Below are 143,688 nucleotides of genomic sequence, written 5' to 3' on the forward strand. Positions count from 1 at the left end.
TTAGCCTAGGGGCAGGGAAGATCTTTAAAATTTACATTCGCATTACAGTCCCTGGCAGAAAAGTGGACTCTAAGGATTTCAAAGATGTTCAGGGTAGAATTTACACCAATAAGTTCACTCAGCCGCAATCAACAAATATTATAAAGTGTCTACTATGTGCAAGGCTAGAGGGTGATTTAAAGTTAAATAAAGCACACTGTAGAATCTCGGCTAGCTGAGCTGATAAGACATGAACAAAAAAATGAATTGTGCCAGATACTGAAGATGGCAGAACATTCCCAAATCTCTTCTGTCTCCTTAATGAGATGTAAGCTCTTGATAAGGCTAATTTTCCTTGTTAACCAGGTTAATTCTTTAAGGCCTTTGTTCCAGCATTAATGTAAACTACCTTGATAAGGTATTAACTTATTAAGTTATGACCTTGGGTACTGTTAATACCACATTAAATATTACCAATTGGCTCACAGATACTAATCCACCTGAGTTATACCTTGGACTTGGCCTTTTTTTAGGCCAAGACCCAAGAGAGAACCAGAACCTACCTAGGTGGAGAAAAACTGGTCAGACACAGACACAGTTCAAGTTACCTGAAGGTAAACCCACACAACGCAGTATCAAGAGTTGGCTAAGTAAGCCCAGGGATAGAAGCAGAGAGGCAGAAGTAAATGGCAGGGGATTCCTAGACCAAACAGTGAGCTGAAGGACCATGAGCTTACAGCAGTGGAGGGACAGTGGCAGAGCAGAAACATGGGCCTCAGACCGTGAAGAGCTAGGGGGACAAGTCTCCTATACGACAGCCAGGGGAAAAGTTCCTGAACCAAGTGGAGCAATTCTTGCACTAAGTAGGAGGTAGAGTCAGGATGTGGAAAGGTAAGCCTAGACTTTGCCCTTCTCAGGTGCTGGGATTTAAGTGGACTATACTAGTCCAGGTGAGCAAGGGTTGACACTCTTCCTTATTGTTATTGACAGTGATGGAGTCTCAACCCCAGGGTATTACTATAAAGCAGGAGAATGGGGCAGCTAGGTGGTACAGTGAATAGAGCACTGGCCCTGGAATCAAGAGGATCTGAGTTCAAATTCGGCCTCAGACAACACTTAACTAGCTGTGTGACCTTGGGCAAGTCACTTAACTCCAATTGCCCTCCAAAAAGCAAAAAAAAAAAAAAAAAAAAAAAAGGGCAGGAGAACAAATAGTTCCTTGGAGGAGGAAAAGGTCCATCTCCTAGGGAAGGAGAACTGTCTTGGCTGTTAAAGTATTCAGGTTTAAGTCTTTTTGACCATGTAAACCCAAAGGAATGGTAGGCAAAGGCAGAAAGGGAGGGCACTGCAGGACTAAGAATGGTGTGGTCAGATCCAGGATGAGGAAAGTGTTAGATTTGTTCAAGTAATAGTGAGTAGTCTGGTTTGGCTAGAGGCAATATTCAGCCCCAAAATGTGCGTTGGAGCCAGATTGTAGAAGGCCTTGAATGTAGGAGAAGGACTAGACAAAGGTGAGCCACTTTCAGGTTTTTTTAACAGGAAAGTAACATGATCAGAGCTATGCTTTATTAGAGATTAAACTGACAGGAATCTACAATCTAGACTGGAAAGTGGACTAGTGGTTGGAAGACTAGTTGGGAGTAAGTCTCATTCTGTGTTTCATAAAAATCACAGCCCCCAGAAGAAAATAGGTTAACTTGATACCCTATCACAAGAACAATGCCAGGCTGGTATCTGTGGCTATTGGCTAGGACTGCAAAACATTACAAGAGAACAAGCCTGACCTCTCCTGGACACAGAATTGATTGTTGGGTAAGTTAAGGATTCTTAAAGTCTAGTACAATGTAGAGAAAGACATAGAGAAAATGGTAGTATAAACCTTTTCCAACTGAAAGTATTCTAGCACTCTACTTCTAGCAAATGATTTGGTGTGAAATCAAGAGTCAAAACCATTTATTAAGCTCTTATTATAAATTCCAGTCACTGTGCTAAATTCCAGGGATGAAAAGAAAGTCAAAAGCAGTTTTTGCCTTCAAGGAGTTTACATTCTAATGGAGGAAACAACATACAAATACATGGCTACATATACAATAGCCAGTCAGTAAAAGAGCATTTATTAAGCACCTACTGTGTACCAGGCACTGTGCTAAACAATGGGGATACAAATGCAAAAAAAGAAACCTTCCCTCAAGGAGCTTATATTCTATGCGGTGTAAGAGAATACACAGAAGGATTAAGGGGCAGGGGGTTATTATCTAAGTGCACAATGGAAAAGTCTGAGAAAGTCTCAGAGAAGAGCAGCTGAGAAGATGTCTAAGCTGAGCTCCCTCTTGGCTCATGGCTCTACCCTCTACAATCCATACAGAGAAAATGGAAGGCAATCTCAGAAAAGCGTTGGGAAGCAGGTGGATGAGACTAGGTCTCCTGGAGAAGGTGAAATCTGAGCTTTGTTTGGAAGGAAGGAAGAGAGACTAAGATACAGAGGTGAAGGGGGAGAACATCCCAGGCATGCTGGGGAAATGGTGCAAAATCACAGAGATGGGAGATGAAGTGTGTCTGAGGATTAGCAAATAAGCCAGGAGAAATGAATGGTGGTATGTGGAGAGAAAAAGAGAACTAACTGTCAAACAAAGGACTTGATACTCTATGCTGGAGTTAATTGAATGAGTAAAGCATGACATGGTTAGATCTAAGCTTTACGAAAATCACTTTGGCAGATGATTTGAGGATGGATTAGATGGGGGAGAGATCTGACACAGAAAAAAACAATTAGGAGATGACTGTGAAAGTCCAGGCAAGAGGTGTGGTATAGGCCTGAACGAGTAGGGCAACTGTAAGAGTGGAGGAAGAGACATAAACAAGAGATGTTGTGAAGACAGAAACGGCCAGATTTGGCAATAGATAACTTAGGTGAGTGGATGAGAGAAAGGAGTTAAGATTGACACCAAGGTTGGGAGCCTGGTGACCAGGAGAATAGGGGTACCCTTTCAATGATAAGGAAATTCAGAAGCAAGGAAGGTTTGTGAGGAAAGATAATGAATTCTCTTTGATATGTGTTGAGATGCCTACAAAATATTTAGAGTGAGATATTCAGAAGGCAATTGGTGATGCAAGACTAGAGTTCAGGAAAAAATCAGGGTTAGATATATAGATCTAGGAGTCAGTTGCACAGAGATGATATTTCAAGCTATGGAACTAATGCGATTACCAAGTGAGACAGTTACTAGGAAAAAGAAAAGGGCCCAGGACAGATTCTTGGGGAACACCTATGGCTGGTGTGACATGGATGAAGATCCAACAAAGAGTGATTAGAAAGAGAGGAGGAAAACCAAGACAGAGAAGTGTCAAGAAAACCTAAATGAAAATTATATAATAGAGTGATTTAAAAAAAAAGAAAACCTAAATGAAAGAGTACCCAGGAGGAGATCAGCAGGGTCAGATTCTGAAGAGAGGACAAGAAGGATGAGGATTGGGGAAAAGATATCTGCTTTCACAATTAAGACATCATTGGTAACTTTGGAAGGGAAGTTTTCATTGAATGATGAGATCTGAAGCCAAGGGTTTAGAAGTGAGTTGGGGGGGGGAGGGACGACGTGGAGACATCTAGTATAGATAAATTTTTCAAGGAGCTCAGCCAAGAAGGAGAGGATATATGTTGAGGACAGTCATGTTGGGTTTTTTGTTTTTGTTTTTTTTAAGGATGAGGGAGACACAGACATGTTAGTGAATAGAAGGAAAAGAGCCTGTGGAAAGACTGAAGAATAGAGAGACAACCGGGATGTTATCTGGGGGCAATTTGCTGGCTTTGTCATCAGAGGTACATGTGGAGAGTCTGGCCTTGTTAAGGAGAAGGGCTGTCTATTGATCCAATATGAGCCTGGAGGAGATAGTAGCAGGGGAAAAATGTATGAATGATGTGTGCTTATCTCTTCCAGTTTTGTCCTACTTGCAAGTTTGACAAACATGTCATTGCTTACTACATCCAAATTACTGATAAAAACGTTTAAAAGTACAGGGTCAAGCATAGATCACTTCGGTATTTTATTTCAGATTTCCTTCCAAGATAGCCATCACTGCTATTGAGTCTAGCCGTCCTTCCAACTAGTTCCAAATCTATTCAATTATAACATTGTCTAGTCTACATCTCTCCATCTTTTCAACATGAACAGCATGAGGTACTTTTATCAAACACATTACTAGAATCTACATGCAAAATACAAATCAAAACAACTCTGAGGTTTCACCTTGGTGGGAGGCAGGCAATAAGCAATTATGAAGTACATTATGTATCAGGCACTCTTAAGGGCTAGGGACACAAATACAAGCAAAAAAGAAAAAAAATAGCCCTGCCCTCAAGGAGTTTCCATTCTAATGGAGGAAGACCACACACACAAAAGGGAGCTGGAAAGGGGTGGGGGAGGATGAAGGTACCAGTTACTGACGTCAGGAGAGTCTGAAGCATATCCAAACAGAGGCACAGTTAGCAAGCCTGAGCCCCTCCCAAAATGGAGGAACCAAGATGTACTGACCAATGGGAGAAAGGGACCAGCAGGAGCAGTATCGACCATGTAGGCTAAACCAGTTTTCCTTAGAAGGTACTGAAATAATCCTATAACTTAACTGAATCAGACTAAGTCTCCAGCTGTTGACATAGCTTCCTGAGGACCACAGCCAGTCAGAAGATAAGCAAGAATTGCTCCTGAGAAGACACGATCAACACAGAGGCAGGCAGAAGGTACTCAACTGAATTCATGCTGTCTCCTTGCTGAACATATCCTTTCCATGCTGTGGTTAAATAAACTTCCTTTTCTTCTGTTAGATGGTCTATGTGTGTTTCATTTCAACTCTAAACCAGAATTTGTGCCAGATTGGCCCAAGTGAGGCTCAGTCCACACTTAAGAGACAGAGCATGTATCAGAATGGCCTCCCGGAAGTGGGGGAAGGTCAGCGAAGAGAGGGTGAGACCCACATAATCGCCAGGCTTTTGGCCTTCCTTCTGGCGTTACTAACTACTTACTATTGGCAGCTCCCATTACCCAGCTGGAATTAGAAAATACCCTGCCTATGGGCATTCGGCAACCAAGACAAACGTGGATGGGCTTCTCATCTTTCCAAACCATGATCTCGGGATGCTTCAGCTGCCTTCCCCCTACACTTCTCTGGGAGCTTCACTCTGGGGAGGGGCCCAGACTGCCCGTGCCCCCTCTCAGCCGGACTCTGGCCGTGCCACGGGGCCGGTGCCGCCTTTCCTCCTCCTTCCTTTCATGTCTTGTCTTCCTCCACTAGAATGGAGACTCCTCAGTGGCTTTTTCCTTGTGTTTGTAGCCCCAACACAACGCAAAAGGTGAGCATTTAAATAAATGCTTGTGGACTTGACTAAAGATGGCAAATGCTATAAACTTTTTCTGTGGAATTTATAGAATTTTCAGTTTTGGAAACTGTAATACCCTATCAAGCTGTTCTGTCTTAGGTACAGCTCTGGTCCAGGCATGACTGGGCTATTGAAAACACGTGTGTTGTAGGGGGCGAGGGAAAGAGACATATGCTAATACGTCATACAAGCCATTTAGACTAAGTGCAAAAGAGGCAGAGTTCAAAGCCTAATAACTATCTAATGGATAGCCTTCCCATGTTACATTTGCATTCTAACCCCAAGGAGTAACTAATGTTGGAATTTCAGGTTGGAGGCTAGTGGGCCAGATTTTTGGTCACAGAGGCCTATCCCAACAGTCTTCAAAATCACATCTCATAGCTATGTATTCCATATACAGGCAAGACCAGCCCTGTGCCCCAGGATTAAATACCTATAAATAAAAAATCTGCCAATAAGCCACATGAAGATAACTAAGTGTTAGCTATGTGGGATATTTTAAAATGTGGAGCTTTAATTTAAGGTTTTACTTTGCTATGATTTCTTGGGTGTTTACAGAGCTTGCTCTGCCAGGGTCTTAGAGCAGAACACAATATTATGACTGATGGGAGCAGTTCTGAGTGATTGCATTATTAGGTCACACCCACACTCTGCCTTCCAGAAGGCAGCAGATCACTAGGAGATTTGATGTTTTACTTAAGCTGACCAGATTCTACCCTAGGGGTAGGGCAGGCCTGATGATAGAGTCAGTGAGTGAAATAGTGGGATTAGGGGCAGACAGGACAGGACAGAATCCAATGTGGAACAAGTTCCTCACAGCTGCCTAATTCTAAGCTATCCCCCAAACCACTGCACATCTTTTCTCTACCTACCTCCTTCCACAATGTAATTTACCTTGTCAGAACTTGAGTGGGTCAAGGTCAAGAGAGCGAGAGTGGGACCCTGCCGGAGTGCGAGTCTGAAAGCTTCCTTTCAGAATACTTTCAAAATTGAATTTCAGGACCTGTTTAAGCAAATGTGTGTAATTAAACAACATATGGACATACATGGGTTTACATGTATGGATACATGTGAACACACGTGCACATATGTATCACACACAAATGTACACGTGTGCATATTTGGAGAGGTGCTCTTCATTATTCATGGGTCTGTACATTTGCCTACTTGACATTTATCTGTAACCCCCAAAACGCACATTCGTGGTGCTTTCACTCATCTCTGAACACCCACAAAGCAGCAAAAGACCAAAGCCTCCCATTGTGAATGTTCCCGGTGTAATAATACCGTACCTTAATTAATGCGAACAAGACCCAAGTAATAATTTTAGAATGGACCCTTTATTAAACGTGGCGGGCTGAGATGGCACCACCCCATGTCTCCCGTACAGCAACAGCCGCGATCTGGGGCAGACCCTCAGCTTATAAAGGAGGCTTTACGTAAGAAGGGATTGGTCAGTACACACCTTGAAACTCCCCCAGAAGCTCGCCCACTTCCGTGCAGGTGAGCTGACGGGGGAGGGAGGGAAAGGGCGGAGACGCAGTGGGGGAGGGCGGAGCTGACCTGGCAGAATGCTCCCTTCCTTGGGGGAGGGGGACTTGTGGGGAAAAGCAGGCACAACACGGGCTGGTGGAACAAGGTAACTCGCTCTTCCTTCTTTCACCAGCTCTCACACTGTAAACAAGTGTGCTTTTCTCAGTCTATTTAGTGCCACATCATTTTGGTTTTTGCATGCTTGTGCTTTTTGGTGGAGATTTCACTGTTTAAAATGGCCCTAGTAATGCAAGAGGAGGCCGTCAATTATGAGTCTCCCTTCTGATAATCCAAGCATGATGATGATGACGGTGAGTGAAGTGAAAGCATTCTCATAAAATAGAGACAGTGCCCTAAACTTGAGCTGCGCTTCTGCTGCAGATAGGCCTAAATTTCGCTTTCCTGTTGACCCCCTGATCTACGGGAAACCGTTCCTGCCCCCCATCACCCACTGCCAAATAAGTAATTCAATGCTTTCATCAGTTTTCATTGGTTGGAGATTGTTTCCTTGTTCTTTGTGTCTGGGGTAGATTGCCACACTAGATTGAGGCCGAGCTCTCAACCAATGAGGGTAAGGTCGGGGGGAGGGGCTGTTTGTGTAGGCTATATAACCACGTTTTTGTATTCTGTAACTTGCCTCCTTCCACTGCTCTGACCTAGTGGAGGTGACAGACGCCCCTTTCTCGTGAAAATGAATAAATGCTTTCTGTTCCTACCTTAAGAATCCTCTGAGTTTTTGATTGAATTTTGGGTAGGGGTCTTCTTCACACAAGAGCCTGGACTGGAAGGTGTGGGGGAAGCTGGAAGTGGCATTACAAAGTGGGGAAAAAGGGAGACTGAGGGACATTTTAAAGGGAGAAATGATAGGACTTAGTGACTGATGAGATGAAGCATAGGAGAAATAAGAATGAGTCAAAGATGATGCCCAAGTTTTGAACCTAGATAATTGGGAAATTGATGGTGCTACTGAAAAGAGACAAGTTAGAAGAGGAAATTGGTTCAGGGAGAAAGATAATGAATTTGGTTTTACACATGTAGAATTTGAAGGGATATGGGCAGTTCCCAGTTAAAGTGCCTAGTAGAATTTAAAGAATCAGGACTGGAATTAAGTGGGGGGGGCAGAAGGCTGCAGATATAGATTTGGGGGCCACCATCTGAAAGGTAGTTTAAAAGTGTAAAAATAAATGAGCTTGCAAGATAGAGAAAAGAAGAAAGCAAAACTTAAGGAATTTCTTAGATAGGAGATAGAAAGGAAAAAAAAAAACAGCTGGAAAAACACTTTGACATCTTTCCAATAGCCTGTGTGGTAAGTGGGGAATGTCTTATTATCTCTGTCTTACTAATGAGAAAACTGAAGCAGAGAGAGAGATTAAATAACTTGCCTAAGGTCCCAAGGTTTAATCAGGGGTGGAAGCAGACTCTGTGACTTTTTACTCAAAAGCCCCCAGTTATGTTTCCTTCTATTCATAGGAAGAAGGGAAGGGAAGAGAAGAGAATAAGAATAAGGAGAATAGTGTCTACTCTGTGCCAGGTTCTGTGCTAAGTGCTTTAGGAAGAAGTGCATTTCTGACTGCTTGGGAGAACAAGCTCAGAACTCTGCAGATAAAGAGGGGCTTTCTGGGAAACAGCCCTTGGAGTTACACCTCAGGCTCAAAGGGGAGTCAGAGCTATGTCACAACAAGATTTACCAGTGAGACAAGTTTGAATTCTGGACGTTCAACCAAAAATTTCAGACAGGGTTCCCTCCCTCAATCCCTGGACTTCCCCACACATACAAACCATGTGACAGAATTAGGTATAATCTTGATTCAGTCTCTTAAGTTTCCTCTCCTCTGAGAAAACAGTATGATGATGATGATGATGATAACCACTAGCATTTATAGAGTGTTTTACATTTGCAAAAGTGCTTTCAAAATATCTAATTTTATCCTCAAAAAAGCCCTAGAAGGTAAATCCTATATTATTTAATACCCATTTTACAGATGAGTAAGCTAAGGCAGACAGAGGTCAAGTGATTTGGCCTGGATAACAAAGCTAGTGTCTGAGAACTGAGGTCTTCTTAACTCCAGGACCAGCACTCTGAATGGGAAAAGCATGAGCAAAAACAGAGACAAGAATGGGAGTATGAGACCAAGTACAGAAAAAGTAGTCCCTGAGCCCCGCTCTCAAAGGTGACCCCCATCCTAACTGATAAATCCAGTGGTCTTTTCTTGATTCTTCTCTTCCCAGGACTTCCTCCATACTCTCTACTCTGGCTTTAATGACACCACACTTTTCCTGGTTTTCATCCTCCTTCCCAAACCACTCCTCTAACGCCTTTTCTCCAGCTAAATGGTCAGCATCTCCTAATGCTGTTCTACCTCCATTCTTACCTTACTGACATCCTAACCCTAATCTCTACTCTTCACCATAAACTTAAAGTGAACTTACTGATCTCTAGGACTAAGTATTCCTTTTAAATTATAGTCCAATTTGTATTAAAAATTATCTATGTATGTCTAATATCCTCTTAAGAGATTGTAACCTCTTTATGGGCAGGAACTTTTAAAAATTTATATTGCTGTCTCCCCCAATACCCCAAACCTAACATGGTCTTAATAAATACAATTTCCAAATACTCTGGTGAATGAAATAATCTCCTAAAAATGAAACACGGGTCTTTGTCCTCATAGTTCAAATGTTCCCTTTCTATCTACAAACTCAGTATTTGGCAATGATGAAATTGCTGAAAAACAATGGAAAAGAATGCCTTGGGCTTTCCTGTCTTTCTGAGATGAGTCTTCCCTTCCTCTACCACTTTTTTTTAACTCCACTGTCTATATAACATTTTCAATTGGCCTATATGTTGCTACACACACACACACACACACACACACACACACACACACACTTTCCCCCTTGATGCTAATGTCTGGGTCCCAAAGAGAGAAGTGGCATCATGGGATCACTAGAAAGGTGAGGCTATCAGGGCAAGGAATTGTCCAGAAGCTTTGCACACACCCACACCTTTTGCACCTCCTGCATGGTCTCTCTTCTCCCTGAAACTTCACATGCCAGCTCTCAGCACTAGATTAAGTAGGGGCAGGGATTGTTCACTGATGGTTTCCTGTCATCATTATTGGCATCATCATTGCATCATCAACAACAGAGATTTATGGAACCTATGCTATGTGTAGGGTACTATGTTAGGCAGAGGAGATTAAAAAGAGGTCCAAATTACAGTTATAGCCATGAAGGGACTTACAATCTAGTTGGGGGAAAAGAACATATTATTAAGTTAATAATGATGATAGGACAAGTTATCATATGCTAAGTACCAAGTGGTACAGAAAAGAAGAGGCATTGGTCATCAAGGAGGGTGAGATGGTTAGGGAAGTCTCCATGGAGGAGGTAGGTATAGAGACAGACTTTGAAGGAATGATAGGATTTAGAAATGCAAAATGGGAAGAAGAGGAGAAAGAAATCTCCAGTTAGAAGAACATTGTGAGCAAAAGGGCACAGACACGCACATAATATGTTTCAGAAAGCGATGAGCAGAAGGGTTTACTTGAAACTAAACTAGGAAATAAGGTTGATGAAGTAGTTAGAAATCAGATTGTGGTAGGTTTTGAATGTTAAATGGGAATTCACTGAAGGTTTTTGAATGATAGCATGTTTACTTGTGCAAAAATATTTTTTTAATCACAAGTAAGATAAACTGATTAGAAAAAATTAGAAGCAGGGAGATGAGTTGGGAGGTTACTGCAAATGGAGAAATGATGTGATAAGAGACTAAACAAGGTTAGTGGCAGCAGGAAAGGAAGAGATGAATGAAAGAGACCTTAGAAAGAAAGAACAGGACTTGGTTAACTATGTGTAGGTGGTGAGAGTCAAGGAAGATTCCAAGGTTTCAGGAGCCTGAGTGACTGGACGAATGATGGTACCCTTGGGACAGATGGTATGAGGAAAAAGACAGTGTTAGCTTTTAGACAGCTGAGTTCTAGAGGTCACAGAAGTCAAGAAAAAGCAGCATAGTACAGTGGTAAAAATATACTACACATTAGTTGTCACAAGACCTTGGTTCAAAACCATGTCTGACAAGATCTTCTTGTTGACCCCTTGGGCATGTGATGTCACTTTTCTGGTCTCTTTTCTCATCTGTAAAATGAGAGGATTGAACTAGATGACCTCTACGGTGCCTTCCACTTCTAAATCCACGACTGTGTGATCTAAGTGAAGATGACTGGTTTGAGGACAAGAGAAGTCCAAGCTGGAGGCTTAGATGTGGGGATTACACACAGAGAAGTGGTAGTGAACTGAAGGCATGTCTTGGAGGGTGTGCACATTTAGGAGACAGGAAGAGGAAGTGGGAGTGGAAGAAACCAGCAGGAGAGAAAGAAAAGGAGCAGCCTAAATTTAAGGTAGGAAGAAGACCAGTAGCGTGCAGTGCCTCCCCTCCAAAATGAGGCTGTTTATTTTGTCTATATTTTGCTTATATTCATATGCTTACACATTATCTCCCTCAACAAAATGTAGGCTCCCTGAGGCAAAGACTATTTCATTTTTGTCTCCATATCCCTACCACCTAGTACAGCCTGACACATGATAGACAATTAAATGCTTTTTGGTTAAATAATGGTATCTTGAAAGCTGAGGGAACAGAGACTTTCAAGGAAAGGAAATTGTTAATAGCAATGAATGTTACAGATAAGTAAAAAAGTGAGGACTGAGAAAATACTTTCAGCAAAGTAATGGGAAAAGAAGACAGTGGGTATTAAAAAATAGGAAATGGAAGAATTAAATGAAGAAAATCAAGTTACAGAATCATTTGAGAACAGGATTATCACCTAATAAAGATTCTTTTTTTTTTTTTTTTGCTTTTTGGAAGGCAATTGGGGTTAAGTGACTTGCCCAAGGTCAAAGAGCTAGGCTTTTTTGTGTTAAATGTCTGAGGCTGGATTTGAACTCCGGTCCTCCTAACTCCAGGGCTGGTGCTCTATTCACTGAGCCACCTAGCCACCCCTAATAACTAGATTCTAATTGAACTTCCTCACTTTACAGACGAGGAAGGAGCTAAAGATCTGAACTGACCTTCCCAAAGCAGACTCCAAAAGCAATGGTCTTTTCACTCTGCCACTTTTGAACTTTCAGAAAGAAAGAACATACCTGGAAGGCAGAACAGAACCAAGCAAAGCTTTATGGAATGGTGGGACTGAGCCCATATGTAGGTAGAATGGATAGAGAAGATGATGGAGGGAAAGAGCTTGAAAGAGATGGTGGGCAGAAGGGATAACGGACTAGGAGGGACAGCAAAATGTGAATGGGATCCAGGACACAGGTAGAAAGGTACCCTTTCTCTAGGAGTTAAGGCCTGAGATTGAAAGGATTGATAGTCACAGATATTTTGAGATAGAGAGGTAAACAGGGGAGACTGTATCTGATATCCTGGATTACTTTTAGTAAATTAAGATAGGAGAAGCAGCATAGAGAACTGGCCTCTAAGTAAGGAAGACTTGGACAAGTCTTGTATCTGATACATAGTGGCTTGTGACACTGAGCAAATCACAAACTCTGGGTGTCCCCTGGCAAATTACTAAGACTCATCTTCAGAGAGGGTGCAGATCATTTCATTAGTAGATTCAGTACAGATATGGAACTCACAACACCTATGGATTTGCAGATTAAAAAAAAAAGGCAAGGAGGAGGATTATATTATTGGGTAGGGGGGATAATTAGGAACTTAAAAGAGTAGAAATGGGTTAAAATCGTTGCTGTAGGGAACACAGTAAGAATTCAAGTAACATCTTTAAGTATATAATATGTGAAAAGTGCTAAGGACATGAAGGCAAAATAAAACAAGATTGCCCTCAAGTAGTTTACATTCTAGTGGACGGCAGTAAGAAATAAAAAGAATTGTCAAATAGCAAGGAGGACCTGGCTTAAGTATGATAGCATGAAATTGTTGCAGACCCAGCCAGCATGGCTTCATAATTTTTTTTTTCCCAGCAAATCAGAAATGCCCATAGAGTCTGCAAACAAAAGGGGGTAACCCAATGATTAGAATGGTAAGCCCAGCAAAAAGTCAGAAGAAGGGGTTTTAAAGTATCCTGGAATGGATGATTTGAGTCCAAAATGGATAGAAAAGAAAAACGAAGTCAGAAGGGATTGATGGATTGTGGCAATACAGAAAGAAGTAAGGGATCAGAAGTCGAGATGAAGGTGAAGATCAGATTTAGAAGATATCAAGAATAGTATGTCAGGAAAGTGAGAAACGTGCTGATGACCAAGTCAAAGGTATGGCTTTGCCAGCATAGGGCAGAAGTGGACTGATATCCCCCTCATCAGTACCTTGCATATAGGCAGTACTCAGTAAATATCCTATGTGCTTACCTCCTCTCCCCAACTAAATAATGAGCTCATTATTGGAGAACGGAATTCTTGCCTAACACTTCTTGGCTATTTCCCGCTTCCCTCCGCATAGCCCAGCCCACCAGGCACATAGCAGGTCTTCAATGAATACTTGTTGAGTCACATTAAAGACGGGCTGTACAGTGATGGTGGCTTGGAATTATGAAATCACAGAAAGGCGGAGCTGGAAGGTACATTAAGGGTCCACATGGTCCAACCTCCAAATTTAAAAAATGAGGAAACGGGTTCCATGGACATTAGGTGACTCGCCCAAGGGCACACCCCAAGATTCAGGGGCAAAGCAAGGCTAGAACTCAAGGGTCCGACTGAGTGCCAGGTTGTCCGCTCCCTTCCCTATCACATGGGCCGGGGAGTTCTGGATGGGAAGGCCATGGGGAGAGTGAGGGCCGAATCCAAAAAGAAAGACCTCCGGGGGCAGTGGGAGAGGACTCCACACTTCAGTCCTCTGGCTTTTCTAGCCCTGGGCAGGACTGTCGTATCACCAGAAAGAACGTGGGAGGGAAAAGAAGTGCATCAAACTCGGGTTTCTGAAAATCATGATAACGTACAAGTTTCCATCTCTCTGGTACTTTCCTGGGAGAAGGGCAAATACTCTGGCCGGGAAGAAACTACATCTTCCAGAATCCCTCGGGGCTCCAGGGCTCACAGAATTTAACTGACATCACCAACAGCCAATCCGAAAGTCGAGGAGGCACTTCCTGTTTCTATTGCAATCTTCCCCCCCTCCAAAGTTTTGTTTGTTTTTAAAAAGATATCTGGAGACCTTTTTGGTTACCTCAGAGCTGGAAGAGACAGTTTCTAACCCGTACAGTCCCTCCCATCCCCCCGTAAATCCTTCCTGCGGAGACCCACAGATCCAATGGTGATTGGTAAGCTTCAGTGTCACTCTGAATGGGGGCGTGGCAGGGTGCGTGCTGCAAGGGCCGCCTTCCCAGGATGGTGATTGGGCTCACCTGAGAAGGAGGAGGCAGGGGCTTAGCTTTGGCGTTTTGGGGTGGCTGAAGGAGGAGGAGGGAGGAGAAGGCAGCTGAGCAAACTGAATCTCGGGGTACAAGTGTCGGGCGCTGACTTACGTAGTTGAGGGAACATTAGGAGCCCGCGGGAGGGAGGCGGGGCTCTAGGTTGTGGGGCGGGGCGTGTGCTGGAGGTTGGCACGTGACAGGGAATGGGGGGGGGGAGTTGGAGGGTGGCACGTGCTGCTGGGGAGGAGGGCGCGTGCGTGCAGGAGGACCACGTGGGGGCTGGGTACTTGAGTGGCGGGGCGTAGCAGCTGCTTGGGGAGGGGGCCTGGAGACGTAATGAGTACTTCACGGTCCATCCACATCACAGATAGAATTTAAGCACACTGGAAGGTCTTGGGATGGGGGAAGGCAGCCCTGGGTCAGGTGGGCAATATCTACACTGGTAAATTGCATGCGGTAGACGTCATCTCCCGGTGCTGGGGAGTTTCTTTTCCTTTCCCCCTTCCGTTTTTGTCTGTCTATCAGATTTCTGACTTGGAAGGCATTCCCTGTTGGAGTGATCCTAACCCTTCTGTTGCTTGATCGTAGACAAACTCTGGAAAAACCTCCGGGAAATGTCAGAAAGAGAAGAGGAGCAGGAGCCCCAGGAGGCTGGGATGCAGATCTCCAGCCTGGGCAAGACCCGCTGCCCCATGTGCATGGAGCTCTTCAAAGCGCCCAGGATCTTGCCCTGCTTGCACACGTTTTGCACGACCTGCCTCGAACAGCTGGAACCCTTCTCCGTCCTGGTGCTACAACCGCCAGCTGCAGAAACAGCCTCGTGGGGTGTGGGGGTCTGGGATAAGCAGCCGCAGCAGCTGGAGCCCCAGCTTAGCATCCTCTGCCCCGTCTGTGATGCGGAGGTGGATGTGCCTCCCCGGGGAGTGAAGGCCTTAACCATGGACCACCTGGCCATAAACGAGGTGCTGCTCCAAAATCAGCAGGAGGACAGTGCGGGCGTGGTGTGCGACCTGTGCAGTGACAGGGAAGTGGAGAGTCGCTGTCTCACCTGCAAGGTGAATCTCTGCCAGTTCTGCAGCCAGGCTCATAGGTAAAGGAGGGCCGCCCCTGCAGTCCTGGGGCTAGGTAGAGGGCACAGTCCTGACGGGCAAGTTAACCACAGAGAGGAAAGCTTTGTCTTAATAGAGCTGAAGTAGAATCTTCTCTTTTGTGAATTCTACTGAACTCCCAGTTCACTTCAGTGATCATTAAATGCCAGCTGTGTAGAAGACACTGCCAGACCAATAAAAATATCCCTGTCAGAAATCTACAACGTTGTAAATTGAGGAAACTGAGAGGCACAGAGGGGAAATGGCTTGCCTGAGATCACAGCAGGTGATAAATGATAGGTCTGGGACCAGAATGCAGGACTGCTGTTAACACTACTCAGAATACAACCTAGAGGGCTTTTCAGCGTTTATGTTGACAGAAGGCCACTTGGTCAGAAGTCAGCCGGGCATCGGAAGGCTTAGTTTGACTCTTAGTGTGTCCTCTGCTGCTTTGTGACATAGGCCAATGTGTGCTGGCAGCACTTTAGGATGTCTTAGTATTTGGGGGGCAAACTAACTCCTAGATATTTCTGTGCCCCTAAGGGACCTCCCCCACCCCTCTATCCTAACAGTGTTGTAGTTAAGTCATTTCAGGCATGTCTGACTTTTCATGACCCCATTCGGGATTTTCTTGGCAAAGATACTGGAGTGGTTAGTCATTTCCTTCTCCAGCTCATTTTACAGATGAGGAGAGTGAGGCAACAGGTATAAGTGACTTGCCTAGGGCCATGCAGCTAATAATAAGTCAGGGCCTGGGGTTCTGTCCACCTCAGTGTTATATGGCTACAACTACCCAAGTTGCTTTTTGTGATTTTTTTTTTCCCTAATAGGGTCATCTGAGAAATAATGGTTCTTCTTGTCTTTTAATCTGTAGTTGGAGATGATCCTTAATATTGTCTGTCAAACAGACAGCTGACATGACAGCAGGTCCCTCCTGGGTGACTCTTCCTACAGGCCCCCTTCTAGCCCAGGATCAGGCTTGTTTTGTTACTTTAAATGGATTCCTAGATACTGAACATGCTGATGGTTTTGTTTGTTTAGGATTGGTCACTGATCTAAACCTTTCTGTGATATTAAAAGTAACTTATAGGGAAGCTGAAAGAAGGCAGCTTGTGTCAAAGGTGCTATCTACTGTTGGGGGCTCTCCTGGTACCCTTCTGATGTCCATTAGAAGTGTTTGCCAGTGGTAGAGCTCTCTGAGTTCGGAGCAGCTGGACATCAGAAGTGACCGTGCAACAGGGCAAACTTGTACTGGCCGATTTGGGGGAGTAGCTGCTACCCAGAGAAAATGCCCTTCCAGAGCCTTTGGCTCAAACCTTACCTGGATTGATGAAGCACAAGCCACTGTATAATTCGCTTCCTTTGCAGGGTCACTGCTGAGTCATGTAGCACATTTTCCATCTCCTAGTGTAGAGTTTCACTGGAGAGCTCTTCTCCTGTTTGCAGGTTCTTGTTTCAGTTTGTTCTGACGTAGGCTGAGGGGAATAATCCCCTTTACGATTCCATGTGACCTTGTGGAATTTACTGCCCCTTGTGCTTTGAGGTGGCTTTTTTGTTAGAGGCTCAGAGATTTGGGGGTCAGATCTAGAACTGAAATTGCCTAGATTTTATTTTATTTTATTTATTTATTTTGCCTTTTGGAGGGCAGTTGGGGTTAAGTAACTTGCCCAAGGTTACACGGCTAGTTTTTTTTGTGTGTGTGTAGGTGTTAAGTGTCTGAGGCCAGAACCGAACTTGGGCCGGCGCTTTACTTACTGCGCCCCCTAGCCGCCCCCAATTGCCTAGATTTTAGCATTCTAAAAAAACCTGGGACCTAATTTAGAACTTGTCTGTGGGCCGTGCTATAGAGCCTCTGCTGGTGGTCAATAGGGTTTAAATGACTTTTGATCAATAGTGGTGGCAAAGAGACATATTTCAGCATATTGGAAGAAAACATTTCCTAATCAGTTATCCAAGAGTGGAAGGCAATGGGTGTCCGTTACAAAAGATTTTCAAAGAAAGGCTAGATGACTACTTGTCAGCTGTACTGTAGAAGGGGTAATCAGGTATTGATTAGACTGGATAGCCCCTGAGGTACCTTCTGTCTCTGAAATTCCATGGTTACCGTTTTTGAGGCACTTTGTACATTCATTCATTTAGTAAACTACTTTGCATTCTTTTTTTTACTTATTGCGCCTACACATTTATGTCTGATCATGTCAGTCACAGTTTCACAGAATCAGAAACATTGAGTAATTTGACCCAAAGAAATGGTGGAATTGTGTTTAGAACCTGTAGCCCCCTACATTTCACTCATTTTGCGGAGTCATAATCTCCATCTAATATCCTCTCTGTCTGTTTAACACTAGGAGGCAAAAAAAAACTGCTTCCCACCCTGCGGTGCCTATGAAGGACCTGAAAGGATATAGCCAGGTTGGGAGGCCAATTATGTGTTCTGCTCACCCTGCTGAGGAGCTGAACCTGTTCTGTGAGCAGTGTGACCAGCCAGTGTGCCGGGACTGTGTGCTAGGTGACCATTGCGAGCACGCCTATGACTTGGTCAGCAACGCCATCCACAAGCATGGGAACTCCATGCGGGAGCTTCTTCACAGCACCCGGCCCCACGTGAGCACCTTGGAGAGAGCCCTGGCCCAGATTGAGAGCGTGGGCAGTGCCCTCCGGAGCCGCATCGACGCCTTGTCTGCCGACGTCCGGGACTTTTGTGACGGCTACATCGCAGCTATCAGAGAACACCGAGATCAGTTGCTGAAGCAATTGGAAGACCTGCGGATCCAGAAGGAGAACTCTCTGCATCTCCAGAAGCTCCAGGTAGAGCAGCTGCTGGCAGACCTGCGCACTGGGGTTGAGTTCACCGAACACTTGCTGAGTAATGGCTCCGACCTGGAGATCCTCATCACCAAGGGCGTGGTGGTGAGCCGCCTGAAGAAACTCAAGAAGGCCGACTATAGCATTGGCCCTGGGCTGGACGACAGCCTCTGCTTCTCCCCACAGGAGAAGGCTGGCCAGTGTGGTGGCTACGAAGTTTTTGGGGCCATTCTCACCAAAGGGGTTGATCCGGCCAAGTGCACTCTCCAAGGGGAAGGTAGGGGAGTCTTTCTTGTTCACCTTGAGATAGTTTGGGGGGATGGACTCTTCTCACACTGCAGCTTTTGGCCTGGCATTCACCTTGAGGGCATTGCTCTTCTGCCAGTTTACTGAGGCAGAGGGGATCCTAGCTGAGAAATTGGACAGCTCCATCCTTCTTATCTAGTGACCATGGGAGTCAGAGGGAGACGTTTTATAGGACTTCTTTTAGAGGTCAAGAGGTTTAATTTTTTTCACTTGAGGAAAGTAGCTGTTGTCCAGCAACCCAAAGACTGTGCCTTATTTCTCTAAAGTGGACAGGTATGAGAACCAGAGGAGATGACAGCAGTGCCCACACTGTACATCAGAGCAGGGGAGACAAGGAAAGAAATGGGGAATTCTAGAAATTCCATTTGGAACAAGACTCCTTTTTTCCTGTGTTCTGTCCTTAGGGTCAGGCTGAGCTCATACTTACAGAATATTAGAGCTAGAAGAAGCCTTGTCTTTTTACAGATGTGGAAGGTGACTTGATTTTTCTAAGATCACAACTAGTTAGGGGCAGAATTGGGAATAAAATCCAGTTGAAGGTGTGTTTAAAAACTTCTATTTTACAACTCAGTCATCCTTTTTTTTAGTAAAATTTCTTCCATAAGATACTGAAAATATTTGGGGTTGCCCAGCAGCCTGTGGGGTCACCTCAGCCAGTCCATATCTCTAAGACACAGGTTAGTAGGCCAGCAATAACATTTAGGGGGATCTATGGGGAATCCCCAGGAGAAAGCTGCTTCAGGCCAGATTCCTCTGGGATTTTCTGCAGTGACCCAGAATCCCAGGAGGGAGGGGGCTGGGACCAGAGAACGGTGTTCTGGTGGAGTTTAAGTGAGGAACCAGCCTGCTGAAACCCCTTTGGAGTTTTTATTTCACTGTGCCCAGCTCCTCTGAGGACTATATCTTCTAGAGGCATTCCTTCTTTCCTGTTCAGTGATCTGCCCTCCCTTTCTGTGACTTGGGCATTGTTTAGATGCTATGGCTTCTTCCTTCTTTTCTACATAGTAGGAATTTTAATTCCGTATTCACTTTGTTTTCCACATGGCCTAAATCTCCTCCCTACCCCAAGGTAGACCTGGATGAGAATAATAATGATTAAGGTAAGAAGTCCCAAGGTAGAAACTGAACATTTTAGAAACAGGAACCTTAGGGGAAACACTTGAAGAAAAAAAAATTATCCATGGGGCCGAAAGGAGCCTTTTCTTAATTCTTCTGTTCCTATTACACTTTGACTCTTCCAGAAGGGAAGCACATTCATTTGGGGTGTGCTGGTCCTTGGCTTTTCTGGGTCAGTTAAAGTGCGGCATTAAGTGATCTTTAGGTGATCCCTTGTGGTCCTCCCATAAAAGGACAGCAGGGACCAAACCCAAATGCCGAGCGGTCGGGTCCATTTTGCAGTTGGCAAAGTGGGTCTTGAGTCTGTCTTTAGGCTTCAGGGTGGTCCCCGGGCCACATGAGTTTGGATTGGAATTGGAGCTGGCTCAGGAAGCTCCCAATTGCCCAGAGGGTTCGTTTTCTGACTATAGCTTGAGTTCAGGATTCCTTTGGGGTTACCATATGACCAGTCTTTCTAGAGAATTCCTGGAGAGTCTCATTGCCTGAATCTCAGGTTCAGGCTTGGGGGTGGACTTGAGGTATGTTCTATGTCCTAGAACATATCAATTATTATATATATATAGAATTACACCTCAATTCCCTATGGCCTAAAAATGGCTGCTGCATGAAAGTGACTTGCAGTTAGGGGCACTCTACTTCCTGGGGCAGGCACTCAGTGACAGGGTGGAAAGAATGGCCATGGCGCAGGCTGAGAAGGCAGGATGAGGCAATGGTAAATTATTTATTTTTTCTGAAGACTGTGGAATAAATTGCTGTCTATTATGAGTACTTTCAGTCCTTTAACTTTATTCTTTTGCAGTAGTGATTTTCTTAATGCTTACTTCTTCAGACGTCCACAAAGCTTGGGAGAAGCAGAGAGTCACTTTCACCCTGCTCTGCAGAGATATATTGGGGGAACACATGGGCAGAGGAGGAGAGCACATCCGTGTGAGCGTCAGCCATAAAAATAAGAAGGACTGGTTGGTATCTGACAGCTAAGTTTCACCGGTAACACACATTAGAACTGAAAACTCCAGACTGCCAGTGTTTGGGGATATAGGTGCAGTGACCATCATCACATAGGCAAAGCTGCCCTCTGGTGTGCTTTGGAAATTCTATTTAAAAGTGACAATTCCCATGGGTGGGGGTGAGAGTGGAGGTCATTCTTTATCGGTGACATCAGCCCAGGTTCCTGTGACCACATGCAATTTGTTCTCTCTCTGAGATCCCTGTGTCTCTTTAATTTGTGCTGGACTGATGAGCAGTGACTTCCTCCGAGCCCAGTATCTGCTTTGCTACATAATAATATTGAGAGTATATTGTTTGTGTGCCAGGAGAGGACGGAACAAAGAGGAAGAAACTTCTAATAGGAAGAAAAGGATAAAATTATCTGGGATTAGTCATAGAAATGTTCTGGAAATGACAGGGATCTCAGCAATAATTAATACTCCCCCATCCCCCGCTTTTCTTTGAGCTATGAGGCAGAGTGGTGTATTGGAGAGTACTTGCTGGGGACTCGATGGACCTGGGTTCAGTTCCTACCTCTGACACTGTGTGGCCTAGGCAAGTTACTCCCCTCCCTGGAGCTCAGTTACTCCTCTGTAAAATTAGGGAGTTGATAGCTTTAGAAGTAGGTGGCTACAAGGGCTGTCTAATTCAGCCCCTCTAGCTTCCCTCATCTCACCTTTTACAGATGAGGAAATGAAAGACCAGGGAGAGAGTGTGTGTAAGCTCATTGAGTTACTGGGAGTTAGAGGTGAGATTTGAACCCAGGTCTAGGATCTAACTCAGGAGCCTGTTCTACTATATTGTGCTCTATGGTGTAGTTGGCTGCTGAGGTCTCTTACAACTCTAGAGTCTGTGTCAGCTCTGATTTATGGTGCTTGTTCAGACATGGAATTAACTGGAGTAAGTGGTAACTCTCCATTGAGCTGCCTCAGAAAGCCCCCTGACAACAGGGAAGGCTTATATGGTGGATTCTCTTGGCCTTTGGGGACCCCATAGTATAATCAGTTCCTATAACTGATGCTCAGTCACGTTTGAATGAGTCTTTCTTGAACTCTTGTCCCTGTTCAGTGTTCTTAAGACGATGATCCAGGATAACGACAATGGGACTTACACTATTTCCTTTGTCCCTGAGGAGCCTGGCCCCTACACGGTGTGCGTCTGTGTCAGAGGGCAGCACATCCAGGTGAGTGAGTTGGCCAGTGGTGGTTATGCTGCCCTGAGCACCTTCACCATAATAGCCCCCAGCTCTGAGGATGGTTCTTTTCCCATCCTAGACAGACCTCATCCTTCCTTTGTTGGCCACTTTTGAGGGGCTTGAAGTAGGATTACCCTGGTGGTGAATAAAGGATGTGCTTTGGAGCATAGGGTGATGTGGCTGATCATGAGGTCCCACACTCACCGTCTCCTCTTCATTTAGTTCATTCTCAGTCAGGATATTGTGCATCAAAATGTCCATAATGGTGGAAAACAATCTACCAACAAACTAGAAAAACAATCTTTGTCTTCATTCCCCAAACTTGAGGCCTTCTGACCTTACTGGAAGAGTTCAAGGAGGGTTGTGTCCACCCCACTCTGCCCACCTTTATTTGTGTGGCTCCTTATTGGTTTGAGATAGACATGGAGATGGGAGTTGTCTAGTTTTTCTGTCCATAACATCTAAGAACACAGCTGATGGGGATCCTGCATTTTCTCCTGGGTATTGAGCAATGTTGGGTAGATAGGATGTAGAGTTTGGTATAGGATTCACTTCAAAGATTAGAGTTAGCCCATGCAGAAATTAAACTCACTGATAATCATTTCCTGTCCTTAAATGGATTTCTGTTTGCCTTCCTCACCCAGAATGCTGCTCAACAAGGGAATGGAGGAAGGCAGAGTGGTCAGACACAATTCCAGGAGCTTCCAGGGCACCAAATGTATTTAGTATTGGGTCATTAGACATTCTAGGAATTCACAAGATGTGACAGGCACTCACACAAGTAGACCCACTTAACTTGGTTGTGTTGGAATCACTATACATGTTTCCACACTGTGAAATACACCGGGCTCACAGATTTATAGCTGGAAAGAGACCTTAGAGTTAGGAGGGTTCGATGAGGATGACCACGTGGAAAAGCCCAAAAGATCTGGTAGCATTAAAAATAAATTAATTATTTTTGTTGTTTAGCCGTCTTAGTTGTGTCTGACTCTTCATGACCCCATTTGGGCTTTTCTTGACAAAGATACTGGAGTGGTTTGTCATTTCCTTTTGAAGCTCATTTTCCACATGAGGAACTTAAGCATACAGGGTGAAGTGACTTGCCCAGGGTCACACAGCTAGTAAGTATCTAAGGCTGGATTTGAACTTAGGTCCTCCTGACTCCAGGCCCAGCCCTGTATTCACTGTGCCACCTAGCTGCCCCAAATTAGTTACTGTGAATTATTTTAATCGTATTATTTAATCAGCACATAGTCAGGAGTACAAAGTAGCTGGGAGAGGTATTGGAGATAGCTGTGACTCATAGGGAATGTCACTGGAGTTCAGTTGCCCAGAACAGAGCTTAATAATAATTTAAAGTGCCCTGAGGGCTGGTTGTGAAAAGTGGACCAAGGTCTTGCACCCTGCTTAGCATGAGCACACACACATATAGAGGCTTATGTTATTTGGTGGAACAGATTTTACCTCCCTGACTAGATTGTAAGCTTCCTGAGGAGAGTAATCATCCTTGTGTTTCTTCCACAATGCCTGGAACTACTACATGCTAGATATAACTTACTTCCTGGGGTCTGTCCTCTCTTCTGGTTTATTTATGGTTTTGTAGGGCTCGCCATTCACAATGACTGTGAGGAGAAAGTTCCGCCAGCACCAAGGGGTCTTTCATTGCTGCTCATTCTGTTCCAGTGGGGGCCAGAAGAGTGCCCGCTGTGCCTGTGGAGGAACCATGGCAGGTGAGGGACCCAGTGTCCAACCACATGCTCCTCCTTCTCTTCTTCTGCAGCCACTGGATTTGATGACCCATTGATTTAGCCGTGACTCTGGAAGGACAGCTAGGAAATTCTTGTGCCCGTCAGTCTGAAGGGTTCTCCTAAGCTGTCTGAGAACTAGGCTGCAGGTTTGAGAAGTTTCTAGTTATGTTGTGAGGCAGCTGATCCTGACTTTGGTGTGGACCCTAGAGGACTGAGACATGTAAGAGGGGAAAAAAAATTCAGTTAGGCCCCTTCTAGTTCTGCACGTAGAAGGGAGACATGTGAGATGAATGTTGGTTCAGAGATTTCTTTGGCACAGTGGTAGACCAGAGAGTGTGGAATGTCCCCCCCTCTCTTGCACTCACTCATTTTTCTCCACTTTTCCTTGCCTGTCATTCTCTTTCAACCTGCCTTCATTCAGCTTGGTACAAGGGAAAAGTGCTGGTTCTGCAGTCAGAGAACCTGGGTTCTGGTCCTGCCTCTGATTCTTAATTTCCATTTCATCGTGGACGAGTCACTCTCCCTGGACCTCAGAATATTTTTCTGTAAAATGAGGGAGTTGGACTAGAAAGGCCCTGAGGCCCTAGCTATCTCCAGTGCCTCTCCTAGCTGCTTTATACTTCCTGACTATGTGCTGATTAAGTAATAATTCATGATCAAATAATATGATTAAAATAATTCATGATAACTAGTTTGGGGCAGCTAGGTGGCACAGTGGAGAGGCCTGGGTCAGGAGTCAGAAGGACCCGAGTTCAAACCCAGCCTCAGACACTTAGCAGCTGTATGACCCTGCAAGTCATTTAACCCTGTCTGCCGCTCCCCAAAACAAACCATATTACCTTTCACTTAGAGAGAAAAGTTCTGGCTAAAGTTGTTGTTAGTTGACAGATATTAACCTGTTATTGTGAAGATCAGGTGACAATGTTGATAAAGCACTATGTTAATAACCTCTCACGTGCTTCAGCCAGCGATAGCTGTGGACAGTATCTTGACTGTAGTTATTGAATTTAATGTCACACCTTGGCCAATAGCTGGCTCTGGTAAGGGTTGCTTTCAGAGGCTTTCTTTCTGAAAGCTGATGCTTGGTCTCCCCTCCACCAGATCTAGGCTTCTGCTGATCACTTATCAAGAAGCTTTCACTAAGCAGCACTATGTGTAGGGCACAAGGTTAAGTGCTGGAATTGGAGAAAATGAAATATTCCCTCTCCTCAAGGATCTCACATTCTGTCAGGAAAACCATGAACACAGCCGTGGATGGGGAATACAAAGTGCTTGCTCTTAGTAAGCCTCATTCCCATTGGAATTTTTAGAGTCCAGTCTAATTCTCACTCTCGTTTGTGCCCGGCAGGTGGGTACCAAGGCTGTGGACACGGACACAAAGGTCACCCAGGCCGCCATCATTGGTCATGCTGTGGAGGGACAGAGGAGAAGTCGGACTGTTCGCGGAAGGTGGAAGTGGGGAGTTCCCAGAGGAGTCTGGTTAGGACAGTGGCACTCTGAATATTTTGGTGAAAAGGCCAAGTTTGCATGAATGTAAGTTACCAGAAGCGTCCCCAGGCATTGTGGCAGAGCTGCTGAGAAATTCTGAAGAAACCACTAAAATAAATGTGCCTTATTTTACCATCTAGACCAGTGTATGTGTGTTCTGAGGTGATGGTACCCAAATGAAGCTTTGGACTAGGTGGTCTTTGCATCACTGTCACAAAATGTGTCATGGTGTGTCACTGATTTCAAGGGAAAGGCCACAGATTCATGGCTTGGCATGTCTTTACTACTACTGGCTAATAGTCAAGGTATGTTTCTTGCTGATGGTGAATCAAGAGCATTATCTTCATCTCCAAGGGGGCTGTGCTGCTAGATAGTAATCATGAAGAAAGGATATTTTCTAACCTAGAGCTTTGCTTTTGATAGCTGCTGTTTTCAGGCCACTAGAGTGGTTTTAGTCTTGTCCGACTCTTCGTGATCCCATTTGAAGTCTTCTTGGCAAAGGTGCTCAGGTAGTTTCCCATGTCCTTCTCCAGCTCCTTTGATCGAGGCAAACAGGGTTAACTGACTTGTTCAGGATCACACAGCTAAGAGGTTTCTGAGGCCAGATTTGAACTCACCAAGAGGAGTCTTTCCGACTTCAAACCTGGCACTCTTTACCTTACACCACCTCGCTATCCTTACTGGCTAAAAGTCAAGGTTTGTTTCTTAAACTATGAAGGGGTTTTGCTACTACATAATAGTCGTGAAAAAAAAAGGATATTTTCTAATCTAAATAGAGTTTTCCTCTATATAGCTGGACATCTTGGGCTGTCAAAGTTAGAGATATACATACCTTACATGGAACTTGTAAGATTCATTTTGGTTAATAGGAACAGTAACTTGAAAATATAGTTAACCATTTTATGTCCTTGTCGTACAGTTTTCTACTTTGAGGTTGAAAGAAGATTGGTTATAATTTAGCATTAAGCCTGTTTTATACACTTTATCTTGGATGCCTTCTGGAACACATACAAACTAGACTTCTTGCGTGTGCCTTATTTAACAAAATGCTGCCTACATAAAATAATCTAGCCTTTTCACGAACACTCCTCTTACCAAGTTGTTTTCCAAGAGACAATTTATATAACTGCAAGTAGCCAGGACTGTTCTGACTACCTCAGACATCAAGAGAATACCTCCTGGTGAAGAAGCCTGGTTGGATTCATTCTCCTCTCCCACCTGACCTTGGGTTATTAATGAAAGTTCAGAACTTGGAAAATTGAAGGGAGGGAAATATATCATCTACTTCAGATGAGGGTGCATTGGAAATTGTGCAACATTATTTGTGACAACATCCTGCTACAACAAAAAAATCTTTATAAATTTCTAAGCTTTGCAAACCTTCAAGTGCTATATAAATATAGCTAGAATTACTTAATGGAACAAGATGAAGATTTTTCTTGGGTTTTGGTTTTTTTGCTTTTTGGAGGGCAGTTGGGGTTAAGTGACTTGCCCAAGGTCACATGGCTAGTAAGTGTTAAGTGTCTGAGGCCAGATTTGAACTCAGGTCCTCCTGACTCCAGGGCCGGTGCTCTATTCACTGCACCACCTAGCCACTCTGAACAAGATATTTCTTATAAAAATTCAAGTACAAGCAGGAAAAATGGACAGAACTTTAAAATGTTATCTTTATGATTTCAGCTCTCCTTTGTGGCAAAGCCAAGACTTCGTGATTCAGGAAGCTTTCTGAGGGCTTGGCTGCAAATGGTTTCAAGATCAACTTTAATTTGTCAGTATTTAAATACTAATATACCAGGTACGCCCAAAACCTTTAATGTAGTTTTAATCTTTAATAACTTGAGAAGCATAGATACTACAATATACAAAGAAAAATCATTAAAAATTTTGAAATATTGATGTTTCTTATTCAGATTCAACATTAACTGCCATCTTGTGCTGTCACTCTAGTCAATGTCAAACTTTGTTAAAAAAAAAAAAAACTTTCAACAGCTGCTGAACTGTGGCTGAAAGGATAGCATTTGTAATCCAAGGCTTCAGATCATTCAGAGAATAATATTCTGGTACATACATGACAGTTTTGACATGATCCCACTCCCTCCAAAAAAAGTGTCCAAGCAAGAGGACTTCCTCTGCCAATCCACTGATCTGTGAAAGTGTCTAGAAATTCACATGTTAACAGTGAATTACAGGGTGCCCATTTGTTAAAACTAAAATAAAGGTAAGAGAAATGTGAATAATTAAACTTTCAAATCATTTTTTAAAGTTTGTAATAATTATATTTCTGGACTTATTAAAACTTAAGACTGCACTAAGATTTTCAGAATATCCTGTATATAAAAGGGATGTTAGGACAAAGTATACATCTGGTGCTATAGCTGAACTACCAACAAAAGCTTAGCTTCTTTTGAACCTTAAAACAGCAGCACAGCACTGGTGAATGAAAGACAAATCTTCCCCTGTGCCATGGTCCTTAGCCCCTCCCTCCCACTTGCTCCTCTCCTCCCCACCAAGGTTCTGTAGTTACAGGGTTATCTGTCTCAACAGGGAAGGAAAGGACGCTTGGATTAAAGATGCTTAATAACAGAGGAAAAAGTAGGAAACATTCATGCCTTATTCAATTAACATAAAAAAGGCCTTAGTTTTCTTCATTCCAAGTACTGCATGAGGGCAGAAAGGAACCAACAGAGCACATAACCCATTAGCCACTTATTGTATTGTCTTTTATAACATGTAGTTGACCTCTTTTCTATTTATTATGTGTGAGTTAAGTTTTTGGTTTGAATAATACCCAGAAATAGCTTAAAAGCACAATAATCCCTAGTTTTGCATTTCTGTGGTAAGAACTCCTAAAATCCTACTATAATTCTTCATGGTTTTCCTCTAAAGTAGCAGGCCTGTACAATAAAGAACAGTACCTTGTATCGACTTTCTGGTAATGTTAACTTTTATCAGATGATCAAAAATAAAAGCTGTACTTAGTGGTACCCAACACAACTAGACAAGTATCTTTGGGCAGTCTGGGGCCAACTTGGAGCCACTATGCCAAACAGCACCAACAAGAACAAAGAAGTATGACTTGCCAGATGCTGCAAGGCAGCTTTCAATAAACTCCAGTAGATGGACTGGACAGAAGCCAAAGGAAAGAGCTGACGTTTAAAGTTACCTTCCTTTCTTATAGATCAGAATGATCCTCTGCTAATTTCAAGAAGTCTCTTAAAAACATCTGCAAAAGCTGCCATTTTATAACCTGGGAGAGCCAACAGCTTGTTTGTTTGCACGATGCCATAATTTAAACGACTCTCCACTAAAGAGAAGAGGGGAAAATCTCTTTAGAAACAATGTCAAAAACAACTCAAGACACCACCTCACACCTATCATATTGGTTAAGATGTCAGAAAAGGAAAATGACAAATTCTGGAGGGGATGTGGGAAAACAGGGACAGTAGTGCACTGTTTGAAGAGGTGTGAACTGGTCCAGCCATTCTGGAGAACAATATGGAACTATGCCCAAAGAGTTATAAAACCCTTTGACCCAACAATACCACTACTAGGTCTGTATCTCAAAAAGATCAAAGAAAAAGGACCCACATTTACGAAAATATTTATAGAAGCTCTTTTCATGGTGTCAAAGAATTGGAAACTGAGGGGGTGCCCATCAATTAAGGAATGATTGAGCAAGTTATGGTTTACGAATGTGATCATTGTGCTATAAGAAATGATGAAGGGGAAGACTTGCATGAACTGATGCAAATTAAAGGGAGCAGAACCAGAACAATCTACATAGTAACAGCAATACCGTAAAGATAATGAGCTGTGAAAAGACTTAGGAACTCTGACCAATACAGTGATCCAACACAAATCCAAAGAAATAATGATATACAATGACGTCCACCTCTAGGTAGAGAACTGATGGACTCAGGATAGAGATGAAGATTGAAGAATATTTTTCCAGCTTTTCCTCCCCAGAACATGGCTATCTGGAAATGTTTTGTATGACTACATACATGCACACACATGTATAGTATATATGATTATGTATATCATCTATATGACTATACATAAATGTGTATGTGTGTGTATTCATACATACACATACACAGAGAGAGAGAGAGGGAAGGTGTATCAACTGCCAGAACTTCATAGATTGTGATCTAAATAGCAAGAGAAAACTCTGAAATACTGGGGTATCAACAAGATAATATAGCAGGGAAGCTGCCTGGTTAACTTTCTCTGAGAGGCTCCTGCTTCTTTCCTGCCAGGCAGAAGTAGAGTCTGTTGAGACCAACTGTGTGCATGGCCATGTTCTTGGGCTGAGCTAAAGGACACCAGCTCACTCCCATTATCACTAACAGTTTCTTGAGGATTTTGCTAAGTGCTCTATACAACATGATGCACATTTCTGTGAAAGCTGTTAGGAGTCATAACCTTCTAACCCTACCTAAGCATAGAATATCCCTTTTGGTTTCTATTAGCCTTTTTTCTCAGGGAGTTCATACTGATTTACAAACAAATGCTCACTTCCTCAGTTTTCCTGAGTATGACAGTATGACTTCTCTTCTGGGGTTATGGGAATGGGGAGATGAAAAGGTGAAAAGCTGAGAGTGGAGGAGCAGAAACAAAACTGACATGCCTGAGTCTCCCCTTTGTGAGGTCACAGAATATAAGAAATGATGAAGAAGGTTTCAGAAAATCCTAGGAAGACTTACATGAACTGATAGAAAGTAAAGTGAGCAGAACCAGCAGAATAATTTACATAGTAACAGCAATACTATAAACATAATCAGCTGTGAAAGACATAGCAACTTGGACCAATACAATGATCCACCACAACTCCAAAGGAAATCATGATGTAAAAAACTATCCACTTCAAATAGAGAACTGATGTATTCAGGGTGCGGATGTCCAAACAAATTAACATAAGAAGCATCTGAACATTCCCCAGCTAGGTGGTTCAGTTCTTAGGTAGAAAATTAAACACCAAAGAGGATTTTGAGGTCAGCAAGAGTGAGCTTGGTGAAGGATTCCCCAGATCCAGATAGAACCTGTGTGGCTAAATCCTTCTTCCTGGTTTGAAGCTGCGAGATCTTTTCTTCTACTGTGTCCTCACAGACAAACCTAAAAAACCCAAAACATAATGTCATTTTCCTTAGGCTGCATGGGAAAAAAAAACAAACAAACCTGACATAACTTGAAACTGGTACACTATTCTTTTCATGGAAATCTCTGAGAGGTTTTTATTTCTCCAGTTCCTAGGTGACTGACAAACTCTTGACTAAATTCAAGTCATTCCTGAAAAATGTGACTCCAGATGCCTTTCTTCTTTTGAGACCAAAATAGTGGAGGAGGACTGAGTGAGCAAAAGGCACACCTATAAAGTGTAAAAAGTCTAGCTTCCACATACCTTGCTCCATTCTGACAGGTTAAAATGCCACAAAGTGTACTGGGGGTTTAGCCAGGCATAACACTATATCTAGCAATAAGGCTTAGGGACATCCTCTACCAGAATCACACAAAGCTGAGAACATGCTTTGTAATTCAGGCTAAGTGCCAAAGAACTTTTCATTGGCTCCCCTTATTAAAGTAATGCTTGCCTCGATAATCCAGACAGATGCCTGCTTCCTTTTGTGGCACAAAATAAGTACTCTAAAGTTCCCCTAAATTCATTTCCATTTCTTTACTGATTATGAACCCCAAGAATGGCAAGCCTTAGCAACCTGCAGTACAATATAAATGAGATCAACAGCTTTAATTAAGTACCTACAATGTGCAAGATACCACAATGAGAGAGATACAAATGTATGGCTCCTGTCCCCTGGAACAATAATGTAGGGGAGCTCAGAGGCTGAGTTCTGCCGGTAGATGCATAGGAACGCCTTCTACAATATCCTTAGCAAGCGGTCATCCAGCCTCTGCTCTCAAGTTCTCCAGAAGTGGCAGGGAGCCCATTATCTCCTGAGGTAGAGTGGGTTTCAGGAAACACTTCTTGCAGTAGAAAGATATGAGCTAGGTCTTTTACAATGGGTCAAATTTCAGAAAAAGCTGAATGTTAAATGAATATAGAGTCAGCCTGCTGCTGAGGCAAGATGACGTGTGTCCACAACCTTTCATCTGACATAATGGTTGAGTGATACCTGGGCAAGTCACATAACCTGTCACGTCTCTCACAAAACTCTCAGGGGTATAAGTTACAAAATTAACTTGTCAATAGTATTGGGAGAGAGAGTTTACCCCACTAATTAATTCACTTATCCAGAGCTTTTTTCCCCCACCCTAAAATATGAACAGACCCAGATAATGGAAGATGAGTGTCCTAGTAGAGGGGCAATGCAAAGCAATCAACATGCTGAAGGAATAATATGTGTAATTAGTAGCTCAATCTGGCATGGACAGAGCCCATGAAAAGGTTTAGAGAGGGAAAGAAGGCTGGAAAGGTAGTTTGGCACCAGGTTGTGGAGTGTTATAATGCTAGAATAAGGAATTTAGACAGTGTGATGAAGGGAAAAGAATAGTATGTATTTGGAGTCTAAGGATCTGTTTCTGAATCTCAGCTCTGTCACCTCTGTAACTCAATCTCTCATTTGTAAAATGAAGGGGAAAAAATCATGAATTAATTAATAAACCTAGGAAAGAAGGTTTAAAAAAATCCCCAAAACAAACCATCAGCTTTGATTTAAAAAAGGAAAACCAAATTAACTAGTATCAAAAAATGAAAGAGAACTTACAACAAATGAAGAAATAAAAGGTATTATTAGAAACGATTTCGTCCAACCATATGCCACTAAAACAAACAGCTTAAATGAAACAGATGAGTATTTACAAAAATGTAACATACCTAGATGAATAGAATAGGAAACAGAGAATTTAAACAATTCAATCTCAAAGAAATTGAACATCCAAAGGAAAAAAAGGACCAATTCTATTAAACATTTAAAGAACAGTTAATTCCAATATTATACAAACTGTTTACAAAAACAGGAAAATAAGGAATCCTACCAAATTACTTTTAAGATATAAATATGATCTTGAAACCTAAGGAGTCAAAAAAGGAAAACCTAGGGAGTCCAAGAAGAGGAAAAAAAACTATAAACTTCCCTGACCCAAAAATTTGAAGTAAAATGTTAGCAAAGAAGCTAAAACAAGATATCACAAAGATTATATACTATAGCCAGTTTGGATTTATTTCAGGGTTGGTTTAATATTAGGAAAACAATAAACAGAAGCGACCACATTAATAACAACAATTATATCAAGAGATGCAGAAAACACTTTTGATAAAGTATAAACATCCATTTTTGTAAAAACAAAATGGTACCGTGTTTCCCCGATAAGACACTGTCTTATTAGTTTTTTGGACAGAAAAACACCAGAGGGCTTATTTTCAGGGGAGGGCTTATTTTAATGAACATTGACAGCAATTTTAATAAACAGGTAAATGTGAACAAAAAAATGTACCTTTATTCAATAATGAATTCAATAAAGAACAGGATGATGCGCTCACTGCTGCAGCTCTGATTGGATGCAGCTCGGAGCGCGGCGTGCGTTTCACCCGGGGAGGGGGGGAACGGTGCATACAGAGGGTACCGTAATGTAGCGTGTAGCACAGGGGATCACCTTCACTACAGTAGCAATCTCAATAGGGCTTATTTTCGGGGGAGGGCTTATTTTAGAGGAATTTTACACAGCAAGGGGAGGGCTTATTTTCGGGATAGGTCTTATTATCGGGGAAACACGGTATATATCTAAAATGAAGAGCCAGTATTAAATGTAAGGGGAAGTAACAAGATTTCTCATCAAAATAGCAGGATATAAGACAAATCCACACAAATCATCAGCATTTCTGTATAATATGAACCAAATCTAATAGGAAGAGATAGAAATTCCATTTAAAGTAAATAGTGAATATGTAAAATACTTGGGAATCTATCTACCAAAATCCACAGAGGAACTAAATGAATACACTTACAAAACACTGTTTAAGGAAATAAAGATGTAAATAGGTAGAGATATATTAATTGTTCCTGGAGAGGCCAAGCTAATATAAAAAAGTTGACAATATTGACTAAACTAATTTATTCAGTGACATGCCAAATTATCAAATGATTACTTTTTAGAACTAGAAAAAAAATAAAATTATTTGGAGGAGCAAAAAGGTCAAGAATCCCAAGGGATATAATGAAAAAAGTAGGCAGAAAAGGTCTCACCAGAGCTTAAGCTATATTACAAAGCAATAATCACCAAAACAATTTGATCCTGTTTGATAAATCCAATGTGATAAGAAGGACTCACTGTACATCAAAAACTGATGGAAAATTGAACATTTGTCTGACAGAAATTAGGTTTGGACTAACCTCACACCATAACCCAAGATAAATTCCAAAAGGACCTATGATTTTAAACCATAACCCATAAGAGGTCATGACCCACAGTTTCCAATGCACTGAAGGGGTTGGGCACAGAAAAAGTTTAAGAAGCCCTGATCTAGACATAAAAGGTGACATCATAAACAAATTAAAGGAACAAGGAAGAAATTACCTTTGAGAATGATGGATAGGGAAAGAAATCATGACCAAACAAGGAATAGCAAGGATCACAGAAGATAGAGCAAATAATTTCAATTACATAAAATTTAAAAGTTTTTGCACACACCAAAAAAAGAAAACAACCCAATCCTGCTAAGATTAGAAGGGAAACATTTAGAGGTTAAAAAAATGTATCTTTGTAGTAAGTTTTCCTAATAGAGGTATGATTTCGTGTGTGTGTGTGTGTGTGTGTGTGTGTAAAGACTAATTCAAATTTTTAAGAATTAGGGCCATTACCCAATTGATAAACAGTCAAAGGATATGAATAGGCACTTTTTGGAGGAAGAAATTCAAACTATCAATAGTCATATATAAAAAGTGCTCCAAATGACTGGAAACATGAAAATTAAAGGAACTCTGAGGTCCCACCTCACATCCATAAGATTGGCAAAGTTGACAAAAAGGGAAAATGACAAATTTTGGAGAGACTATAGGAAAACAGACACATTGATATATTATTGTTAGAGCTGCGAGTTGGTCCAGCCATCCTGGAAAGCAATTTGGAACTATGCCCCAAAAGTTAATAAACTGTGCAATACTCTCTGATCTAACAATACAACTACTAGGCCTATTCACCAAGGAGATCAAAAGGAGAAGAAAAAGTCTTATATATACAAAAAATATTTATAGCAGCTCTTTCTTCTGGTAGCCAAACAGTTTTTGAACACATACATAAATCATTTCAAACCAACAAACAGAAGGTGGAAGAGTTCATGCGATATCCAGAGAAGGCAGAGTAACCCGTCAAAAAAAAAGAATCTTAGAGGGACTTTGAGTTCTGAAAGATCATTTCTCACCTGTGTATGACCACATCTTTTTTCTGTCCAACTCGGTAAATTCGGTCACAAGCTTGGTCCTCAAGTGCTGGATTCCTGCCAGGGATGAGAGTCAAAAATAAAGGTTTCAACAACTGGAACTGTACCTACCTAAATGATGCTAAAAACTCGCTCTTCAGTATCTCACAGTAATACTATGTAACTGTCTATCCTCCACATTTTTTGGATAGAGGTGACTCTTCTTAATAATTCTTTGCCCTGTCATTACCTGAGAACTGTTAGCTACTGGGACAAAGGTAAGATTAGAAGCATCCCCAAAGTGTCAAACTGTCTTGCTGCCCAAAAATACCTATTTTCAACTCCAATCTCTTCTCTAATACCTTCTCTCAACATTTCAGTGCCTCACTCTTTAAAAATCTCTGGGAATCATTTTTAGTTTCAGGAACTGCCATGATTCTTACCATGTATTCCTTATTTAATACTCCCTCATAAAGACCAGTGTGGTATCAAGCACAGTAAAGCCTGAACCTAATTTTCCAGAGCTCAGCACAGCACAGTAGCCCTAAGTGTGGGAGGACTGAAGCACAAGGGTACTGCTCATTATGGAAATTCCTGATCAGAGTAAGAGTCAAGACAACAAGAGATAATTATTAAAAATCCTCACAGTACCCGACTCATTCATCCCTATTTATATACAGAGTATAACTGTGTCACTGATCTTTAGTCAAGTCCAATACAAACACTAAGGTGTAGGTGACGTGGTAAGTATACTTCAGCTCCCTTTACACGTAGCTGCAAAGTTCTGCATGTTTTTTTCTTGAGTAACATTGTTTTTAATCCTCCCAAGCTGAAATGTTCTTGGGCTGCAGAAAATGTATTTGGAAACTGGCATATTGTGTTGCAGCTGAAACTGCCAGGTGTTTGCTCTCAGCTGCCAGGAATGGCCCTGCTTCAGTTACCATGGCAACAGATGGGTGCTTTAGCGATCAAGGGGAAGACTGTAAGTCACCATTTGAAATCTTACTCAAGAATTCTGGGAACTCCCCCCCACCCCGCCCACATCGATTTCTCTTGTAAGATCAAACACACGTCTATGTGCACAGCACAGGCACTTGTAGAGACCAGAGGGCCCAGTGAATGACGTGGATCCCTCCCTCCCACTCTGCCATCGCTCCTGCATAACGAGGTACCAGTGCATATCCAGAAGAAAAAGGTGGTTCCCTCCAGTCAGGTTCAGTCCAACGCCTCCAGCCAAGAGAGAGATCAGCATCACCTTCAGAAGGAAGCACATGTCACTCTCTGGAAGGCCGTCATGATCACCCCACAGGCTGCTGCCAGACTCCCTCCTCTCTCCAATGACTGCATGATTCCATGGGGATCACAAGATCTTCTTTTTAAGAACTCCCACTTGACCTGCTCCGGTCAGCCAGACATCAAAAATAAAGCCAGTGTCTGTGACAAGCACAGGGCCACGCTGCAGTACAATGTCCTAGCTGCAGATTTAGCCTAGGATGCACAGCTCAGACAAGGCAGCTACACCAGCTCGTCTGCACTTAACAGTTTATGAAGATGGAGAACCCAGGAAGAGCAAAGTCCTTACAAAAAGCGCCATGTTAACGAAACAAAGGAGGAAATAATCCCATGTTCAGAATTTGGGTATTTTGCTAGTAACTCTCAACCTGTATATTTGCCAAAAAAGAGTCAGCAGTTTTATATGCAATTATAGATTCTGTTTAATGGTAACTAAACTTGTGTTGATGTCAGAGACTGGTAATCCTATACTGTTAGCAATTTAAGTTAGCTCTTAGAACTCCTGACATCAAAGGACCCCCCCCCCCCAAAAAAAAAAAAAAAGAGAAAAAGAATGGGATCTATGAAGCCAAATATATCTATAAGAGAACGGATTCCTTTTGGCACCGCTGAAGACTGTGATGGCCTCATCCCATCACTGTTAGCTTACTTCTTTGTAGACTGTCAGTATCAAACGGACCAATCTGTGCCCTGGTGAAAGAAATTACAGAACACTGATCTCTAAGAGATTTCAGTCAGCAGATTTCATGACCCATTTCCTACCTGGGGCCCCCTGCAGCTGTTGTTGAAGGCCTCTACCAGGTCCATCCTCTGTTTGGGATTGACAGAGCTATCAATGACAGCATAAGTCAGCCCACGTTGCTGAAGATGCAGAGCTACAATTTTCAGCATGCAGGTCCATTGAGACACAATGACACTAAAAGATAGTAAAGGGAACAAATACAACAAGCTCTAATTCAGTCTATAGGTCTCAGTATCCCTGTTAGGAAGGACCTCAGAATGGGTTTCTGCTTAAGTGTCATCTCCAAATTCCTATAAATCTGAAGCAGGGAAAGACCATAGGAAAGATCAAAGGACATGGGTTCAGATCTCACCTCTGAAGCAATCAGTCAGCAAGAGATTAAGTACTTAGCAGCTGCTGTGGTGGTTGTTGTTGAGTTGTTTTTCAGTCTGCCCAACTCTTCTGACCCCATCTGGGGTTTTTCTTGGCAGAGATACCTGAGTGGTTTGCCTTTTCCTTCTCCAGCTCATCTGACAGATGAGGATATTGAAGCAAACAGGGAGGACTGACTTGCCCAGGGTCCCTCAACCAGTAAGTGTCTGAGGCCAGATTAGAATTCAGGAAGATGAGTTTTCTTGACTCTGGGCCTGGCACTCCATCCGCTGTGCCACCTAGCTACCCATTAAGTATTTATTAGGTACCATGAACTCTGAACAAGTCACTTAATCTCCCTGAGCCTCAGTTTCCTCACCTGTAAAATGATGGGGTTGGAGCAGATAGCCTGGGGTTGCTTCCAGCTCTAGATCTGTGGATCTCTATGCCTGTCTCTGAAGAGGTGACGCTTCTTGCCAAGGCTAAGCCCTTCACTTGTGACCTCAATCACATCCCCTAAAAGCTTTCTCCATCAGCTAACCCTCTCTGTTCTTTTTCTTCTTCAGTGTTCCCCTTGCTGGAGGCTCCTTTCCTGTTGCCCTTAGAAACATGATCAGGCCATCAACATTTTTTGAAAACCTTCTCTTGGCCCTGCCATGCTCTCAAGTGCTGACCTTTCACCACCAGGCTCTGAGAATTGCCTACCATTGACTCTACTGCCTCACCTCCCACTCACTTCTTGACCCCTCTTATAGTCAGGCTTTCAACCCCACCCCTGGATGGGAACCTTCCTTGACCACTCTGTAGTTTCTGACAGCATTGGCCACCTTCTCCTGCCAGCAGAGTCTCTCCTTTCTTGGCTTCTGTGATACTGCCTAAGCATAATGGATAGAACACTGGACTGGGAGATCAGAAAAACTGAGTTAAAATGTTGCCTCAGACACTTAAAAGCTGTGTGACCTTGGGCAAGGTCACAGCTCTCTCTGCCTCAGTTTCCTCCTTTAAAATAGGGATAATAATAGCATCCACTCCACAGGATTGTTGTGAGGATCAAGTGAGCTTACAAATATGAAAGCATTTTGCAATTCCTAAAGCACTAAAGGTATCATCATCATCAGTGTTCATTTGTGTATTTGACTATTCCTCCTTAGTCTCCTTTGCTGGGTCATCCATGTCCAACAGATAAGCATTGGTGTGTACTCCAGCCTTGTTCTTGTCCCTTATTTCTTTCACTCTACAATCTTTTGGTTAATCTCTTCTGCTCCTATGGGTTCAATTAATTATCTCTATTCAAAGGCCTCCCAAACACAGGTACATACATACGTACATGCACACGTGCATAAATACATACATGCATGCATATATATCCAGGCTTAATCTCTCTTTAACTTGTGTCACACCATTAATTTCTTGTTGGATACCGCCACCTTGCTGTCCCACTGGCATTTAAAAAACCACTCATAAAAAATGGATTGGCCTTGATTTCCTCATGAATAAAAAAAAAAAAGATAATAGTATCTATAGCATTTACCTCAAGGTGTTGTAAGAATCCAATGTGGTAATATATATAAAGTACCTTGGAAACCATAAAACACTATATAAATGTGTTGTTAATAATATTGTTGTTATTACATAACAGGATGAACCTAGTCTTTTCTGTTTTAAGATTCAATCCCCATGTATTGCTTATAGCTGTTCCCAAATGAGCAATTGGCTTTATGAGTTTTCAGTAAATACCTGCTGACTTGACTGCTTCCTTTGTTGTTTAAATTTTGATTGGTCTCTTCTTTAGCCAATTCCCTAGAACTTTAATGGAGAGCAGTTGACCCAATGAGGGGCACTGGATGAGTTGAAACAGCAGTTAGAGTAGAAGGGAAAAATGGAAGTGAATTTTGTAATAAATTAGTCATTCAACAAACATATGTTGACAAAGAGAGGTTTTATGAAGTAGGTACTTGGGGAATGACTAGTGTAAAGGAAAAAGGCATCATTAAAATGTTCAAAGAAAACTATTTGACAGTGGTTGAATTACTAGGCGACCTAATCAAATTGAAACTTAAAAGTTCATTTCTAGTTAGGGTACAATGAAAGTTTTCATTTGGGTGCAAATAAATGGAATCATTTGAGTGTTTCACCCACTCACACTATTTAGCAAATTAGCTTATTGACAGGGGACTATTCATAGAAGGTAATAATGAGTAGCCCATATGCCTATTTCATTAAAAAAAAAAAACATCATATGGGAAAGACACAAATGAACAAATATATTCAGTTCAGGGTTTTAAAGTATGGGGGAAGGTGGGGACTGGTAGTCAGTGGGTGGGTAGGTGTAAAGTATCTTTGTAGGATACTATGTTAGACAGTGTTGTATACAAAACATAATACCAGCTCTGTGGATTCTTACAGTGTTCGAGGTAAATTATAATATGCACAGGTAATATATGAATGGGATTTTCATTAACTTACAAATTAATCTCTCTCTTATCTAGATATCCTTTCTGTTAGCAGAGCTGGAACTGATCCAGAAAAACTCCGAATTTCAAAAAAGGTAACTGCAGCACCTCACCTTCCTCAAGCTTGGTTATGACTAAACTAGAGAGCTGGATGCTGTTTTTAATTCATTTTCTGTGATAGTCAAAAAACTTCTTCCAAGGACCTTGAGTCACACCGAGATGAAAAGAGCACAGTAATCAGAGTAGATAGAAACCATCGCCTCTCTGTGATTATGAATTTAAATTTTCTTGTGGTTCAGACTGAAGGAGAAATCTCTATAGGAGCCCTATAATGATAAGTTAAATGTCTGAAGGAAACTTTCTAAAAGGGAAAAAGCATTTTGAGGTTAATAGCTGCCCAAGAGATGGTCTGATTCTCTCTCTTGTTATTTCTCTTCTTTGACAGAATAATTGATTTATTTTCTAGGTATACCAAGGATATAGAATAACGAAAAAAGAAATCTATTTAACTATAGGCTCTTATTTTATTTTGACACCATTTAGCATAAGCAACTCAGAGAATTCATTCCTTGCCCTTTTCACCATAAAATTCATGGGATAAACCCATGGAGGCAGAATCAGAGCCTTTCATGTGTGGGAAGAGGTTCCTCTGGAGGTAGTAGGGTTCTGTTCCTCAGAAGCTTCCGGGAAGCATTGGGAGGCTCCCTCGTTGGGCATGTCACAATGGGGGGTTCTTTCCTACATGGTTTGGACTAGGTGACTGCTGAGGTGCTTTTCACTTCTCAGATTCTGTGATTTTATGCAGCTTCTGAGATAGGTCTTGAGGATGTGGCAGTTTAATTAAACAGACATTTTTCCACAGCCTACTATGTATAAGGCACCCTGTGGATGCAAAAGCAAAATCATTCCTGCCATCCAAGAGTGTTCATTCTGCTGGGGAGCTAGCTACAACAGATACACCCCTAGGTAGATCTAAAGTAATTGTAAAAAGTCAAGAAGGAGGGATCAGGGAAGGCTTCTGGAAGGACAAGCCACATTAGCTTAGCCTTTGGGTGACTTCGTGGATGTGGAAGGTGGAATGCTAAGCTGGGTGCAGGGAATAGCTAGTAGTGTAGTTTAGCCAAAATGGGGTGGGGGGGGGAGAGAGAGAGAGAGAAAATAAGATGGAAAAAGTAATTTGGAGTCACAGTGCTTCTGGGTCTTGAGGAGTTTGATTTTGATTTTATCCCAGAAGCATTAGGGAGTGGAGCCAATGACAGCTTTTAAGCAAGGGGATGACACAGTGAAATCTGTGATTTAGCAAGATCATTTTGGCAACTCTGGATGTTTTGGAGGGAAAGAGCCTTGGAACTAGAAGACAAAGAGGAGAGAAGGTGTGAGCTAGGATAGGAGCTGTTTGGGGATGTTGGTAAAAGAGCTTGGGGAGGGCTACTAGCTGATTGAATGTTGGAGGAGAGAAGCTAAAGGGTCTGGAGGACTCCAGGGTAATAAACCTGGGGGAATGTGGGTGAAGGTGGCAATGCCCATCCTCACTGGGGATGGGGAAACACAGAAAAGAGCAGGAACGGCTGGTGAACATCCCTGCTGTGCTGGGGACTTAGAAGGCTGAGCTGCACATCCAGCCTCTGACTGTCCTATGTATCCTGGAGCCAGTTACTGAACCTTGGAGTTTGTTTCCTTATCAGTAAAATGCGGAGAGACGGCAGGCAGGATGGAGTCAGGAAGAACTAGAGTGAAGTCTAGACTCTAACACATAATAACTCCCTGACTCTGAGGAAATTCTTCTAAGTGACCTGTGTAATTCTCTAAAACTTAAGTTAGAGGAGACAGTTGCTAGCTTGCATTTGTGGAAGGAGTTTTCATGATGGGAATTCCCTGCACTCATGAAAATCACAGGTTAGAACAACAACAAAAAACACAAACCCTCAAATAGCTGTGGTCCCTACGTGGCAAGGCTGTTGTGAGCTTAGATCTGATAATGTATGTAAAGCATTTTGCAAGATTTAAAGTACTTCATAAATGTCAGGTGATTTTTAGGGGGAAAGGTGTTGAATTCAGTTTCCTATGTATTATTTGAAATGCCAGTGGGACAGCCAGGTGGTGCTGTCCAACAGAAAATTAGTGATCTGACACTGGAGTTAAGGAAGCAGATTAAGTCTGGATCTCTTTCTCTCTCTGTCTCTCTGTCTGTCTCTCTCTCTCTCTCTCTCTCTCTCTGTCTCTCTCTCTCTCTGTCTCTCTCTCTCTCTCCCTGTCTCTCTCTCATTCTCTCTCTCTATGTGTGTCTCTCTTTCTCTCCCCTTCTCCCCCTCCCTCCCTCTTTCCCTCTGTCCCTCTCCTGTCTCTCTTTCTGTCTCTCACCATATACAGGTGGGGGAAGGGGAGGGGCAGAGAGGAATAGATGACCCAGCAAAGGAGACTAAGGAGGAATAGTCAAATACACAAATGAACACTGATGATGATGATACCTTTAGTGCTTTAGGAATTGCAAAATGCTTTCATATTTGTAAGCTCACTTGATCCTCACAACAATCCTGTGGAGTGGATGCTATTATTATCCCTATTTTAAAGGAGGAAACTGAGGCAGAGAGAGCTGTGACCTTGCCCAAGGTCACACAGCTTTTAAGTGTCTGAGGCAACATTTTAACTCAGTTTTTCTGATCTCCCAGTCCAGTGTTCTATCCATTATGCTTAGGCAGTATCACAGAAGCCAAGAAAGGAGAGACTCTGCTGGCAGGAGAAGGTGGCCAATGCTGTCAGAAACTACAGAGTGGTCAAGGAAGGTTCCCATCCAGGGGTGGGGTTGAAAGCCTGACTATAAGAGGGGTCAAGAAGTGAGTGGGAGGTGAGGCAGTAGAGTCAATGGTAGGCAATTCTCAGAGCCTGGTGGTGAAAGGTCAGCACTTGAGAGCATGGCAGGGCCAAGAGAAGGTTTTCAAAAAATGTTGATGGCCTGATCATGTTTCTAAGGGCAACAGGAAAGGAGCCTCCTCCAGCAAGGGGAACATCGAAGAAGAAAAAGAACAGAGAGGGTTGGCTGTTGGAGAAAGCTTTTAGGGGATGTGATTGAGGTCATAAGTGAAGGGCTTGGCCTTGTCAAGAAGCGTCACCTCTGCAGAGACAGGCATAGAGATCCACAGATCTAGAGCTGGAAGCAACCCCAGGCTATCTGCTCCAACCCCATCATTTTACAGGTGAGGAAACTGAGGCTCAGGGAGATTAAGTGACTTGTTCAGAGTTCATGGTACCTAATAAATACTTAATGGGTAGCTAGGTGTCACAACGGATGGAGTGCCAGGCCCAGAGTCAAGAAAACTCATCTTCCTGAATTCTAATCTGGCCTCAGACACTTACTGGTTGAGGGACCCTGGGCAAGTCAGTCCTCCCTGTTTGCTTCAATATCCTCATCTGTCAGATGAGCTGGAGAAGGAAAAGGCAAACCACTCAGGTATCTCTGCCAAGAAAAACCCCAGATGGGGTCAGAAGAGTTGGACAGACTGAAAAACAACTCAACAACAACCACAACAGCAGCTGCTAAGTACTTAATCTCTTGCTGACTGATTGCTTCAGAGGTGAGATCTGAACCCATGTCCCTTGATCTTTCCTATGGTCTTTCCCTGCTTCAGATTTATAGGAATTTGGAGATGACACTTAAGCAGAAACCCATTCTGAGGTCCTTCCTAATAGGGATACTGAGACCTATAGACTGAATTGGAGCTGAATTCAATGCCTTTCCCTCTAAAATCACCTTTTTAAAAATCACCTGTCCTTTAGGAAGTACTTTAAAGCTTGCAAAATGCTTTACATGCATTATCGAATCTGAGTCTCACAACAGCCCTGCCAGATAGGTACCACAGTTAACTGAGCGTTTTCTTTTTCTTGTTCTAAAATGTGATTTTCATGAGTGTAAGTAATTCCCATCATGGAAACTCCCTTCACAAACAAAAGCTAGTAACTCTCATCTATAACTTGGGAATTTTAGAGAACTACACCCAATAGTCAAACAAAAAATCACTTTTTAATCTTTTACTGCAAAGTCTCTCCCATCAAACATCAAGCTCATTCAAAATTCCTTAGAAGAAATAGCAGAAATAACCCTGTCCAACGACTCTCCAACAATAAATATCATTCAAGGCATAAAATAGGGCGATGCTAAAGGTATTTGCCAATGTGATGGAGAAGATCCAGAGTAAAGTCCAGGTCAAAGAAGGGTTTTCTGCATATGGTGAGATCCTTGAGACGCTCCTGTTTGTGGATCACATTATGCTGATGGCATCAAATCCCACACCTGGAAGTTTTCTGTAATTACCTAAAACGGTTTAGTCTGCCATCCATGTGTGGAAGACCAAGTGGATGAGGAATGTCTATTGCCCAAATTTCAACATGTATTTGGATGGACACTCTCTAGTTTGTTCAATAGTATGTATATTTAGGACAGACATTAAAGACAGAGAACGAGCCTGGCCCAAAGCTGAATAAAAGGGCAGTGGGTTAGACTGCTTTTGGTAAACTGCAAAGCTCCTTTACAGGGCCCTCATTTTCAGTAGCAACATTTTATCAGTATTGCTCTATGGCAGTGAATTGTTCTCTTGGTTTTGTTCACTTTGCTACATAAATAATCTTCCTAGGTTTCCCTTTCATTATTTTTCACTGTGTCCCATTTACCTGCATATACCATAATTTGTTTAACCATTTCCAAAGTGATGGTCACCCACTGATGGGTTTATAGTTCTTTCTGACAACAAAGTGCTACTCTAGATATTTTTTGTACAGATGGGCATTTCCTCTTTCTTTGATCTCTTTACTTTCCTGGGAGGGAACTCTACCCAAAAAGTCACTAAACTGTCTATACCAGGGGTGGGGAACCTGTGGCCTCGAGGCCACATGTGGCCTTCTAGGTCCTTGGGTTCAATCTTTTGACTGAGTCCAAGTTTTACAGAACAGATTCTTTTATTAAGGAGATTTGTTCTGTGAAGTTTGGATTCAGTCAAAGGGCCAAAGTTGAAGACCTAGAAGGCCATATGTGGCCTCAAGACAGCAGGTTCCCCACCCCTGGTATAGACAGTTTAGTGACTTGGGTTGAGTTCCCAAATCCTTTCCAGAATGGTTAGGTCACTTCACAGTTCCAGCAATAGCGTTTAGCCCAATTTTCTGGCCTGTCAAGATCTTTTTAGATCCCAAATGTCACCAGTGAGTTAGTTTTCCCTCCTAGCTTTGTGTTGTCAAAAAATTTGACAAGAATGTCATTTATGCCTTTTGCCAAGTCACTCATAAAAATGTTAAACAGCATAGGGCCAAGGAACGTTCCTTGAGGAACTCCAATGGGGATTTCCCTCCAAGCTGACATGAAGTTATCAGAACTTCCTCTGAGACTGGTCATTTAACCAGTTCCATACTGGCTAGTTCCACACTGCCTGGGGGACAGAGTAAAATTATACTATCACCTACCCCAAATCTCTCTATCGTTATCATAAGTTTAGCATGAGATACTTTATCAAATATTTTGCAAAAATCTTGGAAAATACATCAGCAGTCCTTGATTTACCAGTTTAGAAAGTGTGTCCAAAAGGGACATAAGGTGAGTTGGGCATAACAAGTGTGACCTGGTAGTGAAACAAAGTAAAAAGATCTTGGGCTGGGAGGGGGCGGGGCGGGCAGAGCTTCCAGAAGAAGGAGATGCTGTACTTGGTTCTAGTCCAGGCCACATCTGGGGTACTATAGCCCTTTGGGACACCACAGCTTAGAAAGGACATGGATAAGCTGGAGAACATCCAAAGAAGGGCCACCAGAATGGTGAAGATCCTCAAGTTAATGCTGTATAAGGACTGACTGAAGAGTGTCAGATTGTTTGGCCTGGGAGCACAGGTGGGAGACGTGCTTGCCAACAGTCTTCTAGCATGTGAGAGACTATGAAAGAGTGATAGATACCCTTAAATCCCCCTTCCCCAGCTCCCTTTAACTGAGCCTCCTTAGAGGAGGTTTTAATTTTAATCCAATCCACACAGGGCAGATCACAAAATCACCAAATTCGAAGGGACATCCGAGACCAACTAGACTAACTCATTCTGATTCTGAAGAAACAATAACCCCCTAAACAACACCCAGCTTTTAGGTGAAGAAATCCTGAAGGATTTCCTAAGGAGGAATCTGCTCGATGAGAAATTATTCTTCTCATTTTAAAGGCAGTAGGTAAATCAATCAATCATTTATTAAGTACCTGGCAGGTGTAGGCATTGTGCTAAACACCTGACTTGTAAAAGATCATCTGCTAATAAATGACAGAGGCTGGACAACAGCCCGGGTCACCAGACTCCTTGGTCTTTCTTCCACTCCAGTTGGGCCTTTCTTTACCTTGCGGCTAACTCTTGGAATGGCTGTACCTGGGAAGGCTCTCGTCCCGCACAGCTCTACTCCTCTATGCTTCTCTCAGCTGCTGAGACGTAATGACAGGAAACGAGCTAAGGGCATTTAAAATTTTAACCAGACAGCAGTGCAGTTCTTCCCGCTGAGACAAAACTATACTCTTGTTATCTACAGGCAGCAACTCCCCTTCCAGGTATGCATGAAAACACAAAAAGCTTCAAACCAGGAACACAGTCGTGATGAGGAAGGAGCGTTGGGGCAAGAACGGCATACTTCAGACAGAAACACCGAAAAGAGGACATGCACTTAGGAGAGTGTGGAGAAGGGCACACAATCATAATCCAGCTAACAGAGTGTGGCTGGAAGCCAGTTGCACCATATCTCTGCTACCCTCTGGAAGAAACTGTCTGCCTTAATAAGCTTTAATGGAACTAGAATGGAGTGATTAATGAAGGTAGCAGGCCGTGTAAGAAACAATACTTCCAGCTAGAAGGTTTTCAGTGAGCAAAAAGCAACTTGCACTCAGGCACAGCCTGCATTTCATGGATTCAGAGTCCTTTTGTAGCTTTCTGATAAAGCTCTTTCTAAAAGCGTGTATTTACAGCTTTGTTCACTGCTTAGGCATTCCCCCTCGTGTAAATGGATATGTGACTCCCTCTTTCACCTCCCAGAAAAAAAAAAATTAAAACTTGTCTTGGCTTTTTTTAAATGCTTCAGACCACGAATAATCAGGGCCAGGATCACCTGGCCCTTCTCAAATTTACTACAGTCTGGCCAGCTTAGCTCTCTTCCTCAAGGGCTTGGCCATTAGCAAGTCTGAAAGAAATTGAAGACTGGAGGAAAGAGAAACCCACCAACTGAAATCCAGAAGCAACAAGGGAGAGTGAGACTTCTACCCCTTCCACCACAATGGTGAGGACTCTCCAACCACACAATACCTTGGTACTCTCTCTCGTGTCTTCAAAGAGTTCCACCTTGAAAGGCGTGCCATTAAGGAAGACAGTGGCAGATGCATCTGGGGTATGCAGTTCGGACAAAGTCAAAGCACTGAGTTGCTCCTCCAGGGAAAGGAATAGGCCTTCATTCTTCAGTTCAGTCTGGTCAAGAGTCTAGACATAATAAAACAAATCCAGCATCAGCAAAAGTGGCCTCAAGGATTATGCCAGTTTAGGAAACTGGCCAAACTGCTGATCCAGGCTGAGGGCCGTGCTCGACACTTAACAAAGTCCTTTACAATGTGCCATTAGTAAATTCCTCACAGAAATACTGGCTGGAGTATAATTTTAACCATACTAAAAGCCTGACAAATAATAAAAAGTTGGAAAGGTCACAAAATATATGACATGTCCATTTCCCCATTTTTAAACTCTATTTCAGTTATTTAAATTTAAGTGTAGTCCCAGAGTAAAAGACTGTTCCATCCAGTTCTATAGCCCCACAAAAGTCTTAATTATAGAGATAGGGTCATGAAATTAACTAAACATAAGCACATAAATGCTCCTTTAGTTAAGTGGTTTATGGGCACTAGCTGAAACATCTCAGTCTAAAAGCCCAAGTTAGTACTGCTTACAGCACTGGCTGCCCACTAAAACCAGTCCTGGGCAAGGGCAACCGTGACTGAAGAGTAAGCATACCACTGAGTGCCCCAAGTCTGTGAAACAAGGCATTCCCAGTCAGGCTCTCAATAAAAGATTAACCCTTGACCTGACAGACACAAGTCAGTGAGAAGACAGCAGACAGCAGCCTAACGAACCTGGACCCAGGAGCTTCTCAGATGGATTTCCCAGGGCATTAAGTGGTGATGTGTTGAGGGTTTTCCTTACCGATTTTAATAATGAGAGGTGACAACAGCACTGGCGGAGTCTCAGCAGCGACGACAGGATGTGGACAGCGCTGGAACACCGGGAGTCGGCTGTAGCGCTCTGCCCAGGGGCGCGAGATCCAAATTCCTCTGCCACTGCCAAAGAGAGAAGCAAACCAGAAGACTCTGAAGTGAAGGGTAGAGAGAGGGCTGTTAGGGGACCCAGGGCAGAGGCAGGTCTGTCTTCAAGTTCAGGGCGGAGTACTAGAATACACTTCCAGTTCCAGCAGGAACTTCCCAGGCTGACAGTTGCTGGGACAGCCAGCAGGCCTCCTCCCCACCAGGCTATGAGTGCCTTGTGACCAAAGACTGTCTTTTGGGTTTCTTTGTATCCCCAGTGCTAGGCATGGGGCCTGGACCACGGATGGTGCAAGAGGAAGCGCTTCATGCCTAACATGCCTGAGTGTGTGTGTGGTTTTCTGCTTTCAACAAGGGGCCCAAACTAAGTGAAATCCTGGTTTCAAAGACTGTTGATGTTCTGGTATGGGTTTTCTTTTCTCCCCACATGAATTGTTTTTAAAATACAGAGGTTCAGGCGGCTAGGTTGATGCAGTGAATAGAGAACCGGCCCTGGAGTCAGGAGGACCTGAGTTCAAATCCGGCCTCAGACACCTAACACTTACAAGCCATGTGACTTTGGGCAAGTCACTTAACCCCAATTGCCCTGCCCTCCCCCCTCCAAAAAGCAAAATAAAATAAAATACAATACAGAGGTTCCAATCTGACTCAAACTCCCTCCTCAAGTGGTTTGAAACTACCCTGGTTTGGTGTGATCAATCTAATCTCTCCTTCATGGTTTGGTTCAAGGCTCTCATGCCAAAGAAACATAGATTTAGGACTAAAAGGGACCTTAGAGGCCATCAAGTACAATCCCCTTATTTTATAGGCAAGGAAACTGAAGCCCAAAGAGGTTTAAGTGATAGGGTTATATATTAAGTAGCAGGATTTGAATTCAGGTCTTCCTGACTTGGAAGACAGCTTTTAAAATACTATGCCCTGCTACTTCTCCAAGAAAATACCTTATTATGCCCTGGATGATATTTTGCTGGTTCCATTTCCCTACCCCTATAAGCACCCACCATCACACTGTATCTTCTAGAAGCCTTCCTCCTCTGGATGTGGAAGTGAACCTGGGCTCTTCAAACTCCATTTGGCAAGAGGGTCAAAGATTCTGGCAGGTCCTGTCAAGCTGGAAAGGTGGCCAGCTTGGGCTCCCTGACAGACGTTGGGACTGTAGTTGGAGGCTCAGAGAACTTTATCACCAGGGGGTCCTATCAGCATGTACTTACAGAATGACTGACTGACATAGCTATAGAGGAGGTCATCTATTACAATGTGGAGGAACCTGCACTAATTAACTTGTCAATCTTTTGATGTGAACCCCCACCCTTCCTTCTTGAGTACAGCTCACCTCTACTGAAGGGATTATCAGAGCTCCTTCCAGATTGCTTGTTTTCACTCAGTTGCCTTTTTAAGTAGGACTGCAGAGTTGACCTGGATCAAACAAGAGAGATGCTATGATAACCATGACAACTTGAACTTAGAAAGTACTCTACCACATACAATACTTCCCACACAACCACCCTGTGGTGCTCAAAGAAACCATAAAGTAAAGGTCACGATAACTCTGGCAGCAGGCCACCCGTAAACAATTAAGTTTGCCAGATAACCTGTCAGTTGAAATCCATATAATAGCAAACAATGACCAAATATGATGCCATAAGAACTAGAAAAAGAGCCTGGCTTTTAACAAAAGACAGAAAAAGTCACAAAGACAGAGGCAGAAAACAAAAGACAGAGAAAACCTGAGATGGAGGGGGAAAGACAGCAGCCATTATCAAAGTATCATTGAGTAAGGTTAAGAAAAAGGTCAAGTGTGGTTCTGAATGTTATACACTAACAGAGCAGAGAAAAATAACAGTTCAAATAGAACCTAAACATATTACATTACTACTGAAGAATTTTTGTTCCAGAAAACAAATATGAAAGAATAGAATCAAAAAGTAGACTATTAAAAAGAAAAGATCCAATGACTCAAACATTGGTCAACTCACAGCACATAAGTCTGTGGGGGCCCAATGTCAACTTTTACTTACTAGCAAAGGAAAAAGAGCTCCAGTGATATGGGGGGGTGGAAGTGGGGGGCGCAAGAGACAGAAATAGAGAACTAGAGATAGAAAGAAAGAGAGAGACAGACAGACAGAGAGAGACTGAGAGAAAATGGGAGAGAGAGACAGAGACAGAGAGACAGACAGAGAGAGAGAGACAGAGAGAACGATCAAGAGCGAGCACACTTCTTTTATCACACACCTTGATTTTGTAAAAAGGACATCATACACAGCTTTTTCATCTTCTGAAAGTTTCAACTGGTGCAGTTTGAAGCAACGTTGGGGCAACACAACCTGGTGGAGAGTAAAATACTAAGCTGGTGTGTACATGCACACACACACACACATTTACAATATGCAAGTATATAGTTGTAAAGGTATCTTTAATATTCATCCCAATATACCATTTAAAGAACAGTACAAGCAGATTCACAAAAGCTACCAAGGAAATCTGGCTCCCAGCCGCTACTTAAACATCAGGAGAGCCTTCTGGCAATGGTGCCATCACTGCATCAAGCAGCGATCCTGTGGCCTCTTCTGAAGTGGGGACAGGAGGTCAAGCAGGTGACCATTCTAGCACAATGAAAAAGACGTCACCTCCCCCCTACTCCGGCCACCCAAATGAAAGATGTAAATGAAGTCACCAGAGGTTTTCCAGTTGAATCCAGCTGGTCTTTTGTTCTCCTCAGTAAAAGACTCTTGGTTAAGATGCTTAACCTCTCCCCTCCTTTTGATGAGCCATTGTCAACCTGACTCTTCCACAGTTTGAAATCATCAAATGGAGAACAACGGAGGAACCTGATTTTTGGAGGGGATGGAGCAAGATGGAAAAAAAGAACAGCCGTGAAAGGTTAAAGTACAACCTGCAAGGAAAAGTAAGCCATATGTTGTGTTTCATTTGTCATCCAACTACACTAAAAAGATCATCACAGCAAAGACCCATCAACCAGATCAAGACAGCCTGGTCAGTCACTAAAACCACATGACAACATGGGAATTTCTCCTTAAATATCTGTGAACGTTTGACAATCACAAGAGCACAATAACCAAGAAGAGAAATTCTCTGTAAGTCAGTCTTGTATCCCTATAGGAATACATTGAGGAACAACCAATAACTCATTTTGTTGGCCTTGAACAACTGGGGACCTTGCCCTAGACCCAGCTATTTGAAGAAGAGTATGTTCATGACTTTCTGTTGTCCTAAATGAACTTTTTGCTTCATTTTTAAAGTCAACTTATTAGACATTTGAGAGGCAGGGTCATACCAACAGGCATGACTGAAAAACTGCATTATATTTGGATTTGGGAGAGACCTAGATTCACATCTCACCTCCAAGCTTAATAACTAGGTAACCACATGTAAGTAACTTAACTACTCCAAGTCTCAGTTTATTCATCTAAAAAACAGGAATAATAAAAACTGTAAAGCAGCAAGGTGCCCTGACAGAGTAGGCAGCAGTTCCAAATGGACCAAATTCCCTCCACCATTCTGACCAACATTTTCCCTCACACGTGAGTCCAAGACCCTACACTCAAGAATGTCAGTAATAGCAACACTGCCCAGACCACCCATCTGGCTTCCCAGCGCCCACAGCCATCATTCAGGGGGACAACCCTTATGGAGAAGGAGCCCCATCATCCCTGCCACAACCAATGCCATCCACTGAACAACTACTACCAAAGGACAGGTAGGCACAAGAGTGCCAGTGCACAGCTCCTTCCCCTACCCCTCACCACCAGTACTAGTCCTGTTTCTCACCTGCCCCTAGAGCCACTGCCCAAGGAAGCCACCCTTGTGGAGATGAGATCTGATAACTAACTCTGTTATAGTTACTGCTACAGTTATTGCAGACCCAGAAAAGAAAGTATTCACCCCTAAAGGCCTTGGCACTGTTTCATAATTCAATGTCAGAAACTGGAAAGGAATTTTATCACTAGAAATGACACTAAAGAAATAATATTACCACATCTTGAAGCTTCACCCTAAGGACCAGTGGGCCTTTCCATTTCCCTTGTAGCTGAAACTTCGTAGCTATATTGTCACCCCCCCCCCCCATTAGAATGAGTTCCTTACAAGCAAGGATTGTCTGCTCTCTGTATCCCCTGAACTTGGCACAGTATGTGGGGTACACAGAAAGTGCTTAATAAATGCTTTTTCTTTCACTCACTCATTTCATTCAAACATTCAGCTCTTACAGAGCTGCTTGGTGAATCAAACAGAAGCAAATAGAAGAATGTATGTAAAGCACTTTATAGACCTTACAGAATTGCATAAATGTGTAGAAATACAAGGACCTCTTATAAAGACACAATCATTTATCAGTCAGCTATCAAGCACTGATTTATAAAGACCTTTTGCTCCTAAAAAGATTAACAGACTCATCTTCTGTTAGTAAGAAATCTGACTCATCTTCAGGTTCTCCACGTATGTGGAGAAGTTTTTAAAGTGCTACAAAACCCACCCACATTCCTCCAGAACCTTGGAGAGCTAGCTTACCTCAGCAATGAATACATGTCCAACAGGTTGTTCTGAATGGGGGTTCCCGTGACGGCCCAGCGGGCAACAGCGTGTAGCTTACACACAGCTATGGAAGTCTGTACCCGAGGATTCTTAATGTTGTGAGCCTCATCCAGTATGATTCGGGCCCAGACTATCTGGAACAACGGTGATATGGAGTCCTAGAGAAGATAGGAACCAACAGAAGCTTGGAGGAATGAATGTTCATAGACTGGTGATACAATAACTTCAAATGGGAAAGCGGATATTAAGAACATTAAACTGCGAACTGGTTTATATAAATAACTAAATAACTCACAGGTGTATATATAAGCAAGTCATTTAAAGTCTTTCTACCCCACCCTATCCATATTTCTTCAGTAGGACTTAAGGTCTGGATAACACCTAAGAAGACCTTGACTTTCTAAAACAGAAAGCAATCTTTCAAAAACAAGGTAAAAGAAACCCTTACCATTCATCATGGCCATATTCAAAAGACCACCACAAATGGATAAATCTGTAAACACTAAAAATTGTAATTGATACTTGCTGCAGCAGCATATACACTAAAATGCAAATGATGTGGAAAATACTGGCATAATTACCATTCAGAGACAATATAGATTCATGGGGTTGCAATTTTTTTTCTTTAAACTGGGTTTGTTGCTACCATAAAAAACAACTTGCTACTAAAAAAGATGGATCCATTTAATAAAGAATTATCAATGTCACACATTCTTCCTGATAGTACACTAAAACCACTCATAAGCTTACCTAGCAAGTGAACTTTCTTGATTATATTCATTACTTTTCCTACCCCTTGACTTATCACTCATCTGACACAATCATTTCTTTTTTCTTTTAGATACCATGAATATGGATATAGACATATCCAGTATACTGTAGGATTTGCATTATTAAAGTATCCAAAAAATAGTAATGAAAATAGTATAGTAACACCCCGATTACCCTTGTGGAAAAACTATGAGCTGACACACAGAAGCTTCATGTATTCATGTTATTATAACAATTTATGTAAAGTAGACCTATTTCTGCTATAAGAAATAATTTGAAACATGCCTAATTTCAACATACAATACATACACATATATACATAACGATAAATGTTTGTAGCTGAAACCTCCTAGCTAGATTGTCACCCCCCTATTAGAATGAGTTCCTTACAAGCAAGGATTGTCTTCTCTCTTTGTATCCCCAGCACTCGGCACAGTATGTGGTACACAGAAAGTGCTTAATAAATAAATGCTTTTTCTTTCACTCACTCATTTCATTCAAACATTAAAGAGACTGATCACAGAAGTGACAAAGGTGGATCAAGGAAACAGATATTCACTCCCATCAGTAAGGCATATTATAAACGGCTTCCATTTTACAGAATTAAAGAGATGAGCTGTTAACTCCAGGAGTTAGGTAAAAAGTTTCTCCCCAGTTATGATATATGGTCTCTAAAACTGTTTTCCCTCAAAGTACCTTACCTTCACACAGGCATCTTTAGCAGGGATAGATCCCTCTTCCTTCCTGGTAGGGATCTCCTTGGCAAGAAGACTATAGGTAGTGATTACTATGTCGTATCTGGAGAGGCTATACAAACATAAGACATGGAAATGAATAAACTAAGAAGGCAGAACCCATACTTAAAAAGTACCTGTGTCTACCTGATTGAGTTATTGGGGAGAAAAATTTTTTTTTATAAATCTTTAAAGCCCTACATTAATGTGAACAATATTATTTATGAACTAACATCTCTCAGATGACTTGTATATATAATGCCAAAGATATAAACAATGAAATTCTTCTACACAACTTTTCAAATGTATTATCTCATGTATACTATATAAGGCTGAGCTGGTTTCACTTCTAATAAAAGAAGAATATTAAGAAAAAAAATCATGACACTGAAAATCTGCTAAACTAGGAGAAACATGGACTCAATCTACTTTTTAATAAGAGTCCTCTTCTTTGGGTGAGTCCTGCTGCCACCTAGTGGCCAATCCAAGGAATCCCAAGGCTTTCTAGGTTCTAGTCTTCAGTAGCACCAAAAATGAGCAAAGGCCAAGATTTGGCTTTCAATAAATGCATATGACTCTACTCTATAATGAAAGGAACTAGACTCCATTCTAACACCAAGCATGATCTCCTCCTCCTTTTCCAATGAGATTCCTGGTGAAAGATGGTTTGATTTTTTTCCCCAGCTCTAAACATGGGTCAAGGTGAAAGATTTTGAAACTGAAAATGTGTCTTTTGGCATCATCTATACTAGCAGCATTAGTTAGTGCCAGAAGAGATGCCCCCATCTTGGTCTTGCTGGTGCAGGTCAGTTTTAACCTATCGTGCCCCTTAGGCTGACTGAATACTGGATGCTTCCAATGGTCCTGCACTTACACGTCTGCATGCTGCTCCCGATTAGACCCATGGTACAGATAGATCCTGAGCCTGTTGCCACTCACACGTTTTTCTATTTCCTTTTTCCAGTGATGAATCAGGGAGGCAGGGCAGATAATCAGAGTGCCGTGGGATAGAAAGCTAGAAGAATCTTACAGGAAAAAACAAGCAGCCAAATTACTAACTCTTGCTTTAAGTTCTTGTTGACCCATCACCTTTTCTTGACCTACTCAACTTCTCTTTTTACCATGTATTACTCTTATTTCTAGAGGTTTCTGAATATGAGCTAGAAGGGATTATTTTTATAAATCAAATTGCTTTAACTACTTTCCTTCCTTTCCCCCATAAAGATATAATCCAGGAACATAGTACTGGATCCTTGGTGGTACAGAGAGCTGTGTTGTAGGCCATTTTAGGCTGATGCTTTGCATATTCTAAAAAGTGACACTATATATTATCTGTCTGGAAAGAGGAGTAGAATAAGGGACAAAAGGGCATTAGATAATTCTCTAGTTTTTCATTAGTTGGGCCTTCAGTATGACTATAATTTTTTTTCTTTTGTTTTTTGGAGGGCAATTGGGGTTAAGTGACTTGCCCTAAGTCACACGGCTAGTTTTTGTGTTGTGGATGAGGTCGGATTTGAACTCAGGTCCTCCTGACTAAAAGCTCACAGTTCTTTCTTTTTTGGGGGGGGGAGGGCAATTGGCAAAAATTTGCCCAAGGTCACACGGCTAGTAAGTGTTAAGTGTGTGAGTCCAAATTTGAACTCTGGTCCTCCTAACTCCAGGGCCAGAGCTCTATTCATTACACTACCTAGCCGTCCCTAGTATGATTATTATTTTGAAATGCTATGAATCCCCCAAATAAAAACACATATTCAAAGATAGGTATGAAAAACAACCTCCAAAGCCAAATAGAAATTATTTGGGGTGATCTCTACATGGGCCTCTCTGTTCACGTAATTGAGAAGACTCTGAAATGTGTTCAAATATATGCATAAATCTCTCTACTCAATAATGGAAGTGGGTTCCATTCTAACAATAAACATGATCTTCTCTTTCATTTCCAGTGGGATCTCTGATGGCAGATGGTTAGACTTTTTTTTTTTTTTTGCAGTTTCTAGCTTATCATTACAATTACTTGTGTGTGATCTAAGACAATTTCAAAGGACTCATGATGAAAAAATATGATCCCTTTCTAATAAAAGAACTGATGAACTCTGAGGGCAAATTGGAACATAGTTTTCTCACTTTTTTGCCTTCTTTTTGCAATATTTCCATTATGAGAATGTATGATTTCACATGTATAATTGATATTATGTTGTTTGCCTTCTCAGTGGGTGAGGGAGGGGTAAGAGAATCTTGAACCCAAAATTTAAAAAGAACACTATAAATAAATAATTTTAAAATAGAAAATATAAACAGCAAACATTTAACAAAATGAAGAAAAATATAACAAGAAAAAAATAAAAATATAACACTGAGAAAAAAGAATTGTTTGTGCAAATTTGGCTATAGTATGTTATATGTAAATATGGATTCACAACTGGTTACATGACTAGACTTGAAGAGTAATGATTAATGGTTCAATGTCAATATATGAGGAAATCTTCAGTGGCGTGTCCAAGTAATCTATGCTTGACTCGTGCCATTTAAGATTTTAATCAATGACTTTCGGATAAAGGCACAGATGATATGCTCCTCAAACCTCTAGGTGTCAGTAGGATGAAAAGGATAGCTAGCGAACTAGAGGACAGTCAGAATCCAAATAGATCTTGACCAGCTAAGAGCATTGGGCTGAAACTGGTAAGATGAAATTCAATAGAAATAAATGCCAAGCTTCATACTTCATACAAGAAACCAACTTCACAAGTTCAGTCATAGTTAGATAACAGTTTTGTTTGCAAAAGATCTGTGGGGTTGGTTCAATGAGTCAGCAGTGTAATGTATCAGCCAAAAATACTCATGTCATTTGGGGCTTCATGAAGAGGGGCTTGGCTTCCAGGACTGAGGGTCCCACCACACCAGGCCCTGCTTGGGCCTCATATGACGTAATATATTCAGTTCTGGGCAGACAGTTTAAGGGCAATGATAAGCTGCAGAGCATATGGAAGATAGCCATCAGTCATTCCCCACTGATAAACAGTTAAAGAACTTGAATAGGCAGTTTTCAGCGGAAGAAATCCAAGCAATCAGTAGCCATATAAAAAATGATTCAAATCACTAAGAATTAGAGAAGTGCAAATTAAAGCAATTCTGAGGGTTCACCTCAGATTCCTAAGACAGGCAAAGTTGACAAAAAAAGGAAAATAAATTTGGAGATGCCATTGGAAAATAGGCACACTGCCACACTGTTGGTAGAGTTGTTAATTGGTCTAGTCATTCCAAATAGCAATTTGGAACTATATCCAAAAAGTTATTAAACTGTATACCTTTTGAGCCACTCATACCACTATGAGGTCTATACCCCCCCAAAATCAGAGAAAATGGGAAAGGCCCTAGTTATACAAACATATTCACAGTAGTTTTTTTTGTGGTGGTAAAGAGCTGGAACTTGAGGGGATACCCATCAGCTGGGGAATGCTAACAAATTAGAGTGTCTGAATGTGACAGAATACTATTGTTCTGTAAGAAATGATTAAAAGTGGGGCGGCTAGGTGGCACAATGAATAGAGCACCGGCCCTGGAGTCAGGAGGACCTGAGTTCAAATCTGACCTCAGACACTTAACACAAAAACTAGCCGTGTGACCTTGGGCAAGTCACTTAATCCCGATTACACTCCAAAAAGCAATAAAATAAAATAAAAAAGAAATGATTAAAATTAAGACTTCAGAGAAAGCTGGGAAGACTTCTATGGACTGCTGCAGAGTGCAATACAGGGAAAGGAAGAGAACAAGCATTACGTGACTACTACATGCCAGTCACTGTGCTAAGTGCTGTATAAGTACTATCTCATTTGATCCTCACAACAACTGTAGATGTTATTATTATCCCCATTTTATATTTGAGGAAACTGAGGCAGAAGTTAAGTGATTTGTCCAGGGTCACACAGCTAGTGTCTAAGGCAGATTTAAACTTAGTTTTTCTTGACTCTAGGCCCAACATTCTACTCACTGTGCCACCAGAAAAACAATTTACATAATAATAACATCATAAAAACTTAAGTCTGAAAGACCTAAAAACTCTGATCAACACAATGATCACCCACAATTCCAAAGGATTCATGGTGAAACATGCATCCTTCTTGACAGAGCACCGGCCCTCCTGTGCCACCTAGCCGCCCCACTTTTAATCATTTCTTACAGAACAAAATAGTATTCTGTCACATTCAGACACTCTAATTTGTTAATTTGTAAGTTAAGACATATTTTTTGAATGTGGCCAATAAAGGAATTTGTTTTTCATGACTATGAATATTTAATATAAAAGTTTTGTTTTCTTTCCTTTTCAATGGAGGAATAGAAAAGTTGGATTTTTTAAAATAGAAATTAATTCAAAAACATTTTCCAGATAGAAAATTTGCTGATTTTAGTCAAGTCCATAGTTACTCTGAGTTTTTACTTAAAATGACACCTGGGAAATTAGTTGGCTCCCTCACAGATAGACCAAATATGACCCAGGGCATTTTGGCTGTTTACAATTTGAAGCCTCTTTCTCTCAGCCCAGAGGAAACCCCCCTATCCTCTACCATCTTTGGAGAGACACAAAACAAGCTTTTGGTCTTTCTTTTTCTTCAGCTCTTGATTTTTCTGGGTTAAAATGAGTGCGATCATCGTCAGGGTCTTGCCTAAGCCCATATCATCAGCTGGAAAAGAAGAACATAGAAGAGGGCTACAGTTATTCAGGTACCGGACTAACTTGCCTTCAAAGTCCACGTGAGTGAATATTCTTTGCTTCTTTTCCCTTCATAGGGCTTCAACATAGTTACTCTTCCTCCCCTAAAACCCTCTGGCTGAAAACAGAACCAGGTTTTCTTCCCATTGCTGTGTATTTTGATTTTGATTCTTTACTACTTGACTCAGAATTTTCAAAGTATTCAGAATTTACAAACTTGAAAAAGGTTCACAAATAAATGTTAACCTCACACCAACCAAAAACCCTCAAAGTGCTTTTTACTTGATCACTAAATCGAATTACATTCCTAGAACGACTGGTAGTATTTTTAAATTTAAAAAAATGGAAAAAATAAGATCAAATGACATGCCTTCCTGGCAAAAAACTCACTACCAAAAGAGAAGCAGTTAATTACATCACAAAAGATATGGAAACGTATCTTCTGCCCATTCTAGGAATTTTATGCTAGGAATAAAAGCTTCCCCCTGCTAATCACTGTGGATTTAAGAATGAGTTTAGTCTCATTAGAGGCAAGTCAACTAAAATATAATTAAGTTGCAGAGATTCCTGTGATTAATAACTAGCATTATACTGTTTGAAAAGAAACAGCAGCTTGTAGAAGTAGGCTTAAGAACTTAACTGGGAAAAAGATGAATCAAGGGGCAGGACAAAAAAAAGCAGTTGGGAGTAGAATGAATTTTAAAGTAATTTAGGGACTTCAGAAAAAGAAAATTGAAGATAGTAATATGGAAATATATTACATCAGATTGTTTATTATCTCAGTGAAGGGTAGAGGGAGTGAAGGATAGAATTTGGAACTCAAAATCTAAAAAAAAAAAAACAGTTAAAAAACAAGTAATTTTAAAAAAATAACAGTAATAACTAAAACAAACTGATCCTGAATACATATGCCAGACATTCATTTTAGAAGAAAACACCCATAGATGATATTCTAAGTTTGTAAGTTTTGTTTTTTTTTCTTATTTTGATAAATAAATGTCTGTAGCAGAATGGCAAGAATAAAAAAAATGGAACGCTAAGGACAGCCACCTGCAAAACAAACAAACAAATCCCCAAGACTCCTATGAGGTTCACAAGATTGGCTATAATTCCATCCTTCAACTGTTCTTCACTTCCTTCCCCTATAACTCTGTGCAGATATTCTTAGGCTACATGTATTCACAAAGGCCAATATTTCTCCATTTACCCAGAATTCCTCCATGAGGTTTTTGATTCTCTCTCCACAATAACCATGCCAATGCTTGTTTCTGATGCAAAAGCAAAGGGACCTGTAAAAAGAAATGAAGTGTAAAGTATAACTTGCCCGGTCATGCTTGTGACCACATGCTTGTGACAAGTTGTGGTCACTCAGAATCTAACACTTTGCTTCTTTATTACATACTCTTCATTTTCAAAGGAAATACCATTATGAAATCACCTAAAGTATACAGCAGTCCTTCCATCTTCCTTTTCTCCTGTGTTATATTCTTCCTCCTTCTAACTCCTTGACTAAGATCAAGATTCTACTTGGCCCCTTCAGATCCTTATTCAAATAATTTCTTCCATTTTTATAGGGGCATTTCATTCCATGTGATAACCTGAAGAATGAAGAGATATTCCTCGAACCTCATTATCTTTGTTCTAGGCTGGAAACCAGCCTGCACTGGGAGCATCAAGAGTAGCTACTTAGGGGCGGCCAGGTAGCACAGCGAGTAAGAGCACCGGCTCCAGTGTTGAGAACACCTGGAGATCGAATCCCAGGCTCAGACACTTAGCACCCACCCGTGTAACCTTGAGCAAGTTACTTAACCCCAATTGCTTAGGGGTGGCCAGGTGGCTCAGTGAGTAAGAGCATCAGCTCCAGTGTCGGGATGACCTGGATCAAATCCGGGCTCAGATACTCAGCACCACACCCAGAAATAATAACTGGCCGTGTAACCTTGAGCAAGTTACTTAACCCCAATTGCTTAAAAAAAAAAATAGAAAAATAAAAAAAAATAGAAAAAAAATAAAACATAAAAAAAAAAAGAGTAGCTACTTAGCCATGGCAGAAAGACAGAATATTCCATGCAGATCACTGCAAATTGATCCCTCATGTTCATACTGGTTGTTGAAGTAAAAATGACACAAAACCTTGAATGTGACCATTCCACTCTCAGAGTTTCTGACAGAGTACAGGCGAGCTGTCCACCTGATTATAGAAGAGCAGTCTACTAAGGGTTCAGAGACACCATAGAGAGGATCCCAAGGACAAAAAGGAAAGTTGGACCAGGGAATATGGGAAACAATAATAAAATTCTAACAACATAAAGAGAAATGATTTCAATGAAAAGGGTAACTTGTCTAAAGAGACCAATGTGAATGTACAGGGAAATTCAATCAATTTAGATTTTGAGACGACAATGTATAGAAGAAGGAAGTAGGGACAGGTAAGAAGACAGGATGAATAAAAAGCATATTTGATGAATACCAAAAGCATGGTACAAAAGCAGTGCCATGAAAATAACATGAGGAATGCTAAAACTTTGAATGATTTGATGCAAATAAAGAACACTACATGTAGCAAATTCCATTTTGTTGTTTTTTTCGTTAGGTTATTTTTTTTTTAGTTATAATGGGCAAAAGAGAAGGATCAAAGGGGCAGGGCTGCTGCTCAATGTAGATGGGACAATAGAAAGATAGCAGATCAACCATTCAACTCTTGCTTCTATTTCCTTTGCCAAGCAGAATGACCTTAATGTTACAAGTGAAGAAACAGGCCTAGAAAACTTAATTGACTTGTTTAAGGTAACACAAGTAACAAGATTGGAGCAGGGGTGAAATGTGACTGCTGCCTTCAAGCATCTGAAAAGAAATCATATGGAGGGATCAGATTTTTCTAGCTACTGCTCTGAGTTTGGGCAGATTACCTCACTGGGCTTCATTTTCCTCACCAGAATGATTCAGCTGGTAAGGTCTCTTCCAACTTTAAACCTATGAACCTATGAAATAGGGTGGACATTGTAGAGACAGGTCTAGATTCAATGTTAAGATAAACTTTCCTCTTTCTTACAATCGAGTTTGTCAAACAATGGAACGAGACACCTGGGGAAGTGACGGCCTACCTCCCTAGAGCTCTTCAAAACCTGTAAAATATGACTCTAAACAAATTTTAGAGCTTCAGAACCCACAAAGTGACAGAGAAACAAATGTCCCACTGAAGGCAGCCCGGCAGGCTGACAGGAAGGGTCTACATCACCAGGCTGGGAGTCCCACGTGAGCCCCGCAGTCCCAGACCCAGGGCAGCCCCAAACAGAGGCCCAGACCTGCCAGAGCAGATTTCAAGAGAGTGAATCACCAGCAGCTGTGGCGGTTTCCAGACCTCTCAACCCATAAATGCCAAAGAGAAAGTAAGAGGTCAGTAGGGAACTCTGCTGGAACTGGGTGAGAGAAGGGCAGCTGGCCCCTGCCCCCAGCAGAAGGGTGGGGGCTGTAGCTGCTGCTGCTGCTATTGCGTGGCTGCCTCTGGAGCTCCTGGCCTGCAGATTGTAGGGGTATTAAGCAACCATTCAGAGGGTAATAGCTCTTACTTTGACCTACATGGATCTGGGTCACGGTCTGGGGTCGTGGTTCTGGTGTATGTGGCCAGTGTGCCAGAGATTGTGGTGGCCATAGAAAGGGCGCCCTCCTCATAGCTCTGACAATATTTGTGAAAACCCCAGCAATTTGGGACACAGCTCTCTCCACTCTGGAAGCAGAGTTCTACTGTGGCAAAGAGCTCAAAAGTCAGGTAATTGGCTGGCAAGAAGAGAAAGCAGAGGAAGCACAATCAGACCACAGAATCCTTTTTTTGGGGGACAAAAAGGATCAAAACATGGAACGAGAAGAAGACAACAAAGTCAAAACTCCTGCATCAAAACCTTCCAAGAAAAAATGAACTGCTTACAGGCCATGGAGGAACTCAAGAAGGATTTTGAAAGTCAAGTAAGAGAAGTGGAGGAAAAATTGGGAAGAGAAATGAGAATGATGCAAGAAAATCAAGAAAAGTAAACAGACTGCTAAAGGAGACCCAAGAAAATAATAGAGAAAATAACACCCTAAAAATAGACTAACTCAAATGGCAAAAGAGGCCCAAACAGCCAATGAGGAGAATGCCTTAAAAAGTAAAATTTGCCAGATGGAAAAGGAATTTCAAGAACTCACTGAAGAGAATAATTCCTTCAAAATTAGACTGAAGCAAATGGAAGCTAATGACTTCATGAGAAATCAAGATACTATAAAATAGTTCCAAACAAATGAAAAAAATAGAAGGCAATATGAAGTATCTCACTGGAAAAAACACTGACCTGGAAAATAGATCCAGGAGAGATAATTTAAAAATTACTGTGCTACCTGAAAGCCATGATTAAAAAAAAAAAAGCCTAGCGGGGTGGCTAGGTAGCACAGAGAGTAGAGCACCGGCCCTGGAGTCAGGAGGACCTGAGTTCAAACCCTACCTCAGACACTTAACACTTACTAGCCATGTGACCTTAGGTAAGTCACTTAACCCCAATTGCCCTGCCTTCCCCCCTCCAAAAAGCAAAAAAAAAACCCCCCAAAAAAAAGCCTAGAAATCATCCTTCAAGAAATTATCAAGGGGGGTACCGGCCCCGGAGTCAGGAAGACCTGAGTTCAAATCTGGCCTCAGAAACAACACAAAAAACTATCCATGTGACCTTGGGCAAGTCACTTGGCCCCAATTGCCCTCCCCTCTGCAAAAATAAATACCAAAAAAAAAGAAATGATCAAGGAAAACTGTCCTGACATTCTAGAACCAGAGGGCAAAATAGAAATTGAAAGAATCCACTGATTGCTCTTGAAAAAGATCACCAAAAGAAAACTCCTAGGAATATCATAGCCAAATTCCAGAGTTCCCAGGCCAAGGTGAAAATATTACAAGCTGTCAGGAAGGAACAATTTTATTACTGTGGAAACACAATCAGGATAACACAAGATCTAGCAGCTTCTACACTAAGGGATCAAAGGGCTTAGAATATGATATTCCGGAAGTCTACACAGGAGCTAGGATTAAAACTAAGAATCACCTACCCAGCAAAACTGAGCATAATGCTTCAGGGGAAAATATGGTCATTCAATGAAATAGAGGACTTTCAAGTATTCTTGATGAAAAAACCGGAGCTGAACAGAAAATCTGATTTTCAAATACAAGAAGCAAGATTTGTAGCAGTACTTTTTGTAGTAGTAAAGAACTGGAAACAAAGGGGAACAGCTATCAGCTGGGGAATGGCTAAACAAGTTGTAGTACATGAATATAAAGGAATAATACTGTGCAGTAAGAAATAATATGATGACCAGAGAAGCATGAGAAGACACATGAACCAATCAAAAAAGGTATGAAGAACTAGGAAAACAATATACACAAGAATAATGCAAATGAAAACCACCAAAATAAACAAAACTGGAATTACAATGACTAGAAACCTCTTTTCCCCTCTTCTTTGCAGTGGTGGGGAACTATGGGTGTAGAACAACGCAAATAATGTGAGTCCTTTTTGATGTATTGGTTAGTCTGACTGAGCTGCTTTTTAAAAATTCTTTAATTCAGCGTACCTTCAACCCATCCGGATCTTCAGCTACTGTCTCCTTGCCAGGACATGATTCGAGAGACTTGTGGAGCTGATCTATGGCATCTCTTGCAACTTTCCACACAGGCTGAGAGTGATCTTGGGTCATCCGGCCCCCACACAAATGGACTTTGTCTAGGTAAAGTGTTATAAATCTAATTTTATATAATCTGGATGGAGAGAGACTATTAATTCTTGCCTGCTAAAATGGCGCAATGGTTGAAAAATGTGAGAGGCAGTACAATGAAATAAGTGTTAGTTCTGGAACCAGAGGACCTGCACTTAAACCCTAGAAAGATGGGAGACTATAGTTGCGGAGGGCAGCTAGGTGGTGCCATAGTGCATAGAGCACTGGGCCTGGAGTGAGGAAGACTCATCTTCCTGAGTTCAAATCTGGCTTCAGACACTTCCTAGCTGTGTGACCCTAGGCAAGTCATTTGACCTTGTTTGCCTCAATTTCCTCATCTATAAAATGAGCTGGAGAAGGAAATGGCAAACCACTCTATTATCTCTGCCAAGAAAACCCTAACTGGAGTCATAGAGAGTTGGATAGGGCTGAAAATGAACAACAATGGGTATGGAACATTGCATACACTGGCAGACAGAAGCCTTCTGTTGATTAGCTTTGCTAACCTGTTTTCCTTTGTTACTAGGTATAGTATTCAGCGAGGTCAAGGGAAAATACTGTAATAGGAAATGACTTGTGTGAAAACAACAGGCATCAATACAACTCTAAAAATAAATAAATCTATGATCCTATGACAAAGTTTTTCTTAAAGTACAATCCTAGTTCTTTAAGCACACTAGCAACATGAAAAGGCATGCATGTATCCACCCACATACAAAATTGGTGAGAAGAAAACTACCACAAGTACAAAATGCTTCAATGTTTAAAAACTGGTCTGTCCACCTCATAAGGATGTAAAGAATTGGGTTAGTTTTAAAGAATGAGCTAAACTTTCCACAGTACCTTCATCTTCATTGAGACAGAGTTCAAAAGTAGCTTTTGCTTTCACATGAGCACAAGGGCACCCAAAAGCTAGCACCTATCCATCATCTATAATATTTATGATGGTTAAAAATTCACAACAAAAACTGATCTTACCTTCATAGTGTTGGCTAGGCCCCCCAACAGATGCCTGGGTGGGAGTGTGTAATCCCAAAGAACCACCTGAAGCGTGAGAACCCTGAGACTGCACTGGTTTGGGCTGTGCCTCTGCAGTGATTTTAGTAAATGAATTGCATGGCAGGTGGTCATGAGCATGGCTTTCCTTATTATTCCCTGCTTGAAAAATAAGAAAACCATCCAAAGTTTAGAAAAATAAAAAGGTCAATCAATGATGTGAAAGTCACAGGAGCTAGATATGAGTAGGCATCACTACCATTTTAATTAGTGAGAGGGAAAGCTTCCTGTTAGGGTTAGTGGGATTCCCAAAATTGCTTAAATGATGGAAATTAGAGAGCTGACCTTTGGGACAGGGAGGGCATCCATAATTAGCGTGGGCTCTGAAGAAAACTCAGAGGCAAAAGTAAGAGGACAAAATGAAGAAGATGGCAAATCAGTTCACACGCTGCTTGTCTGTGGCAAGCCTAAACTGGCTTTCCTGAACTACAATCATGTTTAAGCAGGGCATAACTCATCTTACCTTGTTCTGTACTTGTCACTGTGGCTAGCGATAGAGCACTGAGTTCATCCTCCAAATCCTCAACTTGCTTGAAGAGCCTCTCACCCTTGTCCGGAAGGGCCTCGACGTTCACTGTTGCCAGTGTAGTCTGAAAAGCAGATTCTGTTAGACTGATGCCCTTGTCTTCTCAGCATGCAATGGCGAGAGAACTTTAAATAAAAACATAGCAAAGTACTGAGCATCTTGAAGCTTAGCTGTTACATGGTGGTCTGGAATTATTTTCCCCTTCACATTTTTCTCATTCCAGAAAAGCAACAGACAAAAAGGGAATATAGGAGGCATGGATAATTCCCTTCATTCCTTTTCCTTATTTGCATATTATCCTTAAAGCTTTTATGTGTTAAACTTCTGGAGCTCTCTATTTGCCCATAACAAACACTGACTACATGAAACCACTTAATTTTTCTTGCTGGATGCCTACTAGAGAATATGTTCTGAGTTCTTATTTTCATTACAGTGTTATCTGAAGTACTCACATACTAAAATTCTCTTTAACCCGGCCAACAGTTGGTATCTAGGTTAAGTATCTAAAAATATGCTAAGCACAAATACTTCTAAGAGCCATTTCTCAAAGTATTGCCTCTAAATGACCACGTTTTCAGACTAAAGTTACTCTCACCACAAACAAACATCATAGTGCCCAAAGTCACCTTTATTTGTTTAAGTTGTGCTGTGAGATGCAAATGTTGGGCCACAGGGTCTAAAGGCTCCACCTCCTTCAAAGCCTTGGTGAATCCTGGGACTGATCTTGGCTCACTTGTCTCAGGCACTTTTAGATTCTTTTTCTGTGATGAATCCTCAGCCACCTGAACATGTAGGGAGTTTTCTTGTTTGGAAGAAACTACAACATCTTCACTGCCTTCATTGATGCCTTTCCTTTCTCCTGGAGCTGTTGATGATACTTGTGGTCCACTGGTCCCTCTCTGAGGGACTTTAGGAATCTCTAGCTGCACCAGGCTTTGAGTCTCTGGTTTTGTCTGTGGGCCAGGATCAGCCTTGACCTCTGTTGCTCTGGCCTCATAGTTCTTAGGCTGCTCTCTCTGGATCTGGCTTACACTGTCCAAACTGACAGTACCCCAAGGCCTAGGCTTAGTTTCACTCTCTCCCTGGGGTGCTGATTCAGCAGAGACATCTTCTGATTTCTTCTCTTTCACAGGAACAGACTGTTTCCTTAGGTCTCCCTCAGCGGGCAGGTCTTGTTTAACCTGAGAAAAGCTTCTTGGGTGTGAAATTTTGTGATCTTTTGTTTCATTCTGAAGCACTGCTCCTTTCTCTGGTGCCTGTGATTTCCTTATTACCATATCCAGAAGAAGCTTCTCTTGCATGCCGGATTCTGGCACAGACTTCTGCTCCTGGTTTTGTGGCAAAAGCTGATCTTTCTTTTCAGCTCTCTTTTTCTCATTTTCACCACTATTTAGCTGTTTCCACAGGGACAGTTCTTGGTTCTTGTCTAAAACTTTAAAAGGATTTCTTCGATGGCTGGAATGCTGTAGCCAGTCAGATGCATCCTGGGCCTTATTGCTTAATTGTTCTTTAGCACTGGGCTCCTGAAAGAAGCGACCAAAGAATAAAATTCTAACACACAGTTATAATGATGATATGTATTCTGTCTCGGAAGAAATGGAAAGCATAAACTTATATTCTTTAACTTCCTTAAAACAGTCTCTCCAGGAGGCATCCCTGCTTCTAGAAAGAATAAAAATTTAGGAGACTCATTTACAGATCCATTTACAATCTGCTACAAGACCCCATTGTAATGTACTAGTTTAGGCCTTGGTCTCAGAAAACTACTGACCAACCTCTACAGGATATTATACAGAAGCAAATCAAAAGCTAAAAAAGTTATTATCAAAATGCTAAATAGTAAATACTTTGTTTTGCCATCATAAAGCTGTCCAGTGCCTATCTCTCTTTTGGCTAGATACGATATTGTGAACAATCATAAAGATCCAAATGCACTCTGGGAGATAACTTAATGATAGCAGAAAACTTAGAATTAAGAGACTTGAATTCAAATCTTGGCTTATTGACCTACTATAGGTAAATCATTCAACTTTTGGGGGGGAGAGGTTCCAGTTTCCTCCTCTGTTGCATGAGATAAAATTCTTGCCTTAAAAAGTTGTTGTGGGGAAAATACCTAGTAAGAGAGATATCTCTCTATTTAGAGATATGAGAATTAGCATTATTCTCCTTTCAGTAATCAAGCACTACATAAACTTTCTGAAGTAAAAAAATTTCCTGCACCTACACAATGTCATCAAATGGGGATTTTGAGCAGGCATTTATTTTCACCTTGCAGTTTGGCATAGTAGATACAAGATAGGTTCTGTGTCAGGAAGACCTGGGTTTCAATCCCACCTCCATTTAGTATTTGTGTGACTAGAGATCAAGTCCCTGAACTCCTTTGAGCCTCAGTTTCTTCATCTGTAAAATGGTGAATATGTATTGTAACTACCTCACAGGATTGTTAAATTCAAATAAATTAATGTGCATAAAGCACCTTGCAAAACCTAAATTGGTAAATGAACATCAGGTGTGATGACAATGATGCCTAATCAATCAGTATCTAAAAAGACCTTTCAATTACTCTGGGTGAATATACATTTTCTCCAAGTAAAGGTAATGCTGACAACTTTTAGGTTATAAAAACTGCATCAAAGTAGTAGAAAGAACAAGTCCTAATTTTGTTTATAACTGTCGAGGTCTACAGACCACTCTATAAGTCAATGGGGCCATACTGATCAAAGCAGAGCAATTCATAATGGGAAAGGTGTCCCAGGTCGAAGCTAGAAGACCTGAGTGAGCCCTGTGTCCAACCAACACCTGAACCCAGCCAGAGAAGTGGTCAGTGCACTTCTGGACAGTACTCATGGTTACATCAAGCCTACATTTGCCTCTTGCAACTTCACCCATTTCTTTAGATTGCATCATTTAAACAACTGAATCAACAAATACTTATTCAGCACAGGCTATGTGCAAAGTATGGTGCTAGACTCCACAGAGACAAAAAGGAAGCAGCATCTACCCTCAAGAGGGATAGAGAAAGAGACTAGAAAGGTAAGTCAGAGCCGGATTATTATGATTATTGTTGTTGTTTTTAAAAATCAGGCTAAGGAGCTTTTATTTTGGTCTAGAGGAAATGGGCAGTCACTGAAGGTTTTTGATTGTTTTTGTTCAAAATAAAACAGGACAATGCCCAGATCACATGAGTACCTTAGGAAGATTTAAGAAGCTCTATGAAGGGCTGGACTGGACAAGGGAAGAGAGTGAAAACAGGGAGACCAATTACCCAAGTAAGAGGTAATGCGGGCCTGATCTAGGGTGGTGGCAATGAGAATAAAGAAAAGGGAAATGTCAGAGAAATTACAGCAGCAGAATCGATTAACTCTGGCAAAATGACTAACTACAGAGAGTAAAGGAAGGGAAGAGGTCAAGGACGACTGTGAGATTATGAGACCAAGTGACTGGGAAGATAGTTGTGCCGTCAACATGAATAGGGAAGGTTGGAGTAGCATGTTTTAGAGGAAAACAGGATGAGTTCAGTTTTGGAAAATCTCACTTTGAGCTATTGGTAGGACACCCGACTGGAAAAGCAGGACTAGAATTCTGACAAAAATCAGGGAAATACATACCCACACGTGTGTATGTATTTGTTGTTCAGTCATTTTTCAGTTGTGTCAGACTCTCCATAATCCCGTTTGTGGTTTTCTTGGCAGAGATACTGGAGGGATTTGCCATTTCCTTCTCCAGCTCATTTTACATATGAGGAAACTGAGGCAAACAGTAAGTGACTTGCCTATGGCCATACAACTAGTAAGCGTCTGAGGCTGGATTTAAACTTAGGAAGATGAGTGTTCTTGACTCTAGGCCAGGTATTTGATCCACTTTCCATCTAGATGCCCCGTATGTATGTATATGTATGTGCATATATATGTATACATATATGTATACAGAGGGCAGAATCTGGAGTCAGGAAGGCCTAAGTTCAAATCCTGACTCAGATATAAGCTATGTGACCACAGGCAAGTCATATACCTTCTTTCTGCTTCAGATGCTCTGTGAATGGGGATAATAATAGCATCTACCTCTTGGGGGTGCTGTAAGGATAAAATGAGGTAATATTTGTAAAGTGCTTTGCAAACCTTAAAGCATTATAAAAATGCTAGCTATCATTATTATGACATAATCATCATCATTATTAACACTGACATGAAACCACAGGAGCACAAGAGATCCTTTAGGCAATGAGTGCAGAAAAAGAAGACAAAGGGGATCAGAACAGAAGCTTGGGGATGTCCATGCTAAGGGAGGAGGAGAACAATGATAATGAAGGGAAGATTGAGGAGCTAGGCAAGGAGAACTAAGAGAGAACAGTGTCATAAATGGCAAGAGATAAGAGAGTATATAAGAAAATGGGATGATCACCAGTGGCAGAGTTGTTTTTTTTTTTTTAAGATGAAGACTTAGAAAACGCCACTGCATTGTATTTAGCAATTTAGGAAGTCACTGACAACGTATAAGACAGTACCTTGAATAGAGTTTAGCAGTGAAAGGAAAAAGAGAAAAAGGATGAGAACTTGAGGGAATGGCAGGCCCAAACAAAAGTTTTGGGTTTGGGTATTTTTCTTTTTAAGATAAGACGCATACATGTTTATAGACAACTAATGGGAGAAGGGACAAGAGGAAATAAAGAGGGAGAGAGGGAAAAAATATGAGAGGGAGACAGAGAGAGGAAGGGAAAAAAGAAGAGAACAAGGAAGGAGAAAGGGAGACGGTTTAAGCGAAAGAGAGGGGTAAAGGATGACTAAGGGAATAAAAAAGGGGACAGGACAAAAAAGGGGAGAGAAAGCAAGAGAGGAAGAGAGATAAAAGGAGAGAAGTAATTAATAGTAGAAGAGGGGAAGAAAGAAACAGGAGAGACAGAGATAGGGAGAGAAAAAGGGAAAGAGGGGAAAAAAAGAGAAGGAGAAGAGAGATGGAAGGAGGGAAGGAGAGATGGAGGGAAACAACAGAAGTGTAAACATAAATATAAATAATCATTGGAGAAACTTCCAAAGGATGATGGTTGGGATAGGAATAAGTGCCCAAGCCAAAGGGTTGGAAAGTCACTGAATCTACTGAGACTGGAAAAAAGTAGAGAGTGGGTGAGGGCTCAGAGAAGTTTTGAGGAGCAAAATAGGAGAGCTGAGGAAGCTCAAGATGCTTGGCTTCAATTTTCTCAGTAAAGTGAGAGCTGAGGTCATCTGCTGAGAGTGAAAGAGACTGAGGGCAGACTAAGAAACTTGAGAAGAAAAACAGTTTAGAACAGCCATCATGGAGCGTGATAGTCAAAGCAGGGATAAATGAAACGCCACAAGCAGTAAGGGCCTAGTTGGTTAAACAGATGTGAGGTTTAAATCAAGATGAGCCATTCCTACCTTCCAGGGAATGTTTCCACACCAATGTTTCTTTTCTGCTTTACTTCGACTACATCGATAGAACAATCTAACAGAATATAAAACACAAAGCAGAACTATGAAAGCCCAATCACAAGTGCTAAGTTTATTTTTTATAACCAAGACCAAAAGCTTTGTTAAGGCAAATGTCTTGTTTGTGTTCCATAATGTGTAGTATATATGCTGGATAGCACAGTACTAAGGGCATTTGAAAATGAAGGAAAAAAATAATGATTATGCTGCTGTGTACCCAGAGGATACATACATTTCTTTTGCTCCCTTAAAACTTAACTAAGCATTGATTTAATCTTTCCTCAAAATTGATCCATTTTTGCCTTACTTGAAAGGCAGCTATAAAGACTTGAATCACAGCTGAATAAGAGTTTTTATTTAATATGTTCAACACCCAGGGAGTCAAATTATTTTGCATTCAGGAAAAAGTATGCCAAAGTTAAATCGTTTTAGTCTTGATTATAACTGCTTTATGCAAAATAAGTCAATCAAAAGCTATAGAAAATTATCATTGAATAAAAAAGTGCAAGTGAAATAAAGAATTCCAAGAAATGGTGAAGAACTCAAGGCTGTTTCATGCCGGCTCTGCTCGTCACACCTCCTGCTGGCACTGTGTAGAGCCTGTGATTTCCTTGGACCTCCTTTCTTTCCATCTCTCTCTATGTTCGGCCTGTCTAAGTATTTTTCATTCTCACTGGAGACTCCAGTATTTTCCCAGGCCAACACTGATTTGGACTTCATTCTCCTCTGTCCCAAGCTCAACCCTGTACTTTAACGTTATACTTCAAATCTCTGCCTATCCTCTATTCTCAAATCTCCTGACCTTTCATCCTGTCACTCAGGGACCATGTCCCATCAACCTCCTAACCCTAGATTGCTTACTCCCATCATGCCCCTCTTCTGCTGCTCCTATTTACAAACTGAAGGAATCAAAATGGCATACAGCAGTGTTGGCTGGGCTCGCTATAAACTTAACCAGTTTCTACTGGACCCTCTCGGAAGCAAGGTGATCCTTTTAATCCTCCAAAAAACTCCCTCACACTGCCCTGCCCCTTAAGTTAAGGACTTCAGCTTAATACTTTATTAAAAAAAAAAAAGAAATAGAAACCACTTCCAGTTAACTGCCTCTCTTGACTTTCTCTAAGAGGGTTTTCTTTCAAGGAAAAGCTTCGGGTCATTACAAGAACTATGCAATGTTCCAAATGCAAACCTTTCTATTCAATTCTGATGCCAATTCATTCTTCACCTACAACCTATTCAAGATACACACACATATCATATATATACCTTCTGAAGGATCAGCTCCATGGGCTATCTCATATATTTAAATATCACAGGCTGGCCATTCAGCATTATTCATCTGTTTGGTTTTTCCTAAGGACATAATTGGACTAAATGCTTCTTTGACTGACTTTGGATCCAATTTAGCAGGTTCTGCAATATCTGGGGCTCTGATGCAATCAGAACAATGCTGTCCCCAAACAGAGGCATCTGGAAGAGCACCATTTATAGGGAAATCTTCCATTTGAATTCTGTGGTGGATGTCCTCCATGATAATGAAAAATGTCTTTAGTGAGAATACAGAACACTGTTTATGCCTCATTTGATATTAATAACCAGATGGTTGGATAAAGTTATCTTTTATTACATCTTTTAAGGAATTAAAGAATCACAACTTGAGAATTGGAAAGGACCTCGGTGGTCAATGAATCTAAGCCAAACTAAAAAAAAAAAAAAAAAAGAATCCTCTACGACATATGCAGCATCAACTCTTTCTAAAAGAACTCTAATGCCTTTCAAGGTATTTCATCCTATCTGTGGATAGTTCTGTTGGGAAGTTTTTCCTAAAACGATATCTGAATTTGTCTCCTTACAGCTTCTGTTCATTGTTCCTAGTTCTGCTCTCAGGGGCTCAGGACAAGGGTGATCTCTTTCTCATAGGACAGCCCTCCAGATACTTTGAACCAGCTACCACTTTTTCCAAATCTTCTTTTCTCCTGGGCTAAACCACCCAGGCTCCTTCAAGGCTCACGACCATTCTAGGTGCCTTCTTCTTGATGCTTTACAGTAGTGGTGTCAAACTGAAATAGAATCAGATTCCTGCCGTAGAAGACCAAATTAACATTATCAATGTTGTACCGTATTTTTATTTATTTTGTTAAACACTTCTCAATTACATTTTAGTCTGGTTCCTGCAGCAGCCTCAAGGCTGACACTTCTGGTCTATAGCTTATCACTGTCCTTCCTAACCTGTGGTGCCCCAAACTGAATACAGTATTCTAGATGTGATCTGACAAGGACAGAACACAATTAGACTACTGCCTTTTTATTTCTGGAAGTAACACTTTTTAATGACACCCAAAATCCCAAAAGCTTTCCTGTCTGCATATACATTATTGAATGAGTGAATAAAAAAGCACTTTTAAGCATATACTATGAGCAAAGAAATGTACTGATTGATACATGCTGAGTTTGAAAATCCACTAAGACTCCCAGATCTTTTTGTCGGACAAATTGCTATCTAACTAACCATTTCCCCCCATTTTGTATTTGTGAAGTTGATTTCTTGAACCCAAATGTAGATTTTATAATTATCCCTATTTCATCATATTAGATTCAGCACAATATTCTAGCTTTTAGAGATCTGTACGTATCCTGTCTGTGTCCCAGTTGCGTCTTAACTCCATCTCTGATAAGGATGCCATCAAAGCCATAATTCAAGGCATTATTCAAAATGTAAAAACAGCAGAGGGTGAAATACAATACCTAAGGCACTCACCTGGAGACCTCCTTCCAAGATGACATTAAAACTGTAAAAGATTATTCTGGGAATCCAGTGATTTAACCAATTCTGAATCCATCTGACTTATTTAACCCAGCCCACATCTCTCCATCTTTTCCACAAAAACAGCAAAAGATACTTGATTAAATAAATCCTTTGTTAAAATCTAGTTAAACTCTGCCTGCTGCATCTCCCTTGTCTATTAATTTAGTAAACCTGTTTTTTAAAGAGATGAGGCTAGTCCAGCACAATCTATGCTGATGTTCTCTAGTCTTCTCCTTAATGATCTTTCTAGAATTCTCCCAAGAATTGAAGTCAAGTTCACTGTCTTACAGTTTATGCTGGTATTTTTTCTTTTTTTGAAAATCAGGCTAATTGGGGAAGCTAGGTGGCATAGTGAATAGAGCCCTGGAGTCAGGAGGACCTGAGTTTAAATCTGGCCTCAGACACTTAACACAGAAACTAGCCGCATGACCTTGGGCAAGTCACTTAACCCCAATTGCCCTCCAAAAAGGAAAAAAAAAATCAGGCCAATATCTGCCCTTTTCGAGCGCTGCAGCAGTTCTCTTTTCTACAGTCTTCTGAATGTCACTGACAATGGTTCAAGAACCACGCTCACTAATTCTTTTTAGTATGTGAGGAAGCAGTTCATCTGAACTAAGAGACTTGAGTTCATCAAGGGCAGCCACATGCTCACTCACCAGCTCAGTAACCATTTCGTTATTTACCACAGGTATCTTTTTTTTTAATTTTATGTTCATTTTTAGTTTACATCATTCATTTCCACAAGATTTTGAGTTACAAATTTTCTCCCCATCCTTCCCCTACCCACCACCCCAAAACAGTAATCCCAATGAATACCCTCTCCCCCATACTCCCTCCGACTTTCTGGGAGAGAAAGATGGATCTCCATACCCCAGTGCCTGTATATCTTATTTCCCAGTTGCATGTAAAAAAAATAATTTTTAAAAAAATATTTGATTTTAAAACTTTGAATTCCAGATTCTTTCCCTTCTTCCCTCATCACCCACCCTTACTGGGAAGATAAGCAATTCAATATAGGTTGTATGTGTGTTGTTACTCAAAACATTTCCATAGTGGATATATTGTGAAAGACTGACTATATTTCCCTCCATCCTATCCCACCCCCCACTTGTTCTATTTTCTACTTTGACCTAGTCCTTTTTCAAAAGTGTGCCTCTAACTACCCACTCCCCAATCTGTCCTCCCTTCTATAATCCCCCCTCTTATCTCCTTCCCCTCCTACTTTCCTGTAGGGTAAGATACCCAATTTAGTGTGTATGTTATTCCCTCCCTAAGCCAAATTCAATGAGAGTAAGGTTGACCCATTCCCTTTTGCCTTCCTTTTCTTCCCCTCCTCTGTAACAGTTTTCCCTTGCCTCTTTTATATGAGATAATTTACCCTATTCTGTCTCTCCCTATCTCCTCTCATTATATTTGTCTCTCACCTCTTAATTTTATTTTTAAAATTTCATCCCTTCCTATTTAATGGATCCTGTGCCCTCTGTCTATGTATACCTGAACACATATATACACACACTCACCTATGTATTCATATGCACATATACCCTCCTATATAGACATATATGTATGTATATACATTTATATTCCCTTCAACTATCCTCATACTGAGAAAAGTTTCATAAGTTACAATTATCATTTTTTCCATGTAGGAATGTTAATAGTTCAATTTTGATAAGTTCCTTATGATTCCTTTTCCCTGTTTACCTTCTCTTGCTTCTTGTATTTGAATGTCAAATTTTCTATTCAACTCTGATTTTTTCATCAAGAATGCTTGAAAGTCCTCTATTCCATTGAATGACCATATTTTCCCCTGAAACATGATACTCATTGCTGGGTATTTTTGGGTAGGTGTTTCTTGGTTTTAATCCTAGCTCCTTTGACCTCTGGAATATCATATTCCAAGCCCTTCGATCCCTTAATGTAGAAGCTGCTAGATCTTGTGTTTATCCTGATTGTGTTTCCACCATATTCAATATCATAGGTTTCAACATGTAAACACAGGTAAAGGAGAGAACACTAATAACTAATAACTAGCACCAATAACCAAAAATAAAGGCAACTAGATGGCTCAGTGGATAGAGCACCAGGCTTAGAGTCAAAAAGACCTGAGTTCAAATCTAACCACTTAGTAAGTGACCACTAGTCACTTACTAGCTGTGTCATCCCTAGGCAAGTCATTTAACCTGTTTGATTCAGTTTCCTCATCTGTAAAATGTGGATAATAATAGCACCTACCTCCCAGGGTTGTTGTGAGGATAAAATGAAATCATAACCGTAAGACTCTTAGCAAAGAGTGTGGCACATAGTATGTACCATATAAATATTAGCTAGTAGCAAGAGAATCCCCAGATCACAGTTTTAGAGCCAAAAGGTTACCTAGAGGTCACAGTACAACTTCTCCCACTCTATCATACACCTTTCAGAGTTGGTACTTTAATTGATCCTTAAAGGAAAATAAATATTCTAAGAGAACAAAAAGGAAGAACATCAGAGAAAGAGTAGACAAGAGGGAGAAAGGAAATACTGGGTTCAATTTGGCTGGAGCATAGATGGAATGAAGGGGAATAACAGAAAATCTTTCTGCAATGGTAGGTTCCAGACTATGAAAGGTTTTTAAAGTCAAGCCAAGGAGTTCTAGGAAGGCACTGAAGTCTTGAAAAGGGGAGTGACAGGATCAGACCTGTACCCTAGGGAGATTATCTTGACAGTTAGATGGAAGATAGAAAGAAGAATGAAGAAACTAGAAGTATGGATACCAATTAGGATGCCACTGTAATAGTCCAGGGGAGTGGTGAAGAAACTTGAAGTAGAGTAGAGGTCATGTGAGAACACAGAAATGGGTATATGTGAGAGATATGGAGCCCAATCCAATAAGACCTGGCAGCTTATTGGTTATGGGGGTAAAGGAGAGCAAAAAGCCAAATATCATTCCAAGATTGCCAACCTGGATGATTAGAGGGTTGGTAATGTTCTCATATGAAAAACAGTAAAGTTTGGAGGAAGTAGTGTTTCATTTTGCACTTCTTGATTTTGAGATACCTGTAGGACATCCAGATAAAAATGTCCAGAAGAGAGCTGATGAGGCAGTATTACTGGACTTCAGGAGAGAAATGAGGTCCAGCTATATAGATTTGGGAATCATCTGGTTAGAAGTGATAACTGAAGCCATGGAAACTGGTAAGATCTCCAAGAGAGAAATGTAGAGAGAGAAGCCTTGGGGAGGCACCAAAGTGGGACATAAATTATGATCTCTCAAAGGAGCAAAAGCAGTCAGATAGGTAGAACCAGTCAGTCCACAAGTGCCTACTGTGTGCTAGGTATTTTGATAAGAAGGCAAGTCACAAAAATCAAACAAAAAGAGAGTATCTAAAAGTCTAGGACCACAGTAAAAAGTTAAAGAAAGTCATGTCACTCTTCTCAAAACCCTTCAATGGCTTTCTTGAAAATATCTAAATTATTTAGTGTAGCATCTCTGAACTAAAGTGTATGATTGCCTTCTAATGTTCTGAAATTACACTATTTTAAATAATATTTAAAATGTCTCATTCCCTTATGAAATGTAAAATGTATAATTTTGACTATATAAAATTAAAAAGTTTTTTGCCCAAACAAAATCAATGTAAACAAAATTAGAAGGAAAGTAGAAAAGTAGAGAAAAAAGTATCTCTGAAAATGGTCTCGTGTCTCAAATATATAGAGAATGGAGTCAAATTCATAAGAATACAAGTCATTCCCCAACTGACAAATGCTCAAAGGATATGAACAGGAAGTTTTCAGACAAAGATATCAAAGCTATCTGTAGCCATATGAAAACATGCTCTAAATTATTACTGATTAGGGAAATGCAAATTAAAACAGCTTTGAGGTACAGATTGGTTAATATGACAGAAAAGGAAAATGATAAATATTGGAGGGGATGTGGAAAAATTGGGACACTAATGCACTCTTGGTGGAGTTGTCAACTCAATCTAATAAGTCTGGAGGGCAATTTGGACCTATGCCCAAGGGACTATAAAACTGTACATATCCTTTGGTCCAGCAATACCACTACTAAGCCTATCTCCCAAAGAGAGTAAAAAAAAAGAAAAGAACTAATTTGTACAAAAATATTTATAGAAGCTCTTTTTTTGTGGTAGCTAAGAATTGGAAATTGAGGGATGCCCATCATTTGGGGAATGGCAGAACAAGTTGTGATATATGATTGTGATAGAATACTATTGTGCTATAAGAAATGCCAAGCAGGATGATTTCAGAAGAACCTGGAAAGACTTATATGAACTGATACTGAGTCAGGTGAGCAAAATCAGGAGAACATTATACACACTAGCAGCAATATTGTATGATGAAATATTGTGAATGATCTCAGCAATACAATGATGTAGGACAATCCCAAAGAACTCATGATGAAAAATGCTATGTGCTTCCAGAGAAAGAACTGATAGGTATAGGCACAGACAGAAATACACTATTTTTCACTTTTGTTTTTGGCTCAAGTGTTTTTCTACAAAATGACTAATGGAAATGTTTTACATCTTTGCACATGTATAACCTATATAAAATTCCTTACCTTCTCAGGGAGGACAGGAGGAAGGAAAAGAAAGAATTTGGGACTCAAAATTTTTTTTAAAATGTTAAAAATTGTTTTCATATGTAATGAAGGAAAAATTTTATTTTAAAAGAGAGAAGAAAAAGAATTTCTCACTCCCAGTAATGAGTGGTCTAAAAAACCAACCTCCTACTTTACCCAGGTCAAAGTAATGACAGAGTTCAGTTTTCCCTTGTCCTTCCACCCACCACTTTTGGACAAAGAATGTTTCACTTCAAGAAATATGGGAGTAGCTCACTGTTGGGCAGTAAGGTGTCACCATGGATAGAACACTGGGCCTAAAGTCAGGAAGACTTGAATTCAAATCCAGGCTCTGTCATTTACTAGTTATGTAACCCTGGGCAAGTCACTTAATTCTGTTTGCCTTGGTTTCCTCATCTGCAAAATGAGCTGGAGAAGGAGATAGCAAGCTACTCCATTATCTCTAACAAGAAAACTCCAAATGGGATCACATAGAGTCAGACACAACTGGAATAAGTGAACAATAAAAGTCTGCTATTTGGAGAGGGGAGATGTGTGAGAGAGAGAGAGAGAGAGAGAGAGAGAGAGAGAGAGAGAGAGAGAGAAGAGAGAAACTATGCATGCAGAATATCGCATATATAGTGAAACCCAGTTGCTGTGTTGGCTGGTTTTACTGATCTGTTTTTTTTTTCTTCTTACTTATTCTCTGTTAACAAGATATGGCTCATGCAGTTGGGAAGGCAGGGAGGGAAACATTCAGCAATGAATACTAGATAAAAACAAAAGATATCGACTTTTTTTTAAACTTTAGCACCAACTAATCCACTCAAGGCAAATCTCTAATTTCCGTTCTCTTGTGAGGTTCTGATAGCTTACTTACTGCAAGCACTCAAAAGCTATTCCTGGGAAATGACTGGTCTGTTGAGGGGCTCATCAGATGCTAGCTAGCAGTACCACCTAGTGCTAAAATTTAAGAAATACACCTAAAAGGAATCTAAAATGATTTTGTGGTGATATTCTTGAAAAATGAAGAACCACCATATTAACTTTGTCTTTTGCAACTATGAATAGGTTGTAGGATTAATATGATGGCACTGACTAAAGAATATAAATTTTTTTTATGCTCTTTTGAGGAAAATCAGGGCATATCACTTTTGGAAAGAATAAAACTAATCTTCCTTTTCTGAAGTTCCTGTCATTTTAAAACATTGGAAGTCTTAAAAAATTTTAAACACACATCAAACACAATGTATTACAGTACTTTGTTATATTCAGTCATCAGCAATTCAGTGATTTGCTGACCTCATGGCCCTGAATTAAATTCAAAGTCTCTTACAAAGAACCATTTCATCAAATCTTTCTTTGCAGTGTTGGGAGCAGTTATTACTTTCTCTCCATCCCCACTGCCTCCAGGCTAATGGAGACCCTTCTCACCACATACCTACATTGCCACTGCCTTCTAATTGGTCTCCTTGCCTCCAGTCTCTCCCCTGAAATCAATCCACCCTGTGTGGATTAAAGTCCGAACTCTTTAACCTGGCATTCAGTTTGACAATCTACTTTTCCAGGTTCATTTTGCATCATTTCCCTTCATGAATGTTCCAGTCAAACTCAAACAATTAGCTGGTTCCCCATTTCCCCACATCATTTATTGCCTTCATAAATTCACCAACAAAGTAACTGCATAGCATTCTTTCCTCATCCTTAAGAATCCTTATCTCCCTGAAAGGCTGATGTCAAATGCCATCCTTTCCTTGAAGCATTCTCTGATAGTCCCACCTTAGAGAAGCATCACCAGACTCAAATTTCCCTCGAGTATTTGGTCTGGCTCTCTCCTTTGCCTTCCTTGCATTATATTCAACTGTTTGTGTTGTATCCTTCCCACAAGAAGAAGAATGTAAGCCTTTTTAGAGTTAGCACTGAATAATTTTATCTTCATAACTCTGGTGCCTAGCATAGTGCCCTGCGAATAATTAACAAACTTTAAAAAATGTTTGTCAAATTTCCCCCTCTCCCACATAGCCTATATCCAGTCAACTGCCAAGTGCTATGAATTCCAGCACCACAGTGTCCTTACCATCTGGCCATTTCTTTCTATTCCCCCATCACCACTTTAATTCAGGTCCTTATTCTTTCTCACATGAACTACTACAACAGCCACCTAATGGAATGGGAATCTGAAGATCTTCCCTGCCCTTTGGCCCCTTGATAGGCTTAAGTGAATCTGAGAACCTTCCCTGATTTGAAAATATACTCTGCCCCCTAATAGGCTGAATGTGGTCACATGGAGCGCAGGAGGCTTGTTTTTTCAGGACCACCCATATCTTGTTACTTTGTGATTGGGCAGTGGGTCAAGAGGGTTGTGACATTCTCTGACCCAGGAGAACGCTATATATACCTTGATGTGAGGTTTTCCTTTGAGGTTCACTTTGGGAAGAGTTGTGTGATTTGGTCAGATGAGACTCTGGGCAGCCGTTGAGCCCCCCAGCTTTGAAAATCCAGATGCTTCTATCTCTGGTAACTAACTAGGTATGGATGTAATGGTCAGACAGCTTGAAGCCCTGTCTGCTGAATGGAATTATTTTCTGTTGTAACTTTTGTTTGTATTCTCCAAAGTTCAGTGTGTTGACCTTTTTCCCCTGAACTAGGTAAATGATATATGTTTGACTGATTAAAGTAAGATTGTTAACCCATTTTGAGTTGCTTTCCTTTAGAAAAGCAGATCTAAGAACCTGTGCTAGCAGCCATCCTGGGTATGCCAGGGTGCTTGCTGCTACACCTAACAAGCCTCTCTGCCTCCAGTATCTCCCCAGCCCAATCCGTCCTTTACACTGCTGGTGCGTTAAATCTGCCTAAGCACAGGTACATTCTGGTCACTCCCCTGGTCGGGAAGTCTCAATGCCTCAGATCTGGAATCTCTAGCATGGTATTCAGGTCTTCTACAATGTGTTTGTTGTTGCTGTTTAGTCGTTTCAGATGTATCTAACATTTTGTGACCCCATTTGGGGTTTTCTTGGCAAAGATATGGGAGTGGTTTCACAATTCCTTCTCCAGCTCATTTGACAGATGAGGAAACTGAGGCAAACAGGGTGAAGTGACTTGCCCAGGGTCACACAGTTAGTAAGCATCTAAGGCTGGATTTGACCTCAGATCTTCCTGACTCCAGGCCTAACACTCTACCACTGCACCACGTAGCTGCCACACAATACATTCTATAACATATTCCAGCCTATACTTCCCATCATCTTTAGCATTATTCCTCTAAATGATGCAGTCAAATTGAGCTAATCACTATTCTCAGAACACAACCCTCTTTTGCTTATGTGATTTCCTTTTTGTGGAATGCCTCTCATTTGCATCCCTAACTACCGAGATCCTACCTACTTTCAGGAAGCCCTTGCTGAACTGTGTGTCTCTCATAGCACTTACCAGAAAAGAATACAGACACAGAGATTTACACCTTGGGAGCCATTCAGTCCAACCTTCTTATTTTACAGATGAGGAAACTGAGGCCTAGAGAGGGGAAGAGATTTGCCCAAAGCTAGGTGGTAAGTAGCAGAGTTGGGATCCAGATCCAACCCCCAACCTCAAAATCCAGGGCCCTTTCTACAACACTACACTGCTCCCTAGCTCCTCATATTCTGCCTTATACTACAATTCATTGGGTAGTTATCTTTCCATATCTGGCAAATCATAAGCCTCTCAAGATGAGGTATTGGGTTATTATAAGAACAATTATTATTATTATTGATTTAATTAAGAATACCTTAAATTTCCAAGCTCCTTATGTACATCTTTGTGCAATGTGGGCAGTATATGTATTCACAAACAGGCTCAGAGAGATTAGTGACTTGCCCAAGGTCACACAGGGAGGTCTTATAACTTCAGATCCAGATTTCTTTCTACTACACATGCCCAAAAGTGTTTTATACATGATGTGTTCTGAATAAAACATTTTTAATTGAATTAAAAGAAGAAATTATTAGAAACAGTCAAAACCAAAAAGAAAATCTACCAGCAAACTATTTTGGCAGCAATCTCACAACTTATGTGTACAATCAGGGACAACTGCAGACCTGATCAAATTCACAATATATGTAATGCACATCCAGGGAATCAAGAATTAACTGTAACCATACATTGAAATTTTTTTTCCCCCCACAATCACTGCTACCACCCACTTGCTGAATTTCCATGTATAGAATGTGTGCTTTTCTGGGAATACAGTACTAGACTGTCAAACCTTCAAGAGGGATCATATGGGGAAACAGAGGCAAACAACTATCATTAAGGAGAGAATAGCAATTACTATCTTTTTTACTATGTATGGCTCCTTGGATTTCCCTAAACAACTCTAAAACATAAGGACAAGATACAAAATAACCTATTTTTTAAAATGGCATTGTAAACCAAGGGTCCTCTATCAGTTCACTAAAGTCCAGGTTGAATGGGAAACCCGGCTAGTTCCTTGGAAGAATGTTAGAAGGACTCTGAAACTATCTAGTACAACCCTTTTATTTTATAGATAAGAATTCTGAGGGGGCACATACTACCTTTCCCCTAGAGTTATTCCCAGTAGAGAAGGAGGCATGGTATTAATGGTCAACACTATAATCAACAAGCTTGTTGTTTCATACCAACTAGACATATTTCTCCATTTTCTTTTTCTCAATCTTAACTACTAATATACATCCTATAATCAATGTGCTAAAGCACAGTTGTCAAACTTCCAAATGCAGTCTGAACAAGATTAAAATGTAACTGGGAAATGTTTAACAAAATGAATAAAAATAAAATACAACAAAGATAGTGCTAATTTGTTGTCTTTAAGTTAATATGCTACTATATGTTTCCATTTAAATTTGACACCACTGTCCTAACGCCTCCCAAATTTTTCTTGATGATATATCTTTCATTTTCCAGAAATGATCATCAATAAGGATGGGAGTGGGGTATCTGCTAGTCCTATGATTAACCACATTAATATCTGAGATTAACTAGACAGTCAGAATCAGCTGGTCAGGAGGAAAAGATATGTAATAATGAACACATTAATTATTTAAATAGTACAAAAGTGTTAGAAAAACTGAGCAGAGCATGTGTATGCATACATACATATATACACATACATATATGAGACACATATATGCACATTCTTTGGTCATACCTGTATTCTTTCTTGTCCTGCTGCTGACACAAACCCTGAAGCTCTACCACATAATCTTCATGTAATAAACAATGAGAAACAGGAACACTGAAGACAGAAAAAGGACATCAGATTTTTTTTATTTCAGAAGGCAGAAAATCAAGCAGTCAATAGCCTAAGACTGAATCCTAAACACAACTTTTCTTAAACATAAAAGAAACACAAAACTCATTTATGAGGCCAGAACTCTAAAAGCATTGCTGTTCTGTAAACCAATATGACACACATCCTGCTGCTGAGGAATTTTGCCTAAGACTTTGCCAGATAACTGAAATTTACTTTTCTAAGCAGTAAAGCTCCCTTTATTTTAGACATTTTTGACGGAATCTTTTAAAAACACATAATAATCACTATCTCCTTCAACAGGAGATAATAAATAGAATTTAAAAGTTTTTCACAACTCTAGGTTGTTATAAATATCAATTATTGTACTGTTTTACAATACAGTCCTTCCAATGAATAGTTGGATACTAGGGATACACTTCTCAAGGTTCTTAACACGTACAGACAAATATCTTATGAGAATTAGAATCAGCCTAAGTATTTTGTAAAAGGTCAGGAAAAACTTTACTGAAGAGATACCACCTGAGCCGGGTCCAAAGGGAGGGGTGAATTTCTTTCCACAGATGCAGGTAGGAAGGAGAGAAGGAAATCTATTTGAAACATGGGAAAACCTGTATGTAAATGCTCTTTAGGGGGTAGAGGTTGTATGAAACCAAGTAATATAAACAGCTGCTTATCTGGAACTACTGAAGTGTGTAAAGGGAGAGATACAAGGGCTTGGAAGGTAGAATTATGTGAAACAGTAACAGGTTCTGAGGGACTTTCATCTAAGTGCATGATCTTTGGTGAATGAACCTTATAACAAAGATTTTGACTACCTAGAGACCTTTGTGGCTTACCTGCCCTTGGCTTTGTTCAGCATAGTTCAAGTTTGCAGGTAAGCAAGGTACAGGTAAGAAAGGGCACATCTGTCTACGAAGTAGCATGTGTGTAGACATGTTGCCACTGGCTGGTCTGCTACCAAACACTTCCTGCTTTATGCCTATCTTCATTTATTTAACCCAGATCCTGAACCGGTTAGGACTGAGCTACTAAACCTATGAAGAATTTGTTTGCAGATCCTTAAAGGTGGGCACAGGAGTGAGACCCATGATTATGAAGGTGGGACAGTTGTAACAAAGTTCAGGCATTTTAGACACTTGAACTTATAAACTTGATACTTTCTTTTTTTTTTAAATTTAAATGGCTCTATTTATTTTCCCGTCATGATTTCTCTCACATGCCATACTTGTACAAAGCATAGAGGAGGGTTTGGTTTATAAACGGAAAATCGCAAATGTTCTCTTCAGTGTAAGGGTCAGCTACCAAAGAGCAGATTCCAGAGTAAAGAACCTTCCGACACAGCCCGTCCGGCCGGAGCCCTGGTCTTCATTCTTCTATGCGCAGCAGCTCAATGAAGCTCCAGAGGGCAGCCTCGATGCCCAGCAGCCCCAGGAGGGTCCTGAAGCAGCGGGGGGCGCGCACCACCACCTCCTTCTCGTCCAGGGTCAGGGCTTGCTCTGGGATTTTTGTTAAAAGGTCCAGCTCGGGGGTCACCTTCCCTTCTTCATCTAGGTGCACCCTCCACACGACCACAAGCTTGAATCCAGGCACGCGGGGGCTCTGCAGCACCATCACCTCTGCTGCAGGGCCTCCTGGGAGCTGCACCATGGCGGGATGTTTCTCCTGGAAGTACTGAAACGTCTGTCTGCAGTATTCACACCACTCCAGGAAAAAGTGAAGGCTCCTGAAAAACAGGAAGAGGTCCCGCTTCTCTTCTGTCCGGGCCACAAATCTGCTGAGTTCGCCATGCTCCATGCGCTCCAGGATGATGTTGAGCTCCGTGACAATAGCTGAGGAGCTCTCCTCACTCCGCGTTTCCAGAAGCTAGAACTCCAGCTGAAAGGGCACAGTGTGGTACTCTCCGGCCAGGTGGCCCTTCCGCAGGACTCTCTGCCCATCCTGTGGGCCGCTCCCGCTGCCCCTGGCCAGCTCCAGCTGCGTCAGGGAGTAATCCTTGATCCTGAAGCCCGTGCACTGGGAGAGGAAGGAAAGCCCGAACTCCAGGCGCCCTAGCTGGGTCTCCAGATCCCTCAAAGCCTCCCCGCTGCCCGCTGGAGCTGGCTTGTCGCCTTGGCAGAAGCACCCCTCTGGCTCCGACTCCGCCTCGGGAGCTGGGTCCGGGGCAGCGGCGGGACTCATCCGCTCCAGGCGTCTCCGCAGCCCCCGATCTCACCCCGCAGGGCCCGGAGCTCCTGGTGCTGCTGCTCCTCCCGCTCCCTGTCCATGGCTGGGCAGAGCCGGGCAGGACCAGAGACCAGAGAAGGGCGGGAGAGGCCAACTTGATACTTTCTTAAATTTGATACCTTCTTATAAAATAAGAAACTAATTTTCTTTTTTGCTTTTTGGAATGGGGAAAGCAGGGCAACTGGGGTTAAGTGACACACAGCTAGTGAGTGTTAAGTGTCTGAGACTAGATTTGAACTCAGGTCCTCCTGACTCCAGGTCCAGTGCTCTGTTCACTATGCCATCTAGCTGCCCCCAAACTGATTTTCTTATTCTATATGTAGTCTGTTATTATATCTGTTAAATTGTAAAAAAAAATCTCCAACTAATCTATTCAGTATTTTCTCTTCTACCAAAGTCTAAGACAATATTTATCCCAAAATGTCATTTTTTGAAGGGACAGGTAAAAAGAAATTATCATTTAATTAGTTTTTTCAAGTAACCCAGATTTATTACTTAAAAAATACAAAGCCAAGCTAAGAGCATGTATCGAGAGGGTAAACTTTCTTTCCTGAAACTAAGCCTAACACCTCATACTACCTGCAGGAAGTATTGAAACTTTTTTTAAGCCAAACTTAGTTAAAAATCAATAAACAGTAAATAAAGAACAAAATGAGAAGTTAGAAACTTATTTTCTTATTCTACATGTAGTTTGTTACATCTCTTAAATTTCAAAACTACTCCAACTGTCAGGAGAATATTCTGTCTTGGGTAGCATTCCAATAATCTCTTCCTTTTATTATCAGGTGAGATAGGAAGCTAGAAGTTTTCCTAAGAGGCAGAGGGACTCAGCTCAATCAGGTATGCGGGTTAGAAAACCAATTTCATACTCATGGCAAGGCCACAAGCAAATTACTTCACAACTGTGTACCTTTGCCGATTTATAAACTTCATATATGTGAAAATGTTGACTGGGGATTGATTCTAAGATTGGAATGATAAACCACTGCCAATTTAGTGTCAGGAAGGTCTAAGTTGAGATCCTCTCTCAGACGCTTAATAGTTAAGTGATCCTGGACAAGTCATTGAAATTATTCTCCCTCAGTAAGTCATTTAGCCTATCAACCTCAATTTCTCCATGTGCAAAATGGGGATAATATTAGTACCTACCTCCCAGGGTTGTTGTGAAGATCAAATGAGATAATAACTGTAAAGCATTTAGCACAGTGCCTGGCACCTAGTAGAAACTATATAAATGCCACCTATCATTTTAGCAAAGGGGAAAATTAAGAATTATTCTATTTTTGTCTTTATGTTCCGTGTTCCTAGAATTGCACCTTGTACAGAGTAGACTTTTAATGTTTTCATTAAGTTTAATTGAACTGTGGGATAAACAAGTAACCCATGCTAAGGGTAGATAATAGAATCATACAATTTTACTCAGGGAAAGGTCTCCACAACTAGCTGGAGGCAGAGTGGGGACAGCAGTCTGCCTCCTAAGTCCATTACTATCTACTTTACCATACTGCTTTCTTTTAGACCATCCTCAATTCCCTACTCCGACTCCCATCTCCAATCAGTTAAAAGGCAACAGAACTTATAAAGAATGGTGGCCTTGGAATCAGGAAACCTAGATTCAAATCCAACTTCAGACACTGGGATCCTACAATTGGTATTAGCTCTCTGAGCCTGTTTCATCATCTGTAAAATTGGGATAATTGTGGTTGACTACCTATCTCACAGGATTTGGGTGAGGAAAGGAAACTTAAAGCTACATAAAGATACGATTTATAACTAACCATCTCCTGTTCTACTTTGTTCATATCTAGCTAACCTAAGAGTTCTTAAATGGAGTCTATATATAGTTCTATTTTTAATGCTTTGATAGCTATTTCAATATAGTTGCTTTCGTTTGTAATCCTATGTATTTAAAATGACATGTAAATTCAAGTAATTTTTTAAATCAACTATGTGCCAGGTACTAAGAATATGAATATAGAAGTGGTACAGACTCTTTGCTCAAGGAATTTACATTCTATTGGGGAAATATGTGTTTACAGATAAGTGAATATGGGAATTATATGAAATTGATACAAAGTGATGGGGGCTGGAGCCGAGAGACAACCCAATAGCCCAATCAGGCAAGTGCTATTGAAGTGGAAGAAACATGAGTTCGTTCTTAAAGTGGGCCAGTCCTTCCAGGGATGGAGGACAATTTATGCAAAAGCACAGCCATAGGAGATGAAAGGACCTACTTGTTGCTTCCCAATAAGCAGGCCACAAGCGCTTCGCTGAAGCCAAGAGTGAAAGGAGTAGAATAGTCAGCTCAAACTGAAGCCAAATGTTGAAATGTTTAATGTGAGCATTTACACTTGAAAACTGGCAAACAGCAAATCAGAGCTAGATTTACTGTTTTGTTGGTTGCTTAGAATGAAAAGTGATACAAGAAAATGTTAATAAAATAGATTAAACTTAAAGGTTTAATCTATTTTCGTTCGTGCATCTCCCCTACCTGAGCACGTTGTTTAACATTTCCAGCTCAGCCCTGACATAGGTGCATTGGCTTCACTAGATTACCCATCTGTCACTCACACTCTCACACACACACACACACACACACACACACACACACACACACACAATGAACCCTGCTCTCATTCCTCATAGACACCATCGCTAGAATGTAGGCTCTTTGAGGGCAGGGACCTTGCCTTGGCTAAACTTTGATTCATCTCATGCGCCTAACAAGCCTCCGTGTCTAAGTCGGATTCCGTTTCCATTCGATTTCTGACTCAACCCTAACCCAGGATTCTGCACGTAGACAGGGAGAGGGGCTGGCCTTGGGATTTCATCGGTACTGGGAGCGAAACTCCCTTCATCAATGCAAGTCTGCCACTTATAGTCTTATGAGGGCTGGTGAAGTGACTTGCCCAGGGTCACGCAGTCGGGCGTCTGAGGCAGGACTTGGCGGAAGTGTTAGCCTGGCTTAGGAAGACAAGAACAGGCTCCGACAGGCAGCCGCGGGGAGCGCCACCCCCCCCACACCCAGCACCTACTCGACCGGCCGCACGAAGCCACACGACTCTTCCCGGCACACGAAGAAGCTCTTGCCTTTACTGGGGCCCTCGCGGACTCCGGTTTTCAGAAGGCAAAGGGTCCCTGAGGAGAGAAGGCGACACTGAGGACACTCGGACACAGACCCCGAGGAGGCAGAAGACACTTCTCCTGTTCCTCCTCTCCTCCCTCCGGGCACACACCCACCCGAGTGCTCGGCCCCGAACTCCTCACCGTGATCTGGACACAGAAACCGCTCCATAAGTGCAGCCGAACACCTTCCGCTCTCCTCCGAAGCCGGGTCTAACTGGAGTCAATCAGCCGCCGCGGCTCGGCGTCTTCCGCCATCAGTCGGCCCTTCCTGAGGAACAGCCAATCACACCGGAGGCGGGGCTAAGGAAAGCCAATCAAGATCGCCGGCAGCCTCGACGCTTCGGAAATTTAAAATAAGTAGATTGAATGGTCAGGACAAAAGAATGACGTGGGAGGGAGCCAATAGGAGCAAGGCTCCCTCGTCCTGAAGTCCGATTCAAGAACAGTGGATGCCCGGGAAAAGTCACGTGCGACTGTGGGCTGAGAGTGTACAACTGTGGAGTCCAGTCCCTGGGGCAGTGCGGGAGAGCTTCTCAGTGTCTGCAACAAAACACGGGGCGCTTTCATTTCAGTAGGAGACTGTCTAGTGTCCAAAGCCTAGTGGCGGCGGTGGTGATGATGATAGCATCAACAAAAACAATATCATTAATTATAAGAGGCACGCGTGGCTCCAGCCTCGCTGCCCTGCTCATCTCCCACCTCTGAGCTTTTGCAGGTTGTCCGCCGAACGCTCAATCGCTGCCCCTTTTTAAGGTTCAATTCAAACGATCTGCATCAGACCTTCAAGCTTCCTGAGAGCCTGCCTGACGGCCCCACAGTTCATCTCCCTCCCGGTCCCCCTCCCCATCACCTGGTGTCTGTGCTGTACCTATCTTGAATTTATTTATCTGTGAACAAATATTCCCCCAATAAAATGTAAACTCCTTGAGCAAATGGACTATTGCTGTTCAGTCGTGTGAGACCCTTCATGATCCCATTTGGGGTTTTCTTGCTGGAGATACTGGAGTGGTCTTCAGCTGGTTTGACAGATGAGGAAACTGATTCAAACAGGGTTAAGTGACTTGTCCAGAGTCACACAGCTAGTAAGTGTCTGAGGTTGGATTTGAAATCAGGAAGATGAGTTTTCTTGACTGTGCCACCTAGCTGCCCCAAAGGGATCTGTACTACTTTTGTGTTTGTTTCTCCAGTGCCTGGCACATAGTTAGTATTTGTATTTTATATTTAAATGGTATTTATAAATTAAATATATTTATATTTATTAAATTTATATTTAGGATTGCAAAGCACTTTACACATGTTAACTCATATGATCCTCTCAATAACCTTGTGAAGTAGGTGCTATTACTCTCCCCATTTTACAGATAAGGACACTGAGGGTGAGAGAGGTTAAAAGACTTGCCTAGGGTCATACAACTAGTAGGCATCTGAGGGAGGATTTGAATTTAGAACTTTTCTGAATCCAGATACAGCATTCTATCCACTATGACGCCTAGCTCATAATGCTCATAGATGCTCTCGATTAAGCAAAACTTAGTTGAAAGATTACTCACTGACAAGAATTCTCATTTATTCAAAATTATATGCCTAATTGACCGTATTAGTAACAAAACAAAAAACCTACGATTGCTAGCAATTGACATAGAAAACATGACATTTATTTACCCCTAAAAATCACAGCAATAGATCAACCATTCTTATAAACAATAAATAACCAACTTAATATGGGCAACTATCTATACAATAACACCAAGAACTCCCCCTGTGGGAGTTCTGTGGGATCCTTGAAGGCAGGTGCTAGTTTCTTTGTTTGTTTTGGTTTGTTGTTGCTGTTTGCCTTTGTATCCCTAGTGCTTTGCACAATTTGTGGCACATAGTGGATGCTTAGTAAATGTTAGCTGACTGACAACTAGTATCTGTAACATCTTACATCAGATGCCACAATAAGTTCTAAATTGATCCAGGACCAAAATATATAAATTCATATAAAACTCAAAATGGGAGAAGAAAATACTTTAATAACTATGGATAGGGGAGTAATTCTTAACTAAACAAGGGATAGAAATAACCATAAAAGATAAGATGGATAATTTTGATTACATAAAATTGAAAACATTTTGTACAAGCAAAATCAATTCAGTTAGAATTAAAAAGGAAATAGTTACCAGGTTAAAAAAATTCTTTGCAGCAAATTTCTCTGATAAAGATGTGATATCCAAGATATATTGGGAACTGATTATATATATATATGTATATACATACATACATACACATATATGTGTATATGCTCATAGATAGACATACAAAGACATACACAAGAGTCATTTCCCAAAAAGTAAGTGATCAAACAAGCCACTAAGTGGTACTGACAGAATTCTAATAAAACTGTCCCCAGCCCCAATATTCTAACTTCCTTATGGGCCCCACAGAATAGCAGGCAGGTCTTGATTTAACCACACAATCTGGCTTTAACCATACTTCAGGCCCCCAGACCCAATATAGCCACTATCACTAGTTAACTACTGCCCTCAGATCCAATTCACATATTTGAACAGGTGTGTTTTTGTTCTTAACCACAATCACATCATCCATCTAGCCCAAGACAAGAGCACAATAGCTGTCTATCTTGACCAGACAAGACCACAATAGCTAGCCAATTGGAGGGCAACATGACTAGAACATTTAACCAAGGAACTGTAGAAGGGACCCCTCCTCCATTACCTAATCCCTTAACAAACTCCTACTGCCCTTTTAATATTAATCATATTCCTAAATTGTATGTAAACTTTGATTGTATAATCAGCGTCATATTCTCTATAAAATTGTATGTCTTGCCTTACTGAAGTTGCTAATTCCTCCAGGGGACTTAGCCACTCACCAGAGCATGAAACTATAATAAATCTTTCCAACTGGCTCTGTTGGAGTCCACTCAAGTCTGAAATTCTTTAGAGACATCCCACTGCAACTCTACATGAAACCCCAACAGTACCAAAGGCTGCTAGGTATGTCAGTGGATAGAATACTAGACCTGGAGTCAGAAAGTCCTAAGTTCAAATCCTACCTCTGGGGCCACTAGGTGGTTCACTGAATAGAGCACGGGCCCTGGAGTCAGAAGGACCTGAGTTCAAATGAGATAATACTTGTAAAGTTCTTGGCACATAGTAGACACTTAGTAAAAGGTTTATTCTCTCCCCTTACTCCCCCATCTAGGCAGCTAGTTAGCATAGTAAATAGAATGCTGTTCCTGAAATCAGGGAGATCTAGATTCAAATCCTGTCCCCAGACACTAATGAATTGTGTGATCATGGCAAGTGACTTCAACTATCAAGTACACCTATTTACAATGTTGTGATGAGAAACAAGTGAAACAATATATACAAAGAGTTTGATAAACCTTAAGGCCTTATATAAACATTACCTATTATCATTATCTCTTGGCAGAGAGGTAGGAGGATTGCATATAAAATTGTGATTCTCTATTATATACAGTTTTGTTGTTTTTTAAAGTACATAATTCAGCATATTAGTCTCAAAGCTGTTTTGCTTATTCATGTCTCCCTTTGGACTTCCTTTTGTCCCTTTCTCTGAATTAAAGAAAAAACTTCATTGATGCTGCTTACTTTAATTTTTTTTTTGTTATATAACTATCACTGTACCCTCTCTCACTCAGCACCTCCCCCCCCCCAAAAAAAAAAGTCTTCTATTTTTACCAAAGAGTGCGGTCCAGCAAAGGAAATCCACACATTAGTCATATCTAAGATTGTATGTCTCGTTCTGTATCTCTAGCACATCACCTTTCTGTCAAGAGGTGGAAAGCATATTTCAGTCTTCTGATTGTTCATTGTATTGATCAGAATTCTCAAGCCTTTCACAGTTGCTATTTTTATAATGTTTTATTTTGTAAATTTCTCTCTTAGTTCTGCTCACTTAACTCTGCATCAGTTCAAACAAGTCTTGCTGGCTTCTCTGAACCAATTCCTTTAATAATTTCTTATGGTGAAATAATTTTCCACTAATCCATACATTATAATTTATAGTGTGGTTATTATTACAATATTGATGTTATCACAATTCAATCAAATTTAAAATATAAATCATATTTAGTTAAATTACATTTTTAAGATTATCATAATTTTTCAGCCTTTCCCTAGTTTATGAAGACTCCCTACTTTCCAGTTCTTTGCTAGAACAAAAAAAATTCTGTTTCTTTTAATATTGGTGCCTTCCTTCTTTCTATTATCTTTTTGGGACTTTTATTAAATTTAATAGATTTTTTAAATAAAACTATGTCAAAGTTCATAGTTTTGTATGTAATCCTCTTTTTCATTCTTGTTTATATACTGAAATGTTTATGTTTGTGGATGATTTTTAATGTTAAAAATAATTTGAACAAATGATTTTTGGTTCATCTGGACATCTAGACCTCCCATTCTTTTTATTTTTTTTTTTTATTAATTTGTTTGTTTTCTTTTAGTTTACAGGATTCAATTCCACAATTCCTTGAGTTTCACATTTTGTCCCCCTCCCTCCCCTCCCCACCCATGGCGACTTATAGTCAAGTATAGGATCTGTAAATATTTTCACATTATACATTAGTCAGGTTATAAGGACGGATTGTACCAGCTGGAATGAAAAATGGTAAAAAGGACATAAAACCAAATAAAAGAAGGAAAAAGATCAGGTATTTTGCTTCCACCTGGATATAAACTTAGTTCTTTCTAGTTTTTTCTCTGGATGCACATATTTCTCTCCATCATGAGTCTTTTGGGATTGACTTATACCACTGCATTGCTGAGAAGAGTCCAGTCTATCAAAGTTGGTCATCACACATATGTTGTGTCTGTAATTGTGTACAAATTTTTCCTGGTTCTACTCTTCTCACTCAGCATCAGTTCTTTTAAGCCTCTCCAGGTAAATATGAAGACCGTCTGCTCCTTGTTTCTTATAGCACAATAGTATTCCATAACATGCATATACCACAACTTGTTCAGCCATTCCCCAATTGATGGGTACCCCCTTAATTTCCAATTCTTTGCTACCACAAAAAGAGCTGCTATAAACATCTTTGTACATATGGGTCTTTCTCTCATTTCTATGATCTCTTTGGGATATAACCCTAGGAGTGGTATTGCTGGATCAAAGGGTATGAAAGTATTTATAGCCCTTTGGGCATAATTCCAGATTGCTCTCCAGAAAGGCTGGATCAGTTCACAACTCCACCATTAGTGTTCCAATTTGCCCACATCCTCTCCAGCATTTGTCATTTTCCTGTTTTGTCATCTTAGCCAATCTGACTGGTGAGATGTGGTACCTCAGAGTTGTTTTGATTTGCATTTCTCTAATCAATAGTGAATTAGAGCATTTCTTCATGTGCTTATAGATAGCTTTAATTTCTTTCTCTGAAAACTGCCTGTTCATATCCTTTGACCATTTATCAATTGGGGAATCCTCCCATTCTTTTTTCTTTTCTTTCTTTTTTTTTTTAGGCCTCCATTCTTTAATGGCTGTAATCTTTAATAATTGTTTCCTAGACATAACTTCCTAGTTTTTACTTCTGTGGCAAAATGAACAATGTTGCAACAGTTACAATGCTTTCTGTGATATATCATCTGTAGACTCTATGTGTATTATATGCATAAAGATATACTTTTGCCTATTTTTAGAACAATTTGGAATTATGCGAATAAAACGAATAAAAAATTCATATTCTTTGACCCAGAGATTCTACCACTAGGCATTTACTGCAAAGAGGTCATTGACAAGAAGAAAGTCCTCATATTCTCGAAAATATAGTAACCATTTTTGTGAAAAAAAAAAAAAAAAAAAGAATTGGAAACAAAGTAGCTATCCTTTGACAGGGAATGGCTAAGCAAATTGCAGCTCTTGAATGTAATAGAATGGTACTATGATATAAGAAATGACAGATACGATCAACACTGAGAAGCATGGAAAAACTTAAATGATCAGATGAAGAGTGTAAGTAAGCAGGGCCAAGAAATCAATACACAATGACTACACCCACCCCACTCCTTTGCAGAGGCAGGAGGTCTGTAGGTATGGAACATCACTTATATTTTCAGACTTTTTCAATGAATAGAACAGTTTTGTTGAGTACCCCCCCCAGATTTTCTCTAAAATATTTTTTAAAATAAAAATAAAATAAATAATTTAAAATAAAATAAATTAATAATTTTCAAATAAAATTTTGTTTTCTTTAAATTTTTTTTGTTACATAGAATGGAATGGCTCTCTGAGAAGGTTAGGGAAAGGATACTGGAAGAAATTTTAATTTTATAAAATTAGAAAATATGAATAAAATTTATTTTTAAGAAATATGGTTTTGATTTTTAGAATTTTGTAACTGCAAGTACTATCATTCCTCACTTGGAAGACTGTAAGGGAATCTTATTGTGTTATTTGCTATAGATATATGCAATGCCCTATTAATAAATAAGGCTTTGTTAGGATCTGAGTGTATTGGAAGTTTCTTTTTCCCCTGTGGAATCTGAGTTAGCATTTCATACGTAGAATCTCAAAGGAAAAACGAAATAAAAACATAAGTACCTCTAAGGAGGTACTTTGGTTCCTCACTTGAAAGAATAACCCAAGGCCTTCAAGATTCAGCTCAGGTGCTACTTTCTTCATGAGATTTTTCCCTGATCCCCCACCCTCTAAGGTTACCTTCCATCTACTCTGTATCTATCTCATACATACCTATGTGGGTGCATGTTGTCTCCTTTATTAAAAGATAAGCTCCTTGAGGGCAGAGCCTGTTTTTTTCTTTTTTTACTTTTTATTTGTATCCCTTGTACCCAGCATAGTGCTCAGCATATAGTAAAGTCTTAATAAATGTTTGATTGATTGAATCTCCTGATTCTTGCCAGATAATTGGTATCTATTCCAAAAATATGACTATTTCCCCCTTTGCCCCTAAAACCATCCAAGAATTTTCTTCCCAGTGATAATTTCTATAGATAAAGTGTCTATCTGGGCCCAGACAGCCCCATAGCACCTATATCAAAGATAAGACTTTTATATCCCCCTTGAGTAAATCAGGAAATATTCTACTTTCATATTCCTCAATTACTGGACTCATAGATCCAAAAATGTTGATCTGAAATGTATCAATATATAAGATCTTGCTCTACCAGTCACTGTCTTGTAACCTCTAAAAATCAATGCAATAAACTTCTTTACTTTTTTTTTTTTTGCTATTTGGAGGGGGGAAGGGAGGGCAATTGAGGTTAAGTGACTTGCCCAAGGTCACACGGCTAGTAAGTGTTAAAGATCTGAGACTGAATTTGAACTCAGGTCCTCCTGACTCCAGCGTTGGTGCTCTTTATTCACTGCACCACCTAGCCACCCCCAAGTCAATAAACCTTTACTGACCATCTAATATTTGTCAGGCATTGTGCCAAGCCCATTGTGTCAGCCCATTGTGCCAAGAAAGGCAAAAATAATCCCTGACCTCAAAGATCTCACAGTCTAATGGGAGAGATGACTATGTACAGATAAGATGCCTACAGGGTAAATCAGGGATATTTTCAGAGGAAAGGCATTTAAGGGAGACCACGAGAGGCTTCTTGCAGATGGTAGAATTTTAACTGTGACTTGAAGGAAGTCAGGGAATCCAGGGGGTAGAGATGAAGAAGAATGGAATTCCAGGTCAGTGAAAATACCCCACATCTCTAGATGGAATATCCTGTTCAAGGAAGAGGAAGGTCAGTGTCACAGCATTATAGCATATATGGAAGATAATAAAGCATAAGATAACTAGAAGGTTAGGAAGGGATTAGATTCTAAAGGACTTTGAGAATTAAACAGAGGATTTTATATTTGACCCTCTAGGTAATAGGAAAAAGCTAGAGTTTATTGAGCATGGGGTGCATGGGTAACATGGTCAGAACTGTTCTTGAGGAGAGACTTGAGGTCAGATGTTGCAATAGTCCAGGGTAGTGAGGTGATGAGAGTCTGTACCCATCTGCTTGCAGGGTCAGAGGAGAGAGAATATGACAGGTGTCATGAAGGTAGAAACAACAAGGCTTGACCATTGATTGGACATGGGGAGGGGGGTGAGAGAGTGAGAAGTTGAGGATGACACATAGATTATGAGTCTGACTGGGAGGATGGCACTACCTTGGAGAGTAATAAAGAAGCTTTCAGAAAGAAGGAAAAATTTTCAGGGAAAAGTGGTGAGTTCAGTTTTGGACATGTTGGGTTTAAGGACATTCAGTTGGAAATGTACAGTAGGCAGCTGAAGAAGCACCTACTACATGACTGAGACATCTCCTTACATCAGAGATGACATCTTTCTGATATAAAGGAAGCCATCTTTGGAACTGGTTTATACCACTGGTATTTAACAATACCCCATTTAGAGAACTCTAAGGTCTGACTTCCATCTCCAGTCTTCCTGAGGCCTTGGTTGGCTTTTTAAAATATCTTTTAATAGATCTTCACTGGTCACATAAATATTGTGTGTATATCTCCTTTTCCCCTCCCAAATGGAGAGATAAGGTAAAACAACCATTCTTTTGGAGAGGTATTTAGGAAGAAAGAAACTACACACTTAATAAATGCTTTTATTATATAAATAAAAAGCAAATTAACTAAATAAATGCAAATAAATAAATAAGTGCCATTATTATCCCTATTTTATAGTTGAGGAAACTGAGGCAGACAGGATGATTTGCTTAGAGTCACACAGCTAGTAAATGTCTGAGGCCAGTTTTGAACTCTACTGGTTAACTCCCATGAAACCCATTTCTATTCTCCTTCAGGGGTGGTCCCACCTGAGATGTCACAGTCACCTGGAAACTGCTCTGGCTCCAGGATCCTAAACTTTGAAATCCTCTTCTTCGACCTTCTCCCACTTTCCTCTGGTCCCCCTGATTCCTGGCCCTCATGGTCTCCTGCCTTCGATCCCTCTCTCTTCTCCTAGATCTTTTTGCCTCGAGGTTCAGTGATCCATTGTGCTACCTAGTTACCTCATGCCTGATGTCAAATGAAAGAACTGCACTAGATAAAACTGATCAAATCACTTCCTCATTTTGAAATTCTTTGAACTCAAGGGACTCTCCTTTTAATTGCTGCTGTGACAGGCACTAATTTATTTCTTTTTTCCCTGAGTAAATAAACAATGTTTTAATAGTAATGAGTCAACAGGTTACCATTAAGTCAGATCAACTAATTCCTCAGGAATTAGTGACAGAGGAGTTATTTGCAGAACTTATTTTTATAACAGAGAAAAAGGAATAAAAAGTTACAGCAATCTTAGGAAACGTGTTCTGAATATAATTCAATTGGACAAGACAGGTCATCTGATTAGTCTGTGTCTCCCAAGCTTTCTTAACCCAAATTCATACTGCTGGCAACATTTAGCCATCAGTGAGATTACCTTAGAAGTCTTTGCCCTGCAGTTGATGCATTTTGTTATCAGAAAACTTACTTTATTTTTCTTTATTTTTTTACACACGTACAATCATGTTAATAAACATATTTCTTTATTAGTCATATTGTGAAAGAAGAATCAGAACAAAAGGGAAAACCTGCAAGAAAGAAAAACCAAAAAAAGTAAAAATAGTATGTTTCGATCTGCATTCAGATTCCAAAGTTCTTTCTCTAGATGTGGATAGCATTTTCCATCACAAGTCTTTTGGAACTGTCTTGGACCATTGTATTGTTGTGAAGAGCTAAGTGAGAGGCACTAATTTAAATCCCTTGAACTAAATGCTGTCATCAGTTTCTAACCTGACCCTTCTTGAATACAGAATTTACATAAAGTCTTCACAAACTTCATACCTATCACTCAAGAAAAATCAAATGGTTGGAGAGTGTTTATTGTCCAGGCTATGACATGTATTTGGAAGGCTAGTCCACAGAACTGACCTATTCACACATATATCTTGAAAGGACACTTTAGGTAGATAATATATTATAACTAGAATTGAATAATAGGAAAAGAGTGGTCTGTTATATACTTGGGAAATTGAATATCTACTTTAACCACCCCAAGCTCCTCCCTGAGATAAAAACCCATCTTTTACCATCATTATTCTGGTGGTGCTATATGACTGAGAATCATGGAATATCAGTTTTGGAGAAATCAAAATTGCAGGCCACCCAAAAGGCAATGGAAAGAGTCATAATGAGCACAAATAGAATATGGTATATTACCAGTGAGGAACTGAATAAATGAACAAGTCAAGTTACATATGTGTAGAAAGGCATATTGGAAGGAGTTTTATACATCAGGCTAAACAGAATTTTCTATTATAGGCAATGAGGAGGCCCTAAAGGTTTTCAATAATGCAGATAATATGAACAGACTTCTGCTTTAGAAAGTTAATTTTGGTTGACTATATGAGAGTGGATTGGTCAGAAAACTAGAGAAGAGTTAGAAGGCTTTTACAATAGACTAAGTGAGGGAGTGATATGAATAAGAACTAGGGTGGGGGTGGCCAGGTGGCGCAGTGAGTAAGAGCTCTGGCCCCAGAGTCGGTTCGGGGCTCAGATACTTAACACCCACACAAAATAACTGGCCATGTAACCTTGAGCAAGTTACTTAGCCCCGATTGCTTTAAAAAAAAAAAAACTAGGGTGGTGGGATGAGTAAAGAGAAGAGGATATATCTGAAATACTGTGAAAATATAATTGACAGAACTTGGCAATTGACCAGAACTGAAAGAAGGAAAAACCAAAGATGACTTTGAGCTTTGGAGCATGGGAAGATGTGGCTGCCATAAACAGAAGTAAGGAAAGTGGGAAGAGGGGAAGCTTTATGGGGTAGAGGATGAGTCAACCTGAGGCAAATGGTGACGTAGCAGTGAGTGTCCAATTAAGGATAAATAGCATGACCTGGTTAGCTCAGTTTTCTTTTTTTGTTGTTTTTATTTTTATTTTATTTTTGCTTTTTGGAGGGGGGAAGGCTGGGCCATTGGGGTTAAGTGACTCGCCCAAGGTCACGTGGCTAGTCAGTGTTATGTGTCAGAGGCAGGATTTGAACTCAGGTCCTGACTCCAGGGCTGGTGATCTATTCACTGCACCACCTAGCCACCCCTTTACATTTTTTTTTTTTAGCAGTGCTCCATGGTGGGAGTAATTCTGGGTTGGGAATTAGCAAGATAGAAATACCAGAAGAGCAAAGGGTTAGGGTGGAAGACAATGAATTGTTGAGTCAATGGATCGAGGAGAATATAGAGCAAAAAATAATAGAAATAGATTAGGAGAAGAGGGAGGGATTGGAGGCAAGAGATCACAACGAGGGCCAAAGGTCAGGGGGTCAGAGAAGAGGATTTCATAGTTTAGGATCTTGGAGTTGGAACAGTTTCAGGTGATTGTGACATCTCAGTTGTGACCACCCCTGAAGCAGAGCAGAAATGCTCATCATGAGAGTTGACCAATAGAATATAAGGTCCTTGAGGTCAAGGGCTGTTTCATTTCTGTCTTTGTATCCCCAGGCACAGTGCCCGACACATAGTAGGTGTTCAGTGATGCTTATTACAGAATCACAGAATTTAGAGCTGCAAGGAACTTCAGCAGTCATGGAGTTTCACTCTCTTATTTTACAGAGGAAGAAACTGAGATTAATGGCTTATCAAAAGTCACACAGCTAGTGTCTGAGGTGGTATTTGAACCCAGGTCCAATATCCTATTTAGTATACCGCATCGTCTTGAACTAAAGAAAGAAAATATGCAATCATTATTTTAGCATGTAATCTAAGCTCCAGAGTCCATTCATATAGGAATCTCTCTTCAATGGCAGAGATCAGTGCCTTGAGCCTGTTTATGGGGCAGAGCAAAGTTGGTGAGAGTGGAAGAGAAGAGAGATCTAGTCTCTTCAGGTTCTTCTAGCTCCCATCATCAAGAGAGAAGATTGGGATTCCAAATTCTCTTCAGTGCCATGGAGGGAGAAAGCTTCTGGGAAGAAGTCAACATGTAGAACTTCAGTCATGTTCTTATTCTTAGCTTACTACACTGGGGACTGGGGAATTTTCCCTTCACTGAGATCTGCAATGTGCTCTCTCAGTTGAGTTATCTGACTCCCAAAGGGATAGTTTCTTTAATTTGTATTGTTTGCTAAATATTCTCATATGTCTGTATATGTATGTATATATGCATGTGCATGTATTTCTCTGATTTTGGTTTTGTTGTCAGCCTGGATAAATGAGTTTCTTTACTATTTTCTATGTGTGTTCTTTGTGGAAATGGCATTGGGTGGGAGGGGAGTCAAGCCTTGGCTACAGAGCTGCCTGCAACTTCCCCTCATGCCCAATTAAGGAACAAAAATCAGGAGTTTAGCTTGAACTTAAATATGTTATCTCCTAGACTAGTGTCAAATTCAAATAGAAATGGAACCCTGTGGGTGTGAGCTGCATATTGACTTAGAAAACCACAAATTAAAATGATCTAAGTTGTATTGTATTATTATTTATTTTTTTTTTAACATTTTCCAATTACATTTTAATCTGGTTGGGCCCTGTGAGTATTTTAAACCTCTGTCTTAGGCTAACAATATTTAAGGGAGCAGACAGATATAATTCTAGCCTGTTACCCGCCCCTGCAAAAACAGCAGAGTGGCCCTCTTCTGCCTCCCAACCTCCTGCTTCCTCTGCTGGCAGGAATTAAAGTGTCCCTTGGAGAAAGTTTGGAGGAGATGCTAGAGATTTTTATTCTTGTCTCCCTATAAACCACACACAACACCGTACTACAAGTATATTTGAGATGGATTAGACTAGATCAAATTTTTCAGGCTGTGGACTATCCATTCGACTTACTCCTATTTTTCATGTTAAAGTTTTTAGTTGTTTTTTTTTAATTTGTGAGTGACTCTTTTGCTTAGGTATATGTAACCAAAATGGCTACCTATTTTTTTTTATCATGTATTGTGTATCTTGGCATAAACTTAATCTGTTGTGGGAAATACATATTACAAGATTTCATGTAGTTTGATAAAAAGTTTATTTTGGATTATTCTGCCAACTACTGGAAAACATTTTGCAGAATGTACTTTGAAGACCACTCAAAGCAACTGGTATATATAAAGAAACACAAGTAGAATCATATGGGCAAAAATGACCTTTTTTTCTTTTGAGAGGAAAGATTTTACTGATGCTCAGTCTTGAATTAATAGGATATGTTGCCATTACCATTTATACCAGGTTGGTCAAAGGCCAAACTTAAACAATAATATTAGCCAGGGGTAGCTAGGTGGTGCAGTGAGCAGAGTACCAGCCCTGAAGTCAGGAGGACCTGAGTTCAAATCTGGCCTCAGACATTTAACACTTATTAGCCGTGTGACCTTGGGCAAGTCACTTAACCCCAATTGCCCTCCCCCCCCAAAAAAAGGCCAAAAAAAAAAAAAGAATGAGTTTGGGGCAGCTAGGTGGCACAGTGAATAGAGCACCAGCCCTGGAATCAGGAGGACCTAAGTTCAAATCCGGCCTCAGACACTTAACACTAACTAGCTGTGTGACTTGGACAAATCACTTAACCCCAATTGCCCCTCCAAAAAAAAAGGTAAAAAAAATAATAATGGCCAGAATTTATATAGTGCTTTAAGGTTTGCAAAGTGTTTACAAATATTATGTCTTTTTATACTCACAACAACCCTAGGAAGTAGGTACTATTGTTATCCTCCTTTCACAGAGGAGAAAACTGAGACAGAGAGAAGTTAAGTGACTTATCCAGGATCACCCAGTTGGTAAATATCTGAGGTGGAATTTGAACTCAGGTCTTCCTGACTTCAGGTCCAGCATTCTATCTACTACACCATCTATCTGCTTAAGTTGTTCCTTTAAAAAAATCTGGGTAATAAAAGGCTCCTAGTCCCTTCCCCGCCTCCAACAGAAAGAAATCTTATTAGTAGAAAAAAGACTATGCCATCAGTATATCAAGTCTTGCATAGTCATTGATTTTTTTTTAGTATTGAAAGGGATCTTGTCATTGAACCTCAGTTTTGGAAAGAACCCGAGAGGTCATCCTGTTCAACCTTTTTGGCTAATGCATGAAATCCTACAACCACATTCCCAACAAATCATTCCTCAGCTTCTGAAGCACCTCCTCCAGACACTAGAAGCTCAACCACCCCACAAAGCAGTCTATTTCATTTTTAGACAACCCTAATTATGAAGTCATTCATCCTTATTTGGGATTGAAAGCTGCCTTCCCGTAACTCCTGCCCACTGGTCCTACTTACCTCTTTCAGAGCTGCCACAAAATAAGTATCGTCTTCTTATTTTATCAATTCAAAAAACTGAAGTTTAGAAAATAACATATCTAAGGTTATCTATGTAGCTGGTTAACACCATGTTGTCTAAGACTAGAACTCAGATCTTCTGACTCTCCCATTCCTGTGCTCTTATCCCTACTATACGTTGAGAAAACACAAATAACTCAGCAACTCATTCAATTATTTGACCTGCCTTATGTCAAACACCATTGGTTGTGATATTAAAAATGCGGTTCATTAATTGCTCAGCTATTGTTCAAAAAGCATCTAAATTTCTGCCATTTTATGAATGGGTGACCACCAGGGAGCAGCATTCTAACACGAAATGCAATAAAGTCAGTATGAAACCCAGGGCTTTGTAACTTTCTTGCCAAGAAAAAAATATGGCGATTTACAGAGCTCAATTCATTTCATTTTATTTCCCTTAAAAATGTGGCTGTCTTAAACAATGTCCATATTTTATGACAGTCATAAACTAGATATACTATGATCAAGTCAAATCCTTTTACACTGAACTCTAAGGATCAATCCACATATGTGGAGAGTGGTATACTGGAATTTTACTGTATTGAATTTGAGCCAAATGAACTTAAAATCATAATCACAGACTGGTTTGAAATATGTGTGTGTTTGTGTGTGTGTAATTGAAACAGTAACTTTCTTTAAAAGCTCTTGTAGTTATTTGAGTGAAAACAGAAGTGGAAAGGATACTTTGGGTTCAGAAGGGTTGTGATCTATCCCACGAGTGACCCAAGCCATGTGCTGCTACATTCTCATGGGAACCTCTTAAGGGTAGCCCTTTCCATCCACACAGCCCAATGTTTGCTGACTTTTGATCATTAAAGTGTGACCTGCCACTAAGGTCAGTAGCAAGAGGTGGCCTTTGGAAATGTGGACCAGGGACAAGAGTATACTTGTACCATCTCAAATCTCTGCAGGATGGGGAGGGGAGGTTATGGGGGAAGGGATTCTCTTGCTTTTTAACTTTTCCTGTTGGCAGGGACACAAAACAAAAATGAAACTATCATAAATCTTGCTCCCATCACCTTCCCACCCTTCCCCACCCCGACGTCACCAAGGAAACACAGAGTTTACTAACTCTGGCAAAGATGCACTTACATGACCAGCTCCACTTGCATCCCCAGAGGATGCTCGGACTCCAGTTTAGTCCTGGGCTCTAACTTCAGAACTGGGATGTGAATAGCTCTGGGAGTCTGATTGTCCCTAAGTCACTTGTAGATTGAAGTAACGTTTGTGTTGGATGGACTCGGTCTATCCCAGACTTCACACCAACTTTGGTTCAGTGTTATACCAGGCCCTTATGACATGGACTCAGTGCTGAGGGTTCCAAGCTGGACCAGCTGTTAAGATTGTGAGGACCAGAAACTACAGTTGGAGCAGTTCCTTGGAATTCTGCCCATTTTCTGCCTCTTTTCCCCTGCCCTTATTTTTTCCTGTGTATCCTCTAACTCAACTGAAGGAGAAACAGCATGCTTCCCCCCAGGACAGTATGCTGTCTGCCTTATTGAAATTTCATGGAGAAACTGGCCAAGAATGTTTTCTTAGCACCTACTTGGCATTTCCAGCTTAAATCCTCCCAAAAGTGGTTCCTGTTATCTTATTCCCAGCTTCTGAAAGGTAGAACCAATCACTCTATGCTCAACACTCCATGTTCTCTAAGCCTCGTTAGTGACTTTTATGGTTGTCTCTTTGTCTAGGAATTTCTTTATGACAATCCTCTGGAGGGAACAGACAAATCATTGTATTCAGGAATAAAGAGTTAGGTAAACTCCAAATCAGGCTTTAGGAAAGATTTGTTCTCTCTCACTGCATCTCCCTCACACAGAAGAAAAAGAAGTAGAGATCAAAGAAGCCTCCCCACTATGTTTATGCCTGCCCACTATGCTCTCTTTGCAAGTCCATGCTAGAGCAGTCCTGAAGAATTCTAAAACTGAATAAGACCTTAAGAAGATAAACCAATTTCCCATCTAATGTAGGAATCCACTACAATAAAGCTAGGAAGTAGTTATTTATGTCTGTGCAAACACTCCTAGTGATAGGGAGCTTACTCCCTCATGAAAGTAGTTTGTTCCAATTTTTAATAGTTCTGATGGTTGAGAAATTTTTCTTATATGAAATGAAAATTTGTTTCATGAGTTGCATGCCTAAAGAGTTAGATTCTTTATATCTGGCGATCTCCTGATGCTCCCATATGCAGCTAATGCTCTGCTGATTGCATCCTTTATTCATTCAACAAGCATTTATTCAGGGCCTACTATGTGCCAGGAATTATGTAAAGCAGAGTTGTCAAATTCAAACAGAAACAAAAATCACTAAATCTGTACATAAGGACCTTGGCTGGCTGCACATTGGGACTGTGAAAGGCTTTTTGCTGAAGGTGGGACTTTATCTAAGACTGAAAGGCAGCCAGAGAAGATAGGAAGCCAAGGGAGGGAATTCTCGTATTGAGGACAGTCAGTGAAAGTGCCTGGAGTTGGGTGATGGAACATCTTGTGTGAGGGATAGTAGAATCCAGGGCTATTGGATTGCAGAGCATATAGGGGAGCTGCAAGTTTTAAGAAGCCTGGAAAGGTAGCAAGGAGTCAGGTTATGAAGGGCTTTAGAAGCTAGAGGATTTTATACTTGATGCAGGAGGCAACAGGGAATCATTGGAGTTGATAGAATGGAGGGCTAGACCTGTGTTTTAGGAAAAGCACTTCGCCAAGTGGAGGATAGACCGGAGTGGGGAGAAATTGAGGGAGGAAAACTAATCAGCAAGTTATTGCAACAATCCAAGGTAATGAAGTGAATAAGGTTTGTACCAGGCTGCTTGCATATGAGAGGAGAGAAGAGGACATATACCAGAGATGGTATGAGGGTGGAAACAAGGTTTGACCACTGTTATGGGAATGGGAATTTAAGATCTTTCCTGCCCCTAGGCCTTTTGATAGACTTAAATGACTCTGAGAACATTCCTCGATTTGAAAATATACTCTGCCCCCTCATAGGCTGAATGGTCACCTGGAGCCTGTGGCGGGAGGCTTGTTTTCCAGGAATGCCCACACCCTGATACTTTGTGATTGGGCAGTGGGTCAAGAAGGTTGTGACATTCTCTGAGCCAGGAGAAGGCTATATATACCCTAATGTGAGGTTTTGTTTTGGGGCTCACTTTGAGAAGAGTTGTGTGATTTGGCCAGATGAGACTCTGGGCAGCGTATGGTCTATCCGATCTTCCTTGAAAACCCAGATGTTGATGCTTCCCTCTCTGGTAACTGACTAGGTATGGATATAATGGTCAGGCAGCTGGAAGCCTGTCTGCTGATCTGTTTCTGTGTTTGTATTTTTTGTCTCTTTATAACCTCTGTATTCTCTGAAGTTTGGGGTGCTGACGTTTTCCCCCTGAGCTAGGTAAATGACATATGTTTGATTAAAGCAAGATTGTTAACCTATTTTGAGTTGCTTTCCTTTAGAAAAGCAGATCTAAGAACCTGTGTTGGCAGCCACCCTGGGTATGCTGGGGTGCTTGCTGCTACAACCATTGATTGGATATTGGGAGTGAGAGAAGTTGGGGATTATACCTGGGATGTGAGCCTGGGTGACTTAGAACGGTACCCTCAACAGTAACAGGGAAATTAGGAAGAAGGGATGACTTAGGGAAAAGATTGTAAGTTCCAGTTTTGACATGGTGAATTTAAAATATCTTTGGGACATCCAGTTTGAGATATTTAAATTTTCCCAGTTTTTGGAGCTGTGAGACTTGAGGCTGAGAGAGAGATTAGGGCAGAAAAGTAGATATGAGATGATAATCAAAACCATGGGAGCTAATGAAATCACCAGGTAAAATTATATATACATACATATGTGTGTGCACATGTATATGTCTGTGTATGTGTATATGTATATGTGTGTGTGTATGAAAAAGAGAAGGAGAGAGAGGGAGGGATAGTGAGGAAGCGAAAGGAGAGAGGGAGAGTGAGAAAGAGAGGAAAGGAAAAAGAAAGGAGGTAGGGAGAGTGAAAGAGAGAAGGAAGAAAAGAGAGGGGGAGAGATAAAGGGAGGTGGAAAAGGAGGGAGGGGGAAAGTGAGAAAAAAGGTGAGAGAGGGAGGGAGAGGGAGGGAAAAAGGAGTCAGGAAAGGAGGTAGAGAGAGACGAGGGAGAGGGAGAGAAAGAAAGAGAGGAGAGGGAGAGAAAAAAGACAGGAGAGAGAGAAAAAGGAGAGGGGGAGAGAAAAAGGAACTGAGGGAGAGTGAGAGAGAAGGAAGAAGAGGGAGGAAGGGAGATGGAGGAAGGGAAAGAGAGAGACAGAGAGAAAGAGACAGAGACAGAGAGAGACAGAGAGACAGACAGAGAGACAGAGAGACAGAGAGAGACAGAGACAGAGACAGAGAGACAGAGAGACAGAGACAGAGACAGAGAACTTCAGAGTCCTGGAATTCTCCCATAGTTAGAACGTATAATATGAATATCTGGAAAAGGAAACAGAGAAGGAGGAGTCAGATATGTAGGAGAGAATTGCCATTAAAACCTAGAGAAAAGAGAGCATACACAGACATTTTGTAACTGGTTCCAGTCTGCTAGTCATGTGGGTAGGAGAAACTTTTTTTTGATTGCACATGAAACCAGAAGCATCTTCAAAAAGATCTAATTCAGCCCCAATTCAGTCTTTTCACCTCATTCCCAGCTGCTCTAGTCTGGATTTGATTTTTTTCTTCTCGTGTTACCCGGTAAGAGACAATGCTATAAGAGGAATGCCCTTGTGCTTTTCCCCACTCCAAGGTGTGTAAGCTGTGGCAATACAGGCCTGAGTTCTTTGCCTGCGCTGGCTTTTGTTCTTTTGTTTTAGATAAAAGAAGAACAAAATCCCATTGTGCCAGCCTTAGAGACTTTGGGGTCAGCTCAGCATCAATTTTCTGAGGAGCAAGGAATGACCTTCAGGCGTAAACTTCCAGACCTAGTCCATAGTAGTTGTGATTAGGACTCATCAATAGTCTTGTGGTATCTGAATATGAACTTGGAGAAACCAATGTTTTGCAATAACTGTGCTAAGAATGCACCCACTCCTTCCAGAGACCAAGATGATTTAGGAGAGGATATGCCTGTCATGTAACAGGGGGGAAATTTTGTACTTTGTTCTTGCTATATTTTCAGAGTAAATATTACTTTAATAATTGCTAATTATTGTTAAGTGGTTATATGGAATTGGAGTACTAATCAGTTATTGACACCTAATAGTGAAGGGAAGACAGCCAATGTGGGCTGTGAGCTAATGGCAATAAAGAAAAGATATTTTCCAATCCCTCATGGTACACTATAATCATAAGGAGGAAATGAAGCTGGCCTTTTATAACTTTCAAAGTTGTCTAGCTTGTTTGAGTTTCCTTTTGGTCTTTTTGCTGTTCTCTCCTGAGAACATGTTTCAAGTGACCTTCTCTTTTCAGTTTTTTTATTTGTTTTGACAGCCCTTTATTAAGTAGCTACTTTCTCCACTCTGAAATCTTCCACCCAGATTGAAAAAGAAAAAGAAAAAAAAACACCTTGTAACAAATAAACAAACACTAGTCAAGAAAAATAAATTTCCATATTGGCCATGTCTGAAAAATTAAGTTTCATTTTGCACCTTGAATCCATCAGTTCTTTTTCAGGAGGTTGGTAGCATGCTTAATCAGTCCTTTGAAATCATGACTGGTCGATTGCACGGTTCAAAGGTCTTGAGTCTTTCCAAGTTTTTTTTTTTTTATGAAGTTGTCGTTAATTATATGTTGCTGTTATATAAATTGTTGTCCTGGTTCTACTCACTTCACTCTACAATAGGACATAAAAGTTTTTCTGGGTTTCTCTAAAATTGTCCCTTTTGTCATTTGTTACAGTGCCATAATATTCCATAATTCAGTCATTCCTCACTTGCTGGGTATTCCCTTACCTTCCAGCTCTTCACTAGGGCAAAAAGAGCTGCTATAAATATTTTTGTGCATACTGGTCCTTTCCCTTTATCTTTGATTTCTTTGAGGTATAGGGTTAACAGTAATATTGCTGGGTCAAAGGGTATGAATTTAATGATTTTTGGGGCAAAATTCAAAATTACTTTCCAGAATTGCTGGACTAATTCATAGTTCTACTTTGAGTATGTTCATGCACCTGTTTTCCTGCAGCCCCTCCAACAATTGTCATTTCCCTTTTTTGTCATCTTTACCAATGGGTATGAGGTAAAACCTTGAAATTATATTTTTCTAATTATTGGTGATTTAGAATATCTTTTTCTTATGGTTTATAATAGCTTGGATTTCTTCCTTTGAGATAATTTCCTTTGACCATTTATCTACTGGGGAAAACTCCCTCATTTAACAGATAAGAACACTGAGACCCAAAGAGTTTAACTGACTTATTTAGAGTCACACAACTTGTAAGTGTCTAAAGCAAGACTTGAATTCAGGTCTTCCTGATTCCAAATCCAGTACTGTATACATCTGATTCTCTTTTTAGTTGTCTATGTCATTCAGTTAAGTCCATTAATCATACTCTTTCAGTATGGTTTTCCAATCAGCTAAGGATTTGCTCAATTGGACTATCATTCAGTTCATTTGTCACCTTCTTGTCCACAAGTATATCAAAGATTTTGTCAAATATATTGCTAAAATTCAGATATACTACATCAGTATCATTCCCTTGACCCATCAGTCTCAAAACCTTATCAAGAAAGGAAATTATATGAATCTGGCATATTTTGTAGAAGAATACAGGAAACAGGTACAAGTCTAGACAGGATGTGGCTGTCTAGAGCAAAAGGCCACTCTCCACATTGAATGAATGATTCTATCAGTTGTATCACCTTTCTTCCCCTTCTTTTTCTTTTTGCTGTGCTATTGCTACCTTATAGGAATCTGAAAATTTTCACTTTTCATCTAATCACTAACCTTATTACTATCCCTTCAAGTAATTTCTCAAGGCTTATTTCTGCAGGAAGTCTCAATTGATATAAAGGTTATGGGGAAGGAGAGAGGGAGGGCAGTGGTGGTGGAAAGATCCCAGACCCATAATATCAACAGTTTGAAGATTCATTGTGGGAATGACATCCATTGATGCAGATCTGTGTCTGACCTGGAACATACAAAATCTCAGAGAGTTCCTTAAGGATACTGAGACATTTATATAGTAGTTTTTAAAAATTCCTTCTTATGTCTTTATTTTTTAATAGTATTTTATTTTTTCCCTAATTACATGTCAAGACAATTTTTTAGCATTCATTTTTACAGGATTTTGAGTTCCAAATTTTTCTTCCTCCCTCCCTCCCCTTCCCTCTTCTGAAAATGGTAGGTAATTTGATATAGATTATACTTGTACTATCATGTAAAACATATTTCTGTATTAGCCACAGCCATGAAAGAAGAAACAGATCAAAAGAAAAAAAGCCATGAAAAAGAATAAAGTAAGTAAAAATATATGCTTCAATATGGAATCAGAGTTCATCAATTCTTTATCTGAATGTGGATAGCATTTTCCTTCATGAGTCCTTTATATTTGTCTTGGATCATTGTGTTGTTAAGAAGAGCTGAGTCATGACACTGGGTAAAATGTTTTCCTTGTTCTGCTCATTTAATTTTGTATCAGTTCGTACAAGTCTTTCCAGGTTTTTCTGAAATCTTGTTCATTACTTCTTATTTATATTATTATTTTTTAATATTATTATTATATACACAATAGTATTCCATTACATTCATATAACATAGCTTGTTTAGTCATTCCCTAATTGATGGGCATCCCTGAAATTTCCAATATTTTGCCACCATAAAAAGGGCTACTATAAATTTTGCACTTGTAGGTCCTTTCTGGATTTTGTTTATTTATGTTCTCTTTGGGATACAGACCTAGTAGTGGTATTGCTGGATCAAAGTATATGCACAGTTTGGTTGCCCTTTGGGCATAGTTCTAAATTGTTCTCCAGAATGGTTGGATCAGTTCACAATTCCACCAGCAATGCATTAGTGTTCCAATTTCCCCACATCTCCAACATTTATCATTTTCCTGTTTTTTCCTGTTAATATCTGATAGGTGTGAGGTGGTGCCTCAGAGTTATTTTAATTTTCATTTCTCTAATCAATAGTGATTTAGAGCATTTTTTTCATATGCCTATAGATAGATTTGATTTCTTCATCTGAAAACTGCCTGTTCATATCCTTTGACCATTTATCATTTGGAGAATGCCTTATATGCTTATAAAGTTGAATCAGCTCTCTATATATTTGAGAAATGAGGCCTTTATCAAAATTACTTGCTGTAAAGATTATTTCTCAACTTTCTGATTTCCTTTTAATCTTGGCTGTATTGATTTTGCTTGTACAAAAAATTTTATTTTAATATAATCAAATTTATCTATTTTACATTTCATACTGATTTCTATCTCTTCTTTGGTCACAAATTCTTCCCTTCCCCATAGATGTGACAGGTAGACTATACCTTGCTCTTCTAGTTTGCTAGTGTCACCCTTTTTCTCTAAAATCATGCATCCATTTTGACCTTATCTTGGTACACAATGTGAAATCTTGGTCCATACCTAGTTTTTGTCCTATTGTCTTCCAGTTTTCCCAGCAGTTTTTGTGAAATAGAAAGTTCTTGTACCAAAGGCTGAGGTTTTTTAGTTTATTAAACACTAGGTTACTACAGTCATTAACTACTGGGTCTCATGTACCTAATCTATTCCACCATTCCATCACTCTATTTCTTAGCCAGTACCAGGTAGTTTTGATGATTACTGCTTTATAATATAGTTTGACATCTGGCGTTGCTAGGCCACCTTCTTTTATATTTTTCATTAGTTCCTTTGATATTCTTGACCTTTTGGTCTTCCAGGTGAATTTTGTTATTTTTTTCTAGCTCTAGCAAATAATTTCTTAGTAGTCTGATTAGTATGGCACTGAATAAGTAAATTAGTTTAGGTAGAATAGTCATTTTTATTATATTGACTTGGTCTACCCACGAGCAATTGATATTTTTCCAATTGTTTTAAATCCTATTTTATTTGTGTGAAAAGTATTTATAATTGTGTTCATATAGTTTCTGGGTTTGTCTTGGCAGATCGACTTCCAAATATTTAATGTTGTTTACAGGTTTTTTTTGCTTTTTTTTTTGAGGGGGGAAGGCAGGGCAGTTGGAGTTAAGTGACTTGCCCAAGGTCACATGGCTAGTATGTGTTAAGTGTCTAAGGCTGGATTTGAACTCAGCTCCTCCTGACTCCAGGGCCGGTGCTCTATTCACTGCACCACCCAGCCATCCCTGTTTACAGCTATTTTTAAATGTAACTTCTCATTCTATCTCTTGCTGCTGGACTTTGTCATAGAAAGAAATGCTGGTGATTTATATGGATTTATCTTATATCTTGAAACTTTGCTAAAGTTGTTAATTATTTTAAGTCATTTTTAGTTGATTACACCACCATATCTGTAAAGAGTGATAGTTTTTGTTTCCTCATTGTCTATTTTATTTCCTTCAATTTCCTTTTCTTCTCTTATTGCTGTAGCTAACATACTATATTGAATAGTAGTATATAGTACTATATTGAATAATAATGGTGATAATGGACATCTTTGCTTCACCCCTGATTTTATTGGGAAGGTTTGTAGCTTATCCCAATTACAGATAAGGCTTGCTGATGGTTTTAGATAGATACTGCTTATCATGGTAAGTGATACTCTCTCTATTCCTATGTTTTTAGTGTTTTTTAATAGGAATGGGTGCTGCATTTTGTCAAAAGCTTTTTCAGAATCTATTGAGATGATTTTTGTTGGTTTTCTTATTGATATGGTCAATCATTCTCATAGTTTTCTAATGTTGAACTACCTCTGTATTTTTGATAGAAATCCCACCTGGTCACAGTATATAATCTTTGTGATGTATTGCTATAATTTCCTTGCTAGTATTTTGTTCAAAATTTTTGCATTGATATTCATTAGGGAAATTGGCCTATAGCTTTCTTTCTCTGTCTTAGTTCTTTCTGGTTTAGGTATCAGTACCATATTTGTATCATAAAGGCAGTTTGGTAGGACTTCTTCATGTATTTTTCCAAATAGTTTAGATTGTTTTGGAATTAATTGCTCTTTAAATGTTTGATAGAATTCACTCATGAACCCATCTAACCCCGGGAATTTTTTCCTAGGGAGTTCATTAATGGCTTGTTCAATTTTTCTAAGACGGGGTTATTTAGGCATTCTATTTCCTGCTCTGTTAATCTAGGTAATTTATATTTTTGCAAATATTTGTCAATTGCATGCAGATTGTCAGATTTATTAGCATAATTGGGCAAAATAAATGATTGCCTTAATTTCTTCTTCATTGGTGGTGATTTTACCCTTTTCATTTTTGATTCTGGATATTTGGGTTTCTTCTTTCTTTTTTTTAAAAACCAAATTAACCAATGGCTTATCTATCTTATTAGCTTTTTAATAAAACCAACTCCTAGATTTATTTATTAGCTCAATAGTTTTTCTACTTCCAGTCTTCCCAATCCCACCTTTGATTTTTAGGATTTCCAATTTGGTGCTCAAGTGGGAATTTTTAATTTGTTTTTTTTTTCCCTAGTGTTTTTAGTTGCATGCTAATTCATCAACCTGTTCTTTTTCTATTTTGTTGATGTAAGAATTTAGAGAAATAAAATTTCCCCTAAGTACTGATTTGGCTGCATCCCATAAATTTTGATATGTTGTCTCATTGTTGTCACTCTCTTTAATGAAATTATTGATTGTTTTTATGATTTGTTCTTTGACCGAATTATTCTTTAGTATTAGAATATTTAGTTTCCAATTAACTTTTAAACTATCTTCCCACGCCCTTTGTTGAATGTACTTTTTATTTTTTGCATTATCATCTGAAAAGAATATGTTCAGTATTTCTGTCTTTCTACATTTGATTTTGAGGTTTTTGTGCTCTAATGCATGGTCAATTTTTCATGTAGGTACCATGTACTCCTATGAAAAAGATATATTCCTTTCTGTTCCCATTTAGTTTCCTCCAAAGGTTTATCATATTCAACTTTTCTAATATTCTATTTATCTCCTTAGTTTTTTTCTTGTTTATTTTTGGTTGGATTTACCAAGTTTTGAGATGGGACAGTTGAGGTCCCCCATTAGTATAGCTTTGCTGTCTATTTCTTCCAATAACTCACAACTTCTCCTTTAAGAATTTGTATGCTATAACACTTGGTGTACATATTTTAGTATTGATATTGCTTCACTACCTTTTAGTAAGATGTAGTTTCCTTCCTTATTTCTTTTAAATAGGTCTGTTTTTACTTTTACTTTGAGATCATGATTGCTACCCCTACCTTTTTTATTTTTACGTTAGCTGAAGCATAGTACATTCTGCTCTATCTCCTTAACTTTAGTTTGTGTGTGTCTCCCTGTTTCAAGTGTGTTTCTTGTAAACAACTTTGTAGGATTCTGGCTATCCAATCTTCTACCTGCTTCCATTTTATGGGAGAATTCACCCCATTCATATTCACAGTTATGATTACTAACTGCATTTCCTTCCATCCTGTTTTTCCTCCTGTTTATCCCCTCTCTCTTTTCACCCTTTCCCTTCTCACCAATGTTTTGCTTCTGTCTACCACCTCCCCTAATCTTCCTTCCCTTCTGTCAGTCCCCCCTACACTCTTACTTAATATTCTCCCTTCCTACTTCCCTGCCACATAAGATAGATTTCTATATTCAACTGATTGTGTATATTATTCTCTCTTTGAGTTAATACTGATGAGAGTTGCTATGTTGCCTTTTTTCATATCTCCAGTGTTTCTTATGGTGCCTGGCAAATATGGGATAGGAACTGATTTTTTCTGACTTAAATAAGAATTAGCACATTTATTAAGTATAGGAGAGTGCTTAATAAATGCTTGATTGCTCAATGAATTAATTATGTATGTTTAGTAAATATACAACCCTCATTTTAAAGGACTTCTTTGAGTATAGTTGAGGGGAATAACATGGGTAGGCATATTACCAAAGTTAAAGCATCCTGTTTTTGGAAGACTAGCAACATGGTATGGATGAAAAAAGCTTTGGACACAGGGCCAGGAGTCCTGAATTTGAATCCTTGCTCTGATACTTACCAACTATGTGACTATAGGCTGGTCACTTCATTTCCCTGAGCTCCAGTTTTACCATCTGTGAAATGGACATATTCATATTTGTACTAGCTACTGCATGGGATTGCTGTGAGAGGTGCTTTGTAAACCTGATTCCAGGCTTGGCATTCCTGTGTTTTTTGTACTCCTGCTTCAAGCTCTGCCTGAGTACTTCTGTAGTGCCTTACCATTTCTCCAGTCCTAAGGTTCTTCCTGCTAGAGCCACCCCTGCTACTTAAGTAATATCCTATTTCTGATAAAGGAGCTGGAGTATAGCTAAGTTGAAAGCTGGAAAAGTTTTGTAAGCTCACTTGACTAGGTTTGTTTTTGAATTGTCCATTTTCCCCAAGTGTGTTTGCAGAACAAAAATAATAAACAAGTGGCATTCTAAGGACTCATTCCATATGAACTGTGTCAGTGGCTGGGAAGAAAAGGCCTGTGGACAGGTATAGGGCAAGTCACAATTCAATATATTAATTAAGTGGTCAATTCCCAAGGCAGTTATTTGCTGTCTTCAATAACATTTGTTTTCCAAAGAAATGTCCCAGCTGCACTTGAATCTACATATAAATTGAATTAACTAATTAATATAGGAATAAAATACTCTAGGATAGGAGTCTCTGGTGACTCCATTTCCCATTAATTCCCAGGTCACTTGAAAGTCCTGCATAAAACTCCATTGGTTATTCACTTCACTGAAAAGCCATCAGGAATATTGTATCAAGATGCTCTTTTGTCCCTACTGCCTTAGCCTGCCAAACTCTTACCCCCATCATCATCATTACTATGAAGCTGGGAATTAGGAAGCTGAATACAAATGTCTTGTTTACTAGTTAGTGGTGTGGAGAACAGGTAGATTAGCTATCTTGTAAGTTAGAATAATATAGTTTACTTTTATGTAGTCCTTTACAAAATAAGCAATATGTAATGTAATAGTAATGGGAAAAACTACAGAAAATCTGCCTTCAAATCCTGGTGCAATCCTGGAAAAGTCATCTCTGGACTGCAATATCCTCATCTGTTAACAAGGGAATTGGACCCTGTGATTCTAAGACCCCATTTTAGCTGTAACTACTATGATCCTGTAGCTTACAAAATATTGTACAGATGTTGGAAAGGTACCAACCACAGTTTTAGCAATGAAAGACAGAGATTTCCAAGTTCACCCCAATTCTCTAGTGTTACTAACTGAAATTTGCAGATAATCTACATGACTCTGAAGATAGCTATATGGTAGAAACTGAAAGGAATGTATTTACCCTAACCCAAATATCTAGTGAGCATGGGGAAGTTCCTGATGAAGAAGAACTGGGTAGTCAAAAATATAGACTGACCTGAGGGACTCTTTGTTGGCTGGGTGCAGTGCGTGAAAGTCTGACTGACAAGAGTTAAAGTGCCCTGAGATATAAGTTGTTTCCCAAAATAGCAACAGATGGTATCAACTCAGTAACGAAATATCCTAGTACCAGCTTCAGAGGCAGAGAAGTATTCCAGCTGAGGTACAACCCTACAAAAACAAGATGTCTAGGAAAAAGTGTTCTTTCTTCCACTAGTAGTTTGGGAATCTGTGAGAGATCATGTCTCTAAGTGTATGGATATGGGAAGGGGTGGAACATTCCTTGTTATTTACCTTATTATGCTATTTCATTAAAAGTGCTATGTTTTTTGATAAATGATCAAAAGATATGAACAGGCAGTTTTCAGATGAAGAAATTAAAGCTATCTATAGTCAAATGAAAAAATGCTCTAAATCACTATTGATTAGAGAAATGCAAATTAAAACAACTCTGAGATACCACCTCACACCTATCAGATTGGCTAATATGCTAAAAAAGGAAAATGATAAGTGTTGGAGAAGATGTGGGAAAATTGGGATACTAATGCATTGTTGGTGGAATTGTGAACTGATCCAACCATTCTGGGGAGCAATTTGGAAATATGCCCAAAGGGCTGTCAAACTGTGCATATCCTTTGATACAGAAATACCTCTACTAAGTCTGTATCCCAAAGGATCAGAAAAAAGGGAAAAGGACCCCCATGTAAAACAATATTTATACTAGCTCTTTTTGTGGTGACAAAGAATTGGAAATTGAGGAGATGCCCATCAAGTGGGAATGACTGAACAAGTTGCGGTATATGAACATAATGGAATAATATTGTTCCATAAGAAATGATGAGCAGGCATATTTAAGAAAAATATGGAAAGGTTTACATAAACGGATGCTGAGTGAAGTGAATAGAACCAGGAGAATACTGTACGAAGTAATAGCAACATTGTGTGATGACCAACTTTGATAGACTTGGCTCTTCTCAGCAAAATGTCTCAAATTCTGAGACAATTCCAAAAGACTCGTGATGGAAAATGCTAAGGACATCCAGAGAAAGAAGTATGGAGTCTGAATGCAGATCGAAGCAGACTATTTTCTCTCTCTCTCTTTTTTCTTTCTCATGGTTTTTCCTTTTTGTTCTGATTCTTCTTTCACAACATAACTAACATAGACATATATTTAATCTAATTGTACATGTATAGTCTATATGAGATTGCATGACGTCTTGAGAAGGGGGAGGAGAAAAGAGGAGAAGAGGGAAGAGGAAAATTTGGAACTCAAAATCTTATTAAAATGAATGTTGAAAACTAAAAATAAAATAAGTAGATTTTTTTTAAAGAAGTGCTTTGTTCTGAATTGATGTGTAATCTTGTTTGCTCTAAAAAAAGGAACATTGCTTAGGGAACTGTGAACCACAGGTTTGAATAGATGCTGACCCAAAGAGTACCTTGAACCTGAGTATAGCTTTCAGGGGACCACAATGAAAAAGTGCTGAACTATAGATACATTTGATCCTTACAATATCCATTGAAACAGGTATTGTTATTCCCATATTACAGATCACATTATCATAGTTGTAGAAGTGGAAAGGAATCACAATGCCATCTAGTCTAATCTTTTCATTTTAAAAATGCAGATGAGATCCCGTGAAGTGACTTACCCAAGGTCATACATGCGTGACAGAAATAAGCTCTGAATTGAATTCTTCTGACTCCAATGCACGCATTAAGGGTTACCTTTCTCCTGTGCTATGCTATATCTCTTCGGAAGAAACTAAGACTCAGAGAGGTAAAATATTGTGCCCAAAGTAAGTGGCAGAATCCAGATATATTAATCTACCTATCCAAGGTTCTTTTCATGATCCCAAACTCCCAAGCTTATCTCTTAAGCACTGTTTGTTAATCAATGGGTAGCTGAAAGTCAAATTAATGGAGTAATTTTGAAGTGTCAAGTATTGATATCCTTGCTAAAATGATCTTCTCCCAGGAGACCAGCATGCCTTTTGGAAAGAAGGACTGGCATTATTGATCTTCATTTGATATATGGCATTTTTCATTTATCCTTGTCTTTTAGAGTAGCAACTTCTCTGTATTTACTACATTGAAGTTATCCATATTTAGTCCTAAAACTATATTACTTTTATCAATCAAAGAAAGAATTGACTTTCCAAGATGGTGTTTAGGGATTTATGTTTATGGATCATTGACGTCAGCAAAAGCAGTTGCCACCAGAATGAGTAGCCTTTCCTTGGTATGAAAGCTGGACTCAGCCATTTCAGATAGTTGAAATTTACTCTTTCTAATTTTTCAAGTGATTTTTTTTTGACTGAGACATTCTAGTTCACTAATCCCTTCTCTAGAATTAATAATAATTAATAAATTATTATAAATTAATTAATTAATAGGGAATAGCACTATTTCACTGGTCTTGTTATGTCTCAGGAATGGAAGATGATAGAATTCTCTCCAAGTATTTTTCACTGCTGCCTTTGTGACAGAGTGCTATTGGCCACCCTGTTAACAATACAAAGATTTCTTTACCCACATTGCCATATTGCTTCTACCTGTCTTATAAAATATATAAAGTGCTTTCTATATTTCAAGGCATGCTATATATGGACATTTACACACATCTGTGCATACATATATGCATGTTTATGAACAGTAAGCATTTAGTCATGTGACATGGTAATAAAAATGTACTTGGCATGACCTAAAGCATACTTCAGGTTTATCTAGGCACTCAACAAATCATTGCTCGATTGAATTGATACTAGCCATGACCAAGAAGGAACAGTGGAAAGCCTTCTTGGACTACTGCAGCCTTCATTTCCCTTTTTTGCTCTGAAATCCAACCCCATCAATGAAATGAGATAATATATCACATTTCAAGAAGGTGTCATTTTTAATTTTTTTGCTTTTTGGAGGGCAACTGGGGTTAAGTGACTTGCCCAAAGTCATAAGGCTAGTAAGTGTGTCAAGTATCTGAGGCCAGATTTGAACTTAGGTCCTCCTGACTCCAGGGCTAGTGATCTATTCACTGCCCCACCTAGCTGCCCCAAGAATGTGTTATTTCAATGGTGTGGAAACTCCTTCCTCATGAAATACACAACCCTAAGGGCAGCTAGGTGGTACAGTGAATAGAGCACCGGCCCTGGAGTCAGGAGGACCTGAGTCTAAATCCGACCTCAGACACTCATCATTTACTAGCTGTGTGACCTTGGGCAAGTCACTTAACCCCAACTGCCCAGCCTTTCCCCCTCCAAAAAGCAAAGGAAGGAAGGAAGGAAAGAAGGAAGGAAGGAAGGAAGGAAGGAAAAAAGGAAGGAAGGAAGGAAGGAAGGAAGGAAGGAAGGAAGGAAGGAAGGAAGGAAGGAAGGAAGGAAGGAAGAAAGAAAGAAAGAAAGAAAGAAAGAAAGAAAGAAAGAAAGAAAGAAAGAAAGAAAGAAAGAAAGAAAGAAAGAAAGAAAGAAAGAAAGAAAGAAAGACGCGAACCTTCTTTTACCTTATCCTTTTAGAAATTTAGGTTGAGAAACATTAAGTTATTTGTCCATGGCCAAACAGGTAGGAAGTGTCAGAGATGGGATTTAAATATAGGCTTTCTCATTCCAGGTTCAACACTCTATTCTCTATACCTGTCTTATGTAGGATAGGGATAGAAACCAGATTTATGATTTCATTGATATCTAGAATTTCAAGATGAGAAAACTTCCTCTACCAATGTAGGCTGGTGTGTCTTCTCTCCAATTTATAATCTTAGGGATTTGACTAGATCACTTAGAGGTTAAATGACTTGTTCAGGGTCACACAGCTAGTATGTGTTAAAGATCAGAATCCTGGTTCTGAGGATAGTTCTCTATCTACTGTCATATTGCTTCTACCTGTGTTATGTAAAGTATATAAAGTGCTTTACACACTTTAAGACATTGCATAGGGGCATCTAGGTGGTGTAATGAATACAGCACTAGCCTTGGAGTCAGGAGGACCTGAGTTCAAATCTGGTTTCAAAAACTTACTGACTGTGTGACCCTGGGCAAGTCACTTAACCCCAATTGCTGCCAAAAAAAAGATATTGCACATAAGATTGGTACTATAATTGTTCATGTATGAATATCATCTACTTCAAATTTATTTTTAACTGCTTGAGGGCAAAGATTCTATCTTATGTTTCTCTTAACTCCCATAGCCCTAGCATAGGTGGCCCTGTGGTTCCAAGACTGACCTAAAGGCATTCTTATACTCAGAGAGTTATGGTGATATCCATTCATCCATAGATCATAGAATTTTTGAGCTAGGAGAGATTTAGATCACCTAGTTGGTGCATATGTATGATTATATCATCAATACATGGTCAGAGGTTAAGTGACTTGTCCAGGGTCACACAGCTAGTATGTATCAAAGATCAGAATCCTAGTTCTGAGGACAGCATTCAATCCACTGGGGCATGTTGTTTCCATCTGATGCATGTAATGTATATAAAGTGCTTTGATACTTTAAGACATTACATATTAGGTGGCTACTATAATTGTTTTATGTGTGCTTACTATATGGCACGGACGACTTCCCTATCAGTACATCACAAAGAAATAAAAGGAACTCCTTTAAAAAATTAATTGATAAAATTTCCTTTTCTGAAGTTGATATTAAATGGGACTAAGTATAAATATATCCATGATGCTCAAAGAAACGTTCATCATAGGCCATGCTACCAAATCTGTCTCTTAAGACACTAACAAAGTTCATAGAATTTTAGAGCTGGAGGGGCCTTTGAAAACCTTCTTGGTAGGAATATAAACCACTAAAGAAGGTGCTAAATGAAAAAAAAATGTGCAGGAAGGGGTTCTTCGCTTTGCTGTTGGCAGCAAGTAAAGATAGCGCTTTATAAAAAAAATATCGGCTCTAGATTTCTGAATTAAGCTCACACAAGTCTCACTCCATCATGCTCCACAATTAGATCCTACAGAGGGAAGTTACAATATGGGGAGAAGAATAGCTGGAGAAATGCTCAGAAATTCACAGAAGGCAAAATCTAAGAAAGGAGCCAGTCTAAGCTACCCAGAGACAACTGCACAAAGCATGGGGAACAAAAAATCTGAGCCAGACATCCTAAGGCAAGGAAACAAATTTGATTTCACCGGCATCACTGAGACTTTTTGGAAATGGGATCCATGACTAGACTACCATAGAAGGAAACCATAACTCATTCAAAAGGAATAGGATAGGTAAAGAGTGGGCTAACAGTACAAAACAGCATTGTAGAATAAGAAGATATACTCATGTAAGGAAATTCAAGCACCAGGTGGGGGAAAGCAAACCAGAGAGCACCTGGGTGAAGAGCAATTCAAGGGAAAAGAAAGGTATTGTGTCATAGAACACTTGGACAGAAAGGGGAAGTACGTGAGGTCTTCAGGAAACTCTCCCTAAGCTTGGAACATAGGCATGACATAGTAGTGAGAAGTGGGATGGTGTGAGAAAAGGAGCACTGACTTGGGTGCAACAGAGACCTAGGCAAGTTCTGTCTCCAAAACTTAATGCTTGTATGATCATAGGCAAGACATTTTCAGCCTCAGTTTATTAAAATGGGGTTAAAAAAAAGAAAAAAATGGGGTTAAGACTACCTCTGGTCCCTATCTCACAGGTTTGCTGTGGGTATGAATTAAGCTTTTTTAAGTCTTAAAAGCAATATAAAAATGCCAGGAATTTTTAATGATGGGGGGTTTCAATTGTACAGACATCTCCCGGAGAAGTCTCAGGTATGCAGAGTAGATTAAGGGTTGGTTCAGAGAAATGACAGATTTCTCAGATCTAAAATTCCACCAGTGAAATCTGCTCAGAATGGAAGTTCTCCACAATGATTTTTTTTCTTATTTTATACTTTATTTCTATTAATAAGTATTTATTTTCTCTTCCTCTTACTCTACCTTCATTTAAAAAATAGACCAAAGTTTTTAACAAATAGGCACATTAAAACAAAATAAATTCCCAAATTAGTCACGTCTGAAAATGTATATTTAATTATGCATTTGGATTCCATCACCTCTCTGTCAGAAAGTGGTAACGTGCTTCATGATCCATTCTTTGGAATCATGGTTGGTCATTGCATTGGTGAGAATTCTCAAATCTCTATCTTTATTTATAATAATGTTGCTATGGCATAAATTGTTCCCCTGATTCTGTTCCCTTCTCTCTGCATCAGTTTGCACAAGTCTTCCCAAGTTTCTCTGAAACCATCCCTTTTGACATTTCTTTTGGCGCAATAGTATTCTATTACCAAGAATGAAATTCTAAAGATACAAAGTGAGACAATTCTGATGAATAGGAAAAAAGTTATCTGAAGATAACAATTTGGATGCATAAGGAACTTAATGATAAATTTAGATTTCAAAAAGACCTGTACAGAAGATGGAAGCAAGGACAATAAGTGAAGGCTAAATGCAAACGTGGCATTTCTCCAATGCAGAAACTTTCTCTGCCACCAGGTAACACCACTTGGTGAATTCAGGCCATCTGGCCCTTTCAGACTCACAGTGTTACCTCCAAGCCAGGACATGTCCATCTTGAGGTCAATGTTTGGTCACTTATACTTAGGAAAGAAAACATAACAGAAAAGGAACCTAGAGCTCTGAAATCTAGTCTCAGGCTCACCTAAGCAGGACACATATTTTTAGTTGCTATGTGCTTATGGATTCCAGGGCAGACAAAAAGGTGAGATGCCCTTCTCCTACCCTTTGCAGGAAGTCACAGATTTATATGATGGTGCCTGATGGTTTGAAGGAAGAGAGATCCAGGGATAGAGTTGTTTTTTAAAGCCCACTAGTTATGATCTCTTCCTATTTGGTGGTTAAAAATGGGATTTCTTCATCATTCCCAATGCACATCTGTGCCGTCACACATGACCAGGAACAATCAGGGCGTTTATCACCCTCCCCCCTCCCAAAGCACTCAAGCACATTGATAGCACACCTCGGAATCAGACAGGGGAGCTCTTCATGTCATGAAGGACCAAAGGGCAATGGAGACATACATGATGGACAGAGATGGGCTACTACAAGACACAACAATGACTTGTATGCCCAAAGTGGCATTAATGGTAGCCTCTAGAAATTTATCATCAGAAAGGAGAGAGGCTGATCGTATAATGAATCCAGGGGATAACAGATGTATAGCTAAAGTCTTATACTTATAGCCACTTAATATTAACCAATGTGGAGAAAAGCTTCCAGTACATTGTGTAGATAGACCTAGACATAAGGAGAGGGACATCAACTAGATAGAATGACAAGGCAAGAAGACATAGATGGTTTGTATTCTACATCAGTGGGGGGAGGTCCCATGTTAAGGAAGTCCTGGATTCAGTTAAGCGCTCCAACAGATCTATTATCTTGTCAGTGTAGACACTGCCTCTGGTGATGCAGGTCACAGCCCATCCATTTCTATCTATCACCTAGGTAGCTGGGCATCTAAGTGGTTAGAACACTGGCCCTGGAGTCGGCTTCCTGAATTCAAATCTAACTGTGGACACTTCCTAGCTATGTGAACCTGGGCAAGTCACTTAACTTCTGCTTCAGTTTTCTCAGCTGTAAGACAGGGATACTAATAGCACCTATCTCCCAGGGTTGTTGTGAGGATCAAATGAGATAGCATTCTTAAAGCATTTGGCACAGTACCTGGAACACAGTAAGTGTTTAATAAATGCTTTTTTAACCCTTCCTTTCCACCTCCCCCATTATGTGTGATTATTATTCATGTCCCCTCATAACTCAATGGTACAAATTTAAAACTTTATTAAATTTATTTTTATTTTATTATATATACTTTTATATATTTATTATAAATATAAATGTATTTATTAATCCCTGCTCTTAATTGTCTTTCATATAGACTGTTTTCTCTCTGCCCTACCCCTTGGTATTTTTTCCCCTCAAGATTTCTCAACATACTCTGTCTAGATCTTTCTTTTTCTCTATCTCTGTCAACTCTGGATTATAGTTATTTGTGCATATGGAATATTCTCCTTAAGCTCTCTAAGGGCAAAGACTTATCTTTGTAGCTCTGGTTAGGACCTGTGATTTTTATCATTGTGGGGGACTCCCAGATAAAGAAACTCTTCTAAATGTAGATCCACTACTGGAGAGTGGCCTGGAACATTGAGAGGTTCAATGACTTAACTACAGTCACATAGCCAGTAGGTGTCAGAAGTGGAGCTTGAACTCATGTCTTCCTGCCTTGAAGGGCTAACTCCCTGTCCCACACAGATTCTCTAGGAGGCATTTAATAAGTATTCATCAAATAGCAATAGTCAGTAAGTTTGCTTTTGGCAGGTAAAGTTAATTGAAGAGGAAAGGCAGATTTTCAGTCATGTCGAGTACAGATCCATGATCCACAGAGCTATCATTATAGGTGGTGTTCACCACCCCTGAAAGACTGCATGACACTACAGTCAACTGAGAGAACAAAGGAAGAATGGGAAACCATAAAAATGACTTCCTAGAGTTCATTACCAAGCCTTTATTGAAAAGGCATGAATGAGCTGAACATGGTTCCTAAGCCAACATCCAGGGTGGGGTAACTTAAAACGCAGGGAGAGGAAGACTGTAAAATCAGGGAAAATGACAGTCCCAAAGGCATGGCATAATTTTAAAATGAAAAAAGCAGCAATTTCCAAGCCCTGAGCCAAATATCTAATAAGCAAATCAATATAAAAAGAAAAGACAAACTTCAAAAAGATAAATCAAATTTTAAATGGAAGGCTAGTTATAATGGTGACTCGGTCTAATTCTCCTCCTGCCCAGCCCTGCCCCCTCCCTCCACACTGGAGTGTTAATTGACACAAACATCTTACAGAATTTTACTTTGATGTAAACATTTTTATTCTATATTTTCTATACCTTATAGATAAAACAATGCACTGTTTCCATTGACAAGCCTTGTTCCTTTAAGGTATTCCTAAATTCTGTACTAACAGTAGAAAGTCAAGTACAAGCTCCCATGTTTATTAGATATAGTAGGACCCTATAACAATAATGATTCTAAGACACTCTAGGTCAGATCGTGTTTTCCCAAACATAACAACTACATAAAACAAACACTGATATGATGTGGCTTAAAACGGAAGGGGTTCATCTTGTTCTCTAAGAGCGCTCTTAAAAATGGTTCTCTAATTTAATATAGAAAAGGGGATACTCAAAGTAGAGCATGAGCTGAACTGCAAGAGGTAGAAAGGCAGCCTGAGGATGTGAAATCAAGAACCTGAGTCCTAATCCTACCTTGCTACTTATGATTCTCATGTCATTGGACAACTCCTTTACCTCTCTGGGCTCTGGTTCCTCATCTATATAAATAAGGATGTTGGGTCACATGACCTCTTAGGTTCTTTTCACAGCTATATCCTTAAGTGAAACGTTTGTTGTTGTTGAGTCATTTTTCAGTCATGTCCGACTTTGTGACTCCATTTGGGGTTTTCTTGGCAAAGATACCGGCATATTTTGCTATTTCCTTCTCCAGCTCATTTTACAGATGAGGAAACTGAGGCAAACAGGGTTAAGTGACTTGCTCAGGGTCATATAGCTAGTAAGTGTCTGAGACTGGATTTGAACTCAGGAAGATGAGTCTTCCTGACTTTAGGCTAGGAACTCTGTCCATTTGCCCCAACAATCTTCTTTTCTCCATCAAAAGAAAACAAAATAAAACAAAGCCGTGGCATTCTAGAAATAGGTCTACCTTGCCTTCTACTCTATATCTCTGTAGCTTGATCTATGGCATGTGCTCCCCCTACCTGTGAGACAGGAATAATATATTTGTTGCCACTGATAATGACTTTAAATGAGGCTATAAAGGGATGAATTTAAGGAACCAATGGTTCTGTTGGGGAATTCTTACTGCTGCCAATGACTCCCTTGCAAACTAGTTAATTACATTTAGAAAGGACTTTTGCCTGATAAAATAATTAAAAATAAATAGCTCTCCTTGGAAATGCAAATTGCCCTGCATTAAAGCAACCATGCTGCCTACAGAGGCAGTAAATAGACTGATTCTCTCAAGTCTGTTTGTTACATGGGACTTAAAGCTACCTATTCAGTCTGCTGCAACAGTCTCTCGACAGTTTCTGAAGTTCATCAGAGGGACAGATAGTTTCTTTAAATTAAATTTTATTTTTTTCAGTAAATGAAAATCTATCTGCCTTCTCTCTTTACTACCTCCTCCAACCCCACAAAGAAAAGGAAAGAAAAACAAACCCCCTGTAACAAATGTGTATAGTCAAGCAAAACACATTCCTGCATTAGCCATGTCAAAAATACAACATGTCTCAATCTGCACTGAGTCTGTTACCTATCAAGAGATGAAAGTAGCATGTTTCATCATCAGTCCTCTGGAATTATATTTGGTCATTGCATTGATCAGAATATTTAAGTCTTTCAAAGTTGTTTGTCTTTACGATATTGTTGTTATTGTTTAAATAGTTCTTTTGGTTCTGCTCACTTCACCCTGTATCAGTTCATACAATTCTTCTCAGGTTTCTCTGAAACCATTCCTTTCATCATTTATTACAGCATCACATTCAGATACTATAACTTATTCAGCCATTCTCCAACTGACGGGCACCCCTTCTATTTCTAATTCTTTGCCACTACATAAAAGAGTTTCTATAAATATTTTTGTAAATTTTTAGCTATAGTTGGTTTTGTTTAGGAATAATCAGGGAGTATGATTTTTATGGGGCTTTGGTCCCAGTTGTTTTAGGAATCCTTTTTACTCTGAGGAGTCAGTAGGAGCCCCAAATTGTGACCCTTTCTAGCATCTGACCCAGTACTTTCCATTCAGCAAGTACTGATTAGTTGAGAACAAAGAGCTTAAAGGAATAATATTTGATCTACCCAATTTATTTATTCCCTTAAGCTCATGACTCATTTGGAGGAGGAAAAGGTGGGTGAGGGGTACTTTTGACCTTCCTAAGTCACTAAGAATGATACCATTAGGATAATTTTTCTGAGATAACTCAGTAACAAAAGGATTGCATATGCACAAACAAAACAAAATCAGAGACCATTTTGACTTGCCTTAAGCTACAAGAGAATTTGGTTCATTAAGAGCACTGGATTTATAGTTGGAATACCTGGGTTAAAATAATGATGCTACTACTTATTATCTGTGTAACTTTGGAGAAATCATTTAACTTCCATTTTCTTTATAATACAAGGAGGGGGTTTGGACCATTTGTTATTTAAATGACCCTTCTGACTCTAAATCTTGTGACTAATTTTAAACACTACCCATTTCCCCTACTCTATCCCTACTCCTGAATAGCCATTGATTAATCAATATTAAATACCTTCTGCATATAAAGATCAGTCTAATTTGGAGGAGGTAAGTGGAATATAAGACAGCTAGGTGGTGCCATGGATCCACTTCAGGGCCTGAAGTCAGGAAGACTCATTTTCCTGAGTCCAAATCTGACCTTAGGCACTTAATAGCTGAGTGACCCTGGGCAAGTCACTTAACCCTCATTGCCCTCAGTTTCCTCATCTATAAGGTGTGCCAGAGAGGGAAATGGCAAACCACTCCGGTATCTTTGCCATGAAAACTGGGCATGAAGAGTCACATACAACCAAAACTACTAAACAACAGCAAAAAGGAGAATATAAAGTGGAATTTTTGCCCTTAGGAAAGTTACAATTTAGTAGGAATATCAGAACTCACGTGTATGAGATGAGAGAAGAACATATATTTCTTTCTGTTATGCTAGCTGGATGCCTTCTTAACCACCACAAGGGCCTGTGAAATGGACAGTGGAGGCCTTGAAACAAGAGGCAGGGAATGGGTACAATGAGAGGGATTCAGTCCATATGAGTATTTCCAGACAGGGATTCCTTTCAGCATTCATCTGATCTCATTTTCTTCTTCCTCTGGCTTCTCATCACTCTTATAGTTATTATAGTTCAGGAAGCTTCCTCTAGCCCCTTTCAAGTCCACCCAGAGGGCATCTCCTTGCCTTGCTTTAGAACTCTGTAGAGACACCTTCTTGGCCTTCCTGTGTAAGCAGCATGTGAAAATAAGGAGGGGGATGAAAATAACAAAGGGATAGATAACCAGGAAGTATAATAAAAGTGATGACGAACAGATTCTGGATGAAAATGTGGGCTCTGCAACAAAAAGGAGAAAAACAATCATTGGAGGTGGCAGTTAATTCTTTCCTAGTTCATTTGTATCGATCAGTTAGAAGCAATTCCTGATATGTTACAAATAGTTATCTATAAGTCAGGATTAAATAACAGTAATAAGTCTCTTAAATCATAGGAGATGGAATACAGAGGGAATAATGTGTAGAAATTGAACCCGTTTGTCTAAGTTATAGTGCTCTTTCAACAAAAATATCCCTCTCCTCCTGTCGAGCTATTTATCATGACTCCAGAAGTCTAGGGAAGTGGCAACCATACCCCAGATCAATATGGGATTCTGGAATTGGGTGAATGACTCAACCAGCAACCACTGCTAACTCCTGGGAAGGGATATTGATCATTTGGCCCTAAATCCTGAAGAGTTTTAAAGGTTTTATGCTATCTTTTGTTTCTCTGTCACCTCCCTTTCTAGTGGATTTCCTCCTCTTCTCTTCACCTCCACTCTATTCCTCTCCTTCCCTCTTCCCAGAGAGCTACTTCACATAAAGAAAAAGAAGAAAAAAAGAAAAAAATTCAGTAAAACATATTGAGAAAGTTTGACACAATATAAAATGGTCCGTGCTCATAGTACCTCCTCCCCTACAAAGAAAGCTCTAAATCTTCAACTATGGTTCCCAGGGTTACCATTCAAGATAATAAAATTGTATTGTGGGTTCAGCTGCCCAAAGCAGAAAGCTTAGTTGGTGATGGCAAAGAAGTTGGGCTGAGAAAATGACATAAAGATATTCAGAAGCCTAATGAGTTAAGCCTCTGGCACAGTTGAGAATTACTGAGATGAAATGGTAGGCAAACCCAGAGGCCAATCTAGCAGGTAGGGGAGGTACCAGAGAGGGTAAAACTGCAAACAGTAAGGGGCCCTCAGAAACAGTGTTCATGTCATTCAATGGACAGAGTTTATGTGAATTAATCGAGAAAGGACACATATTCTAACACCAAATACAGTTCCATATTTGAAGATGAAGGTGTTGAAGTTAAAGAATCATAGAATTTGGGAGCAGGAAGGGCAGTTAGCTCAACTTCTCACCCATATCCAGAATGCCCTCTGTAACCAAAATTCTTAACCCGGGGTCTATAGACCTCCAAGGAGTCCATGGATAGATTTCAGGGAGAGGTGGGCTAAGAACTTGGATGAGAAAAACAGACACCTTGATTTTCAATAACCTGTTTGAAATTCAACATATCCCTTAATTATTTAAAAACACTCTTCTGAGAAGGGGTGCATAGGCTTTACCAGACTGCCCAAGGGATTCATTACAGACAAAAAATTAAGAACTCTTAATCTACAGCATAGTCATTAATCCCTGAATTCTCTTCATTTAAAAGTTTAAAGTCCTTGTTTTGACTATTAGACTGTAAGTTCCATAAGGATAGCAATTGTGCCCAATAGGGAGAGGACTCGTGCAATGCTGCCTCACTTAAATAATCCAATTCAGGCTCAAGTCAAGACATCACCCCATGGTCCTCTTCAAAAACGATAAACAACAGGAACAGGATATTGGATCTGCCACAGAGGCCCACCAATCTCATTATTCCTTTACTACTAGCTTCTGGGCTTCATTTCTTTGGGGACACCTACTGGCTATCTCAGTTCCTAAAGTCTAAAGTACAGTGACTAAAAAGGTTCTGGTAAGGACAGGCTGACAAACATTTTTAATCCATAGTCAAGGCTGTGAGCTACCATATCTACCTAAAAAAAACATACAAAAGCCAGGCAGAGTGCCCCCAGGATAAAACTAAATCTATTCTTTTATTGCCTATGTCTGATACTGAATCAAAGCTCAGACAACTCTTTAACTTGAGGTTAGAAATTCCTTGTAATTTTCATCTGAGCATACTGTGTACCAAGAGTCCATTTCACAAAGCTTTGGCAAACTCTCTAGGATCTCATAGGAACTCGGTGGAAGCTGCCACTACAAAACCTATGGCACTCCCAAGAGCCTTTTGGAATTGGCATGAAAATGAATTCAAACAAGAAAAAAGTTTTCTAAAAAAAAAAGAAAGCAAAATCTTTGTCCAAGACTCTCCTGGTCCAAATCAACAATTCTGGCTCTGGGTCTATATACTAGTTTCCCTTTCTTTATCCAGAAAGACAAAAAAAGAAAAAAAAAAGAAAGCAAACCAACCAACCCAAATAGCTCCTGTCCTCAAAGAACTTGCATTTTAACACGCAGTATACAACATGTACAAAAATAGATAAATACAAAATGATTTTCAGAAGGAAAGACCATTAATAATGGGTGAAAATTAGGATCAGGGAAGACTCTGTAGACAACAGGTACCTGAACTGAACAAATTGAATAAGGAAACAAATAAATTCAATATTACCTGGAGACAGATGTTATTGTATTATACATATATACACACACACACATATACAATATATACAAATATATGTATGTGTGTGCATGTATGTGTGTGTGTGTACACACACACACATACACAAGCAACTGGCTTATAACTTCGGAAGGTTACTGGGCATTAGTGATATGAATTTAGGAATGAGATCTTTTTTTCCTCAGGAGGGTGCTGGAGCCAGGTCACTAAAGAGCCAGTTGTTAAATTTTCAATGTGAACATTTACTTATGAAATCAGTAAGTGCTAGAAATCAGAGTTTGACTTACTGTTTTATTCATTGTGTAGATTTTAAAAAGCGATGGAGAAAATGTTAATAATACAGATCAAACTTAAAAGTGTGTCCTTCAGACTTCTCCCCCCTCCAACCCCAACCCTTCTACCCACCCCCAAAGAGTCAGCAGTTAAACATTTACCAGCACACCCATTTTCTCTGGTCTCCTTTCTCTACTCCACCCCCAAATCTTTTGTTTCTGATTTTGACAGGGTGAGTAATAATAAAGCCATCTATAACACTGGTTTCTGAATTCTTCCCCTCCTTTTTTTTTTTAAAGTCACTATTTAGCTTTGACTACTGATTGGGAACACATTTAGAAGGAAGCAGGAACAAGTGCTGAGAAGAGAGGGCTATCAGGGACTCTGGAAAACCAAGAGCAAAATTTTCCCATTTTAAAGCAAATTTACACAAGGCCAATTGAAGAGCCAGACTAGCAGAGTGGGCCCCTCATTCCCCAGCCAATGCACTTTTACTACATGACCTGAGAGCTTCGGATAACAGCTAGATTCCATTTCTGTAGTTTTCTTAGGGAGGGGGAAAAGACTGGCAAAGAGAGTTCCCCACCCTCTCTCTGTAATGACTTCAGCAGCAGCAGGATCAACCATAGGTGGTGAATGTGGTTTTAAAGGACTGAGGAATAAGAATTGTAGGATCTTAGATGTGGCACCATTTTGTATTTGGTGGGGTGGAGTTGATTTAAATGTGTGTGTGTATGAGAGAGATTGAGAGAGAGAATGTGTATATGCGTGTAAGAGAGAGTGTGTGTGTGTGTGTGTGTGTGTGTGTGTGTGTGAGAGAGAGACAGGGATATTGAGGGAGTGTGTGTATGAGAGAGAGAGATTGAGAGAGAGAGAGAGTGTGTGTGTGTGTGTGTGTTCTGCTACCTTTTCTCTGCCCCGTGTTGTGCCAGCACCCCCTTTGCCACTGAAGCCCTGAGGTGAAGTATGAGGAGACCGCTAGGATCCCAAATTTCTGTCAGAGTTGATTACCTGAATGTGAAAGGCCGTCTTAAAAGGATGGCAAAGTGCTCTGATCACCGCAGTAATTTGGCGGGTGTTTGAGAAACCGTCAGCTCCGATGCTTCTAAATTACCTCTCTTGAGAGCACAGGGTTTGCCCCAGCTCCCCCATTCACCATCTGCCTCTCAGGATTAGAATTAGTGACATTCAAACGTCTTAAAAGGTTTGGCATTTTGATTCAATCGGGGTAAGTGCCCAATACTCAGAGTACAGGGCCTGTGAAAACGGAGCCAAATGTGTAATGAGAACACTTCATCAAGAGATTTATTTTGGAGTGTTCCCAGTCGTAGCCAAAAACATCATGAGGCCCACTCTTGATGTTACCTCAGTACCTCTGGTGATGGTCACAGGGCAGCTGCAAGAATCTGGGCTCCTGAAATGGAGGGCAATTCATTAAGTTCTGGTAAGCGGCGGGGGCGGGGGGGGGGAGAGTGTCCATCACCCCAACCCCCAATTTTATGGAAAAAAGCAAGGGTAAAGGCAGATACTACTGATAATAGTGGAACTGCCTCCCTATCCCAGACGTGCAATATGCTTTGTGAACAGTACCTTCATTTGCAAGTATTTCTCTGGACAAGGGGCTCAAGTTCCTTGAGAGTATGGATTGTTTCATTCTATGTTTTTTTTTTTTTATCTCTGGTACCTAGCCCACTGTAGGGGGTCTAATAAGTGCTTATTTTAATGTTCTTTCAACATTCCACAAGCATTTATTAAGTGCCCATGTGCTAGGCCTGTGCAACGCTCTGGGGATAAGGCTAGGGACTGGACCCCCTTTTCTACAGCTTATCATCTGCGGGGCTTGAGGCTAGGTGACTTGTCCAGTGTATCACAGTCTTCCACAGGCTACAGCGTCAGTATGGAAAGACTAAGATCCAGGGCAACCAGAGAACTCCCATGGAAGGTAAGTAACACAGGAAACCTTCCATGTGGCCATGGAATGGGCATGGGGAAGCATCTGCTAGGATGTGACAGTCACTTTATGCCAGACTTGGACGCTGCCCTGGTGATAACAAAGACAAAAACAAACTTTCCCTGTTCTCGAGAAGCTCACGGGCCAGGACAGTTAAATCAGGGCAAAATACAGAGAAAATGATTCCAAGGCAAATCAGAGGTAGCATGTGGGAAGAGAGTACTGATGCGTTAACTAGGGAGACCAAGAAGGATCTCCTGGAGAGGGGGACATCCTTGAGCTGAATTCTGGAGAAAGCTTGAAGGCTTGCCAAAAGGTATCAGTGAGCAGGGTGCATTTCAGGAATGAGGGACAGCCTCTGCACAGGGAGTGGTGGGCAGGACAGTCCATATAAGGAACATATCTCAGTGAGAGCTGGGGAGCTATCAGGGTAAACTGCTACTATTGTCATCAGCTACTGAAAGAGGTCCATAGAGCCCTTTTTATTCCTCTGACTTCCTGAGAGAATCCTGCAGGTTAATTCCCAAGGCAGGGATGATCGGATAATTATCAAGAACTGGAGAGAGGAGGGGAGGGAGGTACCCAGGCAGCTGCATCCTGAGATCCCCTGATGCCATGTCCCTGTTTTTACTGAACCACTGATGAGGAGGGATGTTGAAGGTGGAAGGTCTCCCAGCTCAAACTCTCACAAAATAGTCCCAGACTCTCCCTCCTTTCATTTGGGCCACTTGAATCATCCAAAGGCTCTAAGAAGTAACTCCCAAACTGACCCAGCTTGAGAAATCTCTCCTGCTCGAGTAGAAGCAGAGAATTGTTTGAGGAATTGGCAGGAACATCAAATGCTATATTTGGCCTGGCTTGGGCTGGGATAAGCTCTTGGATCATGTGCTGGCTTGGGGAGGGGGAAGAAGAGGGAAAGAGAATGAGAAGGGAAGGAAGAGGAAAAGGAAAGGGGAGAAGAAAAGAAGAGGGGGAGGGGGCCAGCAGAGAGGTTCTGGGCCTTTCTGGAGGTGTTGGGTCCAAGTTGGAGTTGGAAGAACCAAAAAAAAAAATGATCTTGTGTCATAAGAGCTTTCAGAATAATTTTCTTCTTCAGATGTAATGAAAAAGTCACAGTTTATCAAGATCGTGCTGTAAAGACCTAAGACCCCTCTGCCTCACCTACTTTGAAGAAGGCAAGAACCACATAATTTTAGACACTTTTCTCTCCAATATTTGCCTTTTGAAATGGAATACCTGTTGGTTTTACAGTTATCTCGGGGAGGCTAACAGCAGGGGTATATTGTACAGTGCCTCAGAAGAGGAAGACCTTTTAAGCACAGAGAATTATATTTGCAGTTATTATCCTTTTCCTCCATTGTAAAAACCTCTGTAGGATCTTGGCCCCAGAACATTATATGTGGAAATACGGAAGGAATGTGTGGAACATCGAGTAATTGTTGGATAGAAGAGAGGTTAGTGGGGAAAAAAAAGCTGTCTAGCAACCTTGGTGGGGCTAGAGAAAAAAGAGGGGAAGAATAAAATGAAAACCAGCTTCTTCTATCTGGGTGTTTGAAGTTCACCTGTCCCAACCAGACGAAAATAGCAAGTTCCAACAATAATCTTTGCCACTTTGGGACGCTCATCAAAGCTGACTGGTAGCCTCCCAAGCTCCTCCTACCTCTCCATCTCGTTCCTCCGACCCATAGTTAACCACTTTCCCTCCCTCACAGTAGACATCTGCTACTTCTCTGGGGCTATTTCCTCACCACCGTGGCAGTTTTTCAGTCCAATTAGGACTCCCATTCATTATATATTTTTTTCACTTCCACTTTACACTGCAGCAAGTTGCTCTTTCCGCCCTGAAGCCATCTTACCCTACGTCTGGAATCAAATAAAAATGAATAGTGCTTATATGTTACTATTGGTGAGGAGTAGTCATTGTCCACTGGAATGACTTCCTGAAGGAGGTGGAAAACTCACCTTCTCCAGGAAATCCTTAAAAATAAGTTGTAGTCTCCTAAGAAAGTAACTCAAATGAATATACCCTTTGACCCTCAGCAGATCGCATTGCCAAAGACAGACCCCAAGGGGTTCAATAGTCTTATATATTTATAGTAGCATTTTCTGTAGTAACAAGGAACTAGAAGGGAGATGTCCATCTGCTGGGGAATGAGGACAAATTGTGGTTCATGAATACCATGGAGTATTGTACCCTCTAAGAAAAGATAAACACAGGAAAGAATTATATGAACTGAGACAAAGTAAAATAAGCAGAACCAGGAAAATAATAAATACTACAAGGATGTACACATGAAAGAACACTGCCAATAAGATAAATGAAATGGAAAACTGTAAAATTAGAAAGAACAAGCTTGGCACCCAAGAAGTAAGAAGAAACTCCTTCTTTTCCTGCAGGGACTATGAGTGAGAAATATTACATATAACATTGGACTTGGACCCTACAGGGGGTTTTATTGTGGAAGAAATGGATAATAAGTACAAATACAATTTTCTGTGCTTAAAAGGTCTACCTTTTCTGAGGCATTACAGAATATAGTCTCTCTGATAACTAACTTGGCTAGTTATCAGTGAACTTTAAAAAAAATTCTTTGTTATGAGGAATAACTTTCTGGAAAGGGATGGAAGAAAGACTTCAGAAAACACAAATGACATAAAAGCAAAAGACACAAAGAACAAATTAAAAAAATAAGTTATGTTCTCATCAGTCTAGGATGATTTATGTGTAAATATATTCTGAAGAGGTGGACGAGGTGGGAACTGTGGGGTCAAAGGATATGTTCATACCTTTAGTTACATTATTAGGAGATTACAATTTTTTAAAAAAGATTTCCTGGAGGAGGTGATTTTTCCACCTCACTCAGTAACATGAAGCCAAAGGATCATAGATCGTTAATTTAGAGCAGGGAGAGCCTTCTGAGATAATTTCTAGACCAAGCCACTCATTTTTACATGTGACAGAAATGAGATGACTTATGAGGACCATTCGTTAGAGTACACATAGACATCAACTGTCTGATCCTAGTCAACCATGTGGGAACTTAGGTAGAGGAGATACTTCTGGCTCTATGCGACTCAGGGTCTTAAACCATGTGATGACGAGGGGATCCCCTGAGGGGGCTACCAAGCCCGGGTGAGCAGATTTTTTCAAAGAGAAAAAAGTTTATGGCTAGGGTCTCTTGGTGGCGCTGGAAACTATGACTCCAGTGACTGATGAGGAAGGACAGACCTGCATCTGAAAGCAATGAAAGTGACTTCAGTAGAGAGAAGTTTGGCTGATGGGTTGACCAGGGCCTGGTACCCAGGTGAAATGACTAATTAGCAGTATTTCACAACTGCTTTAGGTTCTGATGAGGCTTAAAATATTAGCCTCTGATCTAATTGTAACCATAGTTTTAAGTTGGGTTATTAAAAAGCTGTTTTAGTCCTTCTACTAATTATGCTTTGATTTCTCTCTGGGCAGCTACGTGTGTGCAGTGGATAGAGTGTTGGACTCGGAATCAGGAGGATCTGAGTTCAAATCCAGACTCAGATACTTCCTGTTGCTTATCCTTCATTCTCGAAAAGGACCATGACATCAGGAAGGTGATGCCATGACATGCAAAGTGAATTGGATTTAAGTGACTTATTAGCTATGTGACACTGGGCAAATCACCTGTTTGCCTCAGTTTCCTCATCTGTAAAATGAGCTGGAGAAGGAAATGGCAAACCACTCCAATATCTTTGCCAAGAAAACCCCAAATGGGATCACAAATAGTTGGACACAAATGAGAAACAACTAAATAACAAGTCCAGACTCTTTGTTTCTGGTAGGACTGTTTTTGAAAGGGGCAAGAGAGAACTCACCAGTCTGCATCAAATAACAAGGCTTCTAGGGTCAGCCAGGGCCTGTTACAATTCACCTGTGGTTGGTATTTGGGCAAGTTTTACTACTTTCCGGTCTTTATTCACAGTTCTGTGTAATGGAGCATAGGCGTGGAAAAGGGACTCAATGGGAGTTCTGTGCAGAAAGAAGGGGAAGGATTTCTGCTAAAGATAGTAGTTTGTTGAACTGATACAAGGCTGAAAAGAGGAGGGATGGCCTTCATTCTAAAAGAGGTTTTGTTCATGGGAAGGACTAGGAAATGAATGGAATATATAGTTTATAGTAAACGTAATTACTGTTTCTTCTTCTACTATGTTTTACATAGTATTTTTACAATCTAATTAGACTATGTAGTTAAATCACAAACTTAAGGTAAGGTAGATAAATGAAGCAAAAGGAAGGAAAGAGAAAGGAAGGGGCCCAGTAAAGCACCGTGGATTAGGGGTCAAAGCAAGAATGAACGACTCATAAATGACACCTAGAAGCTATCAGAATGGGGTGGAATTTAGATGATTGATAGTAATATACCCCCTGGTTCCTGTTTACTGAACCCACATGACTATATTTGTTTATGCTCCTTAAATACAGATGAGGAAACTGAGACCAAGAGAGGCCCGGTAAAACTCAGGCTCTGCCTCTCTGATCCCCAGTACTTCTAGGTGAGTGCTCACCTTGCCTTGGTAGAACCAGGGCACCATCCTTCCCAGACTCTGGTCCTTTTCCTTTTCCCTCCACTTGAAAACAGACTATGCCACTAGCACCTGGGGACCTGACAGGTGAACTTTCACCTTATTTTACCCAGTAGAAGGTCAGTAAACCCCTTTCTTGCCATCTTCACACTATGCTGCCTTACAGTTACCCTCATTCCCCCCCACCCCCAGTCTATCTTCCCTTTGTATGCCCTTCCTTATTAGGGCATCAGCTTCCTGAGCGTAAGGACTTTCTTGCTTGCTTGTTTTTGTCCCTAAATGCTTCCCACATTGCCTGGCATATAGAAAGCTCTTAAATGGCTGTTCAGTCAATCAACCAATTTGTTTATTTATTCCCAAATTTATTAATTTATTCCCACAAGTAGTAACAGAGACAGGATTCAAACATCTACAGAGGAGCCTATAAGAAAACAAAGGGGTTGGGACAGGTAGGATACAGCACCAGCCCTGGACTCAGGAAGACCTGAGCTCAAATCCAGCCGCAGGCAGTTACTACATGTGTGACCCTGGGTAAGTCGCTTAACCCCAACTGTCTCAAAAAAAAATGTATATAAACATATATGTATGTATGTGTGTGTGTGTGTGTGTGTGTAAACAATAAGGGGTCAAAGTGTTTTGAGTGCTAAAGGAACAGGACAAACAACCTTCATAGAATATCTACTAAGCTTGATCTTTTAGGATTTTGTGCTGGCTCAGAACACTAGCATCTTGATCATCTTTATGAAGTAGGCTGTGAAGCTTCAACTATGAACGCCTCCCCAAAGCACCTTCCCTCACTGTGCCTGTCTTGTCTTTTCTTCAGCTGGAATTTGGGACACACACCCTCCCACACAGACAGACATAGACTGACACACAGACATAGACACACACACACACACACACCTGCCAAACCTTAAGCAACCAGTAATTTACCATCTGATGCACTGTTGAGACTTGGTCTATAACTGCATAATCCCACAGGCAGCCAGCTAGATGTCACAGGGACAGAGGGTTAGATGTGGAGTCAGGAAGTTCTGAGTCCACATCTGGCTTCAGATACCACTTACTAGCCCTGTGTCCCTGGGCAAGTCACTTAAACTCTGTCTATCTCAGTTTCCTCAACCATAAAATGGGAATATAATAGCACCTATCTCCTAGAGTTGTTGTGAGGGTCAAATGAGATAATATTCATAAAGCACTTAGCACAGTGCCTGACAAACAGTAAGTGTTAAATAAATGCTGATTTCCTTCCTATCTTCCATAGAAACACTAGGTCCCTGTGATATTATGAGTTTTTCCCTTTCCCCTAAACCTTATTACTAAGAATAATAAAAACAGACTTCTAATCCCCTCAGAAACACCCCCACCTAAGTTCACAAAGGCACCCCCAACCAACCAGGCAGGACGGTTATCCCTTTGTTACCTGAATGAAGCACCCTGAGCAGCGTGTGTCCCGACTCATCAGATGCCAGGTGGACCCACTTGCTGGGACTTCCGTGGAGCTGCCATTCCTCCACCTTACACCAGTACATCCCATTATCCATTGTCTCCACACTTCGAAGTCTCAGGACAAAATCTCTAGCAGATGAGCGGTAGCAATGTAGCTTTTCCCCATGTTCCTCCTTCCCATGCTTCAGGATGCCATCATGTTGCATTTCCACAAGAACTGTAACTCCAGAATGCTCTTGCATTCTGAACCAAACTACAGAAAAAAGGGATGCTGAGGGGCCTGGGCTCTCCAAGCTGCAATTGATGGTGACATCTCTGTGCTCAAGAGTATTCTCAGTGTGATTTATCTTCATGACATTTAGCTTACTTCCTGGGAGACAAAGAGGATGAGACCAAAATGAAGGAAGCACATATTTTTAAAAATCGGCCCTTAAGATCTTAAGTCTTAAATCTTAAAGTCTTAAGACTTTAAGGTCATTCCATGAGGACTGAAATTCTTCTTTGGGAATTATTCACATCCTAAGACCTCTGGGCCTCAGTTTCCTCATCTGTAAATGAGGATCTTGGCTAATGGATTACTAATGTCCTTTTCCAGCTCAGAAATGATACATTCTCATCTCCTTACCCTTTTCACCTTTTAATCTCATCTATTCCCATGGCCTTGATAATCTACTCTGAGCAGATAACTCCTAAATCTATGTATCTACCCTCATCTGCACATTTTTTCCTAGAGCTTCAAACATGTAGTTCTCATGGATTTCTCTGCATATGTTAGGATACTGTCATAGAACAATGAAGGGGACTATTTGGAGTCAGAGATCCTGGGTTAGAATCCCAGTTTTGCCTTTGATTATCTCTATGGCCTAGAGTGAGTCACATAATCTCTCCACCTCAGTTTCCTTCATTTGGAAAATGAAAACACAGGAGCAAATAGCCAAATAGTACCTGGGTGTATTTAAGGTCCCATATAACTTATTATGTGGAAATGAGGTCAAAAGACATTAATTTATCTTTTTGGTAGAAGGTGTTAGGATAAATAGGACTCAGAAAAAGAATGGGGAGTAAAGAGGTGAATTCCTCTGCCCACCTCCATTCCACATTTTCCTCTTGCCTCTAATTTTATGCCTCAGACAATATTAATATTAATTAATATTAATAACACAGTCTAAACCTTTTTTATCTCTTAGTAAATTTTACTCACATTTAGGAAAACTTTTCTTTCTGAGTTTATAAATAAGCACATGGATGAAAAATCCATGATAGAATTAAGCCTAGGTAGAATTAATCATCTGCTCTATTACCTTGATTTCTATGTGTATTTGGAGCTATGTACTTAGGAGCTTATTTTGATTTTTGCTTAAACTTCAATACTCTCAGGACCCTAGATTCAGTGGTATGATGGCTCCATGCACAACTACGCATCATGGACACTACCTGCTTAACACCTTTAAAAAGTATATGATGTAGTCATCTTCATAAGTTTCAGCAGCTAAAAAAAGTTGGATCACCCAGGAGCCAACCTTCTAGGCATGTGTCTCTACATATTCCTTTACTATATGTAATGGCTCCTTATCTTGGAAGGACCTCCTAGGATGTGTACTCCACTGGCAGTCCTTGTTTTTTGAACACCTAATAAATAACTCACTTAGAGAGTAAAAGAATTGATCACTTGATCGATTTCAACCAATGATGCTACCACATGACAGCACCCACCAATTAAATAAGCAAACCCACTGGGGGGAAAAGAAATGTCAATATAGATGGGGTATAATTATTTGCTGATGATCGTTGCATATCATAGGCAGTAAGTGAACTTTGTATGTGGAATATTAATGTAATTTTAGCCACAAGACTTAAAGAAACCTAGGAGAATTTACCTATAGGCTTGAGTTTCAATTCTGTCTTTCCCGATTCCTTTTCCCCAAGCTTATACAAAGCGCCACTTGTGGACCATAACCACTCCTCCACAGTGCAGTGATAAGTCCCCTGGACACTGTTATCAACATTCTGAATGTGGAGCCGAAACAGGTCTTTTGAAACCTTCTCACTATGAAATTTCTGTTTCTTCTTTGGAGTGTGAATATCATCACCATATTCAACAACATCATTTTGATCAATTCTCAGGATCTTTAGCCACGATGCTTCATGAGAAAGGGGGAGGTAATACCAAGTGACAACAATCTGAGTCCTTCCCTTAGTTTTTGATAAGATGCTACATTGGATCTCAGCTTCCATGTTGATGGAGATCTCTTGGACTTGACTGTCTGATTTCACCATCAGTTGACTCTCTAAATGAAAGGAAGAGTGACTTCTATTATTTTTCTATCACAATGGTAATTCATCACACACAATTGGTTCATCATTAACATTCACACAAGGCTTTAATGGTCAAAAAGACCATTATATACATTATCTTTTGGATCAACTGGGACCATATATGCAAAGTACTTTTCAAACTTTTAAGTGCTATCTATATCAAGGCTAGCTTTTATTATCTTCACAACAACCCTAGAAGGGAGAGAATATTATCATTTTATTTCTGTAGTTTTAATTTTTATTGATTTTTTAATCACCTCCATTTCTAAATACGACCCTTTCCTTTCCTCTACCTATCAAGTTATCCTTTGCAACAAAAATAAACTAAGGGAAAAAAAGCAGTTAAGTAAAAATGAATCCTCATCCATCACTAGCTCTGTTACTTAGTACCTCTGTGACCTTGGGTAAATGATGTCATTTTTCTGACCTCTGTTTCCTCACTTGTAAAATAGAGGAATTAAAACAAGTCTCTCTCAGCTCTAAATTGATAATACAAACTGAGTCTGACACTGTACTATATCCAGAGTACTCAGTCTCTGCAAAAAAAAAAAAAATCTTCTCTCTGGGACCAAGCTTGGTCATTATAATTAAATAGCAGTCAACCTTATTTAGTTCTTTCAATTTGCCTTATTGTAGTTATTATTTATATTATTTTCCTGTTTCTGATTACTTACTCTTCATATCAATACTGTATAAGTACAATCTGCATAAAATATGTTTTATTTTATACTTAATATACTTTATATTCTGCATGAAAATGTACTTGACTTGATATTATTAGGTCATATAAATCTTCTCATACTTCTCTGAATTCTTCATCTTTGTCATTCTTTACTGCATAATAATATATTATTACCTTCATGTATTTGGCAATTGTTTAACTGTTCTTTAATCAATGAGTATGATAGATATAACTATAGTTCTCATTTTGCATATCAATCAATCCATCAATAAATTTATATTAAGTGCCTACATGCCAGGTGGGGCAGCTAGGTGGCTCCGGGAATAGAGCACCAGGTCTAGAATCAGTATGACCTGAGTTTAACTCTGGCCTCAGACATTTACTAGCTGTGTGATCCTGGGTGAGTCACTTCACACTGTTTGCCTCAGTTCCCTCATCTGTAAAATGAGCTGGAGAAGGAAATAGCAAATCCACTCCAGTATCTTTGCTAAGAAAAACCCCAAATGGGGTCACCAAGAGTTGGACACAACACACAACAAAAACGTGCCAGGCACTATGCCAAGCACTGGGAATACCAAAAGAGGCAAAATACAGTCCCTGTCCTCAAAGAACTTACAATCTAATAGATATTAGATAAGATCAAACCTAGGTTCAGAATAGGTGAGTCACTTGCTCACAGCCACATGAACAGTGTTAGCAAAGAGGTTAGAATTCATGTCTTTCCTGACCTCAAGCCCAATGTCCTTCCCACTTTATCCAAGCTGCCTCTGGTTTATGAGAAGAATGGCAGCTGACCATAGCAAGGACATCTCATTCTGTCCAGGTTGCTTCTAACATCTGCTCTGCTACCTTTAACTGGGAACAGAAAGAGGGAAGTCGTGTAGTGAGGGATTTGACTGCGTGCATTTGCATATGGGCCACTTAGAAGGACCTCTATATTCATATTAAAGTCAGTTCTCAATTATTTCCAGACAGCTTTTCTGTTTTGCCATAAATAAACCGTGATAAATCATGTTTTTAACTTCTTGCTGACAGTCATTATTTGTTAGGCCGACCTTGTAAACCACGACCTGTCCTTACGCCAAGTGAGATTTAGAAAACCAGTAAAGCTTGTGTTGAGAGAGGGAGGGAAGGAAGGGAGAGAGAGGGGGAGAGATAGAGACAGAGAGAGAAAGACAGAGAGAAAGAGACAGAGAGAGAGCGAGAGAGCGAGCGAGCGAGAGAGAGAGAGAGAGAGAGAGAGAGAGAGAGAGAGACAGAGAGAGAGAGAGACAGTTC

General features: G+C 40.4%; 3 protein-coding genes and 1 pseudogene across 7 annotated transcripts in view; 1 reads left to right on the forward strand and 3 right to left on the reverse strand.

Annotated features, from left to right (window-relative positions):
• Nucleotides 1-11,199: 11,199 nt before the first annotated feature.
• On the forward strand, nucleotides 11,200-25,125 carry TRIM45 (tripartite motif containing 45). 5 transcript variants are annotated; one of them, XM_069090243.1, is made up of 7 exons: nucleotides 11,200-11,283; nucleotides 14,842-15,343; nucleotides 17,690-18,423; nucleotides 20,398-20,527; nucleotides 21,624-21,738; nucleotides 23,354-23,480; nucleotides 24,847-25,125. In XM_069090243.1, exons 2-7 carry the CDS (start codon nucleotides 14,868-14,870, stop codon nucleotides 24,996-24,998), a joined length of 1,734 nt encoding a protein of 577 aa, XP_068946344.1. In that variant the 5' UTR covers nucleotides 11,200-11,283; nucleotides 14,842-14,867; the 3' UTR covers nucleotides 24,999-25,125. The 5 variants fall into 5 exon arrangements, with proteins under 5 accessions (XP_068946344.1, XP_068946342.1, XP_068946343.1 ...); XM_069090241.1 differs by lacking the exon at nucleotides 11,200-11,283 and adding an exon at nucleotides 14,032-14,160; XM_069090242.1 differs by lacking the exon at nucleotides 11,200-11,283 and adding an exon at nucleotides 14,223-14,339.
• Nucleotides 25,126-26,791: 1,666 nt separating this feature from the next.
• On the reverse strand, nucleotides 26,792-89,880 carry TTF2 (transcription termination factor 2). The gene is made up of 24 exons (XM_069090245.1): nucleotides 89,156-89,880; nucleotides 88,924-89,026; nucleotides 83,561-83,647; nucleotides 70,970-71,036; nucleotides 66,203-67,099; nucleotides 65,514-65,640; nucleotides 64,973-65,152; nucleotides 63,854-64,002; nucleotides 59,472-59,553; nucleotides 58,119-58,235; nucleotides 54,431-54,581; nucleotides 53,524-53,629; nucleotides 52,028-52,209; nucleotides 50,175-50,328; nucleotides 49,733-49,824; nucleotides 48,834-48,916; nucleotides 47,385-47,518; nucleotides 46,500-46,670; nucleotides 39,299-39,345; nucleotides 37,573-37,596; nucleotides 36,415-36,568; nucleotides 35,532-35,614; nucleotides 34,363-34,437; nucleotides 26,792-30,101 (listed from the first exon to the last, which is right to left on the reverse strand). The coding sequence occupies exons 1-24, from the start codon at nucleotides 89,181-89,183 to the stop codon at nucleotides 29,957-29,959; spliced, it is 3,438 nt and encodes a 1,145-aa protein (XP_068946346.1). The 5' UTR covers nucleotides 89,184-89,880; the 3' UTR covers nucleotides 26,792-29,956.
• Nucleotides 84,823-88,917, reverse strand: LOC138162803 (centromere protein P pseudogene; annotated as a pseudogene).
• Nucleotides 89,881-126,273: 36,393 nt separating the features above from the next.
• CD101 (CD101 molecule) overlaps nucleotides 126,274-143,688 on the reverse strand; it is a 37,847-nt gene continuing 20,432 nt past the window's right edge. Inside the window, exons 7-9 of the mRNA XM_069089277.1 lie at nucleotides 141,290-141,700; nucleotides 139,387-139,782; nucleotides 126,274-128,815 (exon numbers count right to left, since the gene is read on the reverse strand). Of these exons, the coding sequence (XP_068945378.1) occupies nucleotides 128,553-128,815; nucleotides 139,387-139,782; nucleotides 141,290-141,700 (1,070 nt within the window). The 3' untranslated portion in view covers nucleotides 126,274-128,552. The remainder of the gene's footprint in view (nucleotides 128,816-139,386; nucleotides 139,783-141,289; nucleotides 141,701-143,688) is intronic.

Source organism: Petaurus breviceps, unplaced genomic scaffold (assembly GCF_028583685.1).
Source record: "Petaurus breviceps papuanus isolate PSGF00001 unplaced genomic scaffold, PetGlider_PUasm1.0 186, whole genome shotgun sequence".
NCBI lineage: Eukaryota > Metazoa > Chordata > Mammalia > Diprotodontia > Petauridae > Petaurus > Petaurus breviceps.

Bases quoted from the DNA above. Each gene is read 5' to 3' on its own strand.
- TTF2 (XM_069090245.1), bottom strand. From the start codon at position 89,183: ATGGAGCGGTTTCTGTGTCCAGATCACG. The intron at 58,236-59,471 runs GTAAATGGAGAA...CTTCTTTTCCAG, and splicing joins ACCTCATGGAGGAATTCTGG to CTGATGATATGGGCTTAGGC. The intron at 48,917-49,732 runs GTGTGTGATAAA...TGTTTGATCCAG, and splicing joins GTCCTTTTTACAAAATCAAG to GTCAACTCTGCAGTCCTACT.
- TRIM45 (XM_069090240.1), top strand. From the start codon at position 14,652: ATGGGGGAAGGCAGCCCTGGGTCAG. The intron at 18,424-20,397 runs GTAGGGGAGTCT...TTACTTCTTCAG, and splicing joins GTGCACTCTCCAAGGGGAAG to ACGTCCACAAAGCTTGGGAG. The intron at 21,739-23,353 runs GTGAGTGAGTTG...ATGGTTTTGTAG, and splicing joins TCAGAGGGCAGCACATCCAG to GGCTCGCCATTCACAATGAC.